Source organism: Triplophysa dalaica, chromosome 21, assembly GCF_015846415.1.
Source record: "Triplophysa dalaica isolate WHDGS20190420 chromosome 21, ASM1584641v1, whole genome shotgun sequence".
NCBI classification, from domain to species: Eukaryota; Metazoa; Chordata; class Actinopteri; order Cypriniformes; family Nemacheilidae; genus Triplophysa; species Triplophysa dalaica.
This window is the reverse complement of record NC_079562.1, coordinates 8,389,912-8,519,592: the sequence shown is the minus strand read 5'-3', so window position 1 is coordinate 8,519,592 and position 129,681 is coordinate 8,389,912. Positions and strand designations below refer to the sequence as shown.

General features: G+C 38.8%; 9 protein-coding genes across 14 annotated transcripts; 6 read left to right on the top strand and 3 right to left on the bottom strand.

Moving 5' to 3' along the window:
• Positions 1-14,471: 14,471 nt before the first annotated feature.
• Positions 14,472-79,157, top strand: pnp4a (purine nucleoside phosphorylase 4a). 2 transcript variants are annotated; one of them, XM_056734686.1, is made up of 6 exons: positions 14,472-14,526; positions 77,002-77,165; positions 77,248-77,351; positions 77,763-77,938; positions 78,058-78,248; positions 78,425-79,157. In XM_056734686.1, the coding sequence occupies exons 2-6, from the start codon at positions 77,093-77,095 to the stop codon at positions 78,643-78,645; spliced, it is 765 nt and encodes a 254-aa protein (XP_056590664.1). In that variant the 5' UTR covers positions 14,472-14,526; positions 77,002-77,092; the 3' UTR covers positions 78,646-79,157. The 2 variants fall into 2 exon arrangements, with proteins under 2 accessions (XP_056590664.1, XP_056590662.1); XM_056734684.1 differs by lacking the exon at positions 14,472-14,526 and adding an exon at positions 75,859-75,990.
• Positions 32,652-37,643, bottom strand: sox12 (SRY-box transcription factor 12). The gene is made up of 2 exons (XM_056734678.1): positions 37,425-37,643; positions 32,652-37,242 (listed from the first exon to the last, which is right to left on the bottom strand). The coding sequence occupies exon 2, from the start codon at positions 37,147-37,149 to the stop codon at positions 36,106-36,108; it is 1,044 nt and encodes a 347-aa protein (XP_056590656.1). The 5' UTR covers positions 37,150-37,242; positions 37,425-37,643; the 3' UTR covers positions 32,652-36,105.
• Positions 79,158-79,351: 194 nt separating the features above from the next.
• c21h20orf96 (chromosome 21 C20orf96 homolog) lies at positions 79,352-84,378 on the top strand. The gene is made up of 10 exons (XM_056734680.1): positions 79,352-79,410; positions 79,619-79,745; positions 79,831-79,949; positions 80,025-80,183; positions 80,342-80,441; positions 80,620-80,777; positions 80,974-81,075; positions 81,166-81,252; positions 81,374-81,474; positions 84,139-84,378. The coding sequence occupies exons 1-9, from the start codon at positions 79,366-79,368 to the stop codon at positions 81,386-81,388; spliced, it is 912 nt and encodes a 303-aa protein (XP_056590658.1). The 5' UTR covers positions 79,352-79,365; the 3' UTR covers positions 81,389-81,474; positions 84,139-84,378.
• Positions 84,379-85,693: 1,315 nt separating this feature from the next.
• On the top strand, positions 85,694-91,704 carry rem1 (RAS (RAD and GEM)-like GTP-binding 1). 3 transcript variants are annotated; one of them, XM_056734683.1, is made up of 5 exons: positions 85,694-86,438; positions 87,177-87,523; positions 89,697-89,779; positions 90,290-90,497; positions 90,619-91,704. In XM_056734683.1, the coding sequence occupies exons 2-5, from the start codon at positions 87,196-87,198 to the stop codon at positions 90,894-90,896; spliced, it is 897 nt and encodes a 298-aa protein (XP_056590661.1). In that variant the 5' UTR covers positions 85,694-86,438; positions 87,177-87,195; the 3' UTR covers positions 90,897-91,704. The 3 variants fall into 3 exon arrangements, with proteins under 3 accessions (XP_056590661.1, XP_056590660.1, XP_056590659.1); XM_056734681.1 differs by having other exon boundaries at positions 85,696-86,107; XM_056734682.1 differs by having other exon boundaries at positions 85,694-87,523.
• A 2,553-nt stretch (positions 91,705-94,257) lies between these two features.
• On the top strand, positions 94,258-100,330 carry rbm39a (RNA binding motif protein 39a). Of its 3 annotated transcripts, XM_056735121.1 has the most exons (17): positions 94,258-94,490; positions 95,075-95,134; positions 95,303-95,363; positions 96,501-96,550; positions 96,715-96,897; positions 97,334-97,399; positions 97,504-97,557; positions 97,640-97,757; positions 97,883-98,035; positions 98,125-98,262; positions 98,353-98,418; positions 98,543-98,747; positions 98,855-98,935; positions 99,042-99,162; positions 99,253-99,358; positions 99,453-99,531; positions 99,680-100,330. In XM_056735121.1, exons 3-17 carry the CDS (start codon positions 95,358-95,360, stop codon positions 99,778-99,780), a joined length of 1,527 nt encoding a protein of 508 aa, XP_056591099.1. In that variant the 5' UTR covers positions 94,258-94,490; positions 95,075-95,134; positions 95,303-95,357; the 3' UTR covers positions 99,781-100,330. The 3 variants fall into 3 exon arrangements, with proteins under 3 accessions (XP_056591099.1, XP_056591097.1, XP_056591100.1); XM_056735119.1 differs by lacking the exon at positions 95,303-95,363; XM_056735122.1 differs by lacking the exons at positions 94,258-94,490; positions 95,075-95,134 and having other exon boundaries at positions 95,143-95,363.
• Positions 100,331-101,678: 1,348 nt separating this feature from the next.
• Positions 101,679-105,661, top strand: nfs1 (NFS1 cysteine desulfurase). The gene is made up of 13 exons (XM_056734822.1): positions 101,679-101,970; positions 102,206-102,282; positions 102,407-102,523; positions 103,115-103,198; positions 103,348-103,500; positions 103,642-103,735; positions 103,823-103,957; positions 104,044-104,201; positions 104,302-104,407; positions 104,486-104,567; positions 104,642-104,725; positions 104,866-104,955; positions 105,090-105,661. Exons 1-13 carry the CDS (start codon positions 101,871-101,873, stop codon positions 105,151-105,153), a joined length of 1,344 nt encoding a protein of 447 aa, XP_056590800.1. The 5' UTR covers positions 101,679-101,870; the 3' UTR covers positions 105,154-105,661.
• A 1,375-nt stretch (positions 105,662-107,036) lies between these two features.
• LOC130410070 (segment polarity protein dishevelled homolog DVL-3-like) lies at positions 107,037-108,739 on the bottom strand. The gene has a single exon (XM_056734471.1). It carries the CDS (start codon positions 107,724-107,726, stop codon positions 107,184-107,186), a length of 543 nt encoding a protein of 180 aa, XP_056590449.1. The 5' UTR covers positions 107,727-108,739; the 3' UTR covers positions 107,037-107,183.
• Positions 108,740-109,403: 664 nt separating this feature from the next.
• On the top strand, positions 109,404-113,386 carry LOC130410068 (cysteine desulfurase-like). The gene is made up of 13 exons (XM_056734470.1): positions 109,404-109,695; positions 109,931-110,007; positions 110,132-110,248; positions 110,840-110,923; positions 111,073-111,225; positions 111,367-111,460; positions 111,548-111,682; positions 111,769-111,926; positions 112,027-112,132; positions 112,211-112,292; positions 112,367-112,450; positions 112,591-112,680; positions 112,815-113,386. Exons 1-13 carry the CDS (start codon positions 109,596-109,598, stop codon positions 112,876-112,878), a joined length of 1,344 nt encoding a protein of 447 aa, XP_056590448.1. The 5' UTR covers positions 109,404-109,595; the 3' UTR covers positions 112,879-113,386.
• Positions 113,387-113,462: 76 nt separating this feature from the next.
• On the bottom strand, positions 113,463-129,233 carry dvl1b (dishevelled segment polarity protein 1b). The gene is made up of 15 exons (XM_056734469.1): positions 128,828-129,233; positions 127,071-127,140; positions 126,685-126,806; positions 124,605-124,717; positions 121,108-121,246; positions 120,926-121,019; positions 120,769-120,838; positions 120,544-120,683; positions 119,165-119,241; positions 119,010-119,077; positions 118,822-118,899; positions 118,604-118,738; positions 118,230-118,397; positions 117,843-118,065; positions 113,463-115,425 (listed from the first exon to the last, which is right to left on the bottom strand). Exons 1-15 carry the CDS (start codon positions 128,995-128,997, stop codon positions 114,909-114,911), a joined length of 2,184 nt encoding a protein of 727 aa, XP_056590447.1. The 5' UTR covers positions 128,998-129,233; the 3' UTR covers positions 113,463-114,908.
• Between the last annotated feature and the right edge of the window lie 448 nt (positions 129,234-129,681).

The window sequence follows — 129,681 nt, the reverse complement described above, 5'->3', positions numbered from 1 at the left end:
AGATAGAAAGCATAGAAAGAGATATAGAAACCCATAAAGGCCCCTCAGCTGGAGAACCCGGGAAGCACCCATTGTTGTCACGGTAACAGCCCGGCTTAACCCCTCTGAGATGAGGAGCATGGGAGGGTTTCTCCGGCAATCCCATCCTCATTAATTGCAGTTTTCCCTCGACAGTTTCACTAGTGATCTTCTCTGACTCTTTTTTGCCTTCTTTTTACTGCAGGGCAGCAAAAGAAAGTGCAATCGTATCCTCATCTCAAAATGAACTTAGACATAAATTAATTCGAAGATTTACTAATTTTCCACAAAATGTTTTTTAGCTCAAGCAGCTGTAGGTTGAGAAAAGCACCAATGTTTCTGACTGAACTTGGTTGTTGACTCCTTTCTGTGAACAACACACAGCTCATGTGATTGTCCTTCATGGCCTGCATTAGATAGGGGGAACATAGGGAAGGTGTGGTTTAGTGGTTACTGTCAACAATCTGCCCTTGAACTGATTTAGCATTTTTAAAATCCCTGAATACTGAGACAGAACCCAACGCGTCATAATCTGAAGACCACGCCCACCCTCTCCATTGACTTTCAATGGGCCCAATCCATGCATGACTTCCGTGTTTCACAGTCAATGTACAGCATCTGCTTAATTTAACCTTTTTTATTTTTTAATTTCTCTCTGCTTTAAGTCTCCCCAACCGGAAACTGCCTAGGGTTCTGACCATGAAACGCGGAAGTCGTGTGTCTGCATATAGCCTATTGCGGGAAGCTGCCTCCTTGTCATTTCTGACTTCTAACAAAAAAACAGAACAACGTCTTAAAACTGCTTTGTGACAAGGTGTACAGTCAGTAAACAAGCTAAAAAAAGGCTGTAGATCCCCCCAAAACAGCAAACAACGTTACTGCATTCTGCATTATCCACATTCTAACAGGCTGCATACTGTCTAAATGCTACAGTTTAGAGATTATCTTGCAGAAATATAATATATAAAAACTGACGTTTGGTTACTTGACTTACCAATGACAAAATGTCTACCGCACATGTAGCTTTAGGCATACAGAGTGTGTAAGGATCCCTCAATTTACCCATTCTTACTTTCATGTCTTACTACCCGTATCCACTTTTGGCTCCTTAATAAAGTCTGGCTTTTACGGTTTGGTATCTTACAAAAACTAAGTTCTGGGGTTTTTAGCTTTGTTTACTGTACACCTTGTCAGAGAGTAGCTTTCAGACATTGTTCTGTTTTTTGTTATAAGTCAGAAATGAAAATGAGGCAGCTTCCCACAATAGAAAGTCAATGGAGAGGGTTGGATTGTTTTTCTGGTGTGGGGGTGGCCTAAGTGCTCTCTGTCTCTATTGCAAACAAAACAGCATTTTGTTCTGCATTCCATTACAAATAACCTCATATTTTTTAAATATTGCATTCACAAATAATATGACTACTTAAACTTCACTGTATTTTTTACTAGCATGAACCTAAATATAAAACTAAATAAAAATTACACAATTATCTTAAGAGACAGTTCACCCAAAAAGGAAAATTCTGTCATCGTTTACTCAATCTGTGCAAATGTTATTGTTTAGCCAAACACTACGAACGATATTTAGAAGAATGTTTCTAACTGTTTGTTCTGGGGCACTATTGACTTCCATAGTACAAAAGAAGCCTATCGTAGTCAATAATGTCCCAGAACTATTCATTTTCCCACATTTTTCAAAATATGTTTTGTGTACAACAGAACCCTGAATGATACACACAGAATTTTCATTTTCGGGTGAACTATCCCTTAAAAAATAGTACATTTATATTGTTTAGAAAACCGTATAAGTGTACTGATTTGCAGTGTAAAGAGATTTCATTTCATCTTTTGCGAACCAAACAATTCTCCTTACCATCATTAAACATGATAACTGGCAATTCTGGGAAATTAGAGAAGTGTGAACATGGAACAGGCTTTGCATCTCTGGCGTTTTGTTTGTGGGTGGTATGAGTTTTGAGAATGTAGGGAAACCACCTCTTCCGCTATGTGTGTATTTTAGCATCTGACACCGACATGCTTTCAACAGGGATTTTTTTCTGGTTATTTATGTTCTGTTCTGGACATATTTTGGATCTGCAATATTACAAAACAGTTTCTTGTGTATTGTTAAAGTGAAAATTATGTGTTTAATAAGTATCGGTTTCTCAGGTTGATTACAGTCATTTGGAAATTCCCTGTTGATGTTGCATATTCATTTTATCAGCACATGTAGCCTATGTGATCTGTCGCTCTTTGCTACAGCACATAAACGTTAGTACGACCTGGCGTACTGTATATCCATATTGAGTCAAGCAAAGGAAGGCAAGTGACCAGATCTTGTCAATGGGAACCCAGGAGACAGGGCAGGGACGAGCAGTCAGGACTCAGGATACAATTATCAAGCTTTCCAGCTCTGACAGGCCCATCCTAGAGTACAAGGATTTCCTTCAATGCCGCACTTCCACAGGATTCAGTGGGAAACAGGAAGTCAGGAGCCATAGAGTCCTCGAGGCCTTTGGCTCTTATTTGTACTTTGCTTTTCTTTTTCATTTAGTTCTATTAATTTATGACTATCACTGCTAATCATTAAAAGGGAAATCTTACTCTAGCAACATACCAATTTAACCACAACAATATAATAACATAGTTCTTATTTGATTATTTTGACAGTGCCTCTAACAAGGTTATTAATTATTAAAAATATTATTAATCAAATTGCGTGATCAGAAAGGTAGAATAAATAAGTAAATAATAATTGAATTGAATAATTTAAAAAATAGGTCAATCAAATCACATTTACATTACACTTGCATTTATTCATTTGCCAGACGCTTTTATTCAAAGCAACTTACAAGTCAGAGAGCATGTACATTTTTTTCTTTTAATACGCTAAACAGTACCGTTAGTTTATAAGGCCGTGCAACTAGGAGGATTAAAGCTGGGGTAAGCCAGGAAGAGAATGAACATCAAGATTTTTTTTTGACACAAGACATAGTTATAGGTTGGTCACATAATAAATAAATCACATAATTCCAATTCCAAGTGTTAAAATGTGTGTGGCATGTGTATATATATATATATATATATATATATATATATATATATATATATATGTATATATTTAAGAAATCTGTGTAATATATATTTATACATAATTAATATACATTTTATTTTATGTAAATTTATGTAAATATTTGTTTGCATTTATATACAAATAAATGTACGCAACACACATATGTATATTGTGAAAACACTAACATTTATTTTGGAAAATGGATTAATTTATCTGACAGCAATAAAAACGAAAGATTAAAATAGGCCTGTTTGCAACCCTGAGTTACACCATGTCTAAAACAAAAGTGAAGACAACTTAGAGGTTATGTCATTATGTTTGGGTGGCACCTTTGTCAATGATCAATGCATATCAACACAAAAGGAAATTACCGGACTTACCAGCTCATAACCTTTAGTATGCATGCACATATTTGTTTAAAATGTGTTTACATTTCGATGACAAATGAAAGTAAAATCAACCGAGTTTGCAACAGTTTTGCATGTAGATGTTTTTGTGTAACTCTCTTCCTATATGACAGGATGTGTTTATAATCAGCGTTCTGCTCATGTTGTTGTTTTGTAATCTGTGGCATCTCTTCCTGACATGTCATTTCAGCGTGATCCTGTCGGCCAATCGGGAGGAAGAAGAGGAAGGATGTTGCATGTCCTTATATCTGTATGTTAGGTTGATAAATTATACACAACACAAACCCAAGACTAGCAGTAGACAATCTAGTGTATACTTCCAGGAGCATGCCAAACATTCCTGACACCAACAAGTCATGCTGAAAAAAAAACTTGTCATCCTAGCCTGGTTTTCTCGGTCTTAAGCTGGTCTGCAGCCAGCCTTAGCTGATGGTGAGTTTAGTCTGGTTAAGGGAGGTCAGAGGTTAAAAGATAGTAATCGTAATCCGTCTGAAATTATTGCAATTATTTTGTTTTTCCATGTTGATCTATTTTTAATGTTAGATGCAGTTTTGAAGAAGACCCAGTGGAAAGAGCCTCCATGGACTCGTAAATGAGTTGTTTACTATAAACAAGCCTGTGCCAGTTAAGCTATAATGAAGATGTGATTTATGTTATTTTGCATCACCTCTCAACCCTATTATAGCATTACAGAAGACTTTTATCATTGTTTCTCCAGTGTCCAAAGACAGCTTGTTAGCTTAGGGTTATGGCAGCTGGGTACATTGTATCTGCCTCTGATGAAACTCTCTGTAACGCTTCACGGTGATATTTTTAATACTGAAGGCTTTACTTTCTCTTGCCATGCTCCATCTCTCTATTTCCAATCTGTCTTTCCTCAGCTCTCTCTCTCTCTCTAACTTTCTTGTGCTTGCTGTCACCCACTGAACGATACAGCTTTTCGCATTGCAGCTCATCTAAATTGCACGCCTGTGACATCTGAATGGGTTCATGCTCTCAAAGCAGCGTTCCAGTGCAGCGTTCCAGCTGGGAAAAGAGAGCACAACTTGTATGATGCAATCCGAATATCATCGTCTCGGCGAGATTAAACCGATAGTGACGGAGACTATCAAAACAACACGATGGGATTTGAATTTCTTTGCGTGTAGCAGAGAAAGATGGATATCGAAAAATGTTATGTTTACGCCAAATTTCATTTCGCTTAAAAATAATTTGTGAAATCTTCACGGAAATACCACACATAAACTGCAATCATTTCGATCTGTGGAATCCTTTTTCCAGGATGTTGTCTTCTCAGTAATTTCCTCATTTGAACCAGGGTGGTTTCACAATGAGCTGTCAACACACAGGCCGAGGTGGAATCGAAGGTCTGACATGTCCATAACAAACCCGGTGCAAATGTCTCGTTCAACTTTTGACCCAGAGAACATTTACCTAAGGCTGAACGGAGCTGACTCAACACCTTTTCGCACCACGACATCACCAGTTACAAAAGAACTCATTAAGCTATAAAATAGGCGTAATGCATAAAGAACTAAGGTATCGTTCGACCCAAATATATTCTGTCATCATTTACTCATCTTCCAGTTCTTTCAAATCTGTATGAATTTCTTTGTTCTGGTGAACACAGAGAAAGATATTTTGAAGAATGCTTGTAACCAAACAGTTCTTGCACGCTATTGACTACCAAAGTAGGAAAAATTACTAAAAAAAAATTCTGTTCTGTTCTGTTGAACACAAAAGAAGATATTTGGAAGATTGTATGACATCAAACAGTTCGGGAGCACTTCTGACTGTTATGTTTCCTACTATAGTAGTCAATGGGGTTCAAGAACTATTTGCTTACAAGCATTCATCCAAATATCTTTCTCTCTGTTCATCAAAACAAAGAAATGTATACAGGTTTGGAACAACTCGAAGGTGAGTGAACAGTAATTCATGACAGAGTTTTAAATTTGAGGTGAACTATCCCTTTAAAGGAATTTACAACAAAATACGGCTTAAAAGTATTGGAAACAGTGGGAACTCCTTCAACTATTATAGTGCTTTTGCATACTTTTCAAACCCAAAATCTCCGGTTCCCATTCAATGTAAATGCATAGAACAGAGAAGTCAATTTTTACACCTTTTCCTGTGTGAAATAATAATGAAATGTGAGATTGTAACTGTTCCTTTAACTCCAGAGCACTCATTGTCATCCGAGAGTGGGCACCAAGTGACGTCATCTGATTATTTGATCACAGGTTTGTGTACAGATAGTCACCATGGTCACCTCTCTGCTTTGTTTTTCCCAGCCCGATGTGTCGACACAGTCCTGTAGGCAGTGAGAGGGAGATGGTTGAGCAATCCCAGGGCCATTGCGTAACCCTACCCTTCTCCCTCTCAGGTGTGATCTGCCTCTCTCCCTCCCTCTCTTTTTCAGTTCCTGCCTGTAAGTCAAGCTTTTCTAGACATGCGAGACGTTCGGCTAGCGGAGGTGAGGTAATGTTGTGTACATACAGTGTCTCCGGTCCCCGGGGGCTGCGCAGGGGATGGGCGAGGGTTGCACAATCAACAGTCTTGAGCTTCTCTTTGAATCTCATACGCTGGGGAGTTGGGGGGATTGATGCCTTTACAGTAGACGGTAGGACAATATGTGTGAACACCGATCAGCTGTTATCAGCTCTCAGTTGGACAATCAAAGAGAGAAAGAGATTTTGAAGGAAACCTTCGGGTTGAGAGAGAGAACAATGAAAATATTAATTAAATCATTAGGTATTATTTGTGAAACTTCAATCTATCTATAAAAAAATCAGACCTTCTGTTCCGATTGGAGATCCAACGTGCCTAAATGCCCTACGTTCAACCAGTGCAACACCCAAAACTTCTCACTTGCCGTACAGTATGTCAAACTTAAAAGACCTAAAAGTGCTTTGGGTGGGAAAGCGTGCGTATATTAAATCTGTCTGATGACACAACAGGCAGATATCACTGTACAATATGTGATCATATGCAATTCCAGGCAATCGCGCTGTCTCTCACTGCAATAAAAGCGGGCCTGTCTTTATCCATGTCGTAATGATCTGCAATCACTGTGCAACGATGACCAACAGCGTTAACGCTCACCTCCCCGCACGTTCACGTGAAGCCAGCCAACTCTGATAAATAGAGGAGGGTCAGTCATGTGATAAACCCAACAACGGGGAGCTTTCTCATAGTGAAAGCGCTTTTTAAATGATTGCACGGGAGTTGCAGGATGTGAGTCAGTTGAGAGTGATGTTGACACGCTGCTCTGAAGTCAGAGTGGGTGTGTGGCCCTTGAGAGAGGTAGCTGTGCTTAGGAATCAAATCGCTGATCCTAGATCTGTGTTTCAAGAGGTCCGGAGACTGTAAGAAGTCTCTGAAGGAGTTCATTTTCTACCCTTAAAACACTTGAAACAAGGTGCAATTTTTTGTAGATGTGTCAAGTGCCAGTTGTTTTCAGATAATGTATTTTTTTCTTACTGTTATTTTTGATAATTTTGGTGGACGTTTATTTTCAAAGCATGATTCCTTCTTTATATTTTATTAATGGTGTCCTTAGCCTAGGAGTAAAAACAAAAGTGTCAAAAAAAGAAAAAAAGTCTGAAAACATCTCTTTTTTTACTGTTTAATAGATGTTTAGATATTAGACAGTTTCTTAAAAGCAATAATAAAATAAAAGACATTTGAATTAATTTATTTAATTTTAATGTTCAATATAGTTTAACATTTTAAACCTCATTACGTTTTGGTGTATTTCTGTGTCGAAAAATAAAAATAAAATATATTTTATGAAGAATCTCTCATAATTCACTTGTTTTATAGATGTTGAGATATTTTCCTCAATACTTATATCCTTAAATAAAAAGTCAAATACTTGAATTTATATATTTGTTATATTTTGTAAAGTTAAATATTATTAAATATATATTTCATTTTAAAATTTAATATTTGTTTTAAATAATATACATGATTGAATAGTAATATTTATATTTATTTATATATATATTATTTATTTATTTGATATTTGGTTTTAGTTTTGGTTTTTTAAAAATATTTTTGCAGTGTATGTAATACTCTGCAGTCAGAACATTGCTCAATGTGAGTGACGTGATTATGATTAAAAAAGTAACTTTATATTTTAATTACTGCAGACTTTTACTGGCATTGTTTGCTTTGCTTTTGTGGCAAAGTGAAGCAATACCTGGAGGTAATTTAGACAAGTCATTTACACAGCACAAGGTACACATAAAGTTCACCTTGGGCGAAAGTGATGGAAGTGTCTTTCTGTTTTTCACGGGTCTTTCAGTTTCTCCAATAGTTGTCAGGAAGAGGAAGTTTGAAGAATTATTCAGGGTTTCCCTTCTTCTCGTGAACAAAGCCTGAGCAAGCTTCTTTATAAAGAGAACCCGTCCTAACATTTTTGGTATTCCCCTTTTAAGAATGACATGTCTAAATCTGGCTGGCTTCCTTTTCACATTCACTGGAAAAAGTTGCAAAGGAGTTTTATGTGGGCCATTGTCTGAGCGTGTCAGAAAGCATTAGTCATTCCACGAATCGCAGTGTCATAACACTGGATGAATAATCATACCTTTGGCTTCCTCTTTGATGACCCTAGCCGACCTCCATCACAATTTGTGGCTATTTCCTGGACTTTTATTTCCTGGATAACTTCTAAAATTACTCTTTATGACTGCAAGTCAGCAGAATATTGTGACTCTGGGTTTGGCTCTGGTGACTGAGCGAGCGAAAACTCAGATCACACTTGCATTTCAAGTGTCTCACGCTTTGATTTATTGCATTGTTTTCTTTCTAAGATTGTGATTTCCTTTCTAAAGATGGCAGCTTGTGATTTCTGCAGCACAGCCCAAATGAACAAGTCAATATATGAACCGAATCGTTGAACTCTAAATGTTTCAGTGTATCGCATTAGTGTAGAATGTGGCACTGCTGTGTTTGCCGACACACGGTTACATTAAAATAAGACTCGGTACACACAGCACCCGTAGGGCTTGTTCTGTCACAAGGTGCACGCACATGCAAACACAGAGTGCATGTGACTCAAAGTGAAACCGACATAGGAAAGACCTTTGCAGAAATACAGAAACAATATGATTTAATCTGTTTATCTCACTTTTGTAAAGCGTTTGGTTCCACGCAGGGAAACTTGTCTGTTGATGCAGAATGTCTTGATAACACAAGCTTGTGTGATCATATTCATAAAACTGACCTTGTTTTTGGTGGTTTTCTATAGACGTAGCACGGTGTGCTGTTCTTCGTGTCTATTCGAGATCTATTCGGCCAGGCTATATATGCGTGTAAGTCCTGAATCTAAATATGTCTTGCTGTGTCATACCAGCTCATTCTGGAGAGATTGAGTTTCTTAATGTAAGTGCCAAGTCTTGATAGACAGAATGTCTAGGTTTATTTGATTCTCATGTGTGAGACCGTAACAGCGGCTTTCCTTCCGAACGGGTTTTAGAGCAAACTTCAAATCGCTTCCATCACTTAATCCGTTTTCCCAAAGGCTAATTTGTCAATAAAGCACTGATCCGCTTCCAGGAAGGCTTCTTTTTCTCTCCGTGACCTTGAAGAAACTCCAGTAAATGGAGACGTGCATTGATATCTCATTGACTGCATGGCCCATTGAGGGTAATGGATCTTTATGGATGTCTGTCCATTTAGGGGATTGAATTTCCTGAGCTGACATGACCGATGTAATCCTACTCTCTATGCAAAAAGCTTCAGGATGGGAATGTACGCATGCATGTCATCGAATTCAGAGTCGTGTACTCTAAACTCTGTCTATCCACATTTTTTTGTACATGTGCACACACACAGCTTGAAGGGGGCCAGTGTTTACGCATTCCGCTCCGGGCTATTAATAAAGAAGCTTTGTGTTTCCCATACTGGGAAGCCGAGCGGTCTACACTCTCTCTGTGTCATAGAAGGTTGGCTGTGTGCAGTACGACGAACTTTGACCCCATGGACGTGTTGGACTTCCTAGTTCCCAGATCACGCCGAAGACTTACCCAATCCGTTTATCACCCATCGAAACTTTGTAAACATCCCACAGAAAGTGCAGACAAAGGTAGCTGACCTGAATAAATTACAGTCGCGTTGCAAAAGCAGCATGTGACATCAGCTGCAATCCCCAGCGCATTTAAAAATTATTTTATTGCGTTAAAAAGACATTTCAGGAGTGATTGAAAGAATAGTGCAATCGCTGTGGCAGTATGATGACAGTGTTGCAACAACTCAGCATGTGACCTGTCATTAGACAAGAGAGTCATTTGCTAATGGCTGTCTGCTATATCACAGACCCATCTGTGGGCATAAATAAATTCTCCATGCTTTTCATATCCATCGTTGTTATTACAGAAGGAGGGCACCTGTTTTCACAGTCAAGGCTTTTTTTGCCTTTTTAATGTGTTTGTCCTCCCACATTTAGATTACCAATAAGACACGATGTACCCTTCATTGAGCTATTATCTCAATTAGCGCACTGTTCGTTCTTCACAGAATGTTCCCTTTGAAGGACTATCTTTAGTTTGCTGTTTGTTCTGCAGTAGAACAGTTTATTTTCACTCATCATCGAGCAGACAAAAGCAAAGAGCGAGAGGGCGGTATCATTGCAGCTATTGTTCAAAATGTGGTTTGGGGAATTGCGGTTCGGGGGGTGATCTAGGAAACGGGTGGGGCAGCGGTTGTCTTATGACAGGGAGTTTTGGGGTGGGGGGTGATGGTGTATTTTCTGTCCCGTCTCCTGTAACCTAAACACCACCTGATTTTTATGTTGGACCACACGGCAGATTGCACGCACCCTGTGCTGTATAACTCAATACGTGAGTGTCCTTCCTGGTTACAAAGCCATCTTTGTAATGGCCCATTGAGTCAGGATTGCTTAAGACTTTGTTCTCCCTCCTGGGGTTTGTGTCCCATGGGTTAAAGCCTCACAATGCCTGACTGTTTAAACATGTCACATTTCCAGGTCGCTGTCAGGCTGTTGTGTCTCTTTATTTGATGTTCTTCCTTCCAAGTTCCATGTTTGTACGTCCGCGCATCCGTGAATAGATGTAGGATTTGTCTGCGTTTTTTACCTCTCTGATTTGTTGGAAATAGATCTTTTCAAGTTTAACGAAATGCACAAGCGCTGTATTATTCAGCCTAGTATACAAGGCTGTACAATGCATTCAGCCTGAACGGCGAAATAACATTGTTATATACTCTGAGTGAATGTATGGGGCATTTGGAGAATAGTTTGTGGATGAGGTCATGATTTGAATTTCCTTTTTCAGTGTGGGATTGTGCCAGAAGCGTTAAGTCTCTCACTGTGAAACAATCGGTATGCTATTTGTGGTCGAGCAAAATGCTGCCCTTGGCCTGCTGGAGAAATTTCCACACGCACAAACACAAGATTGTGTAACGTGCACATACTGCAGCTTTGTAGACAAGCTTGTGTTTATTCCGTGTGACAGAAACATCCCTTTAATGGGTTGCAGGTAATCTAATCTGTAATCACGAGACGTTTCTTTATAAGTCTGATTTCAAAAGAGCTCAGAGTGATTATGGAATGCAGTTAGCAGAAATGATGCATGTTTGTGTTTAGAGCTGAGGGGAGATTCACTGTGGACAAATAACATGTCCATGAATTTTTTTCAGCATTTTATATGGTAAGGATAAAGATTTTATAAACGCATGCATACTTATATATTTTTTTAGGTTAATGTATTTTTATTTTTACTTTTTACAGGAAAATAATAAAATAAAATAAAATAAAATAAAGTAAAATAAAATAGAATAAAAAATGTTATGATATGTTCTTTATATTATATATAACCCCAAAATAAAATGTATTTCATTATGTATTTACCCTCATGTTATTACCAACCTATGACCTTCTGTCTTCTGAAGAACACAAGAAAAGATATTTTGAAGAATGTTGATAAACAACATTGGACCTCGGACACAAAACCACTGAGACATTTCTCAATTTCTCTTATTTTGTGTTAAACATAAGATAAAGTCATACAAGGGTCTTGATCCACATGAAGGTGAATAAATGATGACAGAGTGTTTAAACAGAATATTTATTTGTTTCAAAGTTTGAATTAAATTTTTAACCTCAGTGTAAGATATACATCAGATCCTTTGAGCAGTCAAATTCTTTCACATTTTCTTAATTTTTATCACCTAGCATTCTAGGTTACGTAACTTAGTTCTTATGCTATCACAAATTAATTTTAAATAGTTTCAGGTGACAAACTGGACGTCACACTGCGGGGACACAGCTTGAAATTTCATGCCAATTACGCACTTGCTGAGAAATGTAGTGAGCAGGTCAGCAGAAACACTGTGTGTGTACTGTAAGTGCGTGTGTGTGTTTGTGTTGAGACAGGATGCCTTCAGCTGGGAGCACTGCCAGGTTTGGTGCTCATGGAAAATAGTCCTGAAAGGTGTGTATTCCAGGGAACGTCTAAATGTTTTTCCTTTTCTTCGAAGAGTGGATGTGGCGGTGCTAGCAGACCTGCATGTGTCCATATGTTCTACTGCCTGCACATGTGTGTCGTGTGTTTTTGATCGGATGAATGTTCACATGTGGTTATTTATACTGTACCTCTGCAGAGCCTGTGGATTGCTCAACATCCTCTCAGGTCATGTGAAATGTGAGCGGAACAGAGCACAGGATGTGCAGTTCTGGCCCAGCGTGCAGCCAGAACACACTCACTCACTCTCTCACTCATTTGCACACTCGTGTACATGCTCACTCGTGCTTCCTCCCCATCCTCCCGGCTCTCTCCTGCCTGCACCCGTTCACTGCTACTCATGGCATAATGGCCCTATTATAGTGTGACTATGGCACATTCCTAATGCCCTGTTAACAAAAAAATGGTGTTTTGTGTCGGGTCATCATTTCCAATTTCCTTACACACCTATACGAGGAAGTGAGTGTGTCTGAGAAATGAGTGATTGCTTTCTAAATCAGTCTAAAGCACTGATGCAACAAAATTACAGCATCGTGAAGCATCAATATCAGACCGGCAGAAACAAATCCATTATGATCACAGGATGATGATCCACTAGAAACGCAATAGCCTCCCTCCTCCACCCGAGAGAGAGTTTGCCCTCATCCACAGGACTTTTAATGCTTATTAGTGAGCTACTTCCTGACAGGAGCGGACGGTCTTTAGCAGGATGCAGGATGTGGTGGGGGCTATGGTGAGGGGTGTGTGGTCATGAGTTTGTGTGTGTGTGTGTGAGTGTGTGTGTTATTATAAGAAGGAGCTCTGAGGCTTCGCTATTCACATGGGAAGTCAGTTGGGAAAATGGGCATCCAAAGTTCAACTCAATACTGACCCCTTCAAATGAATCACTGTCATTTCCTTCTCATTACACAAGGCATCAGCAGACCCTGGGATTGAGTGCAAAGCAGACACTTTTAGTTTTTTTAGAAGGATGGGGGTGAGTTGTTTGAATAATGAGTGGTGGAGTTGTGTTAAGAAATGAGAGCTTGTCTTTGGGAAAATAGTTTTGAAGCAATTTACATGCTATTAAAGATTTTTAGAAGCCTTCTGGTAATTCTGTGTTTTAATATAATTTCTGTTGTTTGTGTCTACATGAAACAAACCCTTTTCCATTGTGTGATATAATAAAATTATGTTAGGAATTTACATCTGAGTCAAGATTTCACGTCTCAATGCATAATATCTTGCATTCACTGCCATCTAGTGCTGGAGTGTGAACAGTGCACTCTGCAAGGTACGAAATGTTTGTCAGTATCAGTTTTCTTAATGAAACTTCATAAAAACTGTCTGAGATTATCCTGACATGTTTGTAAGTAAATATACATTTCTTTGTTCTGATGAACACTGAGAAATATATTTGGATTAATGCTTATAAAACCAAACAGATCTCAACACCCATTGACTACCATAGTAGGAAAAAAACAATGATAGTAAATAGTGCCCCCACAACTGTCCACTGTCCTACATTCTTCTTTTGTGTTGAACAGAACAAAAACATGATAAAGTAATTTTTCATACTATGGTAGTCAATGGGTGTTGAGATCTGTTTGGTTATAAGCATTATTCCAAATATATTTCTCACTGTTCATCACAACAAAGAAATGTATACACATTTTTTTTTTAAATTGTATTATTTATTGAACAAATAAAACATCAAAAACATAGTCACAATTAAGAGCAGAAATAAACAACAATAATTCAGAAGACAAAAAGCCAGTAAAGGGAAGTAAAATAAAAGCAAGTAAAAATAAATATGAATAAAATAAATAGACAAATAAAAATAAATACAATTAAAATTTAGCCAGGGGTAACAAAAACTTAAAATAAATTCAAGAGAGAGAGAAACGCCTTGAGACCCTTTTGGTTTTCATTATAAAAAGCTGAAATATTATACTTTGTGCACATTGTAACAGACTTTAATGCCTTGGCATTGTTAGATGAAGAGATAGTACCCAAAAACAATTAAGGTCTTTGCAAAAAATATTAAAAGACGTTTGACAGACAAAAACTTACACTTGTGTACAAAAAACTTGGCTAGAGAAATAAATAGATTTATAAGAAAAAACATGTCTTTTAGATTTTTGTCAGAATTATAAAATCCAAATAAGACATCCTTAAACATCAATGTATACACATTTTAACAACCCAGAAGTGAGTAAATGATGACACAATTTTCACTCTTGGGTGAAGTATCTCTTTACGGTATTGGACACGTGGTTTTATGAATAAGAACTACAACTACCATGAGTTTACGTGCCAGATCTGATAGTAAGCAAATAGCGTTTAACACACAATCTCGATTGAGTGTAACGGTGACTGGCAAGTAACTTATAGTTATGCAGGCTATGCTGTTTCTAGTCATAGTATTTGCACACCGGGTATGCACGAGGAAGTCCTCATGATGGCACTATTTCCACAGCAACATGGGACGCCAAAGCCACGAGCCTCCTCCCGAGAACCAAAACATTTGGATTTAAACAGATGGACCAATATGAAATAATAACAGGTACGTAGCTTGTTTTTTTAACGTGTGTTATATGTAATCCTATGTAATGTGATTGTTTAAATTCAGAAAGGGTCAAATATTCAACCAGGTGTTAATGTTTTTGCAACCAGAGTGAATCCAGATTTAAATAAATGAAGTAATCAATGAGCTCGTGAAACCTAAGGTAGCACATATGAAAGATGGGGGAGGCAGTTTTGTTTTCTTTGGGTTATGTGAGATGAGATCTTTTGCCCATTTTAGACGTCAGATTTAGATCATTTTTTTTTACATAATGTAATTTTACATTTGATTAAGCTAATCTTGCAAAAGTATGATTTTGTCTGTTTATGTGGTCTCTAAAATCTCCTGAGAAGTGTTTAACAGCTCATTTGTGTTGTAGGTCAGGTTTAAAAAAATGAAAAAGATTTTGAGTGATCTTACAGATGAGGTCACCAGTTAGCTCAAGTCCCTGATGAGATCATTGATGAGGTCACCATAAATACAATAATGATGTATCAGGAGATGGTTTTCTTTGGCATCTAAATAAAACAATACTTCGCAGTTCATCACATGGTATATCTGACACATTGCATTTAAGTGGCTGATTATAGTGTTAATACCTGTCAGCAGACTGTGGATCTAATGATTTTCTAAAGCTTGTCAGAATTAGAGTTTACTTAATAGCTTATTTTGTTGGATCCAACTCTAAGCTGTCCTTGCAGACCTGTATTCATTTAGACGAGTTCTTCAGACGTGAAGTAATAGCTTTAAATAATGGAGCACGCTGTTCACCAGGAGAATGGGAGGAAATGCAGCTCGGGCTCATTAAAGCTTAAAGTTATTCTGAAATCAAGTCGGACTTCAGAGATGTGCTGGAGCGATCAAACCCATGCAGCCGTTCCCTGATGACTCTGCTGGAAAACTCGCAGCGAAACCACAATCACTGGTGTGACGAAATCTGGATATTTTTTTTCTTCGTCAAATGCTTTTCATGTGTGCGCTGTGTATCTTTTGGCACATGATGAAAATAACTTTTATTGGCACATACTGTTATGTCCAAAAGTCTGAGAGCACTAAAAATTCTTATAAAATCTGCCTGTATTTTGCTTGGATTTAAAACAAATCTTGTATAAACGCTATATTTTCAACATATCATTTTGACTAAAAGATACATTTTTGACTGGTTTGGATTCCAGATAATCTAATGGTTTGTGTTAATCCAGCACGATTTGAGATGTTTAAAAATAGTTTTTAAAAAGTCAATCTGACTCTTCTATACAGGAGTTAACAAAAAATTGGAAAATTCCCTTTACTTTATTTTTTTGGTTTAAATTAAATTTCATATGGTCTCTCAGACTCTGGGATGGCCCCCTCTGCATCTCCTGTCAGTTCATAAGGGCTATTGTTGTCAAGTCTTTTTTATGACAGATTTTAAGTGACAGATGTTTGGTTTGTGTGTAGTGAATGATGCTGTATCAGTCAGTTTCTGTGACACTTTCAATCCAGATTGGCTCCATATATCACATCAAGGCCGACATGGGGATCAGCTCTAATCTGACGCTTCGCTGGTAGTCAAACATACACACACACACACACACACACACACACATAGGAAAAACACAGTGTATTTACTTGAAAGTGGCGTACCATGGGGGGGAATTTGACCCACATTTTCACCTCAGGGATTTTATGCGTGAATATATTTTTAAATATTGGCTTTTTATCTTACCTTAGGCACACGTTGCAAGCTTAGCTTTAAATTGAGGAAAGATGGGAGGAGATCTCTTTGAAGCCTTCCAGCTTGCGTGTCTGGTTGTCATGGTAACATCCAGTGACCTCGTCCAATTCTTTCTGTCAGTATGCACATTTGGGAGATGGGGGAGGCCTAATCAGGGTGTGTATGGGCGAACGCATGGCTCTGAGACGGCCTAGTCTGTCTGATGCCTGGTGACACTAGATAAAGCCCTGAGGAACACTTAGACACATGACATCACGCACTTGTGTATGATGAACGCTAGAAATCCCATGCACCTAGCAGAAATAAAAAAATACAATTTGTTCAGTTTCCCAATTGTAATGCATTTGTTTTTCTTAGTTCTAATAAGCAGCAAATTTCAGACACGTAGAAGCATAACTTCTTTTTATGACCTTGTTCCAGATCTCTACAAAGGATGTAGTGACCACATTGCACAGCCAGATAGTGACTGTAAAGAAAAATTGGACCAAACATCAAAACATCCAACACTTCAGCATCTCACAGGATGTGAACTTGACTCGGAGTTCAGCGGTTGCTGGCACACTCATTTGTCAGCGTGACCTTTCTTCTTCTCCATTAAGTTTCTGCAGAGGTGCCATGGCTCCCATGGTGCCGTTTAGCAATTATGGTAACATAAAAAGAAATATCTGGAGATAACTCAAAACCCATGTCCATTATCGCCAAATATGGTGCCTTCATTACCAGGACCGGGCAATCTGTTCCACATAAGAGAGCCCATTTATGTATTCAATGGTTGCGTGGCAGGTGAAATTACCTTGGCATGAGGTGAGAGAAGAACTCTCTGTAGCCGAACAAATCCGAGGCAGGGAAGTCAAACTGTTAGTTAATTAGATGAGCGGCTTCACATTAACCTTTGACATTACCTATGTAAATGTTGATGAGAGATCCTGTTTTCTCAGTACAGGTGATGGACATATGCGTGATGGCACTTGCTCTCATTATTGTCGTTGAAAGAGTTGCGTTAATGAGGTAGTGTTTAATTTACACAAGTGTTTTATTTAATTATTGCCTCCAAGCTGCTGTCTTGGTTTAAAAAATCAACCTGTTGTGTCCCATTGTACTCTAATGAATGTTTCTTTACCCTTAATTATGAAAAGCGACATCTAACTTACAATCTCTTATAATATATGTCGGGAAGCTGAAAAAAGGAAGGCAAGGCAAAAGACTGTTATATGACTCTCTTTCTTTCAACTTATACTTTACAACGTGTCACTTAAGGGCCTGTGTATATCAAGAACATTAACTATAACTATAAAGATAATGTTTTTAAAATAGTTTTAAATTGTCCATACCACAACTATAGTAAAACAACCGAAGATATTCATATTAACAAGGTGCGCCACTCAGTTATATTGAATGGCGAGGAATGCAATCCTCAATATTGGCGTTCTAGCAAAAGAAGTCCCACCTTCCAGTTAAACGAGCCAATCGTCAATCAATAAAGGCTGGGGCAGGGCTCTTGATAGGTGCTTGCCAGCCTGTGCGCATGCGCAGTAGATGGGGCAACATCAAAAAAGTGCAATTTAACACCTAAGTTATGATACAGTTCATGTCATGGTTAATTATTCTTGGAAATAAGCTGTTTAATTGTGATTTTAGAAATATCTGCCTTCCCTCATTCATGTTGATAGGACGAGGACTTGCTAGTACGTAAATAGCTGCACAGAGATGTTGCAAACATGCCCGCTGAGTGGCACGACTTAAATGGACTTTGAAACAACACAGAGGAATTCAACTGTTGGGATCACTTTCAGAATGATTTCTTTTCTAGCTTATGAATGATTATACAGGCAAACAAAACTAACAAATTTAAAGGGCTTGCGACCTTGTTATTGTCATTTAGTGCACTAATATGGTTATAATTTTAGTGATCTTTATTATTCTTGGTTTATATAGGCTTTCAGACTTTTAAAGTGTTTTGAATTGCATATACTGTATATATGTAAGTGGTGCTTGCTGAAATAATATGGTATAATGTGTTGGTTTGGTTGCAAGGGCATTGCTATCCAGTAACTGTGTGGTTGCTAGGGTGTGCTGGCTGGTTGCTAGGTGGTTGCCTACTGGTCCAAATCATTGAGTCTGATGTTTGGACCACTTCTGGGTGCTTAGCTATAAACAACTAACGATACAAATATACACTCACATTGTGGTGTAAAACTACAGAGAAATCATGATCCTAAGCTTCATTGCCGTAAGGAAATCCCAGATGGCCAGACAGTGATTCGTTTTTTGTTTAATGAGCCTTTACACTGGAAGGTACACTGTGAGTTTATATAAGCTTATTATACATGTTCGACATGAATAAACAGAGTTTTGTTGTCAGGTGAAAATTTGATCACTTAAAGTAGACAGTTTTTGGTACAGTATCATTCATTTACTTAAGTGTTCAAATCGAAATGTTAATACCTTAAAGCTCAAAGTTCAAGTACTTCACTTTCACCCCTCTTCTTCTTAGCCGACTTAAATGAAGTAACAATTTTGACCTTTAGAGGATGCTATTGTCATTAGCACAGGGCATACAGATGAACTCATTCTCTCTCTCTCTCCCTCTCTCTCGCTCCATCTGCATAGAACGCCTTTCCATTCGTAAGAAGTATAAACAGTTACAGAGGTAAAAGAGGAAAGGGAGGGATTGAGCGTGTATTTATAATGCTGCACCACCAAATGGGTTCTCCAACACAGTGGAGCGTAACTGTAAAAAGGGATTACTGTGCAGAATTCAGCCAAACACAGCCAAGAGAGTGTTGCACAGATGCTGACATTAAACAGCTTACAAACAACCCAAATTCACCAGCAGCACCCAAATCATGTGAGACTTTCAGATTTTCCTCCCAGACCTGTCAACCTAATTTTTGCAAGAGTTTAGACAAAATTTTCCTGAATAACTCACTTTATCGGAGTAGGGGTTTTTGTTCAGGATTTACTGCTCTGCTACTAAATGACATTTCGTAAAGGATTAAGGGGAACTAATTAAAACTAATTGGAAAATCTCCATCGATCCGGCCAACCAGTCCTGAGACTGATGTGATTAAAACTGTCTTCAACACCCAATCAGACAAATCAATGTCATTTTGCCAATCGGGGCCCCTAAGCAGAGTTTGAAATGCAGAATATTACCAAAATCGCTGGAAATGTTTTGGCCTGTGTAAGTAAATCCACAATACAGAAATAGACACTAGAGATATATTGTCGCCTGTGATCCATCCGTTGTCTGTATTTGGCCTCTTGCTGTTGTCCAAATCATCCCCACATGCTGCAAACCACGAACACATTGCAAGGTGAGGTCTTTTTTTAAGGTGAGGGACAGTAATTCATTACTTGTCATGACAACACTTTCAACATCTCAGTCCTGTGATAAATTAAAGGGGGATTTCAAGGGGAATGACTTGGCAACTGTGCTCATCGCTCCTAATTGTAGGCTTGTCACCCTCTATTCCACCATCCACGTGGCATTATTTCTTGCATGATACAGCTCTGTTAGCTTTTTAAATTACTCTAAGCTTCAGCGTTCTGTATCTTTCTTTATGGCTGTGTGATTGTTTGCACTTTCCGTAAATATTGCATAGTTGCAAATATTGCTTTTTATCTAAACGAACAGTTCATCCAAAAATGAAAATTTTGTTATTTACTTACGCTCAAGTTGTTCCAGACCTGTATAGATTTATTTGCTCTGTTGAACACAAAAGCAGATATTTTGAAAAATGTGGGAAACCAAAGTTTTGGGGCATCAGTTACTACCATAGTATTTTTTTCATATATAGATAGAGAACTGTTTGGTTACAAGCATTCTTCCAAATATCTTTCTTTGTGTTCAACAGATTAAAAAATATATATTGGTTTGGAACAACTTGATTAGTACATTTTGCTGATTTTGTGTTAACTATCCCTTAAGTAGGCTAATTTCTCTTTTAACCCTTCCAAAATCATAGTATATCATTTAATCTTCTCATTTTCCTTGACATACAATATAGATGTTGGCTGTTCTCAGTCTTAACCATATAACCCTGTTACACAAGTTTTTCAAATAAGGTAAGTTTCCTAAATTTGTTTTAAATGTTTTTTACGGACAATCCGAGTCATGCTGGTAATGCACGAACTGGACATCCTTTAACATTCAGTCTGAATTTCAACTTCACTCTGAATCTCAGTGAGCTCTTTAGTTGTCTGGATTGCAGTTCAGTGTTATTGGAAAAAGATGCCCTTTAGTAGCTCTGCTTATGGGGGATAAAAAAATATAACGGGGAGTAAATGAGGGGTGGGCTCTGTGGAGGAGGCTCATTTCATGGACCTATGTGTGTGTGTGTGTTGGGATTTTAGGGTGTGTCGGGAGCAGATTGCTTGTGTGCTCCCCTACTGTGTAGCTGCAGCTGCTGAACAGGAGAGGAGAGGGGAGAGATTTCCCCTTCTCATCAGAACAGGACACAGGCCAAACTACACACCCTCCCACTCTTCTCTATATGCTCCGATAGGACGGCAACTAATACACAGAGACTCAGAATGAGCTTCATTTGCCAAGTGCACACATACACACATAAACGGAATTCGTTTTTGGAGCCAAAAACAAGAAATAGAAAAATAGAAATATGTAGTATTAAAAATAAAATAACACAAATCCATTTTACATTTGCTAACACTTGTTACTGTAGCAGTACTTTATGGTTAAGAATTTAAAAGCACCCGATGTATTAAACTTCACTGTTTTAGATGACACTGGATAGCTTTGTGTGCTCTCTGAAGCACTCAATAATGACAAATCTTTTGCCATCTGCATCATTTATCTCAATTATTTATAAGTAACCCACAGCACCCCCAACCCAAAGTCATTTTCATGTCACAGATCCTCACACGACAGATCCGCAGTGCCGCGAGAGCTCAGTATTACAGTAAAACACAGGTTCCTCTCAGTCAGAAAGACAGGCCAGCGATTCAGTGGCGCGCTCGCACGCCGCTCTCATCCAACACAGAGCAAATTGTGCATGAAATTGGTTCAGAAAACATGAACTGGAACGATCCCATCTTCGGTTCTTTTTTGCCGGGTCTGCAAAAAATGTGATGGGTGTTTAATTACAAAGTATTAACACAGCACCGTTGCATGATGGGCGAGTCAGCTACCGAATGGCTCTTGCCGTAAATTACCATGTCTGAAGATTTTTGGTGAAGTTGAACGCATATGTGGCACAGATATTTCAAAAGCTAGCCAGGGCTTTCGTGGAAACTCTGCCAGTCTGCATGTTTATTGTACGGTTTTGCTTGGAATAGCATCGTAAATGACTTCACCGCATTTACATAAGAGACCAGTGATGAAATGCAGATATTTTGTAATTGAAAAGCGCAGGATGATTTGCCAGGGAAAAAAGAAAAAGCGTTGTTTTAACATTATGCAAGCAATGTTTGCTCCAGACAAGCTGTTTATTGCTTTTAAAGATCTGTTCCAGTTTAGAGGGTGCACGCTCGCAGCTTGGCAGTGCACTTGTCCTCAGCTCACGTTCTGCTCAGGTTCTCGGTGACAGAAAACCTTAATCCCCAGCTCAAATTGGATCTTTCTTTATCTACGTTTTTCACTCACAAGGATTCTGAGCTCAAGGTTACAATGTCACCCTACAGTGGAAGCAGAGGGCTGATATGCAGGAATCTAAATGATACCAGACGTAATCGGTTTCCCAAGTGCACAAGAGGCTTTGGTTGTAGCATTTACGCTTGTATTACATCCTGTGATGCTTATTGTATTAAATCCAGCAAAAGGGTTCATTGATTTTGTCAGTGCTAATTTTAGTTGCTTCGCATTTTTGAAACTTGGCTTTTTTGTACAGTCATTAAAATGTGAAAAGGTTCACACAAAGATTGTGTGATTTGCTTTGCTTGTAAATAAAAAATTCAGAAATGACCTTCTCTTGGAACCAAGTGACCAATCTGGAAAACCAACCATAGACCCAAAATCACAATAGGTTTAAGTAAAATATCAATATATAATCAAGTCATCTAAGATGTGCTGAAATAATATTTAATAAAATTCTTTTAATTTAGCTTTTACTACACTGTTAGTTAGTATTTTGTAAAGGTGAACTCCATGTCATGGACACTGTTGCGTATCCAATGTAAAGGCATATCGCAATATCATAAATCCTGATATGTATGATGTGGAATCAATGAAAGGCTGATGTAACCACACAACATAAGCTCTTTCACTTTTATAAGTATGTCACTTGCTTAAGAGTCCCAGTTTATGGAATTTAGTGACATCTAGCGGTGAGGTTGTGAATTGCAACCAATGGCTCATTACACCGCTCACCCTTTCCTTTCGAAGCATTACAGTGGCTGACACAGGATGTTTTCGCTTTTTTGTCAAAGGAGATAAAATATTTACGAAATGTGCTCTGTAGAGCAGTTTGTCCATTTCGGGCTACTGTAGAAACAACATGGAGAATTCCTGTGTATGTCATAGAAATAGATTATTCTAAGATAATGCGCTTTATTTTGTAAGGTCTCTCTGAAGACATAGTTATGTACATAATATTGCATTTCTGTCAATAGATCCTGCAAAAAAATTAATTTATGTCGGACTATATAAACAATTTCCTGTGGAATATCTTCTCTTAAAAATGAAATAAGTTAATCCAGGCTAATGTCGCACATATAAAATAAGGTAGTGACCTGTCTAGCAGGTACTCGTCATAAGGATTTAGTATTGTGGATGAGAAATCTGCCTCTCTCTAAACCTATGATGTCTTGCTGCGAGATCGAAAATCAAGAGGGTAGATGACACACATTATATAACAGCATACAGTTTTACATAAACACCTTATGTGTCCCTCTATCATCCCAAAAACTGAAAGCTCTCTTTCTGTGCTGAACTCTTCATTATTAAGGCCAGTGGAGCACTTTCAGACTCTTAAGACTCAAGCATCGTTTTTACAGAGGCTTAAACCTGGTTTAGGGAAATCCGGAGCTTGCGTTTTAGCTTAAACCTATTGAGAAAGGAGATCAATCCGACAGAGTACAAGGGATTAGCGGGGAATCAGAAAAAGCTACAAACAGCATGGGCAATAGACTCTAGTGCTAAATATCCAACCTAGTTATAACTAGGCCTGTTTAATAACAGATTTAAACAGATTTCGATATCCTTTTAAAAATAGAAAATGTGCCACTGCATCAGTAACTTTCTGTGGGAAAAGAAAGTCTCATGTAAGCTTCAGGACTACCGTTTGATGAGGTCTTTGGTATCCACAGGGAGAGAGCGTGTATTAAGAAAGAAACAAGTTGCGTAGTGTGTTTCAGAAAAAGTTGTGTGCATGACAGATAAGCTGTGGCCTACAAACCTCTCCGAGTCAGGCTTGTATCTTTAGCACCACCAGCCACCCAGGTGAAGAGGATATGTGTGTGTGTTGGGGGGGGATTTGCAAGCGTTTAAATGATCAAAACATACACGCTATCTGGTGGTGAGAGAGCGTTAAAAACCTGCCGATCCCCCAGACCTCACCTCACCAGACTGACTTTGCAGTCCTTGATGAACACACATCAACATTTCCTAAGCGCATCTGTCATCGTGCCATAAACAATTATACGCGTGTCAGAGATTCGCAGAGGTTAAATTTGTCTTGCTAAGTGCCCTTGCGATTTACTACCATGTTCTACTTTCTGGCCCAATGTATCACAGACAAAACAGTAATTATATGAATATCCACTTTTTTTTAATGTGAATTACTAGTTTTGAATGATGATAGTAGAGCGCGTTGCTTCGTCATTCATCACCGGTGTTTAGCATGTTTGTTTGTCTGTATTTCAGCATGTGTAATTTTCTGACAGCATGCGTTTGAATATTTATCTAGCATTGTGAGCCTCTGTCTGAAAATACCCTATACAGACACAAAGTCAGAGATGAAGAGGAATAACTGGGTTAGTGCCAGAAGCATGTTGCCAGATTGTATACGTCCATCCTGTTGACGCAGGACGTGAGTAGACATGTAGACAGGGAATGCTAATGTAAGAGCTACCAGCCTGTCCTTTAACATTTCCAGTCAAGTGTGATGCATTGGGACTATTTTGGGAAGTCTCTGCTTTGGAATGTAATGTATTTGAACAGTTATAGTATTAAATCATCGCTGTTGAGCGGACACCTCCCTCAAATCTCAAATTTTTTTCCCCAATTTCTTATTATTGGTCAGATTGATGTTTGTCTGTGGATTTGGCATTTGTTTAACCAATGAAAAGTATTAAAAAACGTATCCTCTGTGACAATAGTGTTAAGTGTTTTTTCCATATTTTACATGTAGTCATTTAGCAGATGCTTTTATCCAAAGTAACTTACAGAGACTTCAGGGAGCAATGAAGCAATATGTCATGCAGGAGCAATAATACAATAGGTAATAATACCATGTTACTAGATTCCTTTCCACAAAAGTCAGAACAATACCTGTTGAGAGAAAGAGAGCGGGTTCGTATTTTTTCTTCTTCTTTCATTTGCCTGTCAAGTACTCACAGAAGAGATGGGTTTTAAGTAGTTTTTGAATGTTGTGAGAGATGTGGTTGACCGGACTGAGTTGGGAAGAATGTTCCACCAGAACTGACTTTTTACTGCCCTTTTGAGAAGGCAATACAAGCTACAGCTTTCCTGTAGCTCAGTGGGCAGAGGATAGCACTAGCAACTCCAATGTCATGGGTTTGATTCAAGGGATTGCACATACTCAAATACGAATGTGTAGTATAATGGAATGTAAGTCGCTTTGGAAAAAAGCGTCTGCCAACTGCTTAAAAATTTAAAGACGCCACTTGTTTGCAGAACGCTGGGTTTTTTATGCAGTGTAGGAGAGTGTGAAAGTATGCTGGTGCAGATCTAGTGATAGTCCTGTAGGCAAGCATTAGTGACTTGAATCTGATACTGGCTTCAACCAGTAGCCAGTGGATAGAGATGAAAAGGGGTGTCACAATGAGCCCTTGGAAGTCAAGGCGTGCCGCTGCGTTCTGAACCAGCTGGAGTGGTTTAATAGCCTTTGCAGGAAGACCAGCTCAGTGAGGTAGGGTCTAACCTTTCTAGTGTTGAATAAGGCAAATTGGCATGACCGCATTATCTTTGCAATGTGATCATTGAAGGACAGCTGGTCATCAAATATGGCTCAGAGGTTGCTGGCTGTTTTGGCTCGACATGAGGAGGAAAACATGACTGGAAGCAGAAACAAAAGTGAAACTAACCTCGAGTTGTCATCACGTGGTTTATCAAGTGTCTTATTTTCCTTCGCAATTGCCGGTTAAACAAAAGAAACTTGAACTGCAATTGCAAGCGAGTTACTTCTAAACTCGTGTACAAACGTTTTTAAATCCATCGTTAACATGTCTGCTAACATGAGCTGGTGCATATATGAAATATACCAGTGCTGAATGCATTGAATGAATACTCGAGCAAGACATTATTGCAGCTTTATCTATGTGCGTAGGTGCTGACCCAATAGCGTTCGTATGTACGCAGTAATGGAGCCCTTGGTTTAAAGTGAAATTTTATTCGACTGTTTTGTTAATAAACTGTATTCAAAATAGATTGTTAAATACAGTTTTTTAATGAAATATATAACGAAATAAATATTGTTATCGATCAATATAAAAAAAAACTTTTGCCATATCGCCCAGCCCTAGCTGAAGGTGATGCTCTTTCCTCCAAGCTGAGATGTCTTCTAGGCAGGCTGCAATGCGAGCTGCTACAGTGGTGTCATGTGGGTGAAATGAGATGTAAATCTGGGTTTCGTCAGCATAACAGTGATAGGAGAAGCCGTGTGCCTGTATGATGGGTCCCAAGGATGTAGTGTACATGGAGAAAAGGAACACACCAAGCACCGATCCCTGAGGGACCCCAGTGATCATGTGTTGAGCAGTGGACAGTGAGCCCCCCCATGACACCCTGAAGGATCTACTGGAGTCGTAGGATTTGAACCAGCGGAGAGGGGTGCCTGAGATTCCTAGTGATGAAAGGGTTGCAAGCAGTATCTGGTGATTGACAGTGTCGAATGCTGCAGATAAGTCTAGCAGAATCAGGCTATTAGGATTTAGATTCATGTCTCGAAATGTAGCAGTCTTGCAGCTACAAAGTTTTTGCCTGACAGTGATGATGTTGTATATTTTCTTATTCATTTTTTCACCTGAGGCTCACATTTAATATAAGCAACACGGTCCCTGTGTCTCAATCAGCTCACTTGTTCAGTAGTCGGGGCACTGACTGGGGAGTCAGCCATATTAAGGGCTGTCTCATTCGCTAAATCTTTCCAGTGCACTGAAACGTTTGTAAAAATTCCCACAATACACCGCAAAAACCAGGGAGCATCAATGCTCCCTTACCAGAAAAAGTGCGACAAGCTGAAGATGTTTGACCAAAATCGCAGGAGCCAACTCAATGAACTTCATGAAACGCACTATAACTTTCGAAAAGACGAACTCTTATTTTATGTTATGTATAGACAAACATTGCTAGACAGGCTGGCAACAAAATCTACTGAACAGTTCAGTTTAACACTCAACCTAATTTGTGCACTGATATGTAACAGAATAATGAAAGTGTTTATCATATGTACTTCAGCCAGTATAATATTGTAACTTTATTTTAGCATTGATCGGGTTTTAGTCCCGCATGTGTTGCCATTAAACACCTTTGAGACAGAGAGAAAAGCTTTTATTTCACATAACTTACGGAAACTGTTGCCTCTGCGCGAATGCACATATACACATACTAGCGCTCTCACACATTTTGGTAAATTGGAAAGTGTTAAAAGTGAAATTGCCTCCTCAGGAAATGAAAACTGGCTCAGTTCGTGACATTTTAAGAGGAAGTTGTCATGATGTATAGCATGCTTATTATTCAATTCTACCTTTTAAACAGTTACATTTCAATTGAGTTTAATTTATATAGCGCTTTTCACAGATTTGCATTGTTCCAAAGCAGCTGTACACACATTTGCATTGTTGCATTCCTTTCTTTCCTCTTGATTTTCTTAAATATTTCTCTTTCAGATCTTTCATGTCTGTGTTTCTTGTGATCAAAATCAACGTCACGTCATATGACAGCATCACCTCACGTCTGTTCTGTTGTGTGCACCTGTCTTAACACGAAACCTAATTGAGACAGATCCATAACACATAGCCTGCTTTATAATATATGTATGCATATATGTATCTTATCACACATGTTTGTTGAATGAAATTGCATATACAAAAGATAAGACATATTTTTGGAGTATTTTGTAGAAACCAGAATCATTAGGACATAAAAATCAAATGAAATTAGAACAAAGGACATAAACGAGAATTAATGATTACTAAAAAATACAGTTTTACTAAAATTAAGCATAACAACCGACTGGAGAGATCTGACCAGTATATATAAACCGATATCAATTCTGTGTGTTTTTGAGGTGATGTGTGTCCAAGTGTGTTAGGGGCCAACTGCTTCCTCTCTAAATCTCTCATTACACTTTCCTCCTGGCACTGTTTTCTGTCCAGCTGTCTGGAGACATGGCTAAAGGGGACAAGCAGTCTAGATCTGTCCGTCTGCATGTCTCCACGGCCCCTCACATCCCTGCTTAAGAGGGTGTTGGTGCAGAAACACATGACAACCTTTGCAGAAAGCTGATTTGAAATCAACTTACCCAGCTCTAACTACACTCAAGTTCACCGTGCTTATCTCTGACCCATCTTTTCAAACTCCTTTAATGAGGAGACGAGAGAAAATAAGTTGACAATCGTCTGTTTTTAGAAGCGGTGACATGTAAAGCAGTGCAGAATCCCTTTGGACGGCTGAATCTATGTGGAGATGCTTACTCACTAGAGCAGCCTGGCGTATCTCAAGCAGTGGGGGCGAAAAAAGGTCACAGAAACAACAGAATGCAGCACGACAAAGGTGTTTTTGTCCTTTTCATGTGTGAAAGTTATTTTGACACCCTGCACCCAACCTCCCTCAGCCCTAATTCACCCGACCTGACCTTTAGTTTCCACTCGCCTTCCTAATCCCATCTCCTGCCTATCACCACATAATTGGAGGTACAGCAATTAGTGAGGTGTAATTGATCCAAGTATGGACAACGCTAGACTGACGCTGCACTTTAAAATACGGCTAATTCTTCTCCCATCTGCTGCCTGTATAAGAAAGATCGCGAGATAAATCAGCAAGGGCAGAACGGGACATTTAAGTCTCCCACTCTCAGAAAGGGTCTCGAATGCCTGCCGTTATTGTCAAATTTGACCGTACAAGCCGCTAGAAAGCCGGTTGAGGTGAAATATAAGAGTCCAATTATTCACACTGTAAAACAGCTAACTGCTTAGCCAAGCAGCCAAGGAAATTCAATAAGTTGTTCCACAGATGAGGCTTGGCTTTTACTGGACACAGATTTTGTGGGCATCCATCACAGAGCTGTGCCGTCGAACTGGTTTGCCGATATTAAATAAATGGCGTGCTCTCTCAGCAGGCTTTAAAGTGAAAGCGACACATTGTGGGATAACCTGGCATGTTGCGATTGGACAATAATGGCCACGCGTCTGTTTTTTTGCCTAGGGAGCATTATTTAAAGACCTTAGGTTTTGATTGTGGTATACTGTTGAAACGCTGGATGAAAGTTGCTGTCAGTAGTCGTGCTTATCTTCTCAAGTGCAGTATTACTTACAGGAAGGTAATGTAGCTTGCTGGTGAGAGGGAATCAAGGCCAATCTGTCAAACATCCGCTGTGGCAAATGTGTGAGACGAGTTGGTTTAAGGTAACCGTTGCTTTGATATTGATGAACTTTTTAGGTATTTGTTTTCATGTTGTGAAAAAGTAGTCGACAGGCCAGCAGTCAGTGCTATATTTCATAAAGAGAAATATCCAACTTGATTTCTGCCATAGAGTTTAAAAAACATAATTGGGCCCTTGGGCTGTCAAGGCACGATAGCTTCATTTGCATTTGCCACGGTGTGCCACATTATTCCAAACAGTACTCCGCTTCATTTTGAAAGATAATTTATAAGTAAGCTATTCGAAGGTTAATTTCCCTGGAGTATAAACACTGCGGTACATTAGAAACATTGTTCTCAGTGTTTGGTGAAAGTCATTATTTTTGCAAGATGTTTTACCATTTAACAAGTCAATATGTACACAAGTCTGTAAGGTATATTTGAGATCATTATTAAATTAACATTTATGCACATGCTTTATTGCAAAGTGATTTAATTTAAATGTAAGTTAGGTTTGCTTGTATTGCCTCTAACTTGAAAAAATTACACTTTCAAATTTAAGGTGTCACAAGATACTAGCAATGACGATAACTTTGTCCCCCCCCGAAAACCATGTGTAATAACACACAATAATAAGCAGTTGTTTAAATTTTTGCCTTAAAGGGATAGATCACCTCAAATATAAAAATTCTGTCATCATTTACTCACCCTCTTATGATTTCAAAACTGTTTGACTTTCGTTCTTTTGCAGAACACAACAGAAAGTATTTGAAAGACTTTTAACTGAATGGTTACAAAACTAATGCAGGTGAATGGGTACTTCCATTGTTTGGTTTCCAAAATTCTTTTATGTTTTAGATTATACAGTTTTACATTACAGTAAATTATGACATAAAAGACAAAATTACACAAAATAAAACAATTAAAGTTAAATTTGACTGATAGTATTGTTTGACTGATAGTATTATTATCACGATAATATCATCATCACAGTTTTGCCCACGATCATCGTGTAGTGAAAATCTGATATTGTGCTTGTTGTCATTTGTTATTATATTGTGTAGCAGTGGCACGCAGCAGGCATGCAGTGATGTTCAGAAGGGGCACAAGGGGAAAAATGAAATCATCTGTGGTCAGGACGAGCTAAACGGTTCCCTAAGTGAGAGTGGCCGTGTGGTTCTTATATGCTGTTTTAAGAGGAACCTGGAAACGCTGCGACACGTGTCACATGGACGTCTTTGCTGCGGTTTACTCATCTTATCAAATAGGAAAACTGACACAAATGAACCTAAAGCTAAAATGTTTAAATGCTTTCTACTTTATTCCAGAGTAATATGCAGGGACAACTAGGTTAGGCATTTAAGCAAAATGTGTACATACTGTCGCTATATTGCATTGCTCTGGTTGTCTAAAAGCCGAACACCATGTCTACACCGGCAAGAGACAATAGAACAAATAAGAATTAAGGATGCACGATAAATTATTTCATATCTGTATTGGCCGATAATAAAATTTAGGGAGATATATTATAGACAATAAATTATGAATCATTTCTTCTGGCAGAAAAACTTCAGGTGCATGCCGCTCATAGTAAAATACCAGTATAGCACTGTCTTTCTGTCATGATCATTCCCTTACTGTTATTAGCAAAAGATTGTTAAAGTAGTATGTAGATATTTTTGAATGTGTAAATTATAGTAACAAAAGGATATTGTTTGAAATTGCTGTTTGAATGCATTCTGTGTTGAGACCCCTTAGACTTGTGCCTAAGGAGAGCACATTTCTGGGTTTCTCTGGGAGAACATCTATGATTTGTTTATTAAATAAACTTTATAAAAAGTTTAAAAGTTAAAGAATCTTGAATTAGTGTAAAGTAGGCTTGGTACAGGATTTTCAGGGGGAAAAAAAGGTTCAGCCTCAGAAAATGATATATTACTATTTAAGTACTGTATATCAGCCACTATATGGGGTATCGGCTTCCAATGTTTAAGAATTATCGGTTATCGGGCAGGCTATAATTTGAATATTGGTGCATACCTAATAAGAACCCATCATACATTTTTTTATTTGTCCAAACTGGACGTGGCGCGATGCATCCAGTGTAGACACGGTGTAACAATGCAAAATTATCTCAATCAGTTTGCGGTGGAACTGTGAATGTTAATGGGGTTTTTTGGGGATATTCTTTATTTCACGATCGCTCGATTAGATTAATTGCACAGAAATCCCACAGTTCAGCTCTAAGCCAATATATATTTCCTCAAAGCACCGTGGATGTTTTAAACCACCGTAATAGAATTTAAATCAACACACTTTTTATCTTTCACTTACTGCGAGAGGCTTATCATAGCTTAACTGGTAAAGCGTGGTGCTTGCAACGTCAAGGTCAAAGGTTTGATTCAAGAACACCAAATACTTGAAAGTCGCTTTGGATAAAAGCATCTAGCAAAAGCTTGAATGTAAATTCAGTAGTTGTTGTGTTGGTTGTTATCGCTAATGCGTCTTCACATATGTCACGTGGGCTGAGTCTGTGTGCACGTAAAGTTACAGGACGACTGCAATCTTTCATGCCTCTGTGCTCTGACCACAAGAACATCTGCATCCTTTCTGAAACTTGCGTCACAAGCAGAGTGGGAGAAACCCGCAGCGTGAAACACACATATATGAGAGGACTGTGTCAAATACATGTTCGAAAACTGTCAAGCACGTTCTGATGGCTTGATATGCTTAATCCACATTGTAAATCATTCCCAAAAAGCAGCTTAACGTGCAAAGTCCATGTCATTCTTTTGACATATAATGTATGTTATTCAAACGCTCTGCACACTCAAACAGAAAGACAGAAAGGTCAAACGTCATCTCAAGCAGTTTATTGATGAGCGTGTCATTACAGTGATAGCGCTATCAAAATGAATTGTGCTACTCATAGTATAGCTTACTTCAGGATCTAACATACACGTGAAGATGGCAGTATTTTTACCTTTTTAACTACGCTAAAGATTCTTTTGTTTATGGAAAAAAATTGTCACTCAAACTTAGTCATTCATTTTTCTTTTATCGTGTGGTGGAAAAGCAGCAGAGGAAACAATTCAGTCATTATAGAGGTTAGAAGTACTGTTTCCTAAACAAAGAGATTGCGATCACCATGATAGCATCAATACCTCCATGGCAGTGCCATTGCTGCATGTCAAGAATAACTTAATTGTCATAAAATGAGTTAACTTTGACGTTGAAATAGATTTTAACACTTTGACATTGTTCACGCACATGACCGTGTGACGGACAGAGCCGCACTGTCTGCTAATGACATTAGGCAGGTGTTCTGGCCAATCATGTGCAAGTAACAGAATTATTGTTTTAATGTCATTACGGGTAAGCACATCAAGCTTTCAGAAACCATAATTTACTATGGATCATAGCTATTGGCTGTTGACTTGACCATTAGGAAATTAGAAAAGATAGTGTCAAACATACTGTATATGATTTGAAGTAAAATAAGTAAAAATAAAATTTTCCTTAAGAATCACAATTCACTCAATACCAAATTCCCAGAAATTGTCATCTAACAAAAAAACTTTAAACAGCACTTTACTCCGAAAAATCTAGTGAGCTACCAAGGCAGCATTGTGAGGTATTGAGACGTTCTCTCAAATACCTAATTTAGGCATAAGTTCTAAGCCAGTTTTTTCATGTGTACTTTGCAGTGATAGCAATCCCATAATGCACTTAAAAGAAGCAAAGATGATGGAATGTAAATGTTTATCTATTACAAATAACATTTTATTATTTTACCCAATGTTTTGTTGTGTTTTCTATTTTATGTTTATTAATTGTGTATCGCTTCAGTTGTTTAGCTCCATGGTATATGTCAAATTCTCTTAAAATTATTTGCATTAAATTAAAACATCCCATTTGTGTTGCTTGCTGAGTTCAGTCACTTCAATGGAGACAGACCTCAATAGGTTGTAGAACAGAGTTTACTTAAATGAAGCAACAAGGCCGTAGTTTGGTCACATATTATTTCTGTTCAAGAGTGTATCAGCTGGTTACTGAGAATCTCAAATCCTTGTCACATTCAAATGGGATCAGACCTAAAAGATTGCTAATGTTACAGTTTGTACCAAATGAAATAGCACCAGTGCTAATAATATAAATTAGCTTTGGACCTGAAAAAGCAAACAGTAAAGCTCATGATGAATGTATATACTTAATTTTGTTTAACACTGTTTTATTTTAAATCTTCTGCCAGATTCCGTATAGATCAGCTTTTTGATATAGAGCTGATCAAATGTGTCCAGCACTTCACTGGTTGCAGTTCATTGGGCTCTTGGTGATTCTGGCAGCCCGTTGACAGCAGGTTTCTGACATACATGTATTGCTCTGCGAAATCACATGCTTCACATATGACAGGTTTAGCAAAGCTGAGTCTGGCCTGTGTGAAATTAGCATTGTCCTTGGCTTTCAGTCTCACTGAACGCTATTCATTAATCGCCAGCCCAGAGCAGGAGGTGCAGACCAGATGGGTATTTTTACACCGCTTCAGTTATATACAGCTTTCTGCATTTATCACTTTGACACTAATTTGCTTGAGCCCATCTGTGATGTGTCTGCCCCATTTTCTCGTGCTTTTTCGAAAATGTTAAATATATAAATGACACAATCAGAATTGTAAGAGCCAAACAAAAATATGCTGACAGAGTGTACTTGTAAAATGCCCATTTTAGCACATTTAAATAAATGTTTTATTCACAGCTGAAAAATGCACCCAAAAGAAATATCATGGCATTTTAAAATATTTAATATTTCAAAAGGTACAACCTTGCAGGTTGACCTTCGATGCTACATACAATTATACTGCAGATCATCTACAATAACGTACAATGGCCAATCGGAGTGCACAACTTGAATAGAAGCAGATCCACAGTAGGATGATGTATTTTGTCCTGAGTCCGATTTTTTTTGTCTGCTGGTGTTGGTTCAGTGTGTAACCTGTTACAGTTTTCAATAGTGTATGTATTGTATAGAGGTTTGATTGACATCTTAATGCAAAAAAGTTGTCCCTGTGTGTGAACTTCAGTTGTGGCGATTAGATTCAGTCAGAATCTCTGTATAAATCGCAGTCCTGAAATAATTTCCCTGATGATTTTTGGAGGCCCAAGCATTTGTTTAACCTATTCGCTATCCTTGAAATGACACATGCAAACATCATTTTGGTTTTCCATAATACAACTAACCTAATTGGATCACAAATTGATGGTGTCCATCACCTGGGCCTTACAGGAATGAAAATGTCCAGTAACTTGAGATTTCTTAAATGTCCTACAACTTTGAGCATTTAAAATGCCAGCCTTTCAGCTTTTCTTTTAAAGCACTAAATCATTCTGAACTGTACATATGCGTTGAGGCATTTTCTTTCTGTTTTGTGTTCGATGAAGAAGGCCTCCTGTTTCACAGACTGTGTTTCCCTTTCCTGTCCTCGCTCATGTTTATAGACATTTCACTTTTCATTGAAGTACAGATACCTGAATTGTGTGTAATTTCATCTCATAATGTGGCATCACTTAACAGCATTTCCTAAAAACAGGTTGGTAAAACTAGTAGAAGTAGAAAAATTAAGAACTAGCTCAGTCAACTCTTTCCTACAGTAAGGAACACAGCAAGATGGAGACTATTTGTGCCTCTGTTGTCTTTGTCACAAAAGCAGTTATTTCGTGGTCCAAACAGTGTGGTTAAACCAAGAGCAAACAAACAGCAGGTCCTTTTCATTTTAGGTTCCTAACTTTCAGCTGCACAGCTTGACGCTGCATTTCCACCAGGCTTCAGGAATCGAGAAAGGATTAACAGTTTATGTAAGAAATGAACTGCAGGGTCTGTTGTCTCCTCTGTTGGTGGGAAGTAAATAATGCCAGTCTCTGAAATTACTAAGAGCTTGTTGGTGAAAGAAAGAGATGAATCCTGTCGAAAACCCAATGAGAAATCAGGCCGTCACCTCGCTTGACTTCAGATGGTTTCTCCAGGAGAGCGACACACAGATCATCACAGATGAATTACCTACGGGAGGCACTAGGACCTAGACAAGCAATCCCTGAGAGAGTCAATGGGGGCCAGCTGGCAGACACAGATTTCTCGCCCTGTTTGGGGCAGCTGCAGCCGGGCTGCAGACACAACGTGCAAACCGGTGCGTGAGGCCCCCCCCGTGCCTGCCCACCCCCAGCAGACGCTCAGTGAGCGCAGGGTCCGACCCCTGCATAAAAGCTGCATGGACAGATGCACAGTTTCCTGAAAGAACCAACCCCCATACCCCAAACCCTCTGTCCACAGTTCAAACAGTTTAGGCACAACAGACTCACACACACACCTGCACGCAGGGCCGATGGAGAGCTGCCTTTAAATCACACGTGTTCCTCAAAGTCTGCGGCAATGGCGAGGCAATGAAAGTGCTATTACCTAATTAAAGAATATGAAATGAATTATGTGCTGCCATGATTTTCTCCGCTAGGTTGCCGCATTACAGATGCTGTACCGTGTGACTTACAAGGGCTGCAGATTTTAATAAGCTTCTCATGAACGATTTTCACTAAACTTCCTTTCATCATTTGCACCCTTGGATTTTTTTATGTTAATGTACCGGCAGACACCGTATATAAAGTCGGAATCATTCATAGACACTTCTTGGACATTATTGAGATTTAGATGAAGCACAACGGCATCAATGTTATGAGCTGTCATGAAAATTACATGGCTAGATATTAAATAGATACAGATCTTCGTCTGGAACTGATCTGAGCTTTACCGCTGCCCATCAGATGCTCCGAGACATTAATGTTAGCTTTAAAACATTTATCAAGACAGCTCATAAAACTTTGTTTCCTGTCACTGAAAATTACACCCAGCTGCCTCTCAAATGTCTTTCCAAAAACGCTAAAATCGAACATTTTCCTCTCCCTTGCAGCCCTGCGTGTCTCTTAGCTAAACCAACAAGATGTGACATGCTTGGAACGGAAAAGCAATAGCACTTACGGAATTCATTGAGAAAAATAAACACATGGAAAAAGGAATCGTCCAAGTACGACATGGACCAAATGTTTTCAAGACCTCTGATTTTTCGAATTGGCAGCTATGCAGGCAGTCACATTACACTTCAGTAAGTGAACACTAGGTCTGAGATGCTGGGCACGAGCAAGTCTCCAGAAATCATTTCGTTCACCTCTGGAGTGCAGTAATCGGGAAAGTCGAAATGGGATCCTGAGTTGGCATGAAATGCTTCAAAGTCTTTGTCCAGAGTGGAGCAGTCCATAGGCATACTGTTAGATATGATATGCAAGAGTTCCTCCTCCAATTCTTCGTCTGAACAGGCCGAAGAAACTAAAGAGGAGGAGCTGGTGGAGGTCGGCGTGGAGGATCTCCCTGAGGTCGATCCCCTTGGCTTGCACAACGGGGTCTTCGGGGCAGCCTGGCAGTCTTTTTGAGAAGGGAGACTCTGGATGTTGCTGGTTTCGGAGATGGCCACTTTCTCTCTGAGTTCAGGTAATGGTTGCTGGTCCTCAGAAGAGTTTGTAGCCTGCTGGTGACGGACAAAGTGACTCGACCGGTTGTGATCATCTTGTAGCACCCCTGGACTTAAGTCTAAGTTTACATCCATTGTGTCATCGTCGCTCTCGCTGTAGCTCTTGTATTTATTGCTGTTGAAGTTCATTTTATGCTTGCGGGGTTTGATTTTGAGCCCTTTGCCGGAGAGCCCAGGAGATCTTCCTGAATGGGGCTTGCTAAATTTCAGCGGAAGCTTCTCCTCAAGTTTCACAGGGGCGATGCACTTGCTCTTCTTCCTGGGACGGTATTTGTAGTCGGGGTAATCGGCCATGTGCTTGAGACGCAACCTCTCTGCCTCTTTAATAAAGGGTATCTTTTCATAATCGGGAAGTTGCTTCCAACGTTTTCCAAGGCGCTTTGAAATCTCAGCGTTGTGCATGTCAGGCCACTGTTCCATGATCTTTCTTCTTTCAATCTGAGACCATACCATAAAAGCGTTCATCGGTCTCTTGATGTGCCCAGTAGGAGTTTTGCACCAGTTGGGGTCTTTGTTGGAGGGTACGTGTCCAAACACCTCAGCGTCATCATCTGCCGCCTCTCTGCTGGAATTGCCGTCCATGACTGATGAGTATTTGTGGCTCCTGTGCTGAACCATGATGCAGCACTGGGAATCTATTCAGTAAGTTCCCCACCGTCACCCATGACTAGACAGTCTAAGATACAGAACTCATCAATTGCTGCTCTGTTCCTTAAAGAAAAATGAAACGTCCTTATTCATCTTGAATGCAAAGTTGTTTGACCACTCTAAGAAAAAATTTGTATGCATATAGATTATATCCTAAAATATGCATTGTTTAAATTAAGTCCTTTACAAATGAGACAGCACTATAACTCAAATTCATAATAAAATGTATATAAAGACGTACTCACTGTGCAAACAAAGAGAGTCCCTTTTGTGGTACAATGCAGAGTTCTTGCTCTCCTCACATCAGCATCCTCCGTTGCAGTTGTGTTAGTAGTCAGTTGACAAACAATCTTACACTCCAAAGCCTGCCGACTGTTTTATCATTCTGTCCCGGGTAGGCTGTATGCAGACCCTCTCTCTCAGACGTGCTCTCTCTCTCTGTCACTCTCTCTATCCCTGTATGGCGTTTCTCCTCCCTGCTCCCTCTCTTTGTAGGGACGGCCCCCCGTCTGCTGTTTTATAAACCCACACTGTAAACAGCTCAACCTTACCAGACACAGTCTCCTCCCCTTCCACCCACTGCTTTCAGCCGTGCAGCGTGTGTTTGTGTGCATGTGGGTGTGTGACTGTCAGGAATGGAGGGGGGGTGAAAGTTTCCATGCAGTGAGGCGCAGCTACGGTGCAGCGGATGGAAAGAGAGAGAGAGAGAGAGAGAGAAAGAAAGATGCTAACTAAAGAGGTGTTAATACTACAAGCAAAAAACTTAAATAAGGAAAAGACCTTCAGGCCAGATTGATTGTCTGCTGTGTGTAAACTTATGTGTGATGGTACAGTAAGCACATTGAATACATGATTTCAGTGTTCTCATATTATATGTAAGTTTATGGGTGTTTGTAGGTTAAAATGGGGTTATTGTATAATATTTAAGTAATATACTAACAGGGATAGTTCACCCAAAAAAAAAAATTCTCTCATCATTTTCTCACCCTCTTGTCATTTCAAACCTGTATGACTTTATTTTGCAGAGCACAAAGATATTTTGAAGAATGTTGCTATCCAAACAATGGCGGTACTCATTGACTTGCATTGGTTTTGTGTTCATACAATAGAAGTAAATGGGTACCGCCGTTGTTTGGTTACCAACATTCTCTTTTTTTGTGTGTTGTGCGGAAGAAAGAGAGTCATAAAAGTTTGAAATGACCAGAGGGTGAGTAAGGGATGAGAATTTTTTTTAATTTTAGAGTGAACTCTTCATTTAACATATAAATGAATTAGCACAATTGTATTTCAAGTTGTTTTTGATGTAGTGTAGCATGTCACACTGCAGGTCATGTCTTCTCTTAATGAAAAAAAATACGTATCATCATTAAAATGTTATGGAACATTATAGATGATCATGATAGATTGATAGCTAAGTGGACAAACAGATATATTAGTTCCAATCCATATTTCTCCTCATCTTGGACATTGATGCAGTGGGCACTCTCTCCGTCAAGCGCCTTTCACATTCATTTCTCCAACGGTTGAAAATAAAACAAATGTAAATGAAGGTCCCTAGGGAGTACAGATAGCATCTAATAAGCCCCGCGTATTATGAACATTAAATAAAAAGATCTAAAAGCATATGCTATGACATCATTACATCTGTCCACAAAATTGATGATTAGAATGAGCTATCATTATCTCAATAGATAGAGCCACTAATGCTTCAGTGAAATATGTCAGCCGATCCATATGGCCGGCGTCACCGCATCAATACGCCATTGCATCGATACCTGCTGAAATGCCCCAAAACAGTTAATTAAAGCAGACTGTCACTAAAGTGCCAATAATGGTAATATACATTTAGTAATCAATGAGGGGAGGTCGTCAGAACCCGAGATCTGAACTGCAAGCTTGCATTTCTCTGGGTATTTTCACATAATGGGCAACTGTCCAAAATCTCATCTGCCAAATTATATATTCCCCATACAGTCATGCATCAGTTGACCCGTGTATTTCTGATGTAAGTGTGCGGGCCAGGTTGTCGTCTCTTCCTGTTCTCTGAATCAGCAAAAAGAATAAAATCCAATTACAGATATGTTTGCATGCTCTATTGTGTCGAGTTCGTAGTGAGCGTAAGTACATCAAGCCTCTGCGTCCTTCAGCACTTAACGTAATGATCTCTGCAGCGTCATGGTGTGTCAGACACATTCATTTGACAAATAAAATTGACATTAGCCTGACACTAGAGAGGGAGTGCAGGGTGGGGCTTATTGGGTTGGGTGTTAAAAGAAAATAAGACAACAACACTATCACCCACCGACCCAGTTCAGATCCTGGCCAAATCCCTGGCTAGACCTAGACACATCATCTAATTACGGAACGGGCAGAAAAGGGAGGATTGGACCCCCTGAGCGGGATGAGTGTCTGTCTGGCTGATAAGGACGGGGGCCTCCTCCTCTTCCGTACCCAGCCTGGGCGAGCATTAGAGCGGGGCATAGATCATCTTTCAGGGATTATGGGGCAATGGGAGGGGGGCATTGCTTGATCTCACTGCTGTTCCAGTTTCTGAAAAAGATGAGAGCAGCGATGCCACTGAAGTGCTTAAGAAACATTGGACATGGCCTGGTTTTAAACTGTCCTGTCATTTAAAAAAAGGCTTGTAAATAATCTTATCTAAGGGTACGTTTACACAAAACATTTTACTAAAGATGAAAAAGTGTTTTTATATGTTTCACATAGACCACAGTGTTGTTTAACTTATTTATATTAGCATTTTTATGAGGAAATGACTTGAAACATTGTATTGTGTTGTATTATACATGCCACTTAATATGGATGTCACTGTTTTCACAATTTTCCTATTTTTGTAGTTTATGCTGAAACGATAACGGCATTGTTTTACAAAACTTGCACTTTGAAACCCTGTAGCTGTCATGTAAAGTAAATGTTGTGTAAATGAACAGCTAAACACCTCAAATGTTTACTGTCTTTAGTTTCTACCAGCCACTGTGTCCATTGGTAAAAAAAGGTCTTACAAAATATGTCAACATAAACACAGAAAAATTGAATGTTTTTACATAAAATTCACTCTGATTTCTGTCAACCTTTTCTTGCATCGTGTAAAGTATGTTTACATTTATAAAAACATTTGCCCATGTTTTGTCTTTTATGTCCGAGCTGTATGATCGAGCTACTGGCTCATTGTTATACTCCTCCATGGTCAAGGGTGGCCGTTCAGAAAAGTTTGTGTTTGTTTGTTTGTTTGTTTCTTGTGTCTGTGTTTGTTTTGGCAAATAGGAGATTGTATATTACATGCACTGGTAAACACAACTCCGACTTTAGCTTCTCCATCCCCCATCTTGCTTTTTCTGCGCAGGTGACCTTTGACCCATGTCAAACAGAAGCAAAAGAAACGAACGTGAACGCTCCCATCACAGACCACAACCTCTGACCTGTTTAAGGCTCCTCCACCCCCACGTACCATCTTAGCCAACCATTTCTAAGGAGAGAAACTCGGTCTGAACTCAAACAGAGATTAGTGAGTGTGTAAATCTAATCTCCCCAGAGGAGAAAAGATTAATATTCCTGATTTCCCCCAAATTAAGTCAAACCGTTATATCACACTCATATATCAAACAAACTCATATATCAGTTTCTCATGTGGTTATATAAGTTTTCTGAATGATACTTTGTTAACAGTCAAATGCTGTGATGCACTCAGACAACAGATTCATACTTGAAGTTTAGCTTCAGTGTTATTTCTTTCTGACCATATAGTACCTTTTTGTACCTTCAGAAACTAAAAAAACAAGACATTACCTCAAACTCGCATGACTTTTTTTCTTTCATCGAAACTAATTTCCAAGAATACATGTTTTTTTAAACAATGAAAGTGAATGGGGATCTTCTCCTTTGACGCTTTATACAAGTATTTCATTTCATTTGGAGATGTTTAGCAACAACCTTTGCTTTGCTTTTAATTATCACCCTCAAAGGACCAAACGCTGATATAAGCATGACACGACCCCCTCAAAGTGGAAGGTCATCGTGAAGATACTCGCTATTCGACTGCTGACCTAGCTCTGTCCAATAAGAAGGCGGGCTTGTGAGGGTCATGCTTCTCTCGGGGGTCACTGTCTAAGTGGTGCGATAGAATTAGATAAATAAAGGGGACTCAGACCATGTGCATTGGCAGTGACAGGCCAGGGCCTTAAAGGTTGCATCTGAGCACTTTATACGATCAAGTCCCCCTCGTGAACTCATATCTCATCATAGCCCACCCTCTCTGTTTTCTTATTCATGAGAGAAGGTCTGGGATTCTAATATACTAATATAAAATACACACATGCTTAGTGCATGCTTAGTTTTGAGATGGCTTGGAAGCATCAGCACTAGCAAATTTGTATTTGTAAGATTCCAATTGTGGATGAGATTAATGAATTCTGTGCTTAATAAACAAAAAAGGTTTAAGTACCTGTTCCGCATTTATTTGACTATCCAATAATGTCTATGTTTTGTTTATAAAAAAATCTTGATGTTCATTCTCTCCCTGGCGTACTCCAGGTTTAATCCTCCTAGAAGCATTGCCTTGTAAACTAAGGGTACTGTTAAGTGTGTTTACAAAATGTTTATACGCTCTCCTTCTTGTAAGTCGCTTTGGTTGTTGTTAAATGTGAATAAATGTAGTAATTCTTAGGATAAACTTAAGAAGATTTAAGTGTACTCAACTTTGCTATTTTGAGATACCATGAATAGAAGTAGAAAAACTTTGTATTTCAAGTATGAAATTTATGTTTGACGATACCACATTACTTAAATAAAGTGAAGTTATCAGGTACCCCGATGAAATATTAAGTACTTTATATGTAAGTATCGAAAGAAAAAAGCAGTGATCTATAAAGCCTAAAGTTTATTATGCTTGGCATTTTGATGTGGTTCATCTGCTCAAACTACTTCAAATAAAAGAGTCTTGCAGAATGCTGCAAAAACCCTGAATGGTCAGAGCAAAGATATGGTAGATTACAGCTCGGCCTGATATAAACATGAGATATTATGATGAGTAGTCGACTAGTCAGTAATAGTCAGTTATTACAAACCATTGAGTGCATGCAGACATTAAACATTTGTGATTTGGAAATAACTTCTTGTTAAATGCCAAACACTTTAGAGCTTTAAAGTCCTGGTGTATTAAAAATAACAATTCCTATTTATTCAAGGAATATTGCAGTGTTTGTTATAATTAGGCTAATCGGTGTGGGTCATTCACTTTTTAAAATTCATGTGCCCTCATAATCTCTAGTAAATCTAAAAATGCACTTCAATCCTCGTCTAAGACGTCAGTTAGACTGCTTGGGCAGGGCAGAGCTCTAACTCCTCCCCTTCAAATGTCAGTCTTCTGCTAGTTTCATTTCAAAATGAAACGCCTGTTTTTATACATCCAATTGAATTGCAATGGAATCACAAGCCACGCCCACTGTTTTTCTGTCAGAATACGCAAGTAAAAAAAATCTAAACTTCACATTTACAGGGCTTTACTTTTTTCCATTTTTACTGTGGGACTTCATGTGTGTAAAACATGTTAGGAATAAAATATATTATTAATAGCTTGTGTAGCCGTTGGCATTAGATAGCATAGGGTTTTCCATAACACAGGTTATACATGTAAAATACACAAACCATATATTGTTGTAATTGTCTGTTTATGGGCTGCATCTTCCATCTGTCAAATTGTAATTAGCTGTGTTCAGAGATAATGTGGGTGTTCATTTCTGGACATCTCCCAAAGTGGCTATAATGGTATGAAAGCAGAGTTGTACACATTCTGCTCACAAGATTCACCCACACATCATGAAAGGTTTTACCGCTGAAACGGACTCAAGAAATGAGAAAGGAATGTAGCAGATTAAATTGTAAGATAGCATGCTTTGAAATGGAGTGAAGTCAAGTTTCCATAAAAAATGAAAGGACTCTTTATTACAGTTATGAATTAAAAAATACTTAACAATGCTGCATTACCGACTGCTTCTTTTTTTTTTGTGGGGGCGAGTTCATATGAGAAACCAGACAGAAAATGGAGGTCGATGACAAAGTGAGTAGAATATGTAGAGTTTACATTACACTGTGTCCTTTAACAAATCACAAATCTGGCTTTGACATTGTCAGAGGAGGACAAGCCATAGAAAGTGGGCTTTGGAGTGAAGGGCAGGACAGGGTACATGTTGTTCTGCATGATCCAGACTCCCCAACTCCATCATTATGAACATAACACTCCTGACATTTATATTATCTTCCCGTCTGGGTCTCAGGCACTGAACATCTGAATTTACTGGACACTCTTTTTTTCAGAGACCGTAAGCATTTTTATCCTCATTGTCTTCTCAATTAGCCTGTGATGGATATTCAAGATAAATATACTTTTCATAGTCAAGAGGAAAAACAAGTAAATCAACGCAGCAGACAGGATTTGTGGATTATTAGCAACTGATGTAACTCACCGGTTCAGTTGAGTAGTTTGGAGAAAAATGTTTCTCGTGGCCAAGGAGATTTTCTCCATGACATCTGTCTGTTCATAGCCAATGAAAATAATCTGTGTAATATCAGCAGGAAATTTGGTTTTCCTTAGAAACAATCTGTTCCAGATGAGCAACATGCTGCAAGATACAAGCTGTACTGCTTTCCAATGACATTTTACGTCAAAGGCTAAATTTTGTCTGTGTTAATTCAGCCTCTGTCTCTTCATCATTAATTCCAGCATTGCTGTAGTAAACTGCAGTTCTCATGTGCAGAGAGCAAATGAGGCCGTTGTCTTTCTCTGAGCTCTGTGAATGCTGTAAATCTGGCTGGTCCTTGGCAGCGACGGACTCCTTTATAACGGATCAAAGAATCTCTTATGGCTTAAAAGATATTTGCGTTAAAGATGGATGTATAGAATAACGTCTTTGTCTTGGACTGCCACATTAATAAATCTGAAGAGTTTTATGAGATTCTTTTAGACTGATAGTCCTTAACCAAACAAAAATTGAACCAAAACAGGAAGTTGTGTTAGCAAAGTATGTACTGCTAACAAGTTAGTCACCTCATTTTTTTCTTCAAGACTTGTCATAATAAGTCAGTTACATAAAAAGGTAGATTGGTCTAATTGAAATATGAAAGTAACTAAATGCTAGTTTTTGAGAATAGTTAAGACACAGTCTTAATTTAGCGTCTATATTTATGCATCTGGCCTGATTTAATGTGTAAATTAGGATTATTTTACTACTAATTGGTCAGAAATGTAAAGGGATCAGAAAATGTAAAGGGATTTTTCACCCAAAATAAAACTTTTTTTATCATTTATTCATCCTCTGTCATTCCAAATCTGCATGATTTTACTTCATTTTTGTTACTATCTTTTAGTTCTTGTGTTTTTGTCATCCTCTGTTTAGCTGCCTCTGAGCACTATGATATTATTTGTCGTAAAAGTGAGGAAGTGCAGCCTCTTCGGGACCTTCTGCACCTGTACTGCCTTGCTTTCTTGATCTCTTTCCAAAAAGCCAAATGAGCCACAGCACGTTTCTCGCTTGGCCTACAGAAGTTCCCCCTGAGCCGGGCTCAGCATGCATCCTTTTCTGCTGATGTGTGACATCTGGTTTTACGGGAGTGTTTTATTTGTTAAAGACTCCTCTGTACCCCGGCCTCCGGCACTGGGCTTGATGCTGAGGGTTGAATTATGGGATGGTGTTTGTAAAGTCTGTGGTAGAATTTAGCTTTTTCTTTTGTTTCAAGCTGCAGTGCTGTTTTTGATTTAATGCTGCAGGTATCACTGCGGAGCACAATGAAGATGATATCATGGTTTCATCATTACGGATCAAATTTATATTACCCAACAGACTGAATTGGGTCAGTGCACCATGGCATTTCGTAGCAAAAAGTCATGGGGTTTAGTTTAGACTGCGTGGTTATTTATGCAATGCATTCTGGGAATTTACAAACCCTAGTAGCCAATTTGAAATTGTTTGTGTGACTCTCTTATGTTTGGCTAGTTTTAGCATGATGTGTTTTGTTTTGCTGGATACAATTTAATTTATTTACTAGGGCGGTCTGAATGGGGGGTTAGCGGGACCGCGTTCTTAAACGTGTTGTGACTCCTTTTCTTCTGCTCATGTATTAAACAGTAAAGACGGTAAAGTGTTTGAGAACTTGATTTATTTTCTGTATATTTTGTTAGTGTGCGATCAATCGCTATTCAAAAATTTAATCTATTGACAGGCCTGTTATATACATACACTCTCTTGTTCCTCGTGTCTCATTTACTTTTGGATAGCTCCCTTTATTGTTCTGGTTCCATTGAGTTCGTCTGTATCTCAGCACATTAAAATCCAGCACCAGCCCTGACAGCAAAATCACAGTCTCTTCCATCAGACACCATTACATGTGAAATGGCAGCCGCAAGGGGAAAGGAAGGCAATTTACTGCAGTTTAAATGCAAGACACAGTCTCAGCTATTGGGGTTTTTTTTCCTCTGACTTTTCTGGGAAGGTCTGGTAGGGACAGACAGCAGTTTCAGACTGAGCTATAAGTAAGTAGATGGTAATGATGATAACTTCAGACTGAGAGTGATGAGGATGGAAAACAGCAAGTGATCACCTTGGTTGAACCTGCAGGGACTGAATCAAGTGCGGACGGTGCGATCCTGTGGATTTATTTGATGAGTGGGTTCAATATGTTTACCAGATAGCCAAATCGAAGACCTGTTTAAAACCACTTACATCACCATGATTACACAAATCACACCAATTGCTAGAAGCGTAGTAGAATAAGTATATTATTATTGGAAAATGACTTTAATGTGTCTCACTAGTAAGAACTTCCTATTCAGATGGCCTATAGGCGGAATAGGTTAATTTTCTTTTTAAATTAAAGGGAAAATGTATCATATTGGGTGGTAGTTGACAAATAAACCGGGTGTCTTATGGTGTGACGGCTAACAGGTAGAGAATCTTTTAATAATAAAAATAGTCTATTATTAATCTTTATTATAAAATTACATAAGAGAAATGTATCTTTATTGTTAGTTAGTTAGCTAGTTAGTAATTGTTGTAGTTTTCAAAATTTTTGCTGTCACACCTATGGACGCGTTTATTTTTCAACAAAAATGTATATTTTAAAGTATAATAGCCTATTTTTACTGACCAAAAGATTAAATTACGAAGTAAATGCAAAGATATGTATTTAAAGAGTTAATTTGCAAAAATATATCACTTTTATTGTGCATGCCAGTTAATATCAATCAAACTGAAAAAAATAAAAATTTCCATAGACATATAGGACAACTTTTTAAAGGTGTACTATATTGGTGGCTATTTATAATTTTTTAAATGTATTACCTGAATATGTTTTTAAACTACTGTAATTTGGAGTTTTAGTGTTAGCTAATTCTAGGTTAGTTTAGCAATTATAATATTTGGGTCTACGCAAAAGCACATAACGTTTGATATTCATGTATGTGTATAACTAGGGTTGCAGATGCAGTCAATTTGCTTATGAGTGTTTACGGACCGGCTTTGACTGTTGCGTAATGGCAGACGACTTGGATGTAGTTCCATGTTGCTGATGAGTCATCTATATATGTTTATCTATGGTGTAGAATGTATAGATCTTGATAGGCGTTCTTAGTATGTGTAAGCTCTGCATGTGCAAACTCCATGTGGTTCTGTATTATAACCATGTTACCAAGACTAGGATTTGACAGCTTCTCACATCTTGTGTCATCAAGGTGATATAGGGTTATTTTAGAACTCCATAATAGCACTTATAAAGGTTTCATAATCACAGCTCAGAACAGCTGATGCAAGAAAGAGTAAATCAACATCTCTGTTTTATGTCTGTCGGTCTTATTGCAGTATAACCCGCAAATGGCAGGTGCACTGTCTTTGCAGCATTAGATGGATTGTCTGTTGAACAGTGATTTATTACACCCTCAGACACGGAAATACCAATTAATGGACGTACAATATACGTGCCAGACACGCTGGTATGAAATCCTTTCAAATCTTGCGTGATCATGAAATTAATTTGACTTGCCTTGACATGTGTATCTCTAAATACCTGCGGTATACACCCTAATCTCTATGGCTATCTCAAGGGAACTGCATTTTAATTTCATGGGTATAATGCTAATTTTCATAGTAGGATGTGGCAGCCAGGAAGGATGGGTGGAGGGGGGACCGAAACAGCCGTGTTTAATGACACCCACCTTTTTCTGATGGCCCATGTATTTAAATGCTGCTCTTTAGTATGCGTATTTTAGTAACTGTTAAAGAAAGAGAAAAGATTTGTGAATTATCAATTCTTTCAAGCTGCCCAGGCTTATTTCACCATTGTGAATTTATGATTGACACTTTATGATTTTTTCATTTTTGTGACAAAAATGATTAAAGCAAGAACCCCACCAGCATGTGCTTACAACCACTGATAATATGTTACAATTTAAAGCACAGATTTACTTAAAATTATCCTAAAAATGCATTCTTCAAGATTATTCTCAATTGTTTGTCAGGACAGAAATCACCCCGCTAGGATACAGACTGTCTATCTCCTGGAATCAGCTCATTTTAAATTATTATGAATTCAGAACCATCAAACAACAAACAAAGTGGACAGTTCTGACAACCGGCAGCCGTGGCGTCTTCAGAGCTGGCTGAGATGTCGCTTTGATGCCACTATTGTAAACATCTGTTTGGTCTCGTGGGAAACTAAGCTTCAGCGTTTCACTCCTCCAGAGGAATTAGACCTTGCCGCCCATTGTTTTCTTGGAAACAGAGTATTAATTATTTATCAGTGCTTCTATTGCAAATATTTGATGTGCCGTCCAATCTTCATAATAAAAAGTGGCCTGGTGTGAACTGGATCTCTATGAAGTGCGAAGGTCAGGGAGATCTGAGAAAGTACGACAGCTAGTCATCTCAGTTTACTTGCTTGAAAATTTCTCAGGGTTCAGTTGTTTATATTTTAATGTGTGTTTTTTTTCCAGAAATTAAGCAGTTTATTACAGATATGCATGTGAAAATATAAGAAAAAAAGCACCAATGTTTAGTGGCCGAATAGTGGGAAAATTGTGTCACACGATATGAGGTAAGTTGTCACTTTTGAAGATGTCATTAGATGACCTACTATAAACATTTTAAATAGAAACAGTTATGCGTATACTACTGTATATTACATAAAAATTACAAGATCGTTTCAAAATTATTGCCGTTTTTCAGAATTTATGGGTTTGGGCATAATTATCCTTTTTTTATAATGTGAACTACTAACAATATTTCTCCCAAATTTTAAATGAAAATATTTTTTCTATTTGCAGAAAATGAACAACCAATTTAAAAAACAGAAATGATGTTCTGTATTTTTTGAAACCTCAAATTCTGTAAAATTCCAGCAATACAACAGTAAATTCAAACATTATTTTTTTTATGTAACCTCAATCTATAACTCTTTTTAATCACAGTTTTCATGTGTCTTGTCATGCTGTCAGTCTTTCATATTGCTGTTGGACGACTTTGCAACCTTGCACTATTTCTGTTCTGTGCCAAGACATAATATACCATGTAGTAATGCGCAGAGGAGGCCGGACCACTTAGTGGAATGCCGTTCGAGAATTTCTTATGCTCTGAGTTGCAGGTTTGTAAGATTACCCCACCTCTCTCTCTCAACAGAATACTTTAAAGGATTATTTTCATAGGATTCTTTGAAAATTCTTCCTTCCACCAGAACACCAGCTGTTTGTTGATGCAGTGCCCTAATCAGTACAGAAACACATGACTGCCGTGGGCTCTGAAACGGCACCAAGCAGCTCAATCAACACTCTCCCACTCACACATTCGTACAATCACAATGCACTGCCATCATTTGAACTGTATTTTCTTGGATGTTCTTAATGAGACAATAGCTAAAACATAAGAAGCACTTAACATGTTCAGGTTTTGTGACATTCATACACATGTTTTTAAGGTCTAGAGTGGGGTTTATAGCCGGCAGTAGAGGAGAGTTTGAGAACTGCAACCAATCTCTCAGTCCTTTGCTGACCCCTCCCCTTCGAAACACGATGGTGGCCACCACTCTAAAAAAAGATGGCATGTCTTCTCATGTTGATGCAGGGATGAGTTCATGCGGGCATTAGAAAGACTGTAGAAAGAGCGATGTCTTATCTATTACATCATTTTAAGTATAGAAAAAGGATAAAGTCAGGATCTGCGTTGATATTATAAATACAATCCAGCAGAGACGCTTTAGGACCTGCGGTACTAAGGCTTTTAGCGGAGATACTCTATGGAGACACTTTACAGCAGAACGAAGTTAGAGAGAAAGATCTGGAGATCTTGAAAACATCTGCTGCGTTAAAACCTCAGCTAAACATCTTGGAAAGGGCAGTTTTACGTATATTCTAAATCATAAACATCTTACTGACATCTTCTAGATGTCTATATGATGTCCGACAGCAGACGTCTCCGAGACATATTGCAGATGAGCAAACAATCAAAGAAAAACGTCTAGCAGATGTAAATGCCTACATCATGTAGACACCTCCCAGATGTGTGTGTGCTATCAGGGTATCTTATTCTAAGGTAATGCAAACATTAGGGTTCATTACGTAAGGTTTTTATACACCTCTGAAGAAATAGTTTTGTATTTTATATTGCATTTCTGTCAATAGATCCTCCTAACAATCCCACATTGCTCCTTTAACAAGACAAAAATAAAAATAACACAAACAGTTTTTTGCATCAGTCGTTGAATGGCTGCACATAATCATGTTTGTTTCAAGTATCTCAATGTTAAAAAATTCAAATCAAATGGAAAACTCCATAAGGACTCTTATGGCAGGCCAAATGTAAAGTTCTGCTGAATTCACGAATGCTAGAGTTAGGTAATCCTCGACCTTCTTACTTTTAATTCTGTTAACATTTTTATGATGTTTCTCACACAAGACTGAATCGATTTCATCAAGTCAAGTTCTCTCTCCGTGCACATCTTCTTCAGTGTCGGTGATGTGGTCCCACAGTTGGTGGCGTGTGCCGTTGCGTCAGAGGCTCTTTAATGGCGTAGGGTCCTGCTGTGCGCGTGGTGACCTGTGAAATGCCAGTGTCAGGGCGTACAGATGAAGCAAAACTGAAACTCATGCTGGGGAGAAAAGCTCTGATGTGAAGTTCAAGCTTAAAGGACCTTATCTTATCTTGATTGTAAGACCTCTCACCATATCACATACACGTATGCATCAACACACGGACAGATACTTAAGTCTGTTTAAATATAAATGCCATTGCATTAGATAAAAATATCAAATCTTTTGGCATTTGCAAACAGGTGATGTAAGACCATTTTTCAGGAGTTACGTACTGTTTCTGGGCCATAACTTGAAATGAGTTTATTCCAAAGTTATTTTGAGTCCAGATGCATTTTGAGAAGTGTCTGTTGTTATTTATTTGAAAAACAAGTTTCATTTTGTTAAAGGTGCAGAGTATTAAATTTAGCTGCACCTAGCGGTGAGGTTGCAAATTGCAGCCAATGGCTCACTACACCCCCTCTCCTTTTTGAAGCACTGGGTGGCTGAAACAGGACTAAGATGTTGTAGGGACTGTATGATCTTTGCCGAAGGAGATAACATATTTGTGAAACACGCTCTTTTGAGTAGTTTGTCCGTTTAGGGCTACTGTAGAACAACATGGTGAATTCCATGCAAGGGGACCCGTTGTATGTAGATAAGAAATAAGGATCGCTCATTCTAAGGAATTGAAAACGTAACGCTTCATTATGTAAGATACACCTCTGACGACATAGTTCTGTATGTAATATTGCATTTCTGTCAATAGATCCTCCAAAAAAATAAGCATTGGACCTTTAAATGCTTAAAAGTCTGCCACTGGGTTTGATATAATATCATGTTCTCAAATCCAAAGGTCTACATTTTAGGTTGGTCTAAGTGTCCATGTACCTTTCGGAGGGACTACTTCGTATTGGAAAAAAAATACTGTGTCATGGCACCACTGCAGTGCAATTTCCATGCACACATGCTGTCATGACGCATGCCGTTATAAGGCAGTAAGAGGAATTATTTTCTTTTTTGCATTGTAACACTGTCCTGCTGTTGGAATCATCAATTATTAATACTTTTATGAAAGAAGGATTGTCTCTGTTCTGAAGTTTTTAAATAGTGTTTGCATTCATAACTTTTCTCTTTGCCTCTGCCATAGATTTTCATTTAAAGAGATGTCAGAGATTGCTTACTCCTTATAAAGTATAACCCAAACTTAAATATGGGCCGCAACTTTGTGTTAAATGGCAATAGTGGAGGCTTGTGGTGGCCTGGTGTATAAATATTGTCTTGACATTAAAACTATTGATTTATTTGGATGCAAGTGTGGATTATCCACAGTGGAGGATTGCTTCTAGAACTAATGAGCCGGAAAATAGGACCGACTTGCCCAGAAAGCTTTCCTTGATCTAGAAGAAAACATGACCCTAATGCGTTTGACGTTTCCAGGAAGGTAAAACTAGAGCTCCAGGTGGTAGAAGATGCAAGAGGGCAGCAGCTCTTGGAAAAGACTCGGTCATTGATGGTGTATAGTCTCCAGTATATACGATGTGTATTAGGGATGTGAATGGGGGCTCCCCTTGTGTTTTTAAATATGTAGCTTTATATGTTATGCAATTTTCTTAAATCTGTCAGTTTAGATATAAATCATTACAATGCAAAACATATTAGAGCTGTTTGGTGAATTTGTATTTATTTCTTCTATAAATTGTATCTTATTCTTCTATAAATTGGATGCATCATCTACAAGCATCCAAAGTAGGTCGATTTTACTGCATAATGCACATAGTAATAGTTTGTCCTGCCTCGTATCAGAATGGCTTTGCATTTGTGAATCAGTGTTTGGCTGTGACTCCCTAGGGAGTACTCATTCAGATGATGTGGGTCTGCTGAAATCGCGTATCAGCAGGGTGCATCCACAGCGAGGCATGCATCCCTCTGATTGTGTGCTGTTTAAAATAGAACTAGATTTTATTTTGAGGCCTGTATAAAAATAGCTGTGCATTAAAAAGCATATGCAAAATTAAGTAGGCATCCTTCAAAGCAATGGTGGTAAGTGGTGAGAATGACCTTGACCTAAAACCTTTTTTTTAACAATGACTACATAGATTGTGGCTATTGTTTAAAATAAATGTTCCATAAAACAATAAAACAAAAAAACCTGCATAGTCTAAATGACATCATTGGAAAAGCCAAATCAGAGAATGAAAACGTAGATTACAAAAGCACCGTATTTTTAATTATATCGTTTCTCTTGGAAAAACACGCACTAAATGATCTATTTCAATAAACCAGGATCGTAAATAGAATGATGTTTATTTATTTTATGGTGACTTTAATGTTGTAATGCATAACTTTTTTGTTTAAAAATCGGTTTATGAGCAAGGTTATATTGTTCAAAACCGTTTCCTCTATATAATCCAGATTTGGAATGCTAAACCTTTAAAAATGATTTATAATTTGATCTTTCATGTACAATTTGGAAGAAATGATGTCATTTTTATGTCATTTGACTCCCTAACCCTTGTAAAGATAAGTTTAACGTGCAATTTTATGTTTCAAACAAGAATATCAATACATAGGCCAAAGTTACATATTGTAGTTAAAGGGATGGAAAAAACACAACTCTTTCATCATTTACTCGTTATTCCAAACCTGTATGACTTTCTTTCTTCTGTAGAACACATAAAAATATATTTTGAAAAGAGTTGATAGCCAAACAACATTGGACCCCATTGACTTCCATTGTATGGACACAATACTAAGACATTTTCAAAAGACATCTTCTTTCCTGTTCCACAGTCATATACAGTTTTTGAACCAAATAAGGATAAACAAATGATGACAGAATTTTTTGGGGGGTAAATTATCCCTTTAAGTTTCATTCAGCGAGTTCGGTTTCCATAAGTTTGGCACAGTCTCTTGCATTTTCTTACACTTGTGTCTGGTCTTAGTACTCAGTATTTATGACATCACCACTAAATGAATATAATAATCAATAAAACCCTTAATCTCATCGACACATTAACATAATTAAAAAACTCAGTGCTTAAAAGAATGTGGTTGCCCGTGGTGGCCAACTTTGTTTTTCTTTCAATGTTTTTCTGGTCTTTGCATTGAATCTTTTCTTACCCAAGTGGACTACATTCGCTTGAGCATTAAAAGGCTAAACCTCATCCGTTTTAAGGATTAGGGCAATATGTAGTTAAGCTCAGATCGAATAATCAGTCATGTTAAAGCGAAATCAAGGCACAGTGCCACTAGATGAACCTGACAGATTGCCCCGATGATTTGAATTGATGGAGTTGGCCGGTGATCTCTGGACCAAATGGCCAGGTTGGGGGGAGAGGTTTGCTTAATGAGATTTTAGTTGGACTTCACCTGGGGCCCGGACCAAGGACAAAGCCCTTTTTGAGGTTCAAAAAGTCCTTGTTGGTACGTCATTTCAGCGTTGTTGTGCAACTACATTGAATTTTCACTGGATTTACTTGACAGTTAAAAACTTTAATCTGCCTGGTTGCTTGGGATTTAATACTGCATTTTATTTACATTCTGTTCTCTTAAATGCTTTTTTCTGTTAATTTACAGTAAACAGGTATGTTAATGTTTCCCTCCTCTGAGATATAAGCACACATATGACATCTGTTTGTAAAGGTTAAATGTCAACTGTCACCAGATATCCCATAATTTCTTGTGGTACACACCGCTGCGCCCGCTATGCGTGATTGATGACTGTAGTTCAGAGACCACAACGCGCAGCTATACCGTCAAGTCTCAATTTGCATATATTCATAAGATTAATGTGTTAATTAACAAAAAGAAACACAAGGAGCTTGTTAACCCCACCACAAACACTTTCCGTTCTCTGGAGATGGCACACTTCGAACTGCTAATCCCAGGTGTCCCACTGCCAGACACGCTAGCATATACGCTGGTGTGATAATTGACATTAAACGCAGTAAATCTGTCATTGTAGAGTTGGTTTCAATGGAATAAGTGTCTAATAAGCTTTGATTTTCCATTCAAATGGCAGACGTAAACCGCATCAGCCAATTAGATACAGTGCCACGTTGCTAATGCAGTCCATGTAAAGTAAATCATATCGAGGTGTAAACAGTGCTACACACCCTAATATGGATTCACAACCAGTGTTGTTGTGGTCTTTAGGGTTGTGCTCTATAGAGTAGCTCAAGCATCAGATGATCTGTTTGACATCAGTTAGCCTGTTCTATATATTGATTGGCTGTTTGACCTGTCGACCTCTTCTCGTTCTTGATTTTTACCCACTCACTCCGTTTTACACGTTGGCGGGATTTTACATTAAGCTAATTTGTGTTTTAAGAGTAGTGAAAGATTTTTAATTCCACAAATGTTGAAACCTCACAATACCCTTTTTTAAAGAAGCCAGTCTTTGCTGTTTTAAAGGCTTTGATTGTGTTTTTTGGGTGTTTAACAATTGATGCTCATGTTTCGAATAAAAAAGAAACGCCTTATATTTTACATAATTCAAGTTCACCGCTTCATGATTCAACTATGACAACCTCATTCAGGATTATGTGTTTTTTTGCTCTTAGACTGGGAAAAACAAGGTTTGAATTTTTTATGTAATAGTTTGTATCTTGCCCAATTATGTTTAAGTGACAGTTTTAAAATCTCTTGATCTGCTTCCTTTTAAACAGATCTTAAAAAAACACCCCCCAAGTGTCACATCTGAGTAAAAGCGATTTTTCAAACCAATAAATTCTCACCAATGGCTGTAATTTTTTATGGTAACTGCTCCGTAACCCCTGAATAATACATTTGATTATCAGTGTACAAATTTACTATCAGGAATTGTTCTATGGTTTGTATCTTTATATGGAATAATTACTGTATTAAGCAGTCTAAATAAAAATTTGTGTTTCAAATTAAGACACTTAGACCTAATCCCCTCTTGAACGGTGCTGTTTGTCCCTAATGGAAAGAAAACTAAATGATAATACATGAACTCATATGGTCTATTTATAGAATATTCAGAATATAATTATCTATGTTTATATAGCATTATGATGAAGTAATAACTGGGATTTCTTCTAATTCACTTACCATTGGCAGGCACTGTACTCATCACTACAGATTATTCCTTGCGAAGTATATGGATGCTCTTCTTTTTCTCCCTCCTCCCATGTCACTCTCTTTCTCTCACATCCTCTTTAAATCTCATGCCATTCACTTATAGCCTGAGTAAATATTACTGCCATGCAACACAGTAATTACAAAGCATTTCCATGTAAAATGCCCCATGTCCCGGAGATGGGACACAGCGCCTCAAGTCTGTAAACCGTGAAAGACCGGCTAATCACAAAAAAGTCAGATTGATTGCGGTACACTCAGACTGATCCCAGGTTAGAACAGAGAGCAGCTCTCTACACCTGAGGGCTCAGAGCCGTCTAGAGGATGAATTTGTTTGTTAGCATTTGGGACGAAATATAAGAGAAGAAACATTAAAAACATCCTCTGACATAAAATGTTGCCACCAATGTTCATTTTATGTGACCGTGAGTTTCTGTCCAGGATGTGTACTGGTGTCATGAACAATTTATTTTTCCCCCCTGAAAGTCCCTAGTTAAGGATATAACAGTGTAACCTTTAGTGTTTAAATGATGTAACTTGTAATTGAAATGAATACATTTTCAGTGCATTTACAGTTTAAACTTTTAATAATTCCATTATATTTTATAATATGGTAAAATGTATATTTTATTTGATATTATAGGTAACTGGCTTTTGAATATTACATGAGAAACCCATGAGAAATATTTTTTTTATATAATATAAAAGACAATATGATAATAATCTTTGTACTTCTATCTCTATAGAACTTCTATCTTTCTTCAATGCACTGAATAATTTTTAAATTAATAAATGAAAAAAAGACGGTCATATTCATGTATAATAAAACAAAGACATTGAATAAGCAGCCTTTTCCTGTCACATAGGAAAACAGCACGCATGTCTCTTTGAATTCACAATTTTGGGGAAATGGGGAGACAGCCTGCTGACAAAATACTGTCAGCCATCTGTGGTCTATAGTATCTAATTCTGAATACAAAATAACCAAGTTGAGGAAAGATGCAGGGCTAAGCACTTTTGGAGCTCATTTAAAGAGCATCCGTAAAGTTCTCCTCTCATCTCCTGTCACACTCTGAGTCTTTGATTATGGCTCCAGACATCAATCTTTAGTATCTCAGTGTGACTTTTTAACACTTTTGTAGAGTTTGCATGTTCTCCCCGTGTCAGCGTGGGTTTACTCCAGGTGCTCCGGTTTCCTCCTACAGCCCAAAGACATGCAGGTTAGGTTGATTGAGGATTCCAAATTGTCCCCCACGTCTTGTATATGGATTGACTTGTGTATAGAACAGACTTGTATACAAATTGACTAGTTCTCGCCATGAATATAGCCCTGGCGTTAAGAATAAAAAATAAAAGCACTTTTGAATTTCTTAAATGTCACATGAATAATCGGTTCCGCAGCAGAAACTTCAGCACTTCCCTACTTAATTTTCTTTAATACCCAAATGAAATTTTATGTTGTGTGATTTTCCCTCTTTGAATATAATAATACGCCTGTGGTAAAACTTGGCAGCATTTAATGAGTGAAAAAAGGGTACGTGATTTTGCTTCCCCACAGCCCCTGTACCCACCGAAATCAGCCTAAATTTTACACCCCACAGCGTTCTTTCTCCCCCCATTACAGTCGTTGCCTCAACTGAATAATTCATGAGATATCAGGGAAGGCAAACCTCTGTAGCTTGATGGTACCCATCAAAATATGACACATCGTAAAAATGATAAAAGAAAAAGAAAAAACTCTAGCTAAACAGGAGTGTTCTTTTGAGATATGTTTGGATTTCAGTGAGGTAGAATCTCATGATCTAAAAATGATTTTCGTTTTAAATTAAGCAGCCCCCATTATTGTAACAATTTTAAATGAAAGATGTTTGAATCAAATTTAGTTTCTTTTTAGTTTAAGTTAAGTTTAAGTCAGATGTTAATAATTCTCAGAACAGCACATTGTGATCAAAAGGCAGATATGTGAGACCCTGTATCACCCACAGCCTGGGTGTTAACTTCATTGTTATCTCTTTTGAAGCACTGACTGATGATGTGTAGATGTTTAATATGTGAGTCACAGAGGTTCGATTTTGTGTGAAAAGAATGACCCAGACTTAACGGTGTTGCTTTAGCAAATGCTGTTTCTTATCATCATCTTATTTGGTTTAAACAGCTTTTGTCTAGTTTCACTGAGCTCTACAGCATACTGAAGAGTTATGCTATAAAGACCGCCCACAGTCGGTTCACTAAAAATCTAAAGAATATAACAAGCTTAACTGAGATAGCGTTTCTTTATTTAGTAAGTGCACACTTGTTTGGCTTACTTTATTCATATATTTAAGTGTCTTTTATTTAGTGTCTCTGCAAGTCACTGCTTTTTATACAGTCCATTTCTGTATAGTACATTTCTTCAGGCCAGTGCTGTGTTAGAATTTATCTCTGTTAACCCTGGCCCTAAATGGCAAAACAAACTGTTATTGATCGTCCAACACGTCTGTCACGTGGTTTCAGTGGGCGGTTATTGGCCAATACACAAACAACTTTATCTAGTGTCTAAGATAAGGTTGCCCGCGTAGAAAAGCTGCAACTTTTTCTAATTGCTTTTGACTGATGTTTTGTGTGCACCAGAGAAAGAAAGCACCCACCCATTATTATGTCTCTCTTGAGTAGGTTAGGACGTGTTTGTTGTGGTTTGCCCTTTTTAATTCCAAAGGTAAGGATGTGTTTCTTGTGGTTTGCCCTTTTTAATCCAAAAGTCTAAAACCGTGTGGGAGGATGCATGTGCACAAAGTCGCGTGTTTGCATACGTGTGAAATTCAAGGTTGTACTTAGTATCTAAAACCTCTTTGAGTGGTATTTATAAAACAGCTGTTAGTCCGATGAATTCTTCCATTTACACACGCTCTGTCTCTCTTGGTCACTGTTGCCATGGTGTTCCGGTCATCTCCCTCTTCCAAGTCTTGCAAAATATCAGTTGCTGAGATCCATGAACTGGAGTTCGGTCAGCCAGAAAAAAGCAATTGAGAATCAAGATGGCAAGACTCCAATTCTGATCCTCCTCGTCCTCAAAACATGGGCACTGCCCCCTCGCCGTCTGCACCCCTCCTTACCTCCATCCCCTATATTTTCCCCTGCAGCCAAAAGTGGGGAGACGAGGGGGGGTTTGGAAAGGAATTGGGGCAGATAGATTTTGAAAACCATGACAGCTGGAGAAGACCCAGGGAGGTTCCATCCTGTTAATCTATGCAGCGTTTCACTCACCTAAATGTTTCAATTTCACTCTGATCAGCAAAATAGCTGTAAAATATCGAATGCAGCATGAAGCTTCTCCTGCCTTCATCGAGCGGGTTCTGTCTTTAAAGGTGGGCCGCCAACCGCAGATTTACTCCCAAGAGTGGGTGCACATGTGGGGTGTGCCGTGGCTCCCTTCAACCCACACGGCACACTTCTGCAACTCAGCAGTAGGAACGTGTTGACTTGTGTTAAAAACAGATATGAGTTGATCAAATATATGCATATTAAATGTTATTAAATTGAAAGAAAGGAGAAGAAGCACAGATATTTTGAGAGGACTGAAGTAATCCGGATTTGGGTGGTCTCTCGATAGCCTTACATGTTGTTTTGTGGGATTACATCATTCGGTTTAGTATTGTAATGACTTTGTTCTTCTCTGTGGCAATCTGGACGTTAGTCAGAATCTTAGTCAGATTTTATTTACCATGAATGAAAACGAGACTGTGGGGATTACAGAAAGTCTGTCGTACTTGGACATGACTGGAGTTTGAGATATTGAACAATCTTATGAATGCATCTCAAAATGTTTTCTTGCATTTCTTTTTAAAGTGTCCCTGCAACGGTGTTTCATGCATTCTGACTTATTAACAATGATAACTTGCTGTCTTCTCATGCTTAACATGGTCAACTTGTCAAAAAACTAGTTGGGCGTATTGCGTAGTAATTCTGTGCTCGATACACTCCCCCAGCGATCGTACAGGTTTCAGAAAGTTTTTTTCGAACATATAAAACTGTTTTGTAACAACTTTTCTTAGTCCCTTGTTTGACAATTATCCCGGCAAAAGCACGCAGCACGGCCACACAGCAGCAAGGAGGGCAGGAGAAGGAGCATGCGCAAACGTCACTTTCACTTGTAAGCAGGAGAGAGAGAGAGCATACGTATGCGAAGTTCAGGTTTGTTTGTTCCTTGCATTTGGGTGATTAATGTTATATAAACAGTGGATAAATAACGCTGGATTTGGAGATTGTTTGAAACTGATATATGGAGCCGTCCCAGCGCTAAAAGATGCAGAACATGAACCGCATGCAGTGAGTGAAACTGATGTCTGTCTTTTGTTGACAATGTGTTCGCATGTGCTTTAGTTCAGCCTACCTCTCCCCCCCACACTCGCCGTATGTTTTCGGAAACACCAAGCGGTTCATTCGTAAAGTTGTATCTATCTTTTATAAATGTGATCGAACTAAATACTCTTCGATGATAAAAAGTATGCAATACAACTCTATAGTTCCTCAAGATTAATATGAGATTGGCAGAAACCATGTGTTTTACGCCCGCTTTTAAGGTTTCCAGTATTCTTTAGGAGTGGAGTAACTTTGTGTGTTTAGTGCGCTAACCTCACTTTGATAACCAACACGTTGCCAATCCCACGTGTCCAAAGTGTCATGACCTCAACCAAGTGTTAATATTGTAAACCTCAAAACAACAAGCATTTGAGATCGCAGTTCAGAACACATATCCAGAGGCCAGCAGGGTCATTTTTCAAAGCTTAGTTTAAAGCATCAGTGTGCCGGTCATCATTCTTAAATTGAGTTGGGGGTCCGGGTTAGTGTAACTGGTCTAGGAAGGTGAAATTGGGATTAAAGAGAGGTGAAGGACATGTCCAATCTCTCTAGGTTTTGGTCTTTGTCCATATAAAGCTGGTCTGTGCAGGAGTGAGGGTCAGGGAACCGGTGACTAGGTTGGGGTTGAGAGGGGAATCGAGGCCAGCCTTCCATTATGGAGGCCTAGACCACAGCCAGATGTGCCGTCACCACTGTAGACATCTCAGTCTGCTGGAGAATCCATTAACCTTGTATTCCCATGTTTTTGGCAACTCCAGGGCGGAAAATGGATAGAATGTCCATTATAGTGGTTTCCTATATAATGTATCTTTGTACACTATGTATTATTGAACACTATGCTATTATTGTACACTATGCTGCTTATTATTGTACAGTATATATATATATATATATATTTATAAATTCTATGCAAATCAACATATTTTATCTAATTTATTTTTATGTGTTTGACGTTTTCTATACTTTGTATTTGATGTAGGCCTATACTCTATTTTTTCTTTTTGCTCTTATTTTATAAAAAAAAAAAAAAAATTGTATTCAACAAATACATGTTATTTCCAACGTCAATGAGTAATCGTTTTAAATAACTGATTATGATTTTTGTAAAAAGTAGTTCTAAAATATACAGTATAAACACATATAGTCCACATATAAGTTGTCAGCATATAGTATGTACACTATATGAATCATTATTTTTAGATGTGTATTCATTGAAGTTCTATCTTTATCAAAAGGACATTTTTGGAGGAATAACCAGAATGATATGTTTAAATGCTTTTCATCATCCCCTTAAACATATTTTGCCTCTTTTGCTTTAAGTTTGCAAAGAGCAGCAAGTCAACGGATATGGGTTCGTATACTAAAAATATGTTGGCGTCAAAAGACAGAGCACTGTCATAGAAACCCACCTGTTTCCCAGAGTAAAAGTCAGAGAGCAATAACTCGGGTACCACAGGTGCCAGACGCTGTCTGCACTTGATTTCCTGTCACAGAGACACAATATCATCATTTCAGAACTTTCTGATCTTTGGATTCATTCTGGGTGGCATGTGCATGTTTGCTTCATCTTAAGCACCCCCTGCACACTATTGATTGATTCAGATATGTTTTCCTTTCTTTTAATCATAGCTAGTGTGATGCCGGGCTCCTTCAGTCTAATAAATTATTTAAAAAAAAGCATCAAGCACCCATTTGATGATAAATTATTCATGGGTGCATAAAGAATGCGCATTTGATCAATTGTGATTCATATTGTCGGCTGAAAGCGTTTTAAAGGACACTTTTACAGAGAGTAAATATGATGAAACCCTGCTTTATGTCTCTGGAAAAGACATAAAACAAATCAGGTTTTTGATTTATTTACTTCGAGAATGTTGTGATACTGTATCACGGTGTAGCAATGAGCTATATCATATACGGTAAATACAAGAAAGTGATATATGAAAGACGCTCATAAATCTAGGTGAATGTAGTCACAGCAACGTTATGAAATATTAATGACAAATCACAGAACGGAGCTAAGTGTGATCCTAGTGTGTGCAAATATCTAAAAATGTGCGTTTCAGTCAGTCAGTTGTGAAAATAAATCATAGTAAACAAACTGTATTACCAGTACTGTAGTTTATTGTTAGAGGGTGATGTCACTTATAGAACAGTGTGTCTCAGTAAAACTGTCTGATTTGGTAAGCGTGTTGATATTGCTTTCGAATGTTTCATATGTGCTGTGTTCCAAGTCTCAATTACACATAATATGAACACTGTGTGTATGTCATGCCATATCTGTTTATACCAGGAAATAAGCTTTTAGGTCTGATTGGATCAGCATGAGCTCATGAACCTATCCATATGCAGTTTCATGTAGTATAAACAAGAATTCTGATCAAAATCCTGTTTATGTGAGGAACATTTACAACATGCCGTCAGTGTGTGTACAGTAGATGTAGAGCAGTCACATGTGGCAGGTGCATGGCTTAGTTCTGGAAATAACAAGTTGAGATTTAGTGACATCTACTGTCCAATGATGGACATCATTTGTAGGCTATGTATCTTCAACAAATTATATTTATTAACACTTATACATTTCAGTTTAAAGTGTTTGAGTGGCAATGGTCTAGTAGCTTTTTTAAGTATGCTTATTTTGAATATGAAATAAATTACCTCATAAGGTTTTGTGTCAAGCGAGCGGGTAAACTACAGAGTATACTTAAGTAAAATACAAACTAGGTGTAAGCATGATGCTTGATAGAACAAACTGGAGAGCGAGTTAAATAAAGCAAACTCTTCCTGACTCTGAAGGTTTTGGTGATTCGTGGAGAGGCCACAAGAAACTGCATCATGCATGAGCAGGCACCGTTGGTTAAGTCTGAACATATCCAGGGCTTCTGTATTACAAAAATCAAGCAATTACAAATGTACAGATGTATTCAAAATGAAGCTATAATAATCTGACCCGCTTGTGAAGTCCCCTGCTGCTTTAGTAAGACTGTTCCATAAATTACCCATCTCAAAGCCTTTGCTGTCATAATGCAATATGCCACCCTTATAGACATCATGGAGGTCTGAAAAAATGTCTCCATATCTCTAAGTGACAGCGCCATATCCCTTTACTCTGAGTGTTGCCATGCGTGACCCTCACGCTGAGTCCCCCCCCCTTCATCTCTGTTGGCCTTCCTCACAGCAGGGGTCCCATTATTGAGCTCAGCCGTCCGAGTTTCAGCAAGCCCCTCCTAATTCACACTGACGGTGCGTTCGCTGACCGGATCACACGGATACCCAGATCCAGCTGAGGTGGTTGGGGAAACGGAACGGAGCGTTTAAGCAGATATATATTCAGAAAGTTTGCATGCGGTGTTGAGTGAAATTCTTACGTCAGCTTGTGCACATGTGTGCATGCTGGAGCGTGTCTGTAGGTGTATTTTGCTGTCAGATTTTGTTTCATATGCAGTTTTAGGAATTCTATTTCACTTCAACCATATGAGCATCAGCTGTGTTGATGCTTTTCTAGCATCCATTTGGCTGAATGATTACGCTCCTTTAGTGGAATACTTGATTCTGATTGGTTAATGTGGCATTCTGTGATCAAATATTTAATAGACATTCTTGACAGATTCACTCATGAAAGGGTTATCGTTTCAAAACCAAATCATGCTATATTTTAAAAGTTATATTATATTCTCCATTATAATTATAATTTTTCCTTTTAATTTGTTCAATAGATGCAGCATGAAATATCCAAATTTGCCGTTTCAATACTCCTGATATGGAAAGGATTGTAAAAAAGCAACCTAAATAGACAGTTTTGTGTTTTTATAACCATACACTATCTTACATTTTTAGTATAAGTGCATTTATCATATATTTTTCTTTCTTACAACATTATGGACTGTACACCATGGGCAACATTGGAAAAGCATTATTTTACCAAAAACACTAATTTATTTGATAAATTACCAAGGTTATTATACTTTCATAAAACAAAAACTTTTGGAACATTCTATAATTGAAATCAAATCAAATATCTTCCTGCCCTACCTTAACTTAATAAAATATAGCAATAAACTGAAAGTTAAAGGTCCGATATGAAATTGAGCGGCTCACTCCACCCCTCCCTTTCCAAGCACTACGGCGGTTGACAGGATTTAGATGTCATCATGTTTTCGCATCTTTGCCGAAGAAGATAACATATTTATGAAACGCACTCTGTAGAGCAGTTGTCCTTTAGTGCTACTGAAACAACATGGTGAATTCCATGCAAGGGGACCCGTGGTGTATGTAGATAGAAATTGCTCATACTAAGGTCATAAAAACATTTTATACACCTCTGAAGACATAGTTATGTATATGATATTGAATTTCTGTCAGGAGATTCTCCAAAAAAGCACTTTTAAGGCAGTAAAATTAATAACTGAAAATAAATTAGAACTCAACTAAAACTGAAATGAAAATAAAATAAACGTGTATCAGTAGAACTAAATAAATGAATACTAAAATGACAGATAACAAAAATGGTCAAATTTATATTAAACTAACAATAGAAGAATAAAATCTAATTCGTATAATTAATAATACTACAATGAAACTAAAAACAAAAAAAATCAGATCAAACCACACTGTAATTCAAACTGTAATTCAGGCTTGTAACACAAATAAAATATAAGATGTTCTCCTTCTACTCCTAAAATTCTAGCATGTTCCATTCATAAAAGGTCCCGTCTGCTAGCCAGCAGGGCCACAGAAGGTTCCCACAGGAGCAATACTGGCCTGCCATGCCTGTTTGGGTTGTGTGTGTGCAAGTCGAGATAGCAGCCGTGCCCTTGTAAAACCTGCCACCTCCACGCTAACATACAAACTGTACAAAAGATTATGCCCACTGCTGCTAATCTAGAATAATCCACAGACCTAGGCAGCGATGGGCAACACGGGAGTTTTTCTGACAATGAAAGCAGCTTAGTGGCAACACTACATAGTGACACCAAAAAAATCCTATTGACTCAAAATACAATGCGATCCCCCTATTGGGTGGGTTAATAAAAAGCATTTTCTGGCAACTGAATTAACAAAGGCTTTTCCTCATATCTTGACTAAACTGTATGTTGGGGTTTGTGAGCCTGGGACCAGAGGAGGACAGACTGTCAACCTTGAATCCCTCCCAAATTAAGGAGGTCACATATGGTTTGGGACTGCAATCGTTGAGCTGTGCGTGGCAGACTGTTTTGTGTCTGCTATTGACAAAGTGTATTGAGCATTTTGACAGTGGATGTATGCCATCAGTTTGCTCTGTGTCTGAGAGACCCCCGACAGAGGGGCTGACAGCCATGGCAACAATTAGAGGCAATTACATCCAGGTCACTTTGATGGAGGATGGGAGATCTACTGTAGCCGGTAGAGGTGAATTGTGTTCTTATACCTCAATGACATCTGCTACTGTACTCAGGAGAGGGGTCGTCCCTTTAGTGTACTATATTTCTCCAGAATTGGTCAATTAAGTGGCTCTTAACTTCCCTTTCACTTTCTGAAATGCAATTACGTCCTTTCTTTTCACATGGCCGATTATCAATGCAGGTCCATTAAAATCAGATTTGCATAATATAGCATGCTCTGTAGCATCGGGCTATAATAACACATTAATCAGGCCGATTTAATCATGGTGTCACTAAGGGGAAGGATACTGTATGTGACTTTCATATAGAAACACATACTTTATCAATTTGCACACTGGAAGACCTAGTTGTCTCTTAACAGTAATAGAGGCCATTGCGGGCACACACGTCCTGGGAGGCGATTTCCAAGAGCTCGCCCTTGATGGCCGTGCTACATGTTTGCTGGCTGTCCTTGGCTCTTGGCACCAAGCAGCATAGCCAGATGTACATGGATGACCCTGCTCCATATGTTCTGGAGGATTAGGGTCAGCTGCTTAAGATTCAGACCCAGACCGGCTCGCACAGATTCACCTTCATATGGCCTGTGAAGGGGCAAAGGGGAGAGGAGTGTTTCCGTTCGGGTCATGTCAGGACGAAATGCTGCAATGTAACTGTTGTAATTTAAGATGTTCATTAAAATGAAATCTAAAAAAATCAAGTCAATAGAGAAACTAAAGCGAAATCAAACTAAATATGGATTGATAAACACAAAAAGATCTGTTTAATTAACATTTGAAAAATATGTACATTGCTCGCACATTTATAAAGTTATGTTTGCATGTTCAAGTTGCCAAGTTGATGTTTTTTTAAACAAACACTTTTTTATATACTCAAAGATAAGAAAATATCTCCAAGATTAAACTCAATATTTTACATTAGTCTTTCTCTTTACTGAAGAACACAACATAACATGACTTAAAAAAAAACTCATTATGTAGTCTCATGGAAAGGATGCTGGGAACAAGAAGTGCTCAGCTCAAGTTCAACACTTAATTGTAACACCACACAGATCATTCATGTGAATGGATCAAGATAATGATTGAACATGAAAATATGTGACAAATGTGTTGAATTAACTTGTTATTTAACTTGTTAAATTAAGTACATTAAGACATTAACGCTGTTTAACAAACTGACTTGAATTTTACAACAGTATACATAAGTAAACATAAAATAAAATTATAATAAAAATGCAAAAAAGAAATACTATCAATAAAATGAATAAATTATAAAAGTTAAAATGTATGAATATACAAAAATATTGATAAACGTTTAATAAAACATAACAGTTACAAAATCATATTCATATAAATTAGACTATAAATATATATATATATTGCAAATAATTTTATTAAAAATAATTTTATTTGTATTGTGCTTTTTACCATGCATATTGTTCAAAATACATTCCTGTAATTTTTTAGCACCACAAAGGTCATGGTTCCCTTTCTGTCGGTCTCTCGACGTTGTGTCGAGAACGACAGATGGGGTTCGCCCTTGAGAACCAATCAACTCTGACTACTATAGAAAAGGCCAATGAAATTTGGCGAATGCAATTTGCATGCCGGGCTCCGCCCCCGGAAATCCGGTATAAAAGGAGGCCGGTGTGCAGCATTCACTTACCTTTTGTTCTTCAGAGCCATCGCTCATGAGTACAACTCAGGATTCAATCCTCTACAACTACACGCTGGTGCTACGACGTGTTACAGCGGATCGTCCCTTCCTGCAGCGACCTTCCCCTGGGCGTCTCGGCGGTTCCGGAGGTGTTAGAGATTTTTTCTAAAAGTCCTTTTCAGGACTGACTGAGCATTCTCCAGCGCGGCATGTCCCGCTGTTCTCTTGGGTGCGGCACCCTCATCGAGGAGGGGGATGGACACGATCGCTGCATTAGGTGTCTGGGCGTCCAGCACACTGAAGCAGCGTTCGTTGACACATCTGCCTGCACTGCGGGCAGATTGTCATTCAGAAGTTGCGGTCACGGGTGGCTGTCTTCCTACGGGAACCAGCCACCATTTCGTCTGCTACCCGGGCTGTGACATCTGTGGCTACGGCCCCGATGACCACCCACGTTAGCAGCGTTAGTGATACGGGGAACTCTGCGAACGTAAACCCGCCAGCCAAGTGCTCACGGGCCGATCGCACCCCGATTCGCTCTTCTGAACGTTCCCCAACCGGCGGTGGCATACCGTCCGGATCCTCACGCACACACTCGGAAACGATGTGTGACGTAGATGAGATGTCGCTCGCAGCATCGGAGGGAGACTGGCATCCGACTCTGCCGAATCCAAACTCCACCCCCAGCGGTCGAGTTCAGGAGGAAGCAGAAGTGATGTCATCCGTGCTAACCCGGGGATGCGTGGTTCCCGAGGTCGGTGCGCGGTGCAAACCGCGCCCACCCCGGGTGCCATGTTTTTCCCGGAGGTGCATGAGGAGCTGTGTAAAACTTGGAACGCTCCACTCACGGACCGTTCCAGTGAAACCAGCTCCGGCTCCCTTACTTCCCTCGATGGTGAGGCAGCCAAGGACTGCGTCGAGATCCCCCGGGTGGAACGTCCGCCTGCGGTGCACCTGTGCCGCGGACGGCTACCACCTGGGGGGGGATCGACCACTCCTACCGTCCAAAGCACGTAAGACTTCGGCATCACTGGTGTCGAAAGCTTGCGATGTTGCGGGCCAGGCTGCCTCCTCTCTCTATGCCTTGGCCATCCTGCAGGTCCGCCAGGCCAAGGCGTTGAGAGGGCTCCACGAGGGTAAGGCCGACCCGGGTATAATGCAGGATCTCCGTGCCACCGCTGACAGCGCTCTACGGGCGACTAAGGCGGCGGCACGGGCCCTGGGTCGGACGATGTCCACGGTAGTGGTCCAGGAGAGACACCCCCGGCTATACCTTATGCAGAAGAGTGACAGCAAGGAAGTCCGCTTTCTTGATGCACTCATCTCGCAGGGTGGGTTGTTGGTAACACCGTCGAGGACTGCGCTCAGCAGTTTTTTGACGGCGAAGCAGACAGTGGCAATTAACCACATTTTCTTCACGCCGCGACTCGGCCGCCTACAGGCCTCCGAGATCTCACGTGACGTCTGCTTCCCTGCAACCCAGGACCCTTTCGACATCGGCTCCGGTTCCTGTGCCCCCACAGGCGGCACCCCGGAAGCAGAGGTCGAGGGGGAAACCTCCACCCCGTCAGCAACCTCCTCGCGAGAAGGGACACTGACGGGAAGACCCCAGGGAGAACAACATCGGGCCCGAACCTTCACAGCCACGGCTCTGATCGGTCGGTACGGGACGACTCCTGCCTCGTCACCAAAGCCGGGCCCTTGTTAGGGCTTGGCGCCCACTTACTCACTGAGTTTTCTGTTCTCCCCGGGTTTACTTGCAGCCGATCGCACACTCCACTGGACTGTGCTCGGCGAACCGACCTCACACCCTGGCGAGGCGTGAGGTCGTACACATACGACAGCCGTCACCACTCTCAAACCGACAGTGCGTGCCGTTGTCCCGCCAGGCAGGTAAGCAGGCGGAGCAAAAACCTTCCCTCCGGGGACTCCCCGCGACATGGTTAGCTCCGCCAGCCGACGAACCACCCCCCGTGGGAATGATGAAGCAGACCGTCCCCTTGGTCACCCTGTCACAGTCCCTGGGAGCTCGAGAGCTGCCCACACTGTCTCGCTGGCTAATGAGGGCGGTCCGTCTTGGTTACTCGATCCAGTTCGCCAGAGACTCACCCAAGTTTCGGGGCATCATCTCTCCCTCTGTCAGAGGCAGGGACGCCTCCGTACTTCGGGTAGAGGTCACCACCCTTCTGGCAAAACAGGCATCGAGTTCGTCCCTCAAAACCAAGATGTTCAGTGGGTCACCACCCGCACTTCATCGTTCCCAAGAAAGACGGCGGGTTGCCCCCAAAGGCTGCGTACCCTGAACAGAGCACCTTCACAAGCTGCCATTCAGGGTGCTCACACAGAGGCGCGTCCTGACATCTATGAGGTGTCAGGATTGGTTCGTGGCAATCGACCTGAAGGACGCTTACTTTCATGTCTCGATCCTCCTCGACACCGGCCGTTCCCACGGTTCGCGTGCGAGAGGCGGGCATATCAGTACAGAGTCCTCCCTTTCGGTCTGTCCCTGACCGCCCTTTCTCCCTGAGAGGAGGAAGGCGAGCGGGTACTAAACTATCTCAGCGACTGGCCTATCTTGGCACACTCGCGAGATCTGTTATGTACACAAAGGGACCTGGTGCTCCGGCACCTAGGTCGATTGGGACTCCAGGTCAACCAAGAGAGGGGCAAGCTCTCCCCAGTGCAGAGCATCCTCTTTCTCGGTATGGAACTCAGCTCTGTCACCATGTTGGCACACCTGTCCGCAGTTGTGCCCAACCAGTGTTGAACTGTCTGAAATGAACATTTTAGGCAGACAGCGGTCCCCCTGAAACAATTCAGAGGCTCCTGGGACACATGGCGTCCTCGCGGGTTAATACCCCTCGAGTTGATGCACATGACACCGCTCCAACACTGGTTTCAGAGTCGAGTTCCGAGGAGAGCGTGGCACACCGGCAGCAGGCGCATGGTGATGCCGCCCTGCTGCCGACGCACCATAACCCCTAGTCTTTATGACTTTTTCGACGGACTCAGGTCCCTTTGAGCAGGTTATGAGGCAGGTCGTGGTGACGACTGAAGTCTCCCTGCAGGGGTGCGGTGTAGTGTGCAACGAGCACGCAGGTGGGGTGTTGGACGAACCCCCGCCTGCGCTGGCATATCAATTGCCAAGAGTTGTGGGCTATGCTACTTGCACTGAGCAGGCTACGGCCTCTCGTGCGAGACATGCACGTGCTGTTCCGAGGACAGCACTATAGCTGTAGCGAATACAGATCGTCAGGGTGGCGTTCGCACACAGCAGCTAAACACAACTTGCTCGACGCCTCCTCCGGTGGAGTCAACAGGTGACTCGTTCCCTGCAGGCCACACACCCCGGGCAAACTGAACTAGACAGCCGACGTGCTTTCTCGCCAGTTTATGCCTCGTGGAGAGTGGCGACTCCACCCCCGTGCAGTCCAGCTCATTTGGAGGCTGTTCGGGTAGGCCCAGGTAAAACCTGTTCACCTCCCGTAACACCACCATTTGCCCGCTTGATAGTCCCTGCCCTCGGCACGGATATCCTTGCGCACAGCTGGCCGCGGGATGGGCGGAAGCACACCTTCCCCCCCCCAGGAGCCTTCTTGTACAGACTCTGTGCAAGGTCAGGGAGCAGGAGCACCAAGTGTTATTGGTTACACCACACCGGTCTAACCGCACTTGGCCTCAGAGCCGATGCTCTGGACAGCGACTCCCCCTGAACCATTCCCCTGACAGAGGACCTGCTCTCTCAGGGGAAGGACACGTTCTGGCATCCCAGATCAGACCTCTGGAACACCCATGTCTGGTCTCTAGACGGGACGAGAAGATCCTAAGATGGCTACTCCCCCTATACGGCTGAGACCATCACCCAGGCTAGGGCCCCATCTACTAGGCGGTTACACGCCTCTAGACGGTGCCTCTTCTCGTCCTGGTGTCTTTCTCAACGAGAAAGACCCACTGAGGTGCTTGATCAGGATTGTGTTCCCCTCCTCACGAGACTGGAGACTAACATCTCCCTTCCACACTGAAAGTGTATGTAGTCGCTATTGCCACTCATCACGACTCAGTCGGTGGAAAGTTTCTAGGGCAACACGACCTGGTCACCAGGTTCCTAAGCAGCGAGAGGGCGGAATCCGCCTCATCTTCGCTCCATACCCTCTTGGGACCCTAAGTGGTCCTGGGGAGCCTCAGGGCCCCCCAAAGAGCCCCTCGGAGGTTCCGATCTTCCTCATAGAGTAAGACGGCCCTCCTGACGGCGCTCACTTCCTTCAAGAGGGTAGGGGACCACCGAGCATCCTCCGTGTCCCTGGATTGCCTTAAACTCGGCCCTGGAAACTCTCACGTTATCTTGAGACCCAGGCCCGGATGCGTGCCCAAGAAGTTCCCACTACTCCCTCCGGGGCCAAGTGGTGAACTTGCAGGCGCTCCCCATAGGGGAGGAAGACCCAACCCGATTAGTGTTGTGTCCAGTACGTACTGGACCGCACGCAGAGCTCTGAAGCTCTGACCAGCTCCGTGTCTGTTGGAGGACAGCAGAAGGGGAAGGCTGTCTCCAAACAGAGGCTGGCGCACTGGGTCGTGGACGCCGTTACGACGGCATTCCGATCTCAGAATCTCCCATGCCCATTGGCAGTGAGGGCTCACTCCACACGGAGTTTAGCCACCTCCTGGGCACTGGCAGAAGCGCCTCTCTAGCAGACATCTGTAGAGCTGCGGGTTGGGCTATGCCCAAACACCTTCGCAAGGGTTAACAACCTTCGCGTAAACCCGGTGTCAGCCCACCTCCTGCGTGGCGACATGTAGGACTGGCATCCGGGGGGGCGTATGCCTGCGAAAGCACCTTTCCACCCTCTAACAGGTTGGGTCAGTGTGCTATTTACCTTTTCTTCTTACCCGAACACATCGCTAAGAAACTGGTACCTCACCAGCCTCCCTTCTTACCCAGACACTGGTTAAGAATAGGCATTCCATCCATCACCAAACAAGCACCCCCTGGGGGCTGGCTGGGCAGAGCAGCCTTCCCCCTTAGGCCGGGATACCATGTGAGCTATCACAGATAGCTCTAACCGGACCTAGTGCTACCGGACGTCTGTAACACCCCCTCCGTGGGCTGTTCCGTCTGATGTATCCTCATGAGAATGGTTCCCACTCCTGGTAACCCATGAGCTTCCCCAGGTGGGCCTCCACCTCGCGGTTAACTACTCAGTCCGCACGTTCCATGCGTTCTCCTCCAAGGACGAGACCATACCTATATCCACCATATTCCTCCCCACGGGTAGGAGGTGGCCTCTGTAGCGCTTCTCTGATTAAGAGTCGCGCTTACCCGGTGTAAACTGATCTGGACGGCCTCTCGCCTATAGAGAGCTAAGGCCCCGTCCGTGAAAGTTACCGGTCAGGGCTGTACCCATCTTTCTCCAAGAAAGCTCTGGAACCCCCCGACCACCACACTGGAAGGTTACAGTCTCACGAAAGCTTCGAGATGACACGCCCAGGCTTGTTACCGTCGCTTCGCTAGAGATTGTGACGCGATACAGCGTTGTGGCGTTTTCCATAGGCAACCCCATCTGTCGTTCTCGACACAACGTCGAGAGACCGACAGAAAGGGAACGTCTTGGTTACGTATGTAACCTCAGTTCCCTGATGGAGGGAACGAGACGTTGTGTCCCTTATGCCACGAACACGTATCGTATTCTGCTGCAGTTTGAGAGGTCTCAGGCTCTTCAGAACAAAGGTAAGTGAATGCTGCACACCGGCCTCCTTTTATACCGGATTTCCGGGGGCGGAGCCCGGCATGCAAATTGCATTCGCCAAATTTCATTGGCCTTTTCTATAGTAGTCAGAGTTGATTGGTTCTCAAGGGCGAACCCCATCTGTCGTTCTCGACACAACGTCTCGTTCCCTCCATCAGGGAACTGAGGTTACATACGTAACCAAGACGGTTTCATTCCAAGGAAGCCATGTCATGATAATGTGTATCTTACAAACACTGTAAATGACTTTAAATGTATGCATCTGTCAAATGTATTCTGTAAGTGTTTCTGAGTAATAAGAAAGGAATGCTGTCTGCCTTTGACATTTTTGTTCAAGTTAAACTGGACGACACCCATATATAAACACAATTGTTATATTTACCTTACCCTTCTACGTTGGTTCATCAAACAATAAATAGAGGTGAGGGTTTAGGAATAGGCATTGATCATACATGACCATTCCACGAGTCACAAGATTCCCAGCAGATTCACTAAACTCCAATTACTACACACCTCCGCATGACCGGCCAGCCTGAGCTCATAGAGTGAGTATTGTGAAGCATGCGAAATGCCTCGTGCATCAGAAATGTCTGGGACGTTCTGATGCACTGTGCACTTTTATGTCATTATTTTTACATTTTTTAATGATATAAGATTCATTGTAAGTTGTACTGTCAAAAAAATAACTTTTTTTTAACAAAGGACAACTATTGCCCCTTGAGTTGATTTTGAGGCCACTGAGTGCGTTTACATGCACAAAATAAACACCTATCTATCAAAAATCAGCTTAACAAGAAAACAGTTTTCCCGTTTTTACATGCATAGAAATAAACCAGTTACGCATAAAACCAGGTTTACATTCATTTCTCGCTTGCAGTGACGTCACCGTCGATAGTCTGTTTAGTCATTAGATATGCAGCGGATAAACGGTCAGAAGCTGTATTTTATATCTCTTTGTCGTGTCCACAGTACCTGCATATGCAACAATAGTTCTTCATTTTGACAATTCTATCAATTGCATGATTCCAGAGCGAACTTTTATACATTATTTTACTATTTCTTCCGTTTGGGACTTTTACTACTGCGCTTTCAGACATGCGCACACAAAGAAAACCGAGAGAAACCCGGTAAAGCAGTTTACATGCAGCCTTAAATCGAAGCAATGGGCAAAAAACTATCAGTTTTTGATTATGCCGTTTATGAGCTTTCCCCGTTAATAGAAAATAGTTTTACACGTTTACATGACCTTAATTGTTTTCAGCTTAATAAGCATAATCGGCATAAGACGTAAACGCGCTTATTGTTAACTTTACGTGATTACTGTAACATTATTGTAAGGGAGTTTTTTCTAACTCTTCGTACATTTCTGCTTTAATTTTGCTTCCAAATTGTATTGTCTTGGACATTTTTGCTGCTTTTTGTGGCCCTGTCTGATGCGTTTATGTTTACCATGAAAAAAAAAAAAAAACTTTGCATGTAAATATTTTTACAGCATGGAAAGTCTTTGACTATCTGTTTTATTCTGATTCTTTGTAGAATTTATAAATAATGGTTAAATTGAGATTCCAGTGGGCAAAAATCACATGTGCCCTCATGTGCCACGGATTACTTCTGAGCAGATGGAGAGAGAGAGAGAGAGAGAGAGAGAGAGAGAGAGAGAGAGAGAGAGAGAGAGAGAGAGAGAGAGAGAGAGAGAGATGAATAGGTTATACTTGGCACTCTTCATTGTTAATGTAGTTACAGAGAAATGAGTACACACTGTGTGCCTGTCAATTTCTGTCTATCTCTCCAGCTGTCTTCCTCTCTGATTACATTGTATCCCTCACATGAGCCCAGTTAGATGTGACCTGGTATGCAGGATTCACAACGTCCACTTGGGACAAAAGGTTTTCAGATCTTAACTCCCTCAGCATTGCCAGACTGCCTGTATATAAGCGAGCAATGGCAAAAACGTAAATATTATTGTCTAGAGCTGAATGTTTTGTTTTATATGTTTAGTAAGAACCTTCACAGTTAAATAGTTTTATAGAATTTCATTTGATTTGATTTTAAATATCAAGTGCTGGAATATAATTTTAGGTTTTTTAATCTTTTGGTGAATCTTCTAGTTTTGTCCTTAAAAATGTGATGTCCTTGTCACTAACAGATTGTAATTGTTCAATTCTACATGACGTCAAACTGTATCATTGACTATTGTCTCCCAAGTCAATCGGGCCCAGTTAACAACGTTCCTCAAAATATCTTCTTTTGAGTTCTGCGGAGGAGAGAAAGTCATACAGGTTTAATATGACAAGAGAGTGAATAAATGTATCTGGTTATGCAATAGGACAATAGGACTTCATTTCATGGCTGAAGTGAAATTAAGTTTCCTGATTCCTGGTACTTTTCACTACACTTTTGAGTATAAAAGGAAACTAGTCAAAAGGAGGTAACATAAGCCAAATAGAAGCTTGACACTACTACTCTTTGAGATATTACGCTTATAATAATGTCAGGAGTATTTTTGGATATGGTCCATCTGAAAATGACAAGTTGCTTTCAATCAGACAAACCTTGTGAGGTACCCAAATTGAATTTTTCTGGTCCCATGCTTTAGATTTTGGGTGGAGTCTGTCGCCCCGGTAATGGGCCTCACATGCCATCAGTCCTGTGGCAGAACTTGATCAGGACCCATCGGCAGCTCATTCCACAAACCTGATCTGCTAAATGCTTTATAAGACAATATGTGTCAACATATTATTATGTGTCATAAAACGAAGCTTATAACATTATGTGTCATAAAACGAAGCTTAAAGCTAGACTAAATGTGTCAAAAAGTTCAGTTAAATTTGATACATAAATGCTTAATCTTCCATCTCTTGTTAAATCAAATTATCTATTAAATGAGACATGACATGCTGGATAAGACTTCTCTAACAGGTTGTGAATATCTGTTCTCTTTCAAACAGATATAAACCACTCATTTTTATATGGTACTGCTGAAAAATGCATAAAAGGAAGGAAGTTCCACAAATTCTAGATCATTTTTTTTTATATTGTAGCTATAAGTAGAAGGTTTTGTTATTATTACTGACATATGATTTCAATTTAAAATCACTGATTCTAGATAAGAACCATAAAGTCATAAAATGTCACTACTAATGAGATTACCTTTTTCAGTCTTGTCTGAAACATGTAAAAAATTGTTGTTATGTAAAAAACATTGTCATGTAACATTTACAAATCTCTGCCCATAAAAGCTTACTTTCTCCAAATCACGTTGAAAGTTAAATTTCTCTCTCTGATATTTAACCTTTGACAAACTTTCAAATCACAAGGAATTTCATTTGGCAAGACAAACTTTAAAACTGAGTAGTAACCAATCAGAAGGTTTGTGTGTGTTAGTGATGTCAGACATTCGGTACACATAAATCAGCAGGACAGAGCTGCTCCGTCATCCACAAACTGCTTAAGTTCAGGATCACATCTTCAGTTGAAAATTTTCTCCAGGACGATCTCAGAACAACATGCATAGTAAAGATCAGATCTGGTAAGTTACATCTGCTTATTTATGAAAGGTTGAAAACAGATTTATATGAGTATGAAGGCAAGAAATGTAAAACTTCTGTTCTATTTTATACAGCAGCTAGAAGTGTTTTATTGTAATCAGTTTCATTTTACAGAATGACAAAAGCATTTTAAACCAATTGTAACAGCATAACCACAGGGTTTTACACGTCTGAATATATACCGAATTCAGTTAATAATGCAACAGTTGGGTATCGTAGCTTTATATTTCAAAACATGCTGTTATGTTTAGAATATGTTCCACAGCGTGCCGCAGATAATCTGTAATCGTCTAACAGTCTGTTTTTAAATAATTCATGCATTAAATTTAATAGTTCCCTCTAATCTCACTCATCTTTAGTTAACCTCATTAAATTAAAATTCTGTCATCATTTATTCACCCATATGACTTTTAAAATCTGCATATGACTCTTTTCTCTGTGGAACAAAAAAGAAGATATTTTGAAAAATGTGTTCAAACAATGGAAGTCAATAGAGGCCTATGTTGTTTGGTTACCAACATCCTTCAAAATATCTTCTTGTGTTCTACCAAAGAAAGTCAGTAAAACAGGTTTGAAACGTCATGAGTGTGAATAAATAATGAAAGCATTTTTATTTTGGGGTGAACTATTCCTTTAAGTCCGCTCACGCCATTTATGGTCTCTACATGAGCAATTTCTTATCCAGAAAACGTTCTGTTCCTCTCCGGTGGAATTAGCTCTTCTCCTAACCTGTACAGTTAATCCCAACCTTCAAGAAATGCATGAAGACTCACCTGTTCTGCATTCATCTGACTAATCCAAAACTGTCAACTTTTTCACATTGTATCTGTTTAATAGTTTATTCGTCTTAAGATTTGTTCATCTTTTCCTTGCTTGAATTTTGGTCCTAGTTGCAAACATGCGTTCATTTTTTGCTAAAATAGGATAGATATTCTCTCATTTATAATTGCATATAAACAGTAAGTGAGTGTTCAGTTCTTTGTCATCCCCAGCAATGAGGACTACCAGAAAACAGCAGACTGGCTGCTCTCCCATACACAACACAGACCTAAAGTGGCCATCATCTGTGGCTCTGGACTGGGTATGCTGGCAGATGCCCTCAAGTGCCAAGACTTCTTCAAATATTCAGACATCCCCGGCTTTCCTCAAAGCACCGGTGAGACAGCACAGAGCATGCATTTATTGCTTCCTTTTGAAAGATGAAAAAGTCTTACAATTGTTTTTGTATATGCAAACAGTAAAAGGCCACGCTGGACGTTTGGTTTTTGGGCAGCTTAAAGGGAAGACCTGTGTGTGCATGCAGGGACGATTTCACATGTATGAAGGACACTCGCTAAGCAAGGTTTGCCTTTATTTTCAACCAAATGTTAGGATTCATTTTGACAGCAGTCCACTTTGATAAGTCAAGTAATTTTGGGATACAAATAGTCATTAAAGTACAAAACCACACTCTATTCATGCCGTGTCATCTGCTTCATTCCAAAATAAAGACAGAACAGGCAGATTCCTTTTTCTGTTTAATGCCAGTTCATTCGCACCAGGCCGATCATGCTGATCTGAATCACATGCTGAATGCCAAAGAACGTATGAGCATTCAATGAAACTATTGTCTGGTTTGCAACACATAGATTAATATGGTTAACAGTACAGCACCAAGCTTATGATGATTAGTGATGATGTACTGTAAGTTCTTGTTGTTGTTGAAAATGGATTTTGATACACGTACTGTATAAAATGTGTTTGTGTTTCTCAGGTCACTTTTCCAGTAAGAGTGTTCAAACTTCTGGGTGTTGAAACCCTGATTGTGACTAATGCTGCTGGATCAATAGCGGACAGTTACAGCTGTGGTGATATTATGATCATCCGTGACCACATTAACTTCCCTGGACTAGCTGGATTGAACCCACTTAATGGACCGAATGATGATAAGTGAGTATCTGTTTGTGAGAAACCCTATTTGTTTGATATAAATTATTTATTCAGAATTGGAACGTTTCATTCATTTTAGATTAGTTCAAGGATTGTAATTGTTTGTTTGTATTTCCAAGATTTGGTCCACGATTTCCACCCATGTCTGGGGTGTATGACAAAGGCTTACGGAAGATGGCATTTGACATCTGTAAGACCATGGGCGTCTCTCAGTATGTCCAGGAGGGTGTGTACTGCATGGTGGGAGGGCCCAACTTTGAGAGTATAGCTGAAGCCCGACTTTTACACAGACTGGGGGTGGACGCAGTGGGTAAGTCTCATTAATCAATTCAATGACCATATCATCAGGATATCGTCAATCAATTGAATTTTTACATTATTTGGTCATGGTAGTAGCTCAGAAAACTAAACTTTTAAGTGGATAGTCATGTTTGTTGATAGCCAGATGCATCACATTATTCATTCATACATGGTTTGCATTTAAAGGTATGAGCACTGCACCAGAAGTGTTGGTTGCCAGTCACTGTGGCATGAAAGTCTTCGGTCTTTCTCTCATCACTAACAAAGTTGTGAAAAGCTATGAGGACAACGAGACTGTCAATCATGAAGCCGTGCTCGAAGTGAGCAAAATGCGCTCAGAGACTCTGCAGACTCTTGTCACCGAGCTCATCAGTCACATGGACATTAACAACAACGACAGTGTATGATGTCATCCACGCTGTTTGTGCCAATCAAAACCTCATCCAGAAAACTTGCAGCTATCATGATTACCTTTTTATTATAGACGACTGTACAAAACATCAATGGAAGAGATCTAGGCTATTTATATATTTGGTGCCATATTAACAAAGATTTAAAATACACTGGGCTGTTTAATATGTGTGTACGTAAAACATTTTTTACATTTGATCTTTTTTTGTGTACTGGAAGGTGGAAGGAAAATGTATTTTGTTTATTTACAATAACAGTATCATTTAAATGTATGTGGGAAACTTTGCTTGATACACAGCTTTTTGAATTTATCATGCAAATTAGTAAAAATTTAATATTTGTTATTTTGTTATTAAGTTAAGATATTTATATCATTTCATAATGCTATTTACGACCTTGTCTTACATTTGTTTCTGTTTGTATTGTACACTGTGGTTAAATCAACTTACTTTTCTGTATGACAAATAATCGGATCTGAAAATGCACCAATAAACAATATAAAAATAAACCTATGTTGACTCGAATGCGATCACGTCAAACTGTTTTACAATGTAAAAAAATCTGTAAGTTTAAGCAGGAAATGTATCCCAAAACGCATGTTTTCAACATGTCCACTAGATGGAGGCAGACCTATATTGTATGCAGTCAAGGACCTGCGGTTGCCATGGCACACTTATATAAACTTTCTTGTTTCAACCAACTTAAAGTACGAAATCATGACACTGAATTTGAGATTACCTACAAGCAACTTTACTCCGGTGGTATGATTTTTTAAATGCTTGAATTGTATACCCATATCAAAATATAACCAGTTAATTTGTGGGTTTTATCACAACTAAAACGAAAAATAATGTTTGGGGCACAATATTTTATAGTGGCTATGCAAAAGTTGGACCTATACTAGATTTACTTTCCTGTTGAAGATTACTGTCTGTATAAGTACTACAACTGTTGAATTTATGTTTTAAGGGTTACAGCAAATGGCACCGAACTACTGAACCTCATCTGCTCTGGACTGCTCCTCACGAAGCAATACTACCAAAACAGAAAAACAAAGAGACTTTCGTAACTAGACAACATCACACAGGTACATCGGGTAAGATATAACTATAGCTAAGCATTATAATATAGATCAACAGTCTAATTTATGGATTTATATTTTTATTCAATTTTGTGTACAGTAAAATCCCAACAAAGCACTACCCACAATGATTCCACAACATTCCCCAAATTCACTAAGAGAACTGAAAGAACGATGCTGGATCAAGTTACCACAACAAAAAATATAAAAGAATTAATGGTGCGTACCGCAAGAAAGTAGATGTTTGCTTCTCTTATGTATGTATGTCATTAAATCCATAATACTGTATTGTAGTTACTCATCATGTCCAGGAGAGAGGCTATAAAAGATCTGGAGGAGCACTGTGAGCAACTTAAAGAGACAAACCTCCAGGTAGCCAGGAGCATTGTGGATACGGACAGAAACTCGCTCTCTAGGGATAAAGACTTGCTTAACCAGCAAGAACACATGAGGGTGAGGAACAAGTTTGAAAGGTCGTAAAGTCTATAATAAATATTTTTTCTATTTAATTGTGGAAATAAAGTTTTTAGATTTTGGTAAATTTAGATACTTTGTGTTAAATTATAAGCATTTTTCCTAGGTTATGAGCATTTCTACCCCCTTCTGTCTAGAGATCAATGGTAGGTTTGAAGCGATGGAGTGACAGTCAAATTAGAAGTATCAAAGCGGAGCTGACAGATGCAAATGAAACATCACAGACACGTCTGAGTGGTTAGTTTACCATAATGTAATCCATTACATCCGAATGATTTATTTGATTATCCCAGCTCAAAAAAATTACTGGTCACCAGAGTATGTTTTTGTTTGTTCTCAATGGTCGTTAATGGTAGTGCAAAACCATAGAGCACTACACCATAGCAAACAGTCTGGGTATCTTCTGTGATCGCAGGTTTGCAGGAGCAGCTGGATGTGTTGAAAGCTAAAGTGATGGCGGCTCAAAAGCAACTGCACAGTCTGAAGACATACAAAGATATGAAGTTCCCAGTCAAGGCCCTGCAGATTGCAGAGATGGAGAGACAGCTGAAAAGACTGAGGGATGTGCAGCAGGTAAATTATTGACAGAACTTGACAATGACAAAGTGCTATTTGAAAGTATATATTTAATAAATGTCAAAATTATATTTTGGCCACCTGATAAGCAAATTGAATACAAATCAGGTACATCTTTGAATATCCTTTATTACATCAATATAATTATTTATAATCATAATGTTTATTGTTTTCTTTTAAAAAATATTCTTAGAATGAGAAGGAAGATGTGAGTTTGGTGTTTGAGAAAGAAATGGTCAATTTAAAGCGACGTCGCCAACAGAAAGAACAGGGAGTTCTGTCTGCTTTTGTTGAGGTGAAGAGCCATCATTGTTTGAAACTCTTCTTTTACATTTATTTGATGTTTATGGATCTCTAGAAAATATCTTTGTGGTTTAATTTTCAGAAGCATGCATGTGGAATCCCTCCCGTTGTCAAACTGATGGCCTCACAAAACCACAGGATGAGGGAAGAGATCCATATGCACAGACAGGTGACATGTAGAATTTTTATTTTTTAATTAACTTATAGTAGTAATGTAACCATAGTACATTTTTTTAAAGAAAGAACTATAAGTGTATGATCATGTTAATAAATCTCTTTTATTTTTAAAGGAAATAATTCAATAATTCACGAAGAGTATTCGTGAACTGCAACTATCAAGACCAAACATCAGGAGAGAGATCTTTCCAGATGTTTTCCTCAAATCAGAAAAGTAGGTGTATGATGACATCTGTTATTGAAGCAAACACTGTTTTATAACACGGAACAGAGTTCTTGTGTCCTCGATTCATCTCAAAACCCTGCCAAGCTCTCTAGTATATGCACTTGTGCGTTCTGGAGTTGGAAAAAAACTTCTCATATTAACTGGCCACTTAAATGAAGGTTAAAATGACCGTAACTCTTCTGATAAGCAGATATAGAACAGCAACAATCAGAAAACTTCACTTTCAAGAGCCTTCTTCTATAGGCAAACAATTCCCAAACAATGTGATGAGAACACAGCCTTTTGACAGTTCGATTTGGTTTAGGGCAGCAATATACTTTGTTGTTTGGTAAACGCCCTGTGATGTAACATAGTGTTATATGTAAATCTATAAATAATAAACACTCTATATTATTATTTAAAATTTTGTTGCAGATGCTAGAACTGATATAACCTAATTTTGATATAGGAATGTAAAACATAAAAAGGGATAGTTCACCTTCAAAATGAAAATTCTGTCAACATTTGCTCGCCCTGTTTTCATTTTATACCTGTGTGATTTTCTTTTTTCTGCTAAACACAAAAGAAGATATTTAGAAAAATGTTGCTAACCGGACACCGTCGGTTCCCATTGACTTCTTTTGTATGGAAACCAATGCAAGTCAAGGAGGACCAACGGTTTTCTGTTACCAACATTTTTTCAAAATCTCTACTTTTGTGTTCTGCATATGAAAAAAAGTTATACATGTTTAAAATGACAAGAGGTCGTGTAAATAATCACTAAATTATTTTATTGAAGGTGAACTATTCCTTTAAAATAGTAAGTTGAAATAACTTGCATAGCCAATGTGATTGTACTTCAAAAATTAAAGCAGCAAAAAATGTATGTGTAATGTTATTGTTCAGGTGATTTACAATAAGCATAATGACTCGAACTTAAAAAGCATGTTGCTCTATGAAAGAAAGATTCTATGAAAAATTCAATCTTTTACAGTAATGTATGCTTCTTGTGACAACTTTAAGAATGCAGTGAGTGTTGTGAATTGCGTTGTGGTGCATTTTGGAATGTAATACCATGTCTACACCGGACGCGACCTGCGTTACGCAACATGACAAAAGACATTAGAAACGCACTAGAACCTATTATAATTTCGTCCACACTGGATACGGCACAGTGTGAAACGACAAACCCATTGAGAAAAAGCAGGTAGTCATGTCGCGTCGCGTCGCGCCTGTCTCATCCGGTGTAGACACGGTGTAACAACCCACAAAATAAAATTTGCAAAGCTAGAAGTGTCTGCATTCAGCTCTTCAGCATAAGTAATAATTCTGACCCCAAGGTGTGTCTTCAAGTAGCTACAACATAAAGTTGAGGACAAAGAACCTCTACTTTCAAACAAAGACATGTTTTGGAAAAAGTATTAGGCGGCTGGAGATCGTGTTATATTACACAGTTCTGGAAAAGGCTCCAAAGGCCATCTTAAAGATAAATGAAGAACAAGAGAATGCTGTGCATTCATGGAATCCCCGGCGTCCATTAAAGGTTAATGAAGGTTTCACATTTCCCAACAGTCTGTTCCAAAACAGTATGACATTTTCCTCTCCATGACAATCAGTCATATCTCCAAAACAATTAGACACTTTATTCCAGACTGCAAAAGTGGTAAGTGAATGCAGGCACAAACTCTCTCCACCCTTGGGAACTTTGTTCCGTCACATTTAAGATTTATTCAGAAGGACCTTTGGTCCTTAAGGGCCTTTGGCCTATGGGACAAAGAATGTTGAAAACAAACAAGAACGTTTAGGGTTTTACATATCATGTAACACTGAGCTCCAAATGATAAACGTTTCCATTATATGGAGATAATTATAAACAGATCTGGGATTTCCTGCTCTGCTCGTGACAGAGAGATGACTTTAGTATCTGCAGATGTCCAAAGCCCCAGCAGAGAAAATTCTCATGTTTTCTGTCTTAAACAAACCATCTCTGGCTTTGGCGGCCATGTTTAAGGGCAGATGTTTCATAAAAAGTCCTGATTTACAGACATCCTATAACCACAGCTGTAAGACTGTGTGTTGACACCCCTTTAGGGTACTTTTGGGGAAAAAACGTAACTGGCAATTTTTTTTCCTTTCATGATGGGATGCAGCCCTTCTGTCTCAGTCTGGAAAACAACTGTCATATAGTTTATTCCTAACTTATTTGTTTATTTTGTATCTAAATGCATTACGCCATAGATGCATAATTATGAAGTGACCGCATTGAATGTGTATTTTGGGAACAAGCAGTTCGGAGGTGGGTTTGTTAAAATGAAAAACTGAGGAAACCTGAGAGCTGGTGACCTGCACATGGCTTAAATCTTGACCTGGCACTGTTTGTGATGTTTGTCACATAAGGTCTATTCTGAATACTATGTTTAAACATTATACAGGGATAGCTTCTGCACCACTTGCAGTTAATATCTGTTTGTCTCACCTATACCAGACAGAGGATGTTTTAAACTTGTTTGGAGTTAGTTACCATTTTGCAATTCTGTGTAGTGCTACACAAAAACAGGACTTTTGGTATGTTTTATTAGGCTGTGTAAACAAGCTAAATTATTATGACATTATTTTTCCTAAGGTGTTATAATAACTGTATACTGTCACTGTCACTCTGTTGTCTTACTTTAGGTGTACTCCAGATATGGATGTCCATCTCAGCGTACCACGAAAGGATTTACTCCCCACATAAACCTGTCCTGACGGCATTACCTTTTTGAGTCTTGACTTGAGCAGCTGTATATTAGAGAAGAAAATTAAGGAAGCCCTTCATTAAATCATATTCTGCAGAGACGAAACATTTAATTGATTGTTTAATTTGATTTATTTCTCTTGGTGTCCAGTATGTTTAAGTGGGTTTACCGTACTGTATTTGCCATAATCTTGTGATGTGTTTGCATATTAAGAAAATCGCATTGGCTTGTAAATTATACAATACAGCCTGCACACGTACAGTAACTATTTAATTTGGTGAACAGCAGTGTTGGGTGTAACTAGTTACTAAGTAATTAGTTACTGTAATTTAATTACTTTTCCCTTGAAAAAGTAAAGTAAGGGATTACTCACATGTTTTCTGTAATTTAATTACAGTTACTTTTGATGTAATTAAACTAAATACTTTGTTAAATATATGCGTGTGCAATAGCGTAATTGACTTCAAAATTCAAAGTCTTACTTTAAAATCAGTGCTTTAATGTATAATTCTCACATTTGTAATACTTAGTCCAGTTAATAATATTATTTGAATGAATTCAATAAGCCGTTTCATGTATATTCTTGAATCACTTAACTAATCAAGGTTGATGTAGGATATAGAAAGTACTTAGTAATGAGTAACTAGTAATTCATTACTTTTTCAGAGTAACTTACCCAACACTGGTGAACAGTAATAGAATGCTCATCTACGCAGTTTTAAATATCTATTACATTTTTCTAGGCTTGTTTTATATCAGACTTCTGAGAAGCATACTGTGTTACGTGTAATTTTGTTTTAGAACAGTTTGCCAAGTTCACGTGACTGAAAGATGCCTTAACTTTTCAGTGGATGTGTGTTGGCCTATCCTCCCATGTAGTTTCTGGGAGTCAGCAAGCAAGTTTCATTACAATTAATGAAACTTTAACGTGTTGGTCTTCGTGTTTCATTTTATGACTATATATGACTGTTTATTCTGTAAATGGAGCATTTCAGAGCCTTTTTTGTACAACTTGAAAGCAGAAGTTTGGTGACATTGATGTAATTGACTAATGTGTGGGAACAAGGCTTTGCTCTGTAAACACTTACGGATTTCAGCACCCCAGTGGACTGGCGACTGGTTGATTACTTCTGTTGTTTCCTTTGGAAAAAATTCAGAAAAGCCTCAGAGAATAACAAAAAATCCTGCTAAAAATTACAGATAAAGGCAGGGAATAAAGCTTCTTTGCTCTTTATTACCTTGCATATCAAGGACAGGAATACATTTTCATCAATAAATCATAATTCGATTTTAGAAATGAATGCAAACCTGGATCAAATTAAATAATGGATTAAATTAAATTACAGCGTTCATTAGAAAATTGCGTAAGCACAAAGTAAAGAAACAACTTTGGAAGTTTCTCCCCGAATAAAAAATAAACAAAACAGCGAAGCAAGTACTGGCTCAGAATTCGGTCTCCTGTGGTTTGCGTGACTTTCCAATGATGCCATTAAAACAATACGCGTTCAACAGAAGTTTCACATCAAGGAAACGTGACTAATGAGAAGCGTCTGATAAGATATGACATTCAAGCTCAGTTTAAGCAGGAAATGACAGAAGATCTACGTCATGTTTTTGGAGTGGGACGGTGCTAAAAAGAGACAACTTTTCGTGGCCCTGGATGATGTCGAAAGACGCTCACCGAGGACCCACGAGACTTACAACTAGGGGCCCGTTCGTTGAGCAGTGTTTATAGATTATGTGCGTAATGTAAACATAAGGCACGTTTCACCGCGCACTGAGGCTGAGCTGGCAACGGGAATCCCCTTATGTTTGATGACAAAGACACATGCAACTTCACAGCGAATGAGACCAGAAGGTTGTGGAAGTGTAGAGATGAATTGAGAAGCCCCTGTGTGGAGATAACGGTGAGTAGACGAGATGTGAACTCACTCGGCGATACCAGCGCGCGAACGCGTGTCATTGCGCACGATGGATGTCCGTGGTCTGGAGCGCGAGTTTGTGACAGCGCGCGAGATGAGAGAAATCCTTGATTCCGCTCGTGAATATTTAAATGCGTTGTGGAAGTCAGTAGGCTGTTGCTATGACTGCAGCGGTGTAGCGTTTCTGCACGGTCTGTACATCAACCTGTACTGCGCCCAAACTGATTGATTCCTGCAGTTACGGTTCACTTGATGTGATCGGTACATTGGAGAATAAGCTGCTATAAGTGGAAAGCAGTCGTTGACGGGCATGGTTGTGAGTACATTGCAAAAGTGTTTTTGTTGGAATCTGTCTAATTTGTTATGTTGCTTAGTTTTATTTATTGAAATGCATGGATATGGGGAGGGGGAGTTTACTTAACTAACTACTTCTCTGTTGTCGTTTTTTTACAATTTTACATTCCCACATTTATTGCGAAAAGATAGAGTTTATTGTTCACTGTCATGTTTAATAAAAGACTATTTGATTACTTTAAGAAGCATTGAAATCTGTCACGAAGCATCATATGAAACAATTTCAACAATTTGCTATTGCCAAGATGTTATGATATTTTAAATTACCCTACTAACAAAACGACTACAAGAGAAAACAAGCAATTGTACAAATTTGAGTTAAGATACTAACCTTGTGGCAACTTTTCTGTGTGACAACTAGCCCTAATGTGCCATGTACGTGTGATGAATTGTGACTAAAGGTTTTGTGCGCTGGTTGAAGAGAAAGTTCCCCCAAAAATAATGATATTGTCATCATATGGTCACCATCATGTCATTTCAAACCTGTATGACTATTTGACTATCCATACAATAGAATATTGGATCTGATGTTGTTTAGTTTACAGTGTTTAGAATATGTTGTTATGTGTTCTGCAAAAGAAAATCATACATGAGGTTGACTAAATTATGAAAGAATTTTCGTTTTTGGGTGAAAAAAGTATTGTGACAAAAGGAGCTTTTTGTTGTTTGTCCATCCTAACAAAGTCACTTTTTGTAATAGGCATACAAATGTATATAAGATGACGCTCAACACACAGAAAGAGCGGAAGGAACCCCTAAGAAGAAGAGCAAGTACTCCCATCCCCTCTTCCCGTCAGGCGACCTGGGGAGATAGAGACCCCTCATCTGACCCGTACCACCCTCCGCTCGCCCAATCAGCCTCATACCACCCCGGAGACAAGAGCTTACACTCAAGGGCCAACTGGTCTTCAGACTCCGAGTCTGACAGCTCTGGATCAGATTGTCTTTATCGTGTGGTTTTGTTGGGGGATCATGGTGTGGGGAAGTCAAGCCTCGCCAACATCTTCGCTGGAATACAAGAGAAGGATGCTCACAAGCACATTGAAGGTATTAAATTCCAATGAATGTTAATATTGCTTTTTTGGATTATTGTTTATGTTGATATCCAAAAATCAAATCAGTGGATTACAAATATGTGTCTTAACAAATTGGCAACTTAATATTGTGTAATTGATTCTTTATATAGCCTCTCTACTGTAAAATCTTATGGCATTCCAGAACCTCTTATAACCTTGGCTAAACTGTTAGGTCTGCCAGATCGATCGTGCAACCAAATTGGCACGTGACATGATTGATTCTGAAACATTAATTGTATGGCAGTATTGATTAATACATCAGTCAGTGCAAACAGTACACACAGTAGATTGATTGTGTACCAACCGTTGTCTAGAGCGTTGTGGTCGTTTATGTTTGCATACACTGCTTTTTGAGGTTGTCCGTATTATATTCCGTAAATGTAGAATCATGTCTATATTGTTTTGCTGCTATATGTAAATGAGCAGCTGACAGATTTTATAATCATCACTATGGTGTTAGATGTCCCATCTGTCCAGTCCACTTCATCTTTTAGTGTACCAATGGTGTGAGACAATCATTTATGCTAGCACAGAATGCTGGCATCAGAGATCTGAATTTTCTTACCGTTAATTAGCTTTATTGGGGTGGTAAAATAAAGCTTTACTTTACTATATACACATACATATGTACACATCTATGTTGTATTTAAATAATGTTGTAATGTCTTTATATTGCTTCCTAATAGGTAAATTATGCATAATGCCTTCATGAAAACTGTCGTTTTACATCTGTTAATGGAGAACTATTGACCTAGTTGTTTTTTTCTGTACGGGATTATGACCTGAGTCTCGTGGCTGTTTTGGCTTTGACCTGTGCAGAACATCATGCTGTAAATAATCATATCATTGACAAGATGATGTCTGTTTATTGACTCCTTTACCAGTAGATATTAGTGTTCTACACTTCTGTTTGCATATAAATAAATCCAAACCAGTTTGTTTTCGTATGCTTATTGATGCATTAAATTGCATGACTTGGCCTTTTTGTAGTTGTTGCGGGGGGGGTGTTTTTTTATGCAGGTGATCTCCGTGCTTATTCAGGAATGAAATGAAAGCAAGACTGAAGACAGGAAATACTTTTCATTTTCATTTTGAAAGGTGCATTGACCCCAGGCAGAACCCCTTTTAACGTTCCAGGAAAGTCTTTCGTCCATATCTGGATTATTTTAGGTTTGACCTTAACATTTCGATGTTAAGTGACAGGTTTTAGAGACACTGAAGTTGATTAAGGACACTGTTATTCTTTATAGTGTGTTCACATGTTTAAGTCATAGTCAAGTGGGTCTTTAAGTGAAAAGTAACAGAAAGTGGAAAAATGAAGACCTGTTTTACTCCAGGGTAAAGTGTTTTATCTTTCTTGTCAAGCTGGCTTCACATAATCAGTTTGAGATAGACACAACTTCATCCTTTTCTATAGTTCTGCTCCACATTAAATTTTCACTTGAATGTTTCAAATTCATCACTGATTAAAACAGTAATGGCAGCATAATGATTTTTTGTTCTTATCCTTTCTCGGCAAGGCTGCTGTGAAAGGTCTGGGATACTTTTCCTATTTTGGATGTCAAAATTACATTTCGGACATTTGTTGGATCAATGTGAATGAGAATTTAGTATGTTGGTGATTGTTGGCAGTTGTTGGTGGGGTTGGTATTTGTTGATGTTTGTTGGAACAGTGCGAAGAACAAGTTATAATCCGTGAGTCGTTAATCATATCACATTTTGCTTTGTAAAACTGAATCACATGAATTATTAGCAATAAAATATGTTTACACTTTCAACATTTACTTATATATTCTTAAAACAAGAAAAAATTACAATGAATTAACATGAGAAATTGTATTGCCATAAATAAAAAAAGAAGAATTAATAAAACTGAAAAACTACACTGCTTATTTTAAGTTCATGATGTTAACACACTGTCACATTCCATTCCTATTAAAGGCAAAAACAGAGTAAATTGTCTTTTGTGTGCATGACGCTCATGTATAAGATACCAGAAACATAGTTTTCTACAATTCTTTAGTCTATTACGACTAAAACTAAAACTGGCCCAAATCTAGAATCTAATGAAGGGATATTGAGCCTCACTATGGTCAAGATGCACAGCCCAAACTGACTGACAAATTATTTTTGTGTTTCTATAGAGGACACATATGAGAGAACCCTCACAGTGGATGAGGAGGAGACCACCCTAGTTGTAATGGACACTTGGGAAACAGAAAAACAGGTATGGAAATATCACAACTCAACATATCATACCTTGTACTATAAGTCTACAGGTTGCTGTATAAGCTTATTAGTAAACTACAGTGAAAAGTTAAAAAAAGGCGTTTGGTCCGCAGGGGATTGCATTTGTTTACGAGCTAGTCTGTCTGTACTCAGAGCTGCAGTCACAAGTCCCACCTGCAGGGCTGCAATGCCCTTTTGCATGCCGCTGTGGAAAAACATAGCCACTCGGTGCCAGTGGCTAAACTCCATTGACAGCGAGTGATGCCCCGTAGTGAGCGAACAACATACCGCTGGCCCCTGCTGTTAACCACGCAGCCAAGTCCACTGATCCCTCTGGGGCTTAATTACACCATTATTGACGACTTCTCTCTGTGACGTCTGTCTGGCATCTATAGGCTTTGTTTGGAACAGTTTACAAAGATAACTTATTCTGTTACAATGTGAAGTATTTTTCTGATATTCATTCTTCATTCGCTTACAGTGTTTAACCCTTGTTTGAACTCTCTAGGAAGAAGATGAGAAGTGGGTACAAGATTACTGCATGCAGGTGGGCAATGCTTACATCATTGTTTACTCCACCACAGACCGCAGCAGCTTTGAGAGCGCCTCAGAGTTGCGAATCCAGTTGCGTCGTATCCGGCAAGCTGAAAACATTCCCATCATACTTGTTGGAAACAAAAGTGACTTAGTACGCTCTCGAGAGGTGGCGGTGGAAGGTGAGTGCACAGCTGTGATGCTTATCGTTCGCACACTTGCATCATAGCGCGATGATGTTGTGTTAAGCTAGTGTTGTGGGGTCAGGCGATGGTTTCACACAATCCTGATCTTCCATGGCAGAGGGTCGGGCCTGCGCGGTGATGTTCGACTGCAAGTTCATCGAAACCTCTGCCTCCCTCCACCACAACGTTCACGAGCTCTTCGAGGGCATCGTGAGGCAGATTCGACTGAGGCAAGACAGCAAAGAGATGAACGAACGCCGGCGTTCCATCTACAAGCGAAAAGAGAGCATCACCAAAAAGGCCAGACGCTTCCTGGATCGGCTTGTGGCGAAGAACAACAAGAAGATGGCCCTGAAGGTCCGCTCAAAATCCTGCCATGACCTCGCGGTTCTGTGAATCCACAAGTGCACAAGTTGTGTCCACTCTCATTTATTGAACTTTGGATCATCTGTTGCATTATGGCTGATGATTAAGACAGAGAGAGTTTGTCTGTAAAATTCGTCCACTTTTTTTAAGTTAAACATTAAGACATTTTTATTTAGAGATTTTTATTTATTCGTTGATGTCAACATGTGACCAAATAGAATTGTAACCACCCTAAAGACTGAAGTATTGCTTTTTGTTATAGAATGTGTTTGAATTAAACCAAAGGTTTATTGCTGTATATCAACAATTAAGTGGACTTTCAATGAACATTTCATTAATGTTTGCCTTATCAGACTTAACAGGGAAAAAATTATACAAGCAATATTTATTAATCAGTGTTGGTTGTACAGTGTTTCTTAAAGAATTCTATTTGACATTTCTTTATTTCTAAAGAAAAAGTACTTTGTATACATTCAAAGACCTTTGAGAAAGGCACAGCCCGTTAGAAAAGGAGAGACAAGTTTATTCTAATAATGCAAAAAAACAGAACATGTCAGTCTTCATTTACGAAGGGCATGTGAATATTGAGAGTGTATTTTCAGATTATATGAAAATAGATGCTGGGTCAGTAAACTATAACATTATTAAGGCGTCAGATATTTTTCCAGGAACCTATTGCAACAATAAAAAAATGGTTTACAGAATATTTCTTTCTTAATGTATTTTTGTCTACTTTTTGGCACTGGAGATTGATGTTTTTGTACAACTCAGCGTTGTTTGTTTGTAAATATGTAATGTCCAATGTTTGTAAAATAATAAATGACTCTGAAATATGTAACAGTAGTTTATTATGCTTTGCATTGCATGTAAACAAACATAATTACATGACTTGTAGTGTGTTTTAATCTTCTTCACTTTTTTTTTTGCTTTTCTTAACATTTCAGTTCATTTCAATTTAGTCTTTCTTTTAGATAAATAAGCGAGTTCAGTGATGTGTTATCATTGACCATTCAAACATTTTTATCAATTTTTGTTCAAATTAATTTAAAGTAACATTTTATTGTATAGTATTTTTTTAAATAAACTATTTGTTGAGGTTGTGTAACTTTGTCCCATTTAAGTTTAGCCATGTTTTGGTTCTTCTACTGGTGACACAATACAATAATCTGCAGAGACTTTTTTCCGGGCGTGTATGTTAAGTTAAATTTGGGCAAATATTGGGTGTATTACATTTAATTTATCACAACAGGATTTTGTACTTATCCAAAAAAGTTTCAGCAGTGACAATGTAAACAAGGTTGGATTCACAAGATTTTTTTTTCATTAAATTATCTTCTGATTATCTGAATAACTAATCTAAAACGGCATCAAACGAATGCAAATATATAGAATTTTCTCCACTGTCTCTAACCACCACCTCCAAACCCAGTCAGACAAGCACCAGAACCATCACTGCCTTCTGTAATGGAAAGCAAGAAGGACTTCACCCTGATGACCCAAACAAATTTTACAACTGCGTGCAAGAGGAAATACTTGTCAGAACACTGTGGTGCAGGAACAAAGTTTGATGACAGCTGTAAATTCTTGGCCAAAGCACAAAAGAATAAACAATTTACAACCAATGAAGACTGAAAATAATTACTTGTCCTTTGTCTTCTGTTTCAATGTGTTTTGTGTTTGTGTATAATGCCTCTTTGTAATATCTTAAAATCTAAAATGCAAAAAAGACCCAAATGTATTGTGTGTATTAGTATTTCACATCTGTAAAACTCTTCAGACTCTTTTTTCCAACACAGAATGTCGACTAATCTGTTGCAAATTAGACTATATTGCTCCACTACTCTGTATTTATTCTGTATTTATAGTTGCTTCTTGACCCCAGCACTAATGATATCAGAAAAAGAGAAAAAAGTTTGGAAAAGAGTTTGATCTGGGTGGCATTGGGTCGATGAAAACATTCTTTGATTGTTTAAAATCTGTTTAGCCAGTCAAAAATTCCAATAGCCTGTATTGTAATTCTGCTATTTTCTCTTTTATCCACCAAACTTTGAGACGCTCATATCCATGCATGGCCCACCATCAACCCCACACCTGTCTCCCATCTGGCCCTGTGATGTCTAATCCAATGCCAGCCATAACAATAGTCTGTCACACACTGCCTGTTAAACTAGACTTCACCCCCTCAACCAATCAAATTACAGAATCAGAACTGTTGTTTAATTTGACATACTGTAAATGGAATAGACATATGCTGGCTCATTGTCTGTGTGGTGGAGTGTGTGTTTTTTTCTGCCCCATACCCTGGCACAACCAGCATTTATCACCAGGAAAAGAAGCGGTAGGTCAGTGATGCAATTAGGCCGGCCAGTGTGCTGCGCCTGGGTCAGCTCTTTCCACTGGCCCATTCCTTGTCACCATGGGGGGGGGGGGGGGGGGGGTTGTTGGCTGGGAGCTCTGTGCATTGATTTGGTCTTGGTAATGGAAAGAATGCTCCACTCCACACTCAATCTTTCCCCCAGCTAGTACAGCTTACACACGCAAACAAACAAACGTCATTTTTTGCAATGCGTGAAATTGACACGTTTACTCATACATTCAAACACATATTTCAATGTTCAAGCGATGTTTAAATCAACCAGCATTTGATGCTGTCTCGAGTTCACATGTGCTGTTTTCTGAATTATGCACGTTTGAGGTTAAAACACATGCACTTCTTCTTTTCACAAGTGCAAGATATGTTTTACCAAAAATAACTGCGTATTAAGCATCTGACATGAGATTTAAGATGACTCAGTTAGATAGAGAAAGAGAGAGTGGAAAAAGTGAATAATACCAAGTTGGTGGCAGTGAACAAGATTGATAGTCTTGAATCAGTTGCACTGGCTGGTTTTTGTAAGTGTCAGGAATCTGGCATCCTCCAGATGTGTGTCATGTTCATACAGTGTAAAGTCTCTAGAGAGATTTACATTTGGCTGTGCAGTGTGAGCACAATGAGAGACATTTCATTACGGAAAGTTGGCAGCCAGCAGAACATCAAGCACGCTGTGGCAAGAGTCAATGGAAAAATGAGATTTAACCCCAAAAGTGGAGTCATTATTACTTATCAAAAAGATGAGAAGTAAATGCTGTTGTGTTGCTTGTTTGCATTTGTCATTTTACAGCTGTCTGATTCAGTCAGTGTTATGAGGTCTTGGAGTTACAAAATATATTTGCGTTCATGTTGACACCGATTTCAATATTCTGTTGAGAAACGTATTTCTAACTCCTCGTCAATTTGACACTAAGGCTTCCTTCAATTTACATTTCCGTTGTCATTTTTTACAAGAACAACAGTTCCCTCTGGTGGACGCTCAAACCCATCTTTTCTTATGCAACATGAAGGTGACGTGCACGCGCAGTTGCTATTTGCCGCCCGCCATTCAGTCGTTCACAACCGTGGCGTAGACCTGATTTTTGGTGAAAGCTCAAACGATTACATTTGAGGCCGAACATAAATAGTTTAGTTTTGGAAGTCATATTAATCGCTCAAGAATATAATTGATTAAGAAGCGGATCGTACATCTGGGTTTTATCTGCCGTTTGAGGAATCAGGACTTTGTATTTCTCTAGGCCGCAGTGTCTGAGGTAAGACGGAACAGGCCATTAACTATACTTCTGGTCGTATATATAATAAAAACGCAACCGTTGGTAATCAATTACGTGTTATATTTGGATGTTTTTATTATTAGTGTTACTAAGTTTGAACGTTTTTGTTTTCTGTGTACATTAAGCTAACTGCAATTTGTTTGTCAAGACGCTAACGTAACTGTAGCTATTTAGCCACTATGCTAACAAAGCAAGCGTCAAAACTTGATGTGAAAATAATACATATCTGGAGAAGTACAATTTAAATTGATACACAAGATAACGTTATGTATTTCAGTGGTCTAAAACTTTTAAAATTGAGGTAAATAACGAGAGTGTTTGCTAACGTGATCGAAGTAACAGAGAGTTAATATTAGCCAGGAAGCTTAAGTTCAACGTGCGAATTCGTGACCCCGTTCAGCCACGCATGTCGCAAATACATACCGAAATACACGAGCCGAGTTTAGACTTTATTCATAGCATCCGGGTTAGATAAACGTCGATATAATAATTCAGGCTACGAACTTTATGCTAAAGTTTGTTGTTTACAAAAACTGTATTGATATACTGTTCCTCGCCTGCAGATCAACAACATGGCCGATGACTTGGACATCGAAGCAATGTTAGAGGCTCCTTATAAAAAGGTGGGTGTTTGTGCAAGTAAGTGAACTCGCACAGGAATGTGAATAGCTTTCAATTGAAACTGCTAACCAGACGTGTTTTCTCTAAGTCTTTACTGTGAGTTCAATAACTTGAATGTTTCTGTCATAGTGGTTTCAATGAATAAATTGCCCATCTATCTCTTTTTGTAGACTTGCCTATATCTCACCTCTACTCCCATGAATTCCAGTGTGAACTGTCAAAAAAATGAAGGTAGTAATTGCCCAATATATTGATGTACTGTGGTACCCTTGGTTGAAATACGTAGGCAGAATGATTTAGGTACCGCCAGATTAAATGCAAAAGGATGCATAAAATAGCTGGTATGAACTCTGTAGAGACTAAGATCTATTTGTTCTATGCATGGTATTTTAGTTCCCTATGTATAATTACAAACGTACAAATTAGGTAAGGCAAGGTTGCATGTCTTTTACTGCAGAAATGTATTGCAGGCACAGACTGAAATACCTAAAATATCAATCCACAGTGCAGACATCTTGAAGTTCACATTCCCAAGCAAATCCACAGAGTTTGCTTATACCCCTATACACCGCTTTGGAAAAACGTGTAAAATTCTAAACTTTTAAAATGATAGCATTGACAAATGTATGTGACATTTTTTGAGGAACTATAAGTATGTGCATGCTGCTAATATAAATATATTTATTAATGACTAATTCTAGGAAATGAGGAAATGGGGTTCAGCATATACTGAATTAGCGCTAAGCACCGTAAAATATATGATGTTGTAAACAATGTAGCCACTTTTAAATAGATGCTGCTTACTAGGTGCATTTAAAGAACAACTCAACATTAGATGGTTTGTGGGAGTCGCTATTACTAAGCCGTGTGAATCCCTGTTTGCTTCAGGGCGAGATGTGTGACTGAGGTGGCATCGAGCTCTTTCAATCCACGAAGGCAAATGGGGTGAAGATCACTGGAATGGCATCCACCACTGGAGCTCGTTTAGTGGCTGGCTGCTAGCGTTGGCACTTTGGGTCATAGGCTCAGATAGCCTTGGTACTGAACCTATTGGGCTGCTTAATGAATGAATGAAATCTCTTAAAATGTTATTTTTACATATCCCGCATTGCACTAGCTCTTGACCTTTTGGCCGTATTACACATGTAATACAAACACTAGTAAGGAAGAACGACATTGGCAGCCATCTGGTTGGTTTCTTTCTAAAGGTCCCCTCTCTTGTATTTGTCGTCTTCCCACACAAACCCTGTAATGAACTCATATTTAATGATCATATTATATTCTCTTTTGTTCCCATCCCCTCTTTATCCTTACGACTTGAAATTTTTCGCCGTCCTCCTCATGCTGTCTTCTATCGACCCTGCTTAGGATGACAACAAGTCCTTAAGTACCAATGGCCACGAGGAGCGGAGTAAGAAGTAAGTTCTTTGGTGTTTAGAATGAATTGTGACGGAATAGTTTGCCCTATTGATAACTGTTTTAAGTTCTGTATTTCTGATTGTATGATATTCTTATCTATACTTAAATAGTTTTTATGGTTGTTTAGCAAAACTTAGTAACTTACTATTTATTGAATTGTAAGGAAAAAGAAGAGCAAGAGTCGCAGCAGAAGCAAGAGTCGGGAGAGGAAAAGAAGCAAGAGTCGCGACCGCAAGAAGAGCCATGATCGCAGACGGAGCCGCAGTAAGGAACGCAAACGCAGCCGCAGCAAGGAGAGGCGCCGTTCCAGGAGCAAGGAGCGTGGTGGTCGTTACAGAGCTCCATTGTACGTTAGCTGTCTTCTGGTTGGGATTTTAGTCCTTGCGTCAGGTTGCGTTAAGTTGTCCACACAGATAGTATTCCTAACATGTGTCTTTCTCTAGTAACCATCCCTTTTTGAACTGAAAGGTTTTCTAAGTTGTTGATGAGTGTGAAAATGTCTCAAAGCATTTAAATATTTAGAGAAATTTGCTGTTATCTTAGTTGTAATCGCCGAAGATTTGTTGTAATGTATACAACATTAGGTTAGACTATATATTTAAAGGGGTTGTATGACACGGCTAAAACTAATATTAACATATGTTTTTGTGTATGCACGATTTAAGGTTCAATAATGCTGTATTTTCCACATACCTAGCATGTTTGTACCTCCTCTTTGACCTGCCTCTCTGAAAGGGATAGTTGTAGCTGCTGAGATTAAAATCCTTGTTTTTTAATTACAGTTCTGGACAAAAATTTAATGGTGGTCCAAGGGGGAAGACTGGCCCACCACCTGCCATCAAACTAAGGTTTCTATTATACAATTTTTATTGTGTGTGAGTGGTTGCTTATTTTGTCTGAGTCAGAAGTGGAAAGTCTTTGCTGAAGCACTCACAAAGTCTCTTTCTCGCAGCCGTAAAAGGTCCAGGAGCCGCAGTCCTTTCAAAAAAGACAAAAGCCCTGTGAGGTAAATTTGTTTCAATCTTGACCACCTCATTGTATTCTTCGCTGATTTAAGTTTTTTATGGTTTGTTGTGTTTTGCCAACAGACTGCCCATTGATAATCTCACACCCGAGGAGAGAGATGCGCGAACAGTGTTCTGCATGCAGCTGGCAGCCAGAATCCGACCACGAGACCTGGAGGAATTCTTTTCTGCTGTGGGAAAAGTCTGTGTCTGCACATTTCGTTGTTTTTCTGAGATTTTAATTATATGTGCCTCTCTTGTTTTGTAATTCAACACTGAATGAGACATGAACACATCCCAATTTATTTCTTTATTTTTTTTTTAAAGGTGAGAGATGTACGAATCATCTCTGATAGAAACTCCAGAAGATCCAAGGGTATTGCTTACATTGAGTTTGTGGATTCCACCTCAGTACCTTTGGCAATTGGCCTGTCTGGGCAAAGACTTCTTGGAGTGCCAATCATTGTCCAGGCTTCACAGGTAATACATAAGATCACTCATAAAATGTGAAAGCCTTTTTTTTTATGTGAACAACTCCTAATGGATTGTATGTCTATTATGACGAACAGGCTGAAAAGAACAGAGCAGCTGCATTGGCCAACAACTTGCAGAAAGGAAATTCTGGACCTATGAGGCTGTATGTCGGCTCATTGCATTTTAACATTACAGAGGACATGCTTAGAGGCATCTTTGAACCATTCGGAAGGGTAGGTAGTGAGATTATTTGATGATGTTCTACGAAATTTTATCTTGGCTTTAATAAATTTACTGATTGTGATCTTTTTTTTAAAAAACAGATTGATAGTATTCAACTCATGATGGACAGTGAAACTGGAAGATCCAAAGGATATGGCTTTATCACTGTAAGTTTCTGCTTCTGTTTGTTAACTTTGCTGCAGACATAAGGTACAAAGCTTCTGGAATATGGATGCCTGATATATTTATTTCTGCATTAGCTTGAGTTTATTGTCTTATCTGTTCCACTAGTTTGCTGATGCTGAATGTGCTAAGAAAGCTCTGGAACAGCTTAATGGCTTTGAGCTGGCTGGCAGGCCAATGAAAGTAGGACATGTGACAGAGCGCACCGATGCTTCAACTGCCAGCTCCTTCTTGGACAATGATGAGCTGGAGAGGACCGGAATTGATCTGGGAACTACCGGAAGACTTCAACTCATGGCCAGACTGGCTGAGGGTAAGTCATTATTTCTATTACAGTAACCGCTAAAGATTTCTTGCTTATTATATGCATAAAAATAAAATGAAATCTACCCTTAATTTTAATTTGTGTTATGTTATAAGGTACTGGTCTTCAAATTCCACCTGCTGCACAGCAGGCTCTTCAGATGAGTGGCTCCATGGTAGCCATGGCTGCAGCTACTGGTCAGTTTTTTTGGCTTTGAATTTAGTAAACTTCTTTATATGATCTGCATTTGGTTTATTGATTTGGGTTGTTTGTTATTAAGAATATATTTTTTGTTTTGTTTAGCTGCTATGAACCCTGGATTGAGTTTTAACATTAATGTGCCCACAAACCAAGCTTTGAATCTGCCATCTCAACCAATTGCTACACACTGCTTCCAGCTCTCCAACATGTTCAATCCAAATTCGTAAGTATCTGAAAATGCATTCCTTTTTAAAAGAAAACCTTCAAAATAGGAAATATATTAATTGATTTTCTTTTCCCTTTTTTTTTACAGAGAAAATGAACATGGTTGGGAAATTGAAATTCAGGATGATGTAATTGAAGAGTGTAACAAACATGGTGGAGTCATACATATATACGTGGACAAGAAATCTACTGAGGTACGTTTCACATAGAAATATGTTGCCATATTTAACATGAAATTTATTCATTTTAAATAATAACTAATAACACAAATTTTGTGCCTCATATCAGGGTAACGTCTATGTGAAGTGTCCCAGCATTCCTGCTGCCATGGCTGCAGTTAGTGCTTTGCATGGACGGTGGTTTGGCGGTAAGCCTCAATTCTGATCTAATTTCAGTTTAACATTCGATATGAGTTTTACTCGTTACCTGTCCAAATCATTCGTCTTTTGTCACCCACTATTCTTGTGTATTAAAATGTAATTTCTTGAGTTTTTATATTGTCTTTATCTTTACAGGTAAAATGATCACAGCCGCTTATGTCCCTCTCCCTACATACCACAATCTTTTCCCAGAGTCAGTGCAAGCCACACAGCTTCTCATGCCTAGTCGCCGGTGATCGTTCACCCTCCGATGACTTTTTTCAGCCGTTCTCTTTTTAACTTTTGGACAACAATAACAGTTCTGCAGGCTGTGGCACAGTTTTGTTTCCTTTTAAGTTGGTTACAAAATAAGTAAGGTTTAAAGATTCATTTGCATTGTGTCCTTACTGGTCTTGGACATTTAAAAGAAGTTCTGTGGTTTAAAAAGTTTCCTATGTACAGCTTACTTATTGAAATTTGTCTCTTGATCTTTTATTGTTACTTTTTGATTTTCACATATGTTGTCTTTGTGATAGATCTGATTGGCATGTTTCCCACTTTGAGGAAGTATACAATTAGCCAGGCAAGAAAAGTATTGAATGAATTGAAACCCTCCAAATGATCCAACATCAACATATTCAGGTTTTTGGCTCTGTGAGCTGTGGGAACTAAATGGCTGACAAATATATTTTGTTCTTTCAGAGACCTTAAGGGTTTAGCAGCATCTTGTTTTTCTAATCAAGTTTTGATTTTGTAAAGTCCTTGTTGAAAGTTAATTTCAAATAAAGCCAAAAATACTTAAATTGCCCTTATGTCAATGTGTATGTCCTGTGTCATGTTGCTTGTATAGGCTATATAAGATATCATATTCATCACTGCACACAAACAACAATTTAATTTATTATACAATGTTTGCGTAACCAATGTATTAAACAATGTTTGCGTAATTAATGTATTATACAATGTTTGTGTTAAAAGAACGTACAAGTAGAATCTTTAGATTTTGTTTCTCGTAAAGCGCGTTTACTTAAACATTAGGACGATATGACCAATCTAGTTCTTTACAGACCAATGATTTCATCTTCGAATGTTTTGATTACATCACAAAGCGCACTGTCATGTATCAAGCTTTGAAGGCGCAACTTTCGCTGGATTTGGTCATTTTATGGTAAATCTCACCCCAGATCATACTCAATGAGGGTAGGAAATGGTGTGTTATATTTTAGAACGCAAACTTTTGTTTTGTTTGACGTCATAATGATAAATGATACTATCAGTCAAATTCATCTTTGGTTTTGTGTTTTTTCTTCTATTTGTTTAAAATAGACATGTAGGCAGAGGGAGAGTCTGTAATTTAACCATTTTGGCACTAACGGCAAAATTTTAACTGGTGTTATAGCATGTGTACAATTCAACACGCTATTGATAATCGGGTAAATGTTTAAAATCACGTGTTTTCAAAACACCGGTACATTGTGACATCACTCACTAGTATGTACTACAATAAACAAATATATTCTATATAAATCAATATATTTATATAATATATTTTAGTGTTGAAATTATACTATAGCATATTAACTAAATTATACTATAGCATATATTTACTAAATTGTTGTACAAAATCTAGATACAGTGTTAATACAGCATTGTTCTTCAAGTGGCTTTGCACATCACATTAAATCATTTAAAACTACATGTCTGTATTCTACTATTTTTACTACTAAGACAAAAATGATTGTGGTGTGTTAAATGGAGGTATTGGAAAGTTAATGAAGCTCAGGTTTAGAGTATACAGACAAGGGATTTTTTTACTGCCAATAGTAATGTAACTTGTTATAGAACAATTCTAGAACAACTCACTATTACAACTTCCGGGGACGTAACAGCCCTAGTTATTTTTTTCAACCAATCTATTTAGCAAACGTCATGAAAAGTTCCGCCTACGAGGAAGCAGATAACCAATGAAACGGCGGAGTCCCTTCCAGCCTTCTTTCGTGTCTTGTGTAAGCAGTTTGACTTTATTTGCTTCTGCGCAGACTGATCAGCGTATAACATCAAAGTATCGTGAGAACGGTATGAAAGCTGAGCTTTCTAATTGCTCTCGCGACACTTTGATGGCATACTCAGATCTGTCTGCGCAGCGCCGCCTGAAGCTAAACTCACCCCCGTAACGATATGTTATGAAAGCTGACGACATTGTCCGTTGATGTTAGTAGGCATGAGAGTGCTCGAAAACTAAATCTTATTCAAAGATCTATTGACTTCAGAGCGAAGCTTTTTTAGGAAGCGACTGGAAGAAAAGCGACTATTTTGGTTGGTGTAAGAACACCGTAACCGCACAAAGATGATGAACACGACATTAGCGAAGAAACTTTTGGGCTCCATGTGTGGCATCTGTAGCCCTCGACTGAGCTATTCTGTCAACGCTGTGCAAAGACAGACAGGTAGAGTACAATTCGACCTCATTCTCCAAAAAAATCTAAATGTCTTCGAAGTGATAAATTCAGTACGTGTACGTCATGGACAAATTTGCTAGCATGATTGTTAGCAAACCAGCATGCAAACACACGCTTTACTTTTCTGTATTGACTGTATTGAATCTAAGTGACATTTACCTTTACGACTTACACCCTGTTGTGCTAATAAATATTCGATTCTTACATCTCGATTCTTCCGCAGAGGTTATCAAACCTAGGGAACTAGAAAAGGATGAGCTCAGACCTTTGTATATGGACTTCCAAGCCACTACACCGATGGTACTCATTTGCTTTTTACTTTAGTTAATAAATTGTTGAATCGATTATGTCCATGAAAACATATCTGAGATGTTTACTTGTCATTGTTTTGATTAAGCAATGTTGTTTACAATTGACTCAACAGGACCCGAGGGTTTTGGATGCCATGCTGCCCTATCAAGTGAATTTCTATGGCAACCCACATTCCAAGACTCATGCTTATGGATGGGAAAGTGAGAGTGCGATGGAAAAAGCAAGAAAAGTAATTTATTTATTTTTAATAAAATAAAAGCTAATATTAGGTCCCTTGCTTTGAGTGTCCCGCATGACTCCAAATAATGCTAAGACACCCTTATTTGACCTAAGTCTCCGTGAACCGGGAGTTGCGATCGTTTTTACTTCCGTATTCTGACGCACTTCCGAATGAACAGGAGCTTCAAAGGAGTAAATTGTTGGATTGCATTTTGGAATGAAACTAGCAGTATACTGAACGTTAAGGGGAGGAGTTAACGGATTCTCCGCCCAAGCCGTATAATTTACGTCATTCGTCATTTCAGGGCGGAAGTGCATTTTCAGATTCTTACTGAAGAAAATTGTGGTACATGAATTAGAAAAGAAAATGACCCACACTGATAAGCTTTTTCCTATTAGCGCTTTCATGAAAAATAAGATTTTTTTTTTTTATTTCACTGGGACTTTTAAGCATGATATGTTGGTAAGGTAAAAAAAAATGCAGTTAACAATAACGCCAATATTTTGGTAAGGTCAAAACTCAATTTAAAGTAACGCCAATATTTTGGTAAGGTCGAAAATGCAGTTTACAGTATCGCCAATATCTACTTTTCCTCTTCAGCAAGTAGCAGCTCTTATTGGTGCTGACCCTAGAGAGATTGTGTTTACCAGTGGTGCAACGGAATCCAACAATATGTCAATCAAAGTAAGTACCTCCTTAAGATTAGGATTTTGGGAAACTAGGATTTTGGAGACATGATTTGGCATATCCCACAATGTTTTCATTATGTCAAAAGCACTATTTTCCAGTCTTTGAGCTGATCTAAATATATCTTTTATATTTTTCTTGTCAAGGGTGTAGCCAGATTTTACAAAGCCAAGAAAAAGCACGTCATTACCACACAGACTGAACACAAATGTGTTCTGGATTCCTGTCGTGTTTTAGAGGCAGAAGGTTTTGATGTAACGTATTTACCAGTGAATCACAATGGGCTCATTGACCTACAGGTAAGTTGTCTAATGGCTAAATTGTGCAAATCCTGTGATACTTGTGACTAACGCAAACATATATTTTTTTAAAACAAACAATAGAAAGTACCTCTGTCTCTTCATTTTGGTGCTTAGTAAGTTTTTGTTTCCCTTTCTTAGCAACTAGAGGAATTGATTCGTCCTGATACAAGCTTGGTGTCAGTCATGACTATAAACAATGAGATCGGTATCAAACAGCCCATCAAAGAAATAGGTACTAACCTTGGTTATCAGCTTAATTCACAATGCTCATAGTTGTCAAGCCTCGCTGCATTCATGCTATTGTTGTGGTGGTTTTCAGGTCACCTGTGTAGATCCAAGAACGTGTTTTTCCACACCGATGCTGCCCAGGCTGTTGGAAAGATTCCTATTAATGTCAGTGACTGGAAAGTGGATCTGATGTCCATCAGTGGCCATAAGATTTATGGGCCCAAAGGTATTGTGTTGTAAATTTTTTCATACTCCGTATATTTGTCGTTTTGTGAAAAATATGTTTTAATTATACATATTGTATTGCATTAGGGATTGGGGCTTTGTATGTGAGGAGAAGGCCAAGAGTTCGAATGGAGCCTTTGCAGAATGGAGGGGGTCAGGAAAGGGGTCTGCGTTCAGGGACTGTGCCCACACCCCTAGCCGTGGGTCTTGGAGCTGCCTGTGAGATCGCCCAGCAAGAGATGGAGGTAGATCTATGAAAATGCATGACGACTGGTATTATAGCGTACAGTACATTTAGGGCACCTTAGTTTCATTTCCTGTTTTTGCCCTTCCCCTTGTTTTAAGTATGACCACAAGCATGTGACCATGCTTGCAAAACGCTTTGTGGATAAAATCATGTCTGAGATTGCTGATGTAATAATGAATGGAGACCCAGATCTGAGATACCCAGGTGAGTTCCGGCTTTATGTCACATGTTATTAGGTTATCTGCTATCTATTTTTATTTTTCTCAATTTTTGTTCATTTAGGATGCATTAATTTGTCATTCGCCTATGTCGAGGGGGAGAGTCTGTTGATGGCCTTGAAAGATGTTGCGCTTTCATCTGGAAGGTCAGTTGTTAAAAAACAAAATACAACAAAAACGTATTTATTTTATCTGCTGACTTGATTTTGTTCTTTTTCAGTGCATGCACTTCTGCCTCCTTAGAGCCCTCATATGTTCTCAGGGCAATAGGAACAGACGAGGACTTGGCACATTCTTCTATTAGGTTAGTTGCTTGTGGCTTCTTTTCCCTGTGATTAGGATTTCCGTTTAAATACAGCTTTTTTTAAATTGAACACAATGTTCATGCACCAAATGCATCTTTTGGCACGTTTTAGGTTATATGCATGACTGATGTTTTCTTAGGTTTGGAATTGGAAGGTTTACCACAGAGGAGGAAGTAGACTACACAGCAGATAAATGCATCCAGCAGGTCAAGTGGCTAAGGGAGATGAGGTGTGTCTTTTCCTTTCCATATTTGTTTTGAATCGACGGCCTGCTTTAGCCTATATAATAAACTAGATTCTTTGTGAAAAAATGTAGGACTTTATAATCTTATGAGTTTTTCCCCTGTTTTCTTTGCCTATTAGTCCCTTATGGGAGATGGTCCAGGAGGGCATTGATCTGAAGAGCATCAAATGGACCCAGCACTAAAGCTGAAGAGAATTAACCTTCTGTGAATGAAATGCCACACCCACACACTTTACAGCTTCTTCCCACTAGAAACACGCACAATTGTATTTCTTTTTTCCGGGAAGTTGAGCTTATCTGTGTGGGAGCTATTTTACACTCAAGTCCATTTAGGGGAATACTGTATGTGTATTAAGTCAGTTGCATAATTTTTCTCTGAACCTGTTTTCTCTAGTCTTTTGAGTGTTTTGGATTTATACAATTTATTTCAGTAACAGTTACTATGTGTCTATTTTACATCACTTAAACCTGATCTCAAGACATGATAAAGCCTTTAAAGTAATGTTTTTTATTTTGTGCACATCATATTATACCAGAAAAAACTCTGTGCAAGTGGCATGTATGTGCAGTAGTGTTTTCTGTCCAAAATAATATCTTCCACAATTGAGCAGTTTGCAGCTCATGTAGTGTCTTTTGCCGCAAACTATTACGTTTGTGTGTGATCTGAAATGCAAATAAACATTCAAACCAACCTTTTGCACTGTATATGCTTTTACTAGCCTACTTCACTTCAGGGCTGGCGCCCTCCATAAATGAGAACTACACACTCACAGAATGGATTGTTTTTATTTAAGACAGTTTCACTGACAATCGGTTGGACAAAAACACAGCAGAATGAACTTTAGAAAACTGCTTTCAACAGAAAACTCATACACAAACACCTATACAGAGGCCTATTTATACATAACTACAAAAAGGCATTGCCAGGAGCTTTGTACACATCTTTTATACAATTATCTAGTTTTCATATATACAATAAAAACAAACTATATACACAACACTTTTTCCAGAATCATCCAAAGCGAAAAAATAGACAACACATCTGACAATGATGTACACTCATAATAGGGCAGATCAGACCTCTCAAAAGTGCCAATTTAACTGTCATCTTCAGCGACAGTATTTAAATTCATTACATACTCCACATACAGTAGGTATCCAAAGTGGACAAATCACCCTTAGCTGTTACATTAAACTCCTTCACTAACTTAAATCTTTCTTTGAGACACTTTAACAAGTTACCAGCACCAGAGATCACATCCTACAGCATTATCCAATGGGCACGACTCTGTAGAATTTACAGACAATATTTAAAAACATCTTAAGAAAATAATATTCGCTTAAACGTTTAACAAGAGCCAATTATTTGCACACATAAGTGCTGGTTCTTAAGTTTACCCTGATGTCCGGCATCCCAGAGATTTTTTGAGCTTTCTTATTTCAGCAAACAAAAATATATAGATAGTGCTTTATAGCCCAGGGAGATATAACAATGACATGTTACCATGTTTCAAACCAAGTAATAATTGGAAACATGTCCTAAAATGATTTATCCTGCCTATACTCTTTACCATCACAGACAGAATTGTAGTGCACATGAAATGTAAGCTCCATAAAAATAGCATTAAAATATATAAAATGAAGAGTGGTTTTATATAAAGGTATGTGAAAAGAACTAAACACAACATGAAGAAGCTTTTGAGTGTGGTGCTGGATAATATTAGAGCTCTCAGTAGCAAAGCTTAGGAATTGACTAACATTTTCGGACCTGATTGTCTATACTTTTTTGAAAATGTGCTATAATATCCTTTTTGAGTCATTTAAGAATTAAAATGTGGCATCTGGTGTGCTTTATTGCTAAAAATGTATAATACTGGTAGATCAAAAAGCTGTAATGACCCTAACCATTACCATTGTAAATGTTCTGGCCTTTGGTTCATTTTGTGACAGTTTGGTGCAATAATAGAAGCCGTTCCCTTTTAATTATCATAGTTTCAGAGTTTTTTAGGAAATTGTACTTTGCACAACACTTGATTATCTTACAAAAGATTTCCATAATCCTTAAAGACTAGGGCTACATGTGATGATACTGGAGAAAACTGACATGAATTCTTTATGGCATTGGCTTCATCTTCAAATACACCTCGAATCAGTATGAGGTTAAACAATGAATTTCAGCGTACTGCTATTTGTGTTCTGGTATCATTGGAGGCTCACATTATATCCACAAAAAACTCACAAGGATTGCCCATAGCATGCTGGAAGGACTGGCGGCTGCCTGTAAGTTCGGGTGGTATGGCCCCCAGCTCCCTTACGGGTGGAGCCCCTGGGGGTCCGCTGCTGAAAGCTCCCTTAGGTGTCATTCTGGCCAGGTTGTAGGGAGGAGGAAGGCCTGGTGGTCCGTAAGAGGAAGCGTGGCTCCGTTCACTGAGTGCACAAGAGGTGTGGCCATATTTGGAAAAGGAAGCATGGCTGTAGGAAAAGGATGTGCGACTATGTTGGGAGGGGACCCGGGAATGAGTGTGACTGTGTCCGGAGTGGGCATGGCTGTGAGATGATTGCGAGTTGCTTCGGTGACTCACTTTGCTGCCAGACCGTTCACATCGCTTCCCACTTGCTAGATTGGCTGATTCTGGTTCGCTGCCGCCACTACCAGTCGACTTGCGGTCTTTTTCTCTTGGCACGAGCCGCTGGCTCTTCCCAACACTGGGGTTGGAACTGCTGCTTCGACTTCCTGAAAAATATATAACATACATGTACTGAAAACCACCAACAAACACATAATTACATTTGATTTACTTTACATGTCTAAATACTTACATGATTTTAATTTTAGATTTTTACCTCTAAAAAACAATGATAGACTGAGCCAAGTTTTTAAGCACAAGGTGGAAAAAATGACGCCATGGACAACGGAACTTGAATGGAAATAATCTTGAAAACGGATTCTGTTATCTTTTGATACCCAGTCAATCTTTATCTAAATTCATCTGTCACTTGATAGATGCTAAATTAAGCCTATGCCATCATATACAGAATCCATAAAATTATTAAACTCAAGACCACACAAGACAAAATACACAACCCAGACTAAATACTGGTTCACGTGCAACAATGACAAACATGGCTATTTTCTGTAAATGATTGGCTGTCAAAAGTATTAAACATTTGCAACCAAACACAGAAAGACTTGTGGACTACAAAATTAAATCAGCAAGTTAATAACTCTATAACCAGTACAATACACTGTAATATATGTTATTGTATGCCAATGAGTTAGTAGTTAATGAAATTCCTGTGTTAACTCTTCAATCATCTAGGACACAAATGTACTGAACCTGTTCAGGAGGACTGTATTCCTCATCCCAAAATCGTATAAAGTGCGAAATAAAAATATGATGACAATTAAAAAGTAAACCTGGACGCCATGAAACTGAAGCCAAATAACAATGCAAATGAAAAGATGAAGTGCTCCATCCAAACCTTAAAAACTGCATTTATAAACAAAAGCCAAGTGGTAATCTAAACTTTTACTGAATATTCTTGGTCTAACACAGTGTTTCTCAAACTCAAACCCACTTTGAAGGTACGGAAGGGTTCCGAGGCCCATCCAGACCCAAACTTGAGATCCATTATCTGCTGGTGTTGAATCTACAGCTTTGTTTTCATTCCATGTCACAAACTTATCCATTAACAATTTTTATACGCACTACCACCTCTCCACAATAATGTTTTTGTAGACTACTATGCTACCATGTGACATTTCTTCATAGTTGCATGTAGTTTTAAGTTAAACTTACCATTAAATGTGTCAATGTTTTGAGTGTAAAGGAATTAATAGAGATGGGCACAAAAATGACAAAATTTTCTCCCATTTGTCGCGTCCCACTTGTCATGTCTCTATTCCCCACCAGTGTTAATACAGCATTGTTCTTCAAGTGGCTTTGCACATCACATTAAATCATTTAAAACTACATGTCTGTATTCTACTATTTTTACTACTAAGACAAAAATGATTGTGGTGTGTTAAATGGAGGTATTGGAAAGTTAATGAAGCTCAGGTTTAGAGTATACAGACAAGGGATTTTTTTACTGCCAATAGTAATGTAACTTGTTATAGAACAATTCTAGAACAACTCACTATTACAACTTCCGGGGACGTAACAGCCCTAGTTATTTTTTTCAACCAATCTATTTAGCAAACGTCATGAAAAGTTCCGCCTACGAGGAAGCAGATAACCAATGAAACGGCGGAGTCCCTTCCAGCCTTCTTTCGTGTCTTGTGTAAGCAGTTTGACTTTATTTGCTTCTGCGCAGACTGATCAGCGTATAACATCAAAGTATCGTGAGAACGGTATGAAAGCTGAGCTTTCTAATTGCTCTCGCGACACTTTGATGGCATACTCAGATCTGTCTGCGCAGCGCCGCCTGAAGCTAAACTCACCCCCGTAACGATATGTTATGAAAGCTGACGACATTGTCCGTTGATGTTAGTAGGCATGAGAGTGCTCGAAAACTAAATCTTATTCAAAGATCTATTGACTTCAGAGCGAAGCTTTTTTAGGAAGCGACTGGAAGAAAAGCGACTATTTTGGTTGGTGTAAGAACACCGTAACCGCACAAAGATGATGAACACGACATTAGCGAAGAAACTTTTGGGCTCCATGTGTGGCATCTGTAGCCCTCGACTGAGCTATTCTGTCAACGCTGTGCAAAGACAGACAGGTAGAGTACAATTCGACCTCATTCTCCAAAAAAATCTAAATGTCTTCGAAGTGATAAATTCAGTACGTGTACGTCATGGACAAATTTGCTAGCATGATTGTTAGCAAACCAGCATGCAAACACACGCTTTACTTTTCTGTATTGACTGTATTGAATCTAAGTGACATTTACCTTTACGACTTACACCCTGTTGTGCTAATAAATATTCGATTCTTACATCTCGATTCTTCCGCAGAGGTTATCAAACCTAGGGAACTAGAAAAGGATGAGCTCAGACCTTTGTATATGGACTTCCAAGCCACTACACCGATGGTACTCATTTGCTTTTTACTTTAGTTAATAAATTGTTGAATCGATTATGTCCATGAAAACATATCTGAGATGTTTACTTGTCATTGTTTTGATTAAGCAATGTTGTTTACAATTGACTCAACAGGACCCGAGGGTTTTGGATGCCATGCTGCCCTATCAAGTGAATTTCTATGGCAACCCACATTCCAAGACTCATGCTTATGGATGGGAAAGTGAGAGTGCGATGGAAAAAGCAAGAAAAGTAATTTATTTATTTTTAATAAAATAAAAGCTAATATTAGGTCCCTTGCTTTGAGTGTCCCGCATGACTCCAAATAATGCTAAGACACCCTTATTTGACCTAAGTCTCCGTGAACCGGGAGTTGCGATCGTTTTTACTTCCGTATTCTGACGCACTTCCGAATGAACAGGAGCTTCAAAGGAGTAAATTGTTGGATTGCATTTTGGAATGAAACTAGCAGTATACTGAACGTTAAGGGGAGGAGTTAACGGATTCTCCGCCCAAGCCGTATAATTTACGTCATTCGTCATTTCAGGGCGGAAGTGCATTTTCAGATTCTTACTGAAGAAAATTGTGGTACATGAATTAGAAAAGAAAATGACCCACACTGATAAGCTTTTTCCTATTAGCGCTTTCATGAAAAATAAGATTTTTTTTTTTTATTTCACTGGGACTTTTAAGCATGATATGTTGGTAAGGTAAAAAAAAATGCAGTTAACAATAACGCCAATATTTTGGTAAGGTCAAAACTCAATTTAAAGTAACGCCAATATTTTGGTAAGGTCGAAAATGCAGTTTACAGTATCGCCAATATCTACTTTTCCTCTTCAGCAAGTAGCAGCTCTTATTGGTGCTGACCCTAGAGAGATTGTGTTTACCAGTGGTGCAACGGAATCCAACAATATGTCAATCAAAGTAAGTACCTCCTTAAGATTAGGATTTTGGGAAACTAGGATTTTGGAGACATGATTTGGCATATCCCACAATGTTTTCATTATGTCAAAAGCACTATTTTCCAGTCTTTGAGCTGATCTAAATATATCTTTTATATTTTTCTTGTCAAGGGTGTAGCCAGATTTTACAAAGCCAAGAAAAAGCACGTCATTACCACACAGACTGAACACAAATGTGTTCTGGATTCCTGTCGTGTTTTAGAGGCAGAAGGTTTTGATGTAACGTATTTACCAGTGAATCACAATGGGCTCATTGACCTACAGGTAAGTTGTCTAATGGCTAAATTGTGCAAATCCTGTGATACTTGTGACTAACGCAAACATATATTTTTTTAAAACAAACAATAGAAAGTACCTCTGTCTCTTCATTTTGGTGCTTAGTAAGTTTTTGTTTCCCTTTCTTAGCAACTAGAGGAATTGATTCGTCCTGATACAAGCTTGGTGTCAGTCATGACTATAAACAATGAGATCGGTATCAAACAGCCCATCAAAGAAATAGGTACTAACCTTGGTTATCAGCTTAATTCACAATGCTCATAGTTGTCAAGCCTCGCTGCATTCATGCTATTGTTGTGGTGGTTTTCAGGTCACCTGTGTAGATCCAAGAACGTGTTTTTCCACACCGATGCTGCCCAGGCTGTTGGAAAGATTCCTATTAATGTCAGTGACTGGAAAGTGGATCTGATGTCCATCAGTGGCCATAAGATTTATGGGCCCAAAGGTATTGTGTTGTAAATTTTTTCATACTCCGTATATTTGTCGTTTTGTGAAAAATATGTTTTAATTATACATATTGTATTGCATTAGGGATTGGGGCTTTGTATGTGAGGAGAAGGCCAAGAGTTCGAATGGAGCCTTTGCAGAATGGAGGGGGTCAGGAAAGGGGTCTGCGTTCAGGGACTGTGCCCACACCCCTAGCCGTGGGTCTTGGAGCTGCCTGTGAGATCGCCCAGCAAGAGATGGAGGTAGATCTATGAAAATGCATGACGACTGGTATTATAGCGTACAGTACATTTAGGGCACCTTAGTTTCATTTCCTGTTTTTGCCCTTCCCCTTGTTTTAAGTATGACCACAAGCATGTGACCATGCTTGCAAAACGCTTTGTGGATAAAATCATGTCTGAGATTGCTGATGTAATAATGAATGGAGACCCAGATCTGAGATACCCAGGTGAGTTCCGGCTTTATGTCACATGTTATTAGGTTATCTGCTATCTATTTTTATTTTTCTCAATTTTTGTTCATTTAGGATGCATTAATTTGTCATTCGCCTATGTCGAGGGGGAGAGTCTGTTGATGGCCTTGAAAGATGTTGCGCTTTCATCTGGAAGGTCAGTTGTTAAAAAACAAAATACAACAAAAACGTATTTATTTTATCTGCTGACTTGATTTTGTTCTTTTTCAGTGCATGCACTTCTGCCTCCTTAGAGCCCTCATATGTTCTCAGGGCAATAGGAACAGACGAGGACTTGGCACATTCTTCTATTAGGTTAGTTGCTTGTGGCTTCTTTTCCCTGTGATTAGGATTTCCGTTTAAATACAGCTTTTTTTAAATTGAACACAATGTTCATGCACCAAATGCATCTTTTGGCACGTTTTAGGTTATATGCATGACTGATGTTTTCTTAGGTTTGGAATTGGAAGGTTTACCACAGAGGAGGAAGTAGACTACACAGCAGATAAATGCATCCAGCAGGTCAAGTGGCTAAGGGAGATGAGGTGTGTCTTTTCCTTTCCATATTTGTTTTGAATCGACGGCCTGCTTTAGCCTATATAATAAACTAGATTCTTTGTGAAAAAATGTAGGACTTTATAATCTTATGAGTTTTTCCCCTGTTTTCTTTGCCTATTAGTCCCTTATGGGAGATGGTCCAGGAGGGCATTGATCTGAAGAGCATCAAATGGACCCAGCACTAAAGCTGAAGAGAATTAACCTTCTGTGAATGAAATGCCACACCCACACACTTTACAGCTTCTTCCCACTAGAAACACGCACAATTGTATTTCTTTTTTCCGGGAAGTTGAGCTTATCTGTGTGGGAGCTATTTTACACTCAAGTCCATTTAGGGGAATACTGTATGTGTATTAAGTCAGTTGCATAATTTTTCTCTGAACCTGTTTTCTCTAGTCTTTTGAGTGTTTTGGATTTATACAATTTATTTCAGTAACAGTTACTATGTGTCTATTTTACATCACTTAAACCTGATCTCAAGACATGATAAAGCCTTTAAAGTAATGTTTTTTATTTTGTGCACATCATATTATACCAGAAAAAACTCTGTGCAAGTGGCATGTATGTGCAGTAGTGTTTTCTGTCCAAAATAATATCTTCCACAATTGAGCAGTTTGCAGCTCATGTAGTGTCTTTTGCCGCAAACTATTACGTTTGTGTGTGATCTGAAATGCAAATAAACATTCAAACCAACCTTTTGCACTGTATATGCTTTTACTAGCCTACTTCACTTCAGGGCTGGCGCCCTCCATAAATGAGAACTACACACTCACAGAATGGATTGTTTTTATTTAAGACAGTTTCACTGACAATCGGTTGGACAAAAACACAGCAGAATGAACTTTAGAAAACTGCTTTCAACAGAAAACTCATACACAAACACCTATACAGAGGCCTATTTATACATAACTACAAAAAGGCATTGCCAGGAGCTTTGTACACATCTTTTATACAATTATCTAGTTTTCATATATACAATAAAAACAAACTATATACACAACACTTTTTCCAGAATCATCCAAAGCGAAAAAATAGACAACACATCTGACAATGATGTACACTCATAATAGGGCAGATCAGACCTCTCAAAAGTGCCAATTTAACTGTCATCTTCAGCGACAGTATTTAAATTCATTACATACTCCACATACAGTAGGTATCCAAAGTGGACAAATCACCCTTAGCTGTTACATTAAACTCCTTCACTAACTTAAATCTTTCTTTGAGACACTTTAACAAGTTACCAGCACCAGAGATCACATCCTACAGCATTATCCAATGGGCACGACTCTGTAGAATTTACAGACAATATTTAAAAACATCTTAAGAAAATAATATTCGCTTAAACGTTTAACAAGAGCCAATTATTTGCACACATAAGTGCTGGTTCTTAAGTTTACCCTGATGTCCGGCATCCCAGAGATTTTTTGAGCTTTCTTATTTCAGCAAACAAAAATATATAGATAGTGCTTTATAGCCCAGGGAGATATAACAATGACATGTTACCATGTTTCAAACCAAGTAATAATTGGAAACATGTCCTAAAATGATTTATCCTGCCTATACTCTTTACCATCACAGACAGAATTGTAGTGCACATGAAATGTAAGCTCCATAAAAATAGCATTAAAATATATAAAATGAAGAGTGGTTTTATATAAAGGTATGTGAAAAGAACTAAACACAACATGAAGAAGCTTTTGAGTGTGGTGCTGGATAATATTAGAGCTCTCAGTAGCAAAGCTTAGGAATTGACTAACATTTTCGGACCTGATTGTCTATACTTTTTTGAAAATGTGCTATAATATCCTTTTTGAGTCATTTAAGAATTAAAATGTGGCATCTGGTGTGCTTTATTGCTAAAAATGTATAATACTGGTAGATCAAAAAGCTGTAATGACCCTAACCATTACCATTGTAAATGTTCTGGCCTTTGGTTCATTTTGTGACAGTTTGGTGCAATAATAGAAGCCGTTCCCTTTTAATTATCATAGTTTCAGAGTTTTTTAGGAAATTGTACTTTGCACAACACTTGATTATCTTACCAAAGATTTCCATAATCCTTAAAGACTAGGGCTACATGTGATGATACTGGAGAAAACTGACATGAATTCTTTATGGCATTGGCTTCATCTTCAAATACACCTCGAATCAGTATGAGGTTAAACAATGAATTTCAGCGTACTGCTATTTGTGTTCTGGTATCATTGGAGGCTCACATTATATCCACAAAAAACTCACAAGGATTGCCCATAGCATGCTGGAAGGACTGGCGGCTGCCTGTAAGTTCGGGTGGTATGGCCCCCAGCTCCCTTACGGGTGGAGCCCCTGGGGGTCCGCTGCTGAAAGCTCCCTTAGGTGTCATTCTGGCCAGGTTGTAGGGAGGAGGAAGGCCTGGTGGTCCGTAAGAGGAAGCGTGGCTCCGTTCACTGAGTGCACAAGAGGTGTGGCCATATTTGGAAAAGGAAGCATGGCTGTAGGAAAAGGATGTGCGACTATGTTGGGAGGGGACCCGGGAATGAGTGTGACTGTGTCCGGAGTGGGCATGGCTGTGAGATGATTGCGAGTTGCTTCGGTGACTCACTTTGCTGCCAGACCGTTCACATCGCTTCCCACTTGCTAGATTGGCTGATTCTGGTTCGCTGCCGCCACTACCAGTCGACTTGCGGTCTTTTTCTCTTGGCACGAGCCGCTGGCTCTTCCCAACACTGGGGTTGGAACTGCTGCTTCGACTTCCTGAAAAATATATAACATACATGTACTGAAAACCACCAACAAACACATAATTACATTTGATTTACTTTACATGTCTAAATACTTACATGATTTTAATTTTAGATTTTTACCTCTAAAAAACAATGATAGACTGAGCCAAGTTTTTAAGCACAAGGTGGAAAAAATGACGCCATGGACAACGGAACTTGAATGGAAATAATCTTGAAAACGGATTCTGTTATCTTTTGATACCCAGTCAATCTTTATCTAAATTCATCTGTCACTTGATAGATGCTAAATTAAGCCTATGCCATCATATACAGAATCCATAAAATTATTAAACTCAAGACCACACAAGACAAAATACACAACCCAGACTAAATACTGGTTCACGTGCAACAATGACAAACATGGCTATTTTCTGTAAATGATTGGCTGTCAAAAGTATTAAACATTTGCAACCAAACACAGAAAGACTTGTGGACTACAAAATTAAATCAGCAAGTTAATAACTCTATAACCAGTACAATACACTGTAATATATGTTATTGTATGCCAATGAGTTAGTAGTTAATGAAATTCCTGTGTTAACTCTTCAATCATCTAGGACACAAATGTACTGAACCTGTTCAGGAGGACTGTATTCCTCATCCCAAAATCGTATAAAGTGCGAAATAAAAATATGATGACAATTAAAAAGTAAACCTGGACGCCATGAAACTGAAGCCAAATAACAATGCAAATGAAAAGATGAAGTGCTCCATCCAAACCTTAAAACTGCCTTTATAAACAAAAGCCAAGTGGTAATCTAAACTTTTACTGAATATTCTTGGTCTAACACAGTGTTTCTCAAACTCAAACCCACTTTGAAGGTACGGAAGGGTTCCGAGGCCCATCCAGACCCAAACTTGAGATCCATTATCTGCTGGTGTTGAATCTACAGCTTTGTTTTCATTCCATGTCACAAACTTATCCATTAACAATTTTTATACGCACTACCACCTCTCCACAATAATGTTTTTGTAGACTACTATGCTACCATGTGACATTTCTTCATAGTTGCATGTAGTTTTAAGTTAAACTTACCATTAAATGTGTCAATGTTTTGAGTGTAAAGGAATTAATAGAGATGGGCACAAAAATGACAAAATTTTCTCCCATTTGTCGCGTCCCACTTGTCATGTCTCTATTCCCCACCAGTGGGAATACTTTGAGAAACGCTAGTCTACACATGACCAAAACATGCTGATAAATACAAGAGGTGAGGCAGCAGGACAGAAACACCCAATCATGGAGGGAGGCATGACCATAAGAGAAAGAGAGAGGGGGGGTGAAAGGAAAGCTGCCTTACCGGACACCCCAGCGCTGAGAAAACCTCCTTCAGTCTGTCATTGCCCAGCAGAAATGACAGGAAACAACACAGTTACACAGAGACATATGTCTGTCTGAGAACCCGTGTAACACATTACCAACTACCTGCTCATTTGAAATAAAATCTTATATAGGGTCATATAAGATATTTATATACAGGATTGATTTATATGAGACAATTGATATGATATTAAATACAGATATTTCAAATATCATTTGAAATATAGTGAAAGTCTGTATTTAACAAAAGTTCTCTGCAAAACTAACTGTCATACATGAAAGTATTATTTTATTCTTGGCATAGTCTACATGAGTAAAATAAAGATAAACAAATCTTTGTTTTAGAGAAGCAATATTCCCTACAATACTGTCTGGTAGGCATCAACAATGCTGTCTAATCCACAGATCTCCTGTTAAAACAAACACACAAACACACTTCACACTGAAACACATTCACTTTAAACAAATCAGCTGTTTCCCCTAACCTCATGACTACTACCGTCATAGACATCATTCTGTCAAAACCCTGCTTGTTTTACTGCTTTATGGGCCTGTTCAAATGCTTCAGCCAGCAAACTACACAACACATGTAAAACCTCCCTAAACATGTCTTGTCACTCCAACCACTCCCAAATGGCATAGATAGCACAAATACTCAAAGCTTTTTTCAGTACCACAAGGCTGCCTTGTTTTCTTCCTGAACCGAGCAACTTATTTCAGAAAAATGCATGGCATGTTTGAAATGATGTGAAGCCGAAGTGAAGATGCAGATTTGTGTATTAGAGTTCAAAACAAAGTGTGAAAAACAATGAGACAAAAGCACTGTGGGTGAATCATGAAATGAGCTGATGTGACATTAAATGAATTTATGCAATATCTTCAGAATGATAGCCGTGAGGGAAAAAGAATCTGAGAGACACCTGAAAGGGTTTATATTTATAATAACCAACAGATTATCCCACCTAGTTGAGGACAGATATATTTTAAAACCATTTTGATCCCAAACTGCATTTCAGAACCTTCATTTGTAAATATTTTATTGTAAAGTAGGTATTGAAATGACTTGCCTTCATTGTGCTGGCTTCCTGTGCAACCACTGTGGAAACTATGGCAGGGGTCAGTGTATCCTGGAGGAAAGCCAGGGGGCGCTGTGGAGAAGGGTGGGTACGGGAAGGGTTGGCAACCCATGGGCCATGGGTTAGTGGATGGAGGGGGGAGAGGGGCCAACGTGTCCTGCTCTGAACCTCCACCACTGGAACCTTCATTTAGGTTTAGTGTAGCCATATCTGTGAAAGGATAAACTATTAAGGCTGATGATTATTGCCATATTGGTATGCTGTTGGGAAAGATGCACAATTACATGAAATCATTTAAAAACGTAGCAAGTTCATACTGAAGAGACACAGAAACTTGATATGTGAAACTAAATATGAATATATATGTGTTGTACTTTGGCATAGATCTCCAAAAGTGTAGTAGCACTGTTCAGAGAAGGTGATTTTGTTGACGGTGTGTCTAAGATAACCGTTCTTCAGCAAGCTGCTGGCGTATTTTCTGGCATCCCGTCTGTCTTTAAATCCTTCGACCCTTGAGTACAGCCAGTCCACTATATCACCCCCTGTAACGCACAAGATACAATCATAAACACAAAAAATAAACCATAATCATAAATACAACTAAATCATAATTAGCTATACTATCTTGCCCATTCATATATTATCATTAAAAGGCAGTTGTATCACATCAACAGTAACAACGAGTCTAATTTTACAAAAACTTGATGAAGAAACTTAAAGATGGCAGAAACGCAGAGAAACATCTCACCTATAACAGCATTAGAAATAGTAATCTTCAGCCACATTCTGTCCCGTATTTCAAGCCCTGAGTCTGGGAGCTGCATCACCTTGACAATGGTAGCCATGTCTGTCTTTCCAACTGTGAGAGGGAGATCATCAAACTCTGTGCGGAGTACAAAGACAACATGATGGTTACGGCCATGCATTGAAACAAAGATAATGCTGTTTATCATAAGAGGACTGTACCATTCTGTGGGTAAGACCCTGTAAGTGCAGTAGTGTGAGAAATCCAAGCTGCTGGATCAATGGGTCTAACCGGTTCAGCTTTGAGGAAAAACACGGTAACAAAATCCAAATAAATAGAAAATAATATTGCTGTGCTTGGATTGTATTTGTATATATAAGATAGAATCCGTGTGCGTGTCTGTACTGACCTCTGGGTATTGTAAAGTAGCTGCGAGGGGAAGGGTCCCAACATTTGGCAACGGTGAGACTGATAGGGCTATTGAAGACAAGCACTTTGATGAGCTAAAATAAACATACAACATGTTTTGTCCAAACCAGACATCTTTCTCTTGTTCATTCTTACCCGTTCTTTGAGACGATCTCTCTGAGGATCCTAACAGCATCATCATTGCTCATGTTTTCAAAGTTCACGTCATTTACCTGCAAATCGAAATTTGCCACCATTAACATCAAAGCAAACTCTTTCTCTCACACCAACCATCAGACCTAAATGTCCATTACAAGCCCCTGCGAGATATTTATACATATCGTAAAAAAATTCAACGATTTATGCAAAAGATCCAAAGGGGGGTGAACACTGAAATAAAGAAATATATATAACCAGCCCGAGTTAAAAGACTTATGGTAATATTCAGATTATCAGTCTGCCACACTATGTCACCCGCCGGCAAAGAATCAGTCAGATCCACCTCCATTTTGTTTGATTGATGAAAGACTAAAAGCAAAAAATTTATATGGGGTTAAAGAATGAGAGAAACAGATGTGGAAAATACAAAAGACAGAGTATTAGAAAAAAAGAGCAAAAGAGACATTTCTATTGAAGGGATGGTTCATCCAAAAATTCTAATTCTGCCATCATTTCCCAACCTTCGTGTCATTATAAACCTGTATAACGTATTTTTAAAATATACAAAAAAACATTACTAACCCAAAGAACATTGGCCCTTCCACTGTGCATATGAATACAAAATCAGACGTTTATCAAAATATCTTATTTCGTATTCCACAGAAGTGTCACATGGGTCAATGATGTATAACGACCACTTATCGTGTGGTGTGAAGACTAAAATCAATAATTAATTCTATTAAATTAAATAAAAGATATCTATTTTTTGTGCCAGAAATATGAATATTTGATACAGTATGCTTAAGTGAGTGGCATTTTTAAAACATTTATATTAGTATGCATCCAAGCAAACTCTTTTACTCACACAAACCATCAGACCTAAATGTCCATTACAAGCCCCTGCGAGATATTTATACATATCGTAAAAAAAATCTACGATTTATGCAAAAGATCCAAAGGGGAGTGAACACTGAAATACAGAAATGTATATAACCAGCCCGAGTTAAAAGACTTATGGTAATATTCAGATTATCACTCTGCCACACTATGTCACCCCCCTGTAAAGAATCAGTCAAATCCACCTCCATTACTGTAATCTGCCACTCCATGAGGATTAGTCTCTGCTGGAGGCGTTTGGCAGCGGTGCCTGGATCTCGAAACCATCACTACGAGTCGGAGGCCAGATTTCAATCTTAAATAATGTAAACACAAGCTTAAGCTACCAATGTGTATTAAAGAGATGTAGAAACCGCAAAGGAGACATTACCGGTAAGGCCAATTTTGCGTTAAGAACAAGCAAAAGATTGTGTCTCTTTTACCACCTCCATCCAATTGTGCCACTTCATCATAAATATTAGAACAAAAGATCAACTGACCTGCAGGAGCATATCTCCTGGCTCTATCCTTCCATCTGCTGCCACAGCTCCTCCCTTCATGATAGAACCGATGTAGATGCCACCATCTCCTCGATCATTACTCTGGCCCACTATACTGATGCCAAGAAAGTTATATTTCTCTGAGGAAGAGGACAGGGAAGTGAGGAATTGTGATGTACTTTGTGTAAATACAGTACGTGCGTGTCTGTGGCGGGTTGATCTTACCCATGTGGAGTGTCACCGTGAGGATGTTGAGGCTCATGGTTGAATCTGTGATACTGCTGAAGGACGAGGACTGTGAAGGCAAAAGTGATGGAGTTACAAATGGCACCCAGAAACTGCACACTAACAGAACAGCCACATACAAATGTGCAAGTCTCACCCGGTCCACTTTGGCCACTTTGTGGCGCCTGCGCCTGCGTTTGTGTCTCTTCATTAACTGAAATGAAGAGCTCTGCCCTGTAGAACTGCTCAGTCTGGGAGGGACAATGCATCAACATTTAACAAAGAGTGTTATTTTAAAATTATTTGACATGCTTAGTATGTCAATCCTTGAACGCTGACCTGCTGGCATTCTCATCCTCCTCGCTGTCGATGAAAGAGCTTGACTCCAGCTCGCTGCTCATCATAGAAACGCTGTCACAACCCAAGCGTGAATCCCTCGCCGCCCGTTCACCTTTAGAGTGACCGTTCACATGCGGGACTGAAGGTGCAAACCAAGCAAACAGCACGGCTTGTCAACACCGTTTACATTTTCAACCCCAAAATTTCCAAATATGTGGATAAATTCATAGCTTGATCACACCTGGAGCGGCAAACAGGTCTACTTTGTGTAAGTGCTATGTTAGAAAACACATACATTGCTTTGGGCGGGGATGTGCCTCAGGGTGACAGCGGATTGGTTGGAAGGCTTTGATGAAGCGGCTGCATCTCAAAGAGGCGGGCTTTGTGTACTGCCTCTTGTGGAAGCCGAAACACTCCAGGAGAGCTGGGCTCGCCATACTTCTTTCACCAGGCTGATATGGCTCTCTCATACTTTGTCTATTGGATATACTCATATATGTGACAATGTCATGACTTGTATTTTTATATATAGAACATGCTCCAGTTTCCAGTAATTCCCTACAGGTTTGACTGATAGAAAAAACTAAAAGCAAGAAAAATCGATATGGGGTGAAAGAAGGAGAGTTGGAAAATACAGAAGAGGGTATTGTAGAAAAAAGACCAATACAGAAATTTATATTTAAGGGATAGTTCACCCCAAAATTCTCACTCGGTCATCATTTCCACACCTTCATGCCATTCTAAGCCTGTATAACTTATTTTTAAAGATATTTTTAAAAACGTTGGTAACCCAAAGAACATTGGCTCTTCCACTGTATAAACATAACACAAAACCAGACATTTATCAAAATATCTTATTTCGCATTCCACAGAAGTGTCACATGGGTCAATGATGTTTAACGACCACTTATCATGTGGTGTGAAGAATAATATCAATAATTAATCATATTAAATTAAAAATAAAATATATCATTTTTTTGTGCCTGAAATATGAATATCTGATACAGCATGCTTAAGTAAATGGTATTTTTCAAAACATTTTAATTAGTATTAGACTTTCAGGAAAAATAAGTTTGTTATTTTGTTAATTTATGAAGACAAAATTATTAAACAAAAATGTGAGATAATTAATTACCAAAGCTCAAAGAAATGACAATACTTTGTTTCAAAACACTTTAAATACTAAAGACGTTAAGCATGTCAAGGAAATGTATTAATTTTAAGATAAATCACCATGTTACATTATTTAAGGCTACGGCCAATTCATAGATGAAAAACCCCAAAATCACTGTTAATCTCCATTTTTGTGTACACCACATTCTTAATGTTTGAAAAACTGCAATAGATATTATCATTTAACTGTTTTAAAATCTGGTTCGATGGAAAACCTTAAAGCTATGTCATTGACCCATAATATGCATGTTTTGCATGTCATAAGGGTATAAATAAATAAATGATCACAGAATTTGTTCTTGGCTGAACTATGCCTTAGTAAATTCTGCACAGGCTACAAAGGCTGAGCCTCAAAACAAATGTAGCAATATAGCTTAATGTACATGCACCAGACAATCCATAACAAACCCATTTTTGACTTCCAGCAATAGAAACGGAGTACACAATACATCACCCAGTGTATATGTTACTGCAGCCAATTTATTTGAAAAGCAAGATATACAAAATTGTAAAGAAACGGCCTGATTTTGAGGTACAGCCGAGGTATATTAGTTTTACAGTTAAACAAAACTAGCTGTCCTTTCACAATGAGAACTGTCAAATGAAATTTCGCATACACCTCAACACCATTTCTAATTGAAAAGATCCTGTAAACCTTTAGAATAAAATTTTATTTGTAGTAAATGCCTTAATACTGATTTGTATTAAATGCTAACTATTGGCTCACAAAGCCCCAAATACACGCCAATGACAAATAACTATCTGCCAAATGAAAATTACAATAGCACCACAAAACAACGACAAAGAAAAGCATAGGCTACACGAACACTAGAGTGTTTATATAAGAGTAAACGCTGATGAAAATTCACCTTACCTCGGAAAACGATAGCAGAAGAATGTGAGAAGAACATGAGCTCTTCGGCAGTGTGCACACATAAACTACTACACAGAGAACTGGATCCCCCACGGGACCGCGCAGCCCTTCTGTTCGCGCTCTCGCCAGTCACCCGTTGCCATTCATCACCACTGCTGCGCGTGAAAAATGAGCACGCGACTCTTGATTTTCGCATTTGCGGCTTGCGCGAGACACCCAGACAACAATCACTATTTGCATAATCATTTACACGCAACATTTGCCAGCAGCTAGATAATGGATACGGCTTGTTTACAAATGTTCCACGAGATGACAAAGACTTTCAAAGGACCTTTTTAAAACAGAGAGGTTTTGGAGTGTACATAAAAGTCTGTAACAAAATTCTTTCTTTATATTTGTATTATATTAACCCAGACTAGTGTCTATTCCTAATTGTTTTCCCAGAGGAACTGTGCCTTGTGCAGTATAACTAATATTTGTGTCTTCTTCTGTCCTATTATTAGTTTAGTCAGAGTGGTGTACTGTCACTGACAGCATTGTTTACAGACTGCCCACATAATTAAAGCACAACTGATTAATGATCAGCAGGAACTAATGGGCCAAGAGAGGAGAGCCTGCACTACTGCCAAAAACACACTGATAAATTACTGAGAGAGTTCCAGGAGTGTGTGTGCATTTGTTTTGTTAGGAGAGGACTATATAGAGCACGAGGCAGAGAGAGGAAGGTTGTGGAAATCTCCAGTGTGAACATCTGTTCTTGTAAATAAATAAACTGCAAAATACGGATGGGATTTTGCAGTTATGTATGGTACCAGCAAATAGACTAATGAAGTCCAGATGAAATAGAGACATATTTAATGAGAAAGCATGGTTACTATTTTTAAAAATGTACGTTTTTATTTTATCCGTGTGGTTTTAACGTCTTTTGAGTCCTTGCATAGAGATGGACTGTGTGGCTTTGAGACTTTTTCTCTGAGCAGAAACAGAATTAGGATCGGACTGAAAAGATGTGCAGCAAAGAGAAAGAAATTCTGGTCACATAGTTTTCAATATGCAGTCTCAATTTACTCTGAAAATCAATGGGATCTTAGGGCCAAACCAGGAATGCAAACGCGCACAAATATGCATATAAATAAAGATGTACACACAAATATGACCGCACACAGAAACTGTAAAGCAAACGAAACACACACAACAGCGTGTTGACTTTACTTAGGTCTCGTAAAATGAAACAATATCTAGCAAACTAATACGAAAATAGACAGGATGTAATTAAAGGAGACTAAACATATATTTGTCACACTTCAGGGTGGGATCAAGCCACAGTTATCCACATATCCAGTTTGTGTAGCAAATCAAAACGTTTTGATATTGGTTGTAAAAAAGTGAAATTCAGAAAATAGGGATTTGGAAATCTTTTGGTACACTTCTTGGAATTAGAAACACTCACATTCATCCCTTCTCCGTCTTGTTCTTTCACGCTCTCGCTCTCGGCGGTGTCTGAGAACAGACTCGCTTCCCGTCTCCGTGTCCAGCCCATCTCGGCTGTTCACTACGTTAGCACTGTGTGTGACATAAGCAGACGCAGTGTCAGTCTATACATATATTATACATAGTTAAGTTGCAGCTCTACATGTTAACTAGCAACATCTAACCTGACTGTGAACACATCACAAATGTGTGTGAAAGATACACATGTAAGCAATGTAACACACTTGAGATAATTTACCTTTAAATACAGAGGACAGAAAGAGAGCAAGAGGAGGGATAAAATACTAAATAATGATGCACAGAGGTGTTGTATCACAGAAGATCGAAGTACATAGATTTTGAAGTACACCCTTGGGAAAGGCTAGTGTGTGTGTGTGCGTGTGTGTGTGTGTGTGTGTGTGTGTGTGTGTGTGTGTATGTTTGAGAGAAAGAGAGATGTATGTGTCACCTGCAGAAACCTGAGCAAGGTAAGAAATGAATTACGTCTTCCCTTAGAAATTGTACAATCCTACAAGAAACCGACTCTGTTCCTTACAAACCCTAATTTTAGAAAACAGCCTATGTCCTTAAAAACCTCAAAGTATCATCAACCATGAATATGATGAAGTTTTAAAAACAATGGGACCATATCATATAAGATAGACAGCAGCAGACCAAACAGAATTTGCATAGATATAAAAGACAAAACTATAATCAAGCCTTAAAATATGCATACAATTTTAGGCTTTTAGGCAATTTTAGGCTTTTTGAATACAAATTTGTTTCTGTAACAATGTATAATAACAATAGAATAACAATGTATTATTATTATAATCAAACATCTGTTTATAAAACATCTTGTTAATAGTCTTGTGCTTTAGGCTGTGTTCACACTTGACTTCTTTTTTAAAGCTGTTAGCGTCTGTTTTACATTATAATCCTATGGAGTAAACCGCATTTTCTGTTGCTTTGAGCGTATTTTTAGGTTGAAAAAAGTGAAACTTTTCAACAACAAAAAACACCCTACCTTAAAGCACATTTTTAACAGCTAACTAATGACAGAGACCTGTTGTTTCCATAACAACATGCGAGGAACGTTATTGGTCGAGAAGGCTAAAGTTTGAAAATATAAAATGGCGGCCGAAACTCCACTTGGAGTTTCAGAGTTCATGGAGGGTCATAGTTTTGTATAAATATACGTTTCATTTTAAATTTCAATACCTTCTGATTTCTAGCGAGATATTAGTATTGTAGTTTTTAACTATGTGATTGGTTATTGCAAACACGCTCTCTGTTTATAATTTAAATAGAATTCCTTTACGTTGTATATGAAGCCTGTCTCTCTAGCTGCCTTTGTGCACAAATGCTATCTTTGAACATTGCAGGCTGCTAATTGTAACCACAACGCTGCGACCGTTTTCTTGTCAAAACAAGAAGTCAAGTGTGAACATGGCCTTACTGTGCAGTGGAAAAATCTGTCAACAGGAGTGCGAAATATACCAGAAACACCTTAAGTGTGTACGCTCGCACTAAAAACAAAAAGATCCATACGAACCCACATGATATTGGATATCTTTTAATTTCATCAATAATAAAGTCAAGAGTTGCAGGAATCTAGTTCTGCACGGCGTATTCATATTTAACCTTTGAATTGTCTATTTTGCACATTTGTTCTGGTACAAGTATAACTTGCTTATAGGTGTGCATTGTAATTCATTATCAGTAAGTAGCTTTAAATGAAATCCTCAGCTTAATGTTACATAAATTATATTAATATGTTTTGCCTAGCAAAGCCAGTTAAGCCAGAACACATTGCTTTGCAATTGCTAGGTAGTAACATGCTGGCTCAAGTCAAGACACCCAACTTCAAGTCTATTCTGGTGCCTACTGTAGCCTACTGCCTCCCTTCTGAAAGGTCAATGATTTTATTTCTCATTCCCCAGGCACAAAATCATCAAAGCATACCTCTTCCCATCCAATGTAAGGTTTGGTCAAATGTCTTAAGTATAAACAATACATTTAAATACTGATCCATGCAGGGCATCCAGTAGCATACTCACTGGAATGAGGGGGGCCTTGAGTCTCCGATGCCTCCCGTCCTCTCCAGCGGTGGGGGGAGTTCCGTATGACTGTCTGTGCACACTGACATCCCATCTGTGTGAGAACTCTCAGCCAATACAAGCTGTAAGCACACAATCATGAATAGGAGTACATTTAAGAACTCAGAGAATGAGGGTGAAGTAGTTCTACAATGTCACAACAGTAAAATATAAACTGTTCCCCAAAGTACGTAATTTTACAGTGTGTTGCATTAGGCAATTCCAGACTGTCTAACTATAAAGCACTTCAACATTTACCCTTGAATGCATGACATATGAACGCATGACTGCCTGTCTCCTCTACTCTGAATCGGATGTTATATAAGTTAGATGTTATCACAGCTCACCCATGACACCACTCTCCCATTGAAACAAGGTAATTTTGCATTATCATCTGAGACTTCCTCTTTGACAACCCTGCAGAGATGGAAAAAATAGGGACATGTATTATTAATTGGATAGTAAGACACATTAAATAAGTAAAAAAAATACTTATTCCAGTACTCCCAGTGTATATAATGTGATATCACATGTCAATTAATTCCTATATAATCATATCTCTTATCCCCTCCCTCTGCACAGGTGTACATATAGCATCTGTAAATATGTATATTGACTAACATATTTCTTATGAATAATTACATTTTTAATAATCAACTTTTATTATGTGCAGGATAATTATTTGCTGGATGTCTGCACCGGAAGCTTAAAGTAACATAAACTAACAACAAAGCTTTTTTTCTGTTTCTGAGACATTGATACCTTATTTTAAAACACTCTTTTCGAGAGGAATTTCTTAGATATATCTTGAATACTCATCGCGTTACAGACACACAAACTTTACAAACAAAACAACCCAAAAATAGATGTTCACATTCTTCTATCACCAGTCTTCACAAAACTGTCATCAAAATCAAACGTTATTAGCCAGGATGTTCTTTACTTCTAGCCTTTTTACTGAAGAAACGGTCTCCAGCATATTGAATGTCCTAAGGATGAGTAAGTTAAAAGTAACTAAGTTTAATTTTATAAAGAGAAAATGTAAGCCTGCTATATCTAAAGGGCAAATATTATTCGTCATTCATCTACAACCAAAATACAAATATACTAAAATTTCACTATCTAGCATCTACTGCCATTTTTAATAAGATGAACTGAATAGGAGAGCTAATTATGCAATATGTATCCTAATTCAGCACAAAAATAAAGTATAAATAATTCATCTTGCTTTGCACATTTTCAAAAGACAAAATCAAACACATAACATTCGTTAAATGGTTTATCCCAAAAAACTTTGCCTGCATTATATTTTCATGCAAAATACAATACAACAGATTAAAGTATTTAACCTTAATAAAGTCTAAAATAACATTTACATTTTTTTAAAAATGTAAAGAAAGATTAATTTGTTTTTGCATATGGGCAAGAGGTACAAAAAAGAAATGGATTCCTGCCTGAATATGCTTAAAAGAAAATGTCTTTATTCTGTACAAACAGTCCTATGATTTAAATAGACAGACGGAGTCCTTGAAGCATATAGTGACAACAGCACAACAGTCTTCAGCTACACGACATGTATGACTAGTCTACTTCTGTCATCACTTGTTTGAGTGCAATTCAATGAAATGTTTACCAGACTGCAAACCTTGTTTTGAGGAGCATCATAAGGCAGCCATGTATCATCACAGCTGATGCTTGTAATGCGTAACACTGTAGCTCAGATATAAATGGCTGTCATTGCTGATACATTCGCTGATACATTCGTGCTTACCTATAGCTACACTAAGGGTCAAACTTCTGTTGCCATGCAAACAAACCAAGCACGCACTCAAAATGCAAATCAACAACAGAGAAACGTACAGTACGTGTGGCATATTTAAAAGGCAGGTGCTTTTCTGACCGCTGTTTTCTGATGCTGTTCCCACAAAGGAGATGATACAGACATCACCAATGACAGAGGCAGGTGCCAATGATGACAAATCCCCACTGCCGAGATGACAGCTTACTTACAGGATCCAAAGCAAAGGCTTGTAGATTACAACGTCTTGCTTTAAATGACATAATGGCAATGCGTGAGATTATTCCATCTTTAAAGCAGACTTACCCAAAATCCTGATCCATAGATTTAAAGAAGAATTTGTAGCTGCTGACCGGCCGGTTGCTGAGGACATTTTTAAAATCCGCCAAAGTTACCTTGTCTGGGGCCACTGACAGTTTCACCAAATACGGAGTTTCCTCCTCGTCTATATGGTAAATGATTTTAGTCTCCGCCATGAGAATATGTTGAGAACAATTGCCGGAGAACAGCGCGTGTTCGTGACAAACGCGTGACCGCAATAAATAACAATACTGATATAACAGATGCTATATTAAAAAAATCATGAAATCATGATAAAAGACGTGAATTAACTGCCGTCCTAACGCTAAGGATAAGAACACTGCCATTATGGAGGCCTGATAGATTTGTCTATCGCAGGCCACTATGCGGAGATTTTGCTGCCTGTGTTAACAGAAACAGGAAGGAAAGGTTCATATCCTTGAGAGAATCAGCCTTACATTTCCAAGCCATTTCCCTGCGTAGTGCTGCCATCATGTGGCAGAAAGAAGTCATGTTAAAGGACAAAGTTGGTTGGAGAAAGGGTCTGTGGATTAATCAAATCATCGGATGGCACACAGGGACCCCTGCCTCCTCCACTCAATTCATCACCAGACACACAGAGAAAAATAGGGATTTTTCCAACCTGCAAGATTTTTTATTCTTTGGAATCCTGGTTTCTTGCAACTGTGTACAATATGGTCAATTATAAAGTGTAAGTGCCTAAGTTTGATAAGGGCTTATTTCCTAAAGTACGATATCCACTTAGGGACATACTGTTAAAAGACATGTATAGAAATACATTTCCTTTTAAAGTTATAGTGTAACGTATACTGAATGATCCACCCGACCCTATGACGCAA

What these genes read in the sequence shown, in the direction of transcription:
- dvl1b (XM_056734469.1), bottom strand. Translation starts at nt 128,997, where the DNA reads ATGGCGGAGACTAAAATCATTTACCATATAGACGAGGAGGAAACTCCG. An exon ending in TCAAGGCCCCCCTCATTCCA is followed by an intron (nt 124,718 to 126,684) that starts GTGAGTATGCTA and finishes TGTCACACACAG; the next exon opens with TGCTAACGTAGTGAACAGCC. An exon ending in AAGTGGCCAAAGTGGACCGG is followed by an intron (nt 120,839 to 120,925) that starts GTGAGACTTGCA and finishes TTGCCTTCACAG; the next exon opens with TCCTCGTCCTTCAGCAGTAT.
- nfs1 (XM_056734822.1), top strand. Translation starts at nt 101,871, where the DNA reads ATGATGAACACGACATTAGCGAAGAAACTTTTGGGCTCCATGTGTGGC. An exon ending in TAAGATTTATGGGCCCAAAG is followed by an intron (nt 103,958 to 104,043) that starts GTATTGTGTTGT and finishes GTATTGCATTAG; the next exon opens with GGATTGGGGCTTTGTATGTG. An exon ending in TTGGCACATTCTTCTATTAG is followed by an intron (nt 104,726 to 104,865) that starts GTTAGTTGCTTG and finishes ATGTTTTCTTAG; the next exon opens with GTTTGGAATTGGAAGGTTTA.
- sox12 (XM_056734678.1), bottom strand. Translation starts at nt 37,149, where the DNA reads ATGGTTCAGCACAGGAGCCACAAATACTCATCAGTCATGGACGGCAAT.
- LOC130410068 (XM_056734470.1), top strand. Translation starts at nt 109,596, where the DNA reads ATGATGAACACGACATTAGCGAAGAAACTTTTGGGCTCCATGTGTGGC. An exon ending in CGCTGTGCAAAGACAGACAG is followed by an intron (nt 109,696 to 109,930) that starts GTAGAGTACAAT and finishes ATTCTTCCGCAG; the next exon opens with AGGTTATCAAACCTAGGGAA. An exon ending in AAGTGGCTAAGGGAGATGAG is followed by an intron (nt 112,681 to 112,814) that starts GTGTGTCTTTTC and finishes TTTGCCTATTAG; the next exon opens with TCCCTTATGGGAGATGGTCC.
- rem1 (XM_056734683.1), top strand. Translation starts at nt 87,196, where the DNA reads ATGACGCTCAACACACAGAAAGAGCGGAAGGAACCCCTAAGAAGAAGA. An exon ending in TGCTCACAAGCACATTGAAG is followed by an intron (nt 87,524 to 89,696) that starts GTATTAAATTCC and finishes GTGTTTCTATAG; the next exon opens with AGGACACATATGAGAGAACC. An exon ending in TCGAGAGGTGGCGGTGGAAG is followed by an intron (nt 90,498 to 90,618) that starts GTGAGTGCACAG and finishes CTTCCATGGCAG; the next exon opens with AGGGTCGGGCCTGCGCGGTG.
- LOC130410070 (XM_056734471.1), bottom strand. Translation starts at nt 107,726, where the DNA reads ATGTATGTTATATATTTTTCAGGAAGTCGAAGCAGCAGTTCCAACCCC.
- rbm39a (XM_056735119.1), top strand. Translation starts at nt 95,084, where the DNA reads ATGGCCGATGACTTGGACATCGAAGCAATGTTAGAGGCTCCTTATAAA. An exon ending in CCACCTGCCATCAAACTAAG is followed by an intron (nt 97,400 to 97,503) that starts GTTTCTATTATA and finishes TCTTTCTCGCAG; the next exon opens with CCGTAAAAGGTCCAGGAGCC. An exon ending in CATGGCCAGACTGGCTGAGG is followed by an intron (nt 98,748 to 98,854) that starts GTAAGTCATTAT and finishes TTATGTTATAAG; the next exon opens with GTACTGGTCTTCAAATTCCA.
- pnp4a (XM_056734684.1), top strand. Translation starts at nt 75,968, where the DNA reads ATGCATAGTAAAGATCAGATCTG. An exon ending in CATAGTAAAGATCAGATCTG is followed by an intron (nt 75,991 to 77,001) that starts GTAAGTTACATC and finishes TGTCATCCCCAG; the next exon opens with CAATGAGGACTACCAGAAAA. An exon ending in AATGGACCGAATGATGATAA is followed by an intron (nt 77,939 to 78,057) that starts GTGAGTATCTGT and finishes TGTATTTCCAAG; the next exon opens with ATTTGGTCCACGATTTCCAC.
- c21h20orf96 (XM_056734680.1), top strand. Translation starts at nt 79,366, where the DNA reads ATGACACTGAATTTGAGATTACCTACAAGCAACTTTACTCCGGTG. An exon ending in ACATCACACAGGTACATCGG is followed by an intron (nt 79,746 to 79,830) that starts GTAAGATATAAC and finishes TTTTGTGTACAG; the next exon opens with TAAAATCCCAACAAAGCACT. An exon ending in GACTGAGGGATGTGCAGCAG is followed by an intron (nt 80,778 to 80,973) that starts GTAAATTATTGA and finishes AAATATTCTTAG; the next exon opens with AATGAGAAGGAAGATGTGAG.